The sequence below is a fragment of the Chenopodium quinoa genome, unplaced genomic scaffold, assembly GCF_001683475.1.
Source record: "Chenopodium quinoa cultivar QQ74 unplaced genomic scaffold, ASM168347v1, whole genome shotgun sequence".
Lineage (NCBI taxonomy): Eukaryota > Viridiplantae > Streptophyta > Magnoliopsida > Caryophyllales > Amaranthaceae > Chenopodium > Chenopodium quinoa.
The window spans coordinates 7099266-7243444 of record NW_018744633.1 but is presented as its reverse complement, the minus strand read 5'-3'; the positions used below and the strand labels follow the sequence as shown (position 1 = coordinate 7243444).

At 34.4% G+C, this 144179-nt stretch overlaps 9 protein-coding genes, 1 long non-coding RNA gene and 1 pseudogene across 10 annotated transcripts in view; 9 read left to right on the top strand and 2 right to left on the bottom strand.

Annotated features, from left to right (window-relative positions):
- The window catches only part of LOC110701407, a 7425-nt gene extending 6310 nt beyond the window's left edge, over positions 1-1115 (top strand). The window contains exons 6-7 of the mRNA XM_021879062.1: positions 6-152; positions 487-1115. Of these exons, the coding sequence (XP_021734754.1) occupies positions 6-152; positions 487-864 (525 nt within the window). The 3' untranslated portion in view covers positions 865-1115. The remainder of the gene's footprint in view (positions 1-5; positions 153-486) is intronic.
- A 1276-nt stretch (positions 1116-2391) lies between these two features.
- Positions 2392-3413, top strand: LOC110701408. The gene is made up of 2 exons (XM_021879063.1): positions 2392-2793; positions 2919-3413. The coding sequence occupies exons 1-2, from the start codon at positions 2699-2701 to the stop codon at positions 3145-3147; spliced, it is 324 nt and encodes a 107-aa protein (XP_021734755.1). The 5' UTR covers positions 2392-2698; the 3' UTR covers positions 3148-3413.
- Positions 3414-14749: 11336 nt separating this feature from the next.
- LOC110701406 (exosome complex component CSL4) lies at positions 14750-19490 on the top strand. Its single transcript, XM_021879061.1, has 6 exons — positions 14750-15197; positions 17740-17814; positions 18152-18240; positions 18336-18420; positions 18880-18961; positions 19073-19490. Exons 1-6 carry the CDS (start codon positions 15012-15014, stop codon positions 19162-19164), a joined length of 609 nt encoding a protein of 202 aa, XP_021734753.1. The 5' UTR covers positions 14750-15011; the 3' UTR covers positions 19165-19490.
- Positions 19491-19891: 401 nt separating this feature from the next.
- LOC110701405 lies at positions 19892-32449 on the top strand. The gene is made up of 9 exons (XM_021879060.1): positions 19892-20251; positions 20343-20402; positions 20573-20620; positions 30920-31052; positions 31135-31211; positions 31457-31552; positions 31669-31739; positions 31870-31960; positions 32063-32449. The coding sequence occupies exons 1-9, from the start codon at positions 20012-20014 to the stop codon at positions 32171-32173; spliced, it is 927 nt and encodes a 308-aa protein (XP_021734752.1). The 5' UTR covers positions 19892-20011; the 3' UTR covers positions 32174-32449.
- A 15968-nt stretch (positions 32450-48417) lies between these two features.
- Positions 48418-50379, top strand: LOC110701404 (annotated as a pseudogene).
- Positions 50380-61344: 10965 nt separating this feature from the next.
- Positions 61345-63196, top strand: LOC110701403 (ammonium transporter 1 member 2-like). Its single transcript, XM_021879058.1, has one exon. The coding sequence runs from the start codon at positions 61462-61464 to the stop codon at positions 62959-62961; it is 1500 nt and encodes a 499-aa protein (XP_021734750.1). The 5' UTR covers positions 61345-61461; the 3' UTR covers positions 62962-63196.
- A 2398-nt stretch (positions 63197-65594) lies between these two features.
- On the bottom strand, positions 65595-71392 carry LOC110701402. Its single transcript, XM_021879057.1, has 2 exons — positions 70970-71392; positions 65595-66283 (listed from the first exon to the last, which is right to left on the bottom strand). Exons 1-2 carry the CDS (start codon positions 71387-71389, stop codon positions 65786-65788), a joined length of 918 nt encoding a protein of 305 aa, XP_021734749.1. The 5' UTR covers positions 71390-71392; the 3' UTR covers positions 65595-65785.
- Positions 71393-78685: 7293 nt separating this feature from the next.
- On the top strand, positions 78686-87459 carry LOC110701401 (bifunctional TH2 protein, mitochondrial-like). Its single transcript, XM_021879056.1, has 6 exons — positions 78686-79539; positions 79670-79778; positions 83256-83549; positions 83663-84077; positions 84208-84474; positions 86459-87459. Exons 1-6 carry the CDS (start codon positions 79112-79114, stop codon positions 86869-86871), a joined length of 1926 nt encoding a protein of 641 aa, XP_021734748.1. The 5' UTR covers positions 78686-79111; the 3' UTR covers positions 86872-87459.
- Positions 87460-105121: 17662 nt separating this feature from the next.
- LOC110701399 lies at positions 105122-106530 on the top strand. The gene is made up of 3 exons (XR_002507347.1): positions 105122-105454; positions 105714-105801; positions 106278-106530. It is a non-coding gene; the product is annotated as an uncharacterized LOC110701399 (long non-coding RNA).
- A 19272-nt stretch (positions 106531-125802) lies between these two features.
- LOC110701398 (MDIS1-interacting receptor like kinase 1-like) lies at positions 125803-130213 on the top strand. The gene is made up of 2 exons (XM_021879055.1): positions 125803-129029; positions 129562-130213. Exons 1-2 carry the CDS (start codon positions 126386-126388, stop codon positions 129978-129980), a joined length of 3063 nt encoding a protein of 1020 aa, XP_021734747.1. The 5' UTR covers positions 125803-126385; the 3' UTR covers positions 129981-130213.
- A 380-nt stretch (positions 130214-130593) lies between these two features.
- On the bottom strand, positions 130594-143227 carry LOC110701397 (probable inactive ATP-dependent zinc metalloprotease FTSHI 5, chloroplastic). Its single transcript, XM_021879054.1, has 19 exons — positions 141941-143227; positions 139946-140420; positions 139536-139739; positions 139166-139459; positions 138804-139073; positions 137995-138084; positions 137785-137916; positions 136298-136471; positions 135250-135371; positions 134949-135150; positions 134347-134475; positions 134021-134203; positions 133671-133790; positions 132599-132784; positions 132371-132445; positions 131744-131803; positions 131522-131629; positions 131112-131192; positions 130594-131023 (listed from the first exon to the last, which is right to left on the bottom strand). Exons 1-19 carry the CDS (start codon positions 142915-142917, stop codon positions 130952-130954), a joined length of 3954 nt encoding a protein of 1317 aa, XP_021734746.1. The 5' UTR covers positions 142918-143227; the 3' UTR covers positions 130594-130951.
- Positions 143228-144179: the final 952 nt, after the last annotated feature.

Here is a 144179-nt window from a genome sequence, read left to right as displayed (position 1 = left end):
TACAGAGTGACTCGTATCAAGCAACTGGTTGCTACAATCTTCTATGTGCTGGGTTTATTCAAATTAATAGCCAAATTGCAATTGGAGCTGCTATTTCTCCGGTTTCTTCGTTTCAAGGCAGCCAATTTGACATCACCATCCTCATTTGGAAGGTTTGTGTCTCCTCATTTTGAACTATATACTTGTAGGTAGCATATCATTCGTTAATTTAAATAATACGAAGTATATATTAAAATATTTTCATGATTATATGTAATTTGTGGAATAACTTTTAGGATTATAATTCTAGGGATATAAGATGACTTGAGTTATAAAGTTATAAGTTAAGCACGTCTTTTAAGGTGTCCACTATACACTCGGGTGTATCATGTGTACATATATTCACACACATTTTTACTAGGCTTTGGTGTATAAAATGTCTACAACAGTCAACTTTCCTAAGAATCGGGCTTTATTTTATGATATTTTTTTGTTTGAAAATTGTAGGATCCAAAACTTGGAAATTGGTGGATGAGCTTTGGGGATGACACCCTAGTAGGGTACTGGCCAGCAGAGTTGTTCACCCACCTAACAGATCATGCAACCATGGTAGAGTGGGGTGGTGAGGTGGTCAACACACAGGCTAACGGGCTTCACACCGCGACTCAAATGGGTTCGGGCCATTTCGCCGAAGATGGGTTTGGCCAAGCCAGTTACTTCAGGAATCTAGAGGTTGTGGACTCAGACAACAGCCTTAGTGCACCCCAAGATATCCAAATTCTTGCTGAGAATATCAACTGTTATGATATTCAGAGTTCATACAACAATGATTGGGGCCAACATTTCTACTATGGTGGGCCTGGGAGAAGCCCAAAGTGTCCATGATTCTTAGCCCAAATCCACCTAGAATATAATTAAATCTTTTTTTCTTTTCTAGTATTAATTCTTTTATTTTACTTGTTTTAAGCTAAGGTAAATATATCACAAATTCACAATGCTTTCTGATTTTGTTCTCTGCAGTTATCTTCTAATTATAATATATCTTTGGTCAATCTAAAAAGGTGACAAAGAAATGTAATTGTGAAATAATCAAGGAAGAAAGCATTATTCTTAATAGAAGTGGCAATTTCTTTGTATGCGAATTTCTCTAACTAGTAAGATTCCAAACATAAGCATCAAGTAGATATAGATGTCAAGTAGAGATTATGTGCGTATCTAGAGAGGGCAAAAAACGACTAATAAGACATGATTCAATGTTGAATTTTAAGTATCACCCAAAGCGTATAACTATAAATTAGACCATAACGAACATTTACTTTTTTTTTTTTTTGATTATTTGAAATGCAAATGACTTATTAGACATAATGTCTTTGGACCAAAAAAATAGCCGTGTGATGTTGAACATACATGATACATATTTAAATTAATCGGGTTATCCCTTCTACATGATGAGAACTAAAAGTCACATACTCACATTGCTTTGAATTTTTTGAATGGGAAATTATATCTTAGACTGCATGCTATCTTTAACTTTCTTTAAGATATAGTTAGAATCCAACTAAAAAAAAGTCTAGTTCTAAGATAACTTTACTTAATTTATCATGCAAAAAGCAGCAATGATTTATTATTAGAAAAGCTACAAATAATTTATAGAACAATAATAGATTACAAGTTTATAAACTTTGCTCTTTAACTTTTTGTAAAATAACTTTTTCTTTTTCTTTCTTTGTTAATTAAAACTACTACATATGTTTTCTTAGTAGATATGATAAACGGGTCAAATAGGGTCATTATGATTATGATTGGATAATTTTGAATCAAAATATCAAAATTGAGTAGTCTTGTAGGACTAGCCCACACCCTACCTGGACTTGACAATCTCATTGGATTCTTTGGACCCAACCTCCATATTGGGCCTACTCCTAACATCATTTAAACTCAAAGTCAATTATATTCTTATTTCCACTTAATTTATACGGCTTACATTATGATAATTGTAAAATAGATCATGTTGTGTCGGGTTCAAATTCGTCTTGTTAATAAACAAGTTGAAAAATAGTTAATCTAAACAATTTGAAAGCCTTAGACCCGAATCTAACTCACTTATTAAAAAGGTAAACTTTTAACCTATTAAAATTATTATTTTGTCCACAATAATATTAATAATATGTATATTTAAGGAATCCTACTGAACCATTGCAAGTCAATGTTTAAGAGTTGAGAGTAGAGGGAGAAGGTAATAAGAGAATTTCTTTACTCCCAACCAAATGGAGTTGGTAAAATTCGATCCCGTGACCTCAAAGTTACAAGGTGAACTCTTCACCAACTCTACCAAATAAAGCTTGATTTGTCGTATATGAAGTATGGAACACATGATATTTTAGGAATAGAATAAATTTGTTCTTTTGTATAGAGCAATATATACTACTATTAAGGAAAGACTTCTTGCTTAGGTCTTTCCTTACTCATATTTCTATTCAATAAGAAAACACACTCATATTTCTATTCAATAAGAAAACACACATTAACAAAAAAAAAATATTCCTTTTCTCATTGCCCCACATTTAAAATTCCTTTTTCTCCTTGTCCCCTTCTTTCACCATTCCCCCTATACCATTATAAATAAACCAAACACACCCTAAAACAACCATAAAAATATCTCCCTTCTTCCATTTTCATTTTTTTTCATAAACTCTTTTATTTACAAATACTAAAAAAAATGGGAACAACTTCAGAATCAAATATCAAGATCATAATTGAGAAAAATCCCTCCGAAGCTCGTTTATCTGAACTCGGCATTAAATCCTGGCCTAAGTAAGTATATATACATCTTCTAGTTACTTTATCAGTCTGGAATTAATAGTCACGTTAATAGCAAAAAACCCGAACAAAGATAATAACATTATTTTTTTGCTATGTTTGTTTGTGATTATGTGCAGATGGGGTTGTCCACCAGGAAAAATAACATTGAAATATGATGCAACGGAAACATGTTATTTTGTGAGAGGAAAAGTAAAGGCATACCCTAAAAAAGGGTCAACAAATGATAATGAAGGAGTAGAATTTGGGGCAGGAGATATTGTGATTTTTCCCAAAGGTCTTAGTTGCATTTGGGAAGTTTCAGTTGCTGTTGATAAATTCTACAAGTTTGATCCTCCTTCATGCTAATTAACATACTTAGTTAATTAATTAATTAATCACCTTTTGAATTTATTATTTTTAAAGTATTTTTGTTTGGTTATTAGGTTTTAATTTTAGTAAGATTCTCTCAAGTGTTCCAAGAATCTAGGAAATATTGCACAAGTAATAAGTCCAAAGTTTTTTGGAGGTTTAATTTTCAGTTTGTACAAGTTTTGTAATTTGGGTAGCATTTATATGGAGTATAAATACATGGGTTAAGCTCAGAATTTTATATAAATCATAAATTCATAATACACGCACTTTGTTTAATTTCATTTTTTCGTTTCATAACATTCTCTTGTTGATTTTATAAATGTGTTGGACTTTCAAGTGTTTGGTGTGAATGTGTGAACTATCCCATAACACTTGTGCATGATGAAAAGAATTCCTTCCTTGATATCTATCACTAGATTGATGAATTAAGTACTCTCTCGGTCCACAATCGAGTGTCTCATGTGAGAATCACACGCCTATCTATCATCAAATCACTACTATGTTGATTGATTCATATGTTGGTGAATATTTATGGGTAAAAGGCGTAGTATATACGATTATTAACTTGCAATTTTCTTAATGTACAAACAAATTTTCTTGTATTAAAGAGCTTCATAATATGCATATATGTTAGTTGTAACATTATTTGAACTTTTATTTTTTTAATGACGGGAAACATTATTTGAACTAACACTACATCATTCTATCAATTCTAGTTTGTGAACCAATAATAAAAATTATCATTTGAATGTCGATGAAGGAAGAGCAATAGTTTTGTTGACGTATTTTTTCGAACTTTAATTTCCTCTAAACATATAGGACTTACTGTTCATTTTTAATGCATAATTCAACTTTATACTACCAGGAGTACCATCCCAAAAAAAAAAAAAAAAATGGAACTTCAAGTATGGTCATAGCATATCTAAATTTTACAAATAAATTTTAAAATTATAAGGAATATATATAGTTAGTAATCCTATGGGGAAAAAATATTTTATAACACCCTAATTAATAATTATCCTAGAAGGGAAAACATATTACATGCTCACATTTAGTATGTATTGAACTATGAACGTATTCTTAGTTGTATTTGTATACCTAAATTTAGGGTACATATCTAGCTATAACATTTTTTTTTTCTCAATTTATAAGTCTGGCTCATTTAAAATTCTTCAAATGAACAAAACTAATGACTCACTATATATTGTGTCAAAAAAAAAAAATGACTCACTATATAGCAAAAAAAAAAACAAAAACAAAAAAAACCTTGCTCTTGATTCTTTTTTTTTTTTTTAGAAAAACTCGCTCTTGCTTAAAAACACCTATAATATATATCTCTTAGTTTTTAGCTAGAGACATACATTCATCATGAAGATATATAGACGTATATTTGTATATTATTGTTATGTGAAAATATTATCAACAATTCAACAAGCAAGAAATTTTAATTTCTTACCAAGATTAAGATTTATGAATAATTGAATATGATAGGAGGTATCTTTCAAAAAAAAAAAAAAAAAAAAAAAAAAAAAAAGAAGAATATGATAGGAGATAGAGAGAGGTATGCATGATGCATGAGTCAAAGAAGGTTACGAGTAAAAGGCAATAAGTTGCATGTCAAGTCCACAACAAAGTGAACACCTTTTTGAATTTAAAGTAGCTTTGAGGTTTGACTGGTCAACTCAACAGATCTTCATGAACTTCGATCGATCTGTAAATATTAATTTATTTAATGGTTTTGCTAAAAATTTGCCATGATTAAGATAAGATCGAAGAAAGCTCCAACTCTTGGTTTTGCTTTTCTTCTTTTGTTGGTTTGTCGTCTGTGCATGGCACGTGAAACCCACCATGGATTTTAATTGTGGGCCTATTTATTTGACAGGGAGCATATGTTACATGATTATATAATATATACCCTTTTTTTTTCCTTCTTTTCTTTTAAGAAAAAGGTTTGATGGTTTATAATTAATACTTGTATTAGGATAAAAATATCGTTAAATAGATCATATTAGAGTTGATTATGAAGTTTGGTTAATATCGAGTCAAGAGAAATAGGACAATAATAAAAGAAATCGAGGTAGTAGTAAGAAGTTTATGAAAGGAAAAGTATCCTGGACGCCCTCATTTAAAGTTTAAGAACTTTAACATGTGCAGTTAATTCAGCTAATAACTATAATTAAAATAGTAATGGATCATATACTTAGGGATGATGGAGTAACTATTTGGTAGAAGGTTGTTTGTTCAATCAAATATGAATTGAATGATCCAAATGACACACGCACTAGTGTTGTTTGCCTTGTCCAGTTTGATTATTACCCATCACAAAGCTACAAATTGCGTGTATATATATATTGTCCATGAGTTGGTTGAAGAAGTTATTGGGCAAAACATAGAGGTTGATTTCAGGGATATCAACAAAATTTCATTAAACTTTTCTCTAAAGTAATATCGTATTACTCCCATTTATATTGGTATATACAAGAAGTTAGAGTAGTCTATATTAGTATATTGCCAATTGTATCACTACGATTCATTTGGTAGTGGTTATAGTCATTGTGGTTGAGCATTTGTGACGGAAAAATAAAGATGGCAAATGGAAGGCAGGTACTACTATTGAGATTGCATTGGTTACGTAAACAGACGACATAACCTAAACATGCATTGCATGTCGCACGCAGCAAAATTGGATGGATATAAGTTGGCAGACGTAGGAGAAAGAAAGAATATATTCCACTGACATTATTTGATATGATATGATGTACTCCTATCAATCCTGTCATATGCAATTGTAGTTTTGTGAATTGTGAGAACTAATAAGAAGTGTTTCATATTATCTGCAACGATTTGATATTAAGTAGAAAGAAAAAATGTCTAATTGTTGCAAATAATATAAAACGGGGTTTATATCATCACCTTTATATATTTTGTGAGATAATAGAGGGTGGAAGTTTTTTATGCATTGCAAAATAAAGGAAGGTCTTAAAGACCATCACGTACTAAAATATTCCAAATAACTTGCTTTTGGTTTGTAGTTCTCCATCTCTTTATGACTTTATCTTATTGTTAGATTAACTCAAACAAATTTTTTTTTAATTTGGTTATTGCTTTATGTCTTTAATTAATTAATTTTGTAAGTATTAATTAAATAATGAAGTTTAGATACTTGACATACATTAAGAAGAATCTAACAAGTAACAGCTTAATATTGACCGCTTTGTTAAATTTCATATGAAACTAAGCCATACTTCAAAAAATTTATTAGTTTGACTCCTTTGTTAAATACAATTCTGGGCCGCAGTCGCAAGTCAAGAGAGATAGTCCATTTCACAAGACCAAAAGAGGTTTTATCTTGAAATTATATGGCAATAGGAAAAGTGGCTCTTTAGCCTTATAAAAGTTATTAACTTTCTCTTTTTCAACTATTGTGGAACACTTACATATGTTATTTGGTAGGACATACTTGGACACCCTTCTATTAATTTAATTTGAAACAAAATTGTAATTGTTGTTCTTAATTTGACCCCTTCCCCTAATTTGAACCTAACATAATTATAACTCATTATATATATTCTTAATTTGGATTTCAAGAAAATAAAAATTGTTCAAGATCTGTCACTATTTATTGGCCATCCATCACATTTTGATCCCCATTGAGAAGTAAATCTCTTTGCTTAAGGTTAGCAAAGGGCCTGTTCTGATTTACTAAACTGAATTGAAATGAGCTGAACTGATTGGAGTTGAACTGAAGTGGACTGAATATTTTATGAGAGAATGAAATTAGGAACTGAAATGAACTGATTGTATCTAAGCTGAACTGAATTGAAATTAAGATGAAGAGAACCGACCCTAAAAATAATTTATCAAATATACAGTATTTCTTATTCAATTGTGTGCATGCATGCCAAAAAAAAAAAAAAAATAATTATGTGCATGCATGACATGCATATCTTGGCTTATTTTCTTGATTTATTCCTTAATTAATAAGTTAGGTTATAATAGTGGAAGGAGACTTTTCTAACTATTGATTATATTTTGTTTAAAAAGAAAAATTCCGAGCATAAATCATTATTTTTTCTGTACACAAACAAAATTATTTTTAAGTACGAAATCATAGTTAAGTGTCTTTGTCTAGTTGGACAGCCACTAATAGTGTGGTCCTTTAGATGACCACATTTTGTCGCCTTGATCCAATCAATTCTGATAATTTTGGGTCTACTTTTACGTATAACGTGAGTGCATGAATTTCCCCCTTTATTTTTCAATTTTGTTGTTATCTTTGTGTTCAAGTGTTTTAGATCAATTACCATTTAATTTTACCAATCATAAACTTATCATATCTCAATTTTCACTGTTTTTTTTTTCTTTTTATCTACTATTTGTGGGTCAGACACTTAGGAGTAGAGGAGATGGTAAGGGAATTCCTACCCCCAAATACCCTGAATTCGAACCTTAAATCTCTAAAATATGAGGTAAGAGTCTTACCAAGTGAGCCAACACTTTCAGTTTATGATTGGTAAAGTTATGTCTGCTAGAGATTTAATTTCAAAAGGTGCAAGAAAGCTGATTGGTAAAGGTGCTACATACTATTGACGTATGGAATGACCCTTGGGTTCCCTCTTTGCCCAATTTTCGTGTGTTAAAAGACATCAGCAGCCTGAGTATGATGCCCCTGCTTATGTAATAGCCTGATCTGCGAAGGTGAGTGGAATGTAAGCTCTCTGAATTATCTTTTTACGCTCTATGAAGTTAAAGAAATCCTAAAAATCCCAATTGCTCGGTTTGGGACTGCTGATTCCTGGGCCTGGCATCACACAAAATCTGGAGAGTTCTCTGTCAGAAGCGCTTACCACCTCATGCTTGAGTCTACTAGATCAAGCATTGCCTCTTCTTCTGCCCCTATGCAAAAGACTCTATGGTCTAATCTGTGGAATGCGAAGCTGCCACCAAAAGTAAGGCACTTTGGCTGGAGAGCTCTTCATAAGGCTATTCATGTTCGTTATAATTTGAAAAAACGTGGCATATGTCTTGATGATTTATGTCCAATGTGTGGCGAAGCCTCCGAAACTATTTGTCATGCCTTGCTATTTTGTGAAGTTGTCAGGAACATATGGTATCTATCTCCCCTCAGATTGGTTATTGATGATTTTAATTCCCTCTCTTTTCTACCCCGGTGCAATGCAAAAAAGGAGATTTTTAAAGACAAGTTATGGTGGGATAACTTTTGGAGTTTACTTTGGGGAATTTGGCTAAAGAGAAATGCGTGGCTATTTGAGAAAAAGAGTTTGCAGGTGGAAAAAGGTCTTAAGGAAAGCTGTTGGCATCATAGGTGAGTACGAGAAAGCGAACACCATTCTCCCTACTAAACTAACATATAAGCTAGTTCCCCCCCCCCCAGAGATGGTCTCGCCCTGCTGTTGGACTGTTCAAACTGAACACTGATGCCGCAATTTTTGCTAATGAAAATGTTGGATTGGGTGGAATTGTTCGTGACAGCTGCGGAGATGTGATGCTAAGTACATGCCTCAAAATCAGAGGGTGTTTTGGGGTGGATATTGCTGAAGCCATGGCTGCTAGGCATAGCCTAGAGATCGCCATTGAAGCTGGGTTAAACAAGATCATTTTGGAGTCTGACAGCCTCAAATTGATTCAACACTTAAAGAGCAAAAAACAGGAAGCCTCTTACTTTGGGCGTATCACTGCTGATATTCTCCAACTTGCACAGACCTGTACATCTTTTGATGCTGTGCACATTGGCAGGAAGGGAAACGAAGTAGCTCATAAACTTGCCCAGTTTAGTAAAAACCATGATGTAATGCTTGTTTGGATAGAGGAAGTTCCCTCTGTTGTAACTAATGCACTTGCTTCAGACTTAGTTTCTGATTAATTTTAATGGATTACTTTCTGTCAAAAATAAATAAAAAAAAAAAAAAAAAAAGTGAGCCAACACTTTATTGGTGGTTACGTATATGAATATATCGATATGATACCTAAGAACTACTCCGTATAATCGTATATTGTGTATGTCTGTATAACTCCTAACATTCAAATTCAAAAACATAGAACCAATTTGTGGGAGACGAGTCTCATCATAAAATATCTAAATAGTGCTATTGAATATTTTTGCCATCAAAAAATATAGTAAGATATATCATATACAAGTGTGACGGTGATGACTGATGAGAGGCTAGCTTTAGAAACCGTAGTATAGGTTTTTATTAAAGTAGGAATAATAAAACTAATAAGATATAACGGTGTGAGTTGATTGTAAAAAAAAAAAAAAAAAAAAAAAAAAAGGTATGAGTTTTATCCGATGGATGAAGATTTAGAATTAGGGCTTGTTCTCATTGTCTGAATTGAACTTATTAATTAGTGATTTTTAACTATGAATTAGTGATCTATGATTATTTATTATTATACATATGTGTATATTATATTATTATTATTACTAAATGTTATTATTAAATATTATTATTATTAAATATTATTGTTATTATTATTATTATTAATTATTATTATTATTATTATTATTATTATTATTGTTATTATTATTATTATTATTATTGTTATTATTATTATTGTTGTTATTATTATTGTTATTATTATTATTATTATTATTATTAATAAGAGCTTAAAAGAATGAAATTTGGCTTTATATCATTAGCAATATCATTAGACATAAACTGAACAGAACTGAATTGAACTGAACTGAATTGACCTGACCTTAACTGAACTGCACTGAAAATAAACGTATGAGAACAGGGCCTTAATCGTCATACCCTCTTCGACTTCTATATTCATACCTTACACATTGTTTGGATTGAAGGAAATAGAGTGAAAGGAGGGGAAGGAGATTAGGAGAATGAAAGGATAAATTATCTTTTAATTGGATAACAAATAATGAAGGAAGAGAATTGAAGAAGGGCGCCCCAATTAATAATCTCATAAAAAAATTAATTGAAAAAAAAAGTAATAATATTTTAGTTTATCTCCTCTCACAACTTTATGTATTGATTTCTATATCACTTTTTTATTTTCATTTTATCATTTAAAAATAAAAGAAAATGATTACATTGTGAGAGGAGATATATATATTCACAAATTTATCTCAAAGACAAATTTAAATTCCCAAATCGGAGGAAGGAAAAATTGAGGGATTAAATTGTAAGAATTGATCTCTTCAACTATGGAGAGATAATTTTGGAAGGAAACCTCATTATTCTCCCCTCCCCTCCCCTTTTTTTTGGGATTTGTTAAACGTCGCCCGCAAATCTCCACATAAAGCCCACAAATATTTTTACTTTGACTCTTTTGCCCTTTTTCTAATTTTTACCGAAACCGTAATTCACTCTCACGAAGAATGTGGAGCTGGAGTGGATCGCCGAGAGACACCGAAGAGCCGTCATCGTCGCCGGAAAGCGAGATAATCCGGGGGAAAAATTACGAAAAGTAGGGGTGGCGTCTGGTCAGGACGCCGCCACCATGGCTGTGGCGTCCTGGCCAGACGCCGCCCCTACTTTTTGTAATTTTTTTATTTATTTTTTTTCTTTTTTTTTTTGTAATTTTATTTAAACTTTTTGTAATTTTTTTTAAATTTTATTTAAAGTTTTTGTTTTTTTTAATTAAACATTAACACAAAAAATTCTGATTTAAAAAAAAATATATACATTAGAAATAAAAACATTAACACATAAAACAAAAATATTAAACATTAACAAAAGAATTCTGATTTTCCAAAAAAAAAAATATTAGACAAAAAAAAAAAAAAAAAAAAGGTGGTAGGGCGCCTGGCCAGGACGCCCAACCCCTGGTGGTGGCGTCTGCTCCGGCCGCCGGGACCAGGGGGCTGGCGTCTGACCTGGACGCCCAGCCACGGCGGTGGCGCCTCTGGAAAACGCCACAACCGTGGCTAGGCGTCCAGGTCAGACGCCAGCCCCCTGGTTCCGGCGGCCGGAGCAGACGCCACCACCAGGGGCTGGGCGTCCTGGCCAGGCGCCCCACCTCTTCTGGTTTTTTTTTAATTTTTTTTTTTAAAAAAAACCCTGCCACCGTGAGCCGTCCTTCCCTCCGCCGCTGTGGCCGCCAAGTCCTTGCCTTGCCGCCTCAACATTGCCGTATTTTCGGGTGATTAGAGTGTGGGTATGGGTTAGATTTTTTTATTTTAGGTTTAGGGCAATAAGGTAAATTCAATATAGATTTGTGGGCTTTATGTGGAGATTTGCGGGCGATGTTTAGCAATCCACTTTTTTTTTCCTTCCCATTTTACTATCCAATCACATTGTCTAGGGTTATTTAAAGTAACGTTTTTGATATTTGCAATTTTCTCAAATGAAGATAGAGTATGGACTCTAGCCATTCTAACTCATAGACACTTGTCACTTTGTCCCTAATATTTTGTCCCATTTGATTTTTACGGTTGACACGTGTTATAATGTTTAATTTATATCTCCATTATATGTGTAAAAATTACAAAACGTTGATATTAAAGAAATACGTAATGAGATGGGTCAAATAAAATCACACATCTATCATTATATTACCTATTGTAGTTAACCAAATTAATAGTCAAAGTTTACAAAATTTGACCAAAAATTAGACAATGGGGAAAAAAAATAGAAACAAATAGAGTACTTGATACCTCAAATTAGGCAATTGGGTGAAGCCACATGGGGGTTGCCGGGTTGGTAATCATGGGCCAACTTTACATCTAATTATTTTCCTAGCTAAATTGTCTTCTTACTTCGTAAAATACTACTCCCTCCGTTCCCGATTGATAGTCACTTTTGAAGAAAAATCAAGGGAATTAAGGAGAATTAAAGAAAGTACATTGAAAAAGTAAATTTACATTAGGTATGCAATACTAGAGAGAGAGAAATTAAAGTACATGGGAAAGTAAAATTTACATTGAAAAGTTAAATTTGTACAAATATTTTTGCAAATGTTAGAGAATTTTGGTAAAAAAAAAAATATTAATAGTACTTGAAAAAAGAAAATGTGACTAATATTTTGGGTGCCCAAAAATGGCATAAGTGACTATCAATCGGGGACAGAGGGAGTACAAGCAAATATATACTCTATCGAGTTTTAAATTATTATATCCGTTTCTTATTATATATGCATAATAAAAGAATATTTATGTCTCACAAATAATATTAATTGTTGCAAATAATTTTTTTTTTGTAAAAAAAGGTAGTATCTAATATTGATTTAACAGTAAAAGTTATACACCCTCCATTTTTAAATACTTGCTCAATTTCTCTATGCACGGAGTTTTATGAGAAATAGGAGAAAGTAATAAAATATAGATATAATGGGTTAGTGTAAGGTAAATTAGAGGTGAGAGAATCTAACAATTATAAAATTGGGTCCCACTAGTTGAGAGAAATAATTTAAATATTATAAAAGCTTTTTAAATAAAATGGAAAAGTATTTAAAAACGGCCACAAAAGAAAAGTAGAGCAACTATTTAAAAACAGAGTGAATAGTACCTATGAACATTGGTCCAAGTGGCAAAATTTACCAAACACTACTTTTAAAAAAAGTGTTATATGTACCCATAATTTTGTGAATCATTTAATTAGGTTCAAGCCAATTTTAAAAGGTTTTTTTTTTTTTTTTTTTTTTTTTTTTTTTTTTTTTTGTAATATTAGTTAAATATACTCTTTTTATTATTATTATTATTATTAAAAAAAGGGTTCATTTTAGCATCATAGAATTTACGATAAAATCAATAATCAAATATGACTTACGCTAATGTGGATATTTGTATTTTAGATTATTAGGGTCTTCTCCGATAATTTAGTGGCACTGTACTAGTAAAAAAAATTGGCCCATACAAATTTTAGAAGACATTATTAGATGAATTTTCGGAGGCATATTTAAATAATTAAAAATCAAATCAATAATTATATAAAAAAATTAATCATTAAAAGAAACCCTAAATAGAATATGGATTTTAACTGAAAAATCGCCAGTGGAAAAATTAAAAAACTTTGAGTGCAAGTTAAAATGAAATTTTACAATCTAAAAAGTAGGGGATATTGAGATTTGATTTGAAATTAAGTAAGTTATTTAAGAAATAAATAGTTTGACAAAGTAAAAGGGTTGCTAAAGTCAGTGACAGAACCACGTTAGAACACATGCAAGGGGCCATTTTTTTTTTGTTTGGTGGTAAATAGGCTATAAAAAAGAATAAATGAATTATAAATATGTTTAGTATCACAAAGGTGAAAATGTTTTAGTGGTTAGATTGAATAAGGTTATTACTCGCTCCTTGCTTACTCTAGTTCCGTAATATTAAACAATTTTATGTAACCAAATTATAATTGAGAACAAAAAAAAAAATAAAAAAAATAAAAAAATAAGGCTAAGATACCCTTATTGGAGATATGATTATTCTTAATATTAGACATTAATCTATTATTTTTTTTAGACAAACAATATTAGTCAAATAATAATTAAAAAATAGTTAAATTTGGGCCAAATATTGGAGATATGATACCCTTTTATTTTTTGCCTGAATAAGACTTATTGTACACATACTTAATCTATTATTTTTTAAACAAAAAATAATTAAAATAGAGTTAATTAAAAGAGGAAATTAGAGAAAATGTATTAAAATTAAAACCACACATAAATATTAATAAGAAAAGCGAAAATTTGATACTAATAATCTCAACTTTACACCATATTTTTTTTTTTAATAATAGGTTTTATAACATGTGTCAAATAGCGATCGATAAATCTAAAAAAAATCACCCCTTCCCTACACACCCCAACCCCGCCGCCACCGGAACCACCTCAATCCCCTTTCCGCACCAAAAAACCGAACCCTCCTCCTGCTGGCCAGTCGCCCCTTCCTTCCGTCCCATCGTCCTTCCCCCTTCCCCTTGAACCACTATCCCCATAAGCTCGTAACCCCCCTTCCTTCCCTCGAAACACCCACGAAATCACTCCCCCACCCTCGAAACGCTCACGAAATCCCTCCCCCCACCCTCGAAACACCTAGCCTATGTTTGTTTAGCCTTAGATTTGGTTAAATTTTATACCAATTCAGAGTAGTTGTATTTGCAAGTTTTAATTCCAATTTAGAGTACCCTGATTTTTTTTTACGAGTACAACTTAAGTACCCTAAATGATAACTCTAAGAGCATAGCCAATGGATGCCCAAGCTAAGGGTGGTCATCATATTTTTTATTACTTTCTCTCTCTTCCACCTCATTTATGCCCAACTCCCATGCCCATATACTCACATTGGTTGCCCTCCAAATTTGTGGGCATTGATTCTCCTTTCATTCCATTCCCATGTGAGTCTTCATCAATTGAAAAAAAAAAAAAAAAAAAAAAACTAAACCTCCTCTCTTCGTTGGACAAGTGGCGAAATACCACTAAATGCCCACACTTAACAAATGGTCATGGCCATGACCTGGTCATGAACCATTTCTCACCAAAAGTACAACTTTTTCATTTTTTTAAGCTTTTTTTTATTTTTCTCTCTCTTCATGCCCACCCAAAATGGGCAACCATTGGCTATACTCTAACTCCTTTAGGTTAATTGTATTTGCGAGTTCTAATTTCCAATGTAAAGTACTCCGTACCTTGACTTTTTGCTCACTTAGTCACCCGTAGTAAGAAACTTGTATTTTCTCTAATCATTCACCATCAGCTCCATAACTCAAACCCGACTCATTGACCCGCCCCTCTCAAAAAATCAAACCTCTATCATTCAAAAGTCTACATTCTTTTACAGTGAACTCTCAAAAACCCGCCCCTCTCAAAATAATCAAACCTCTATTGCCGCCGTCAAATTCGCCGCCGCCGACAATTCGCCGCCGCCTGAGTCGAAGAGAAACCCAGAAAACATGGGAGAAATCGAAGGAGACAACAAAGAAAAAGTAACACCAGGAGAAATTTTAGGAAAAGCATCCGAGCTTAAACCTGGTAAAGGTGCTTACGTTGCCGCTGATGCTGCCGGTGTTAACCTTGTTTACGCTTCTCTTACTGGTTACCGCACTATCTCTCCTCCTCCTTCTGATTCTACTGACAAGGTTTGTTTCTTCTTCTTAATTTCTTTCACATTTTTGTTTTGTTAATTTATTAAGCTTCTTTTTAGGGATTTTGATTGAAATTTGGGAAATATATAGTAATATAGTATTTGACATCTTGGTGATTAATAATGTTTCAGAGTTTGTTAAATGGTTAATTTTGTGAATTAGTTTAAGATTATGGAGTTTAATGGGGGTATTTATAATTTTGATAAGCATTGATTTGTGGGTGTGATGGAAATTCTAATGCTAGTGTAGAGAGAGCACAAATGGTAATGACTAATGATAGGATTTGGTATCGAGTATCAAGTAGCAATTTCCGGACTTTAATCAACTAAGCTAGTTGGCATATGCTCTACGTAATTGGTTATGGACTTATGGAGTATGAGTGAAGAAATGTTGTTTGAGCAACCTAACAGATTTTGATTGCTCTTTTGGTATTTTAAAAATGATTGAGAAGGAAAGAGAAGCGAAGAGAGAACAAATGGAAGTTATTAGTTTGTATGTCATTTGGTTTAGTACATTAGGATTGAGAGGCACCTTTTGTTTGGTTTTGTATATATGGGAAGTCAGGAAGATGACATTTTTACATCCCAATTCCAATTCTGTCCTTTCAACAAAAATGCTATGAGTGCACTAGATAATACTTTATTAGGACTTGGCTAGCAATGTTATGGGTTTTTGGGTTGGTATGAGGTGCTAAGCGTGCATATCCATCTTGGAGTGTTAGTTGTCCGACATGGGTATTTTAGGCGAAATGAAGAGTCGAAATGCAATGAATTGAGAAATTGATATTTAGCTTGATTTAGGTTGAAGAGAGAATATGAATTGAATTGTTGATTGATTTTCACATAGGGTTATTGTTTCTATTATCATTGTCTTGTGGTATGCAGAACAAAAATGGGGAAGAGAACGGAGTTTGATTGTCATCTGTTCTTATGACTAAATTATTAGTTGCAAGGTTGACATTCAGTTTTTCTTTGCCAGAACTACTTGGACTTCAATTGTATATTTCCATCAAAAAAGTGAAAATTAGGCAGACGTACTGCTAGACCTAGAGTTTGTGAAGTGGTTAATGTGGAAGAAATCTTAGGGTATGTTCTTTTCAGCTTATTTTCAATTCAGCTCAGCTCCAATAAATTCAGTTCAGTTCAGTTCCTAATTTCCTTCTCTCATAAAATATTCAATTTATTTTAGTTCAATTCAGTTCAGCTTCAATAAGTTAAATTCAGCTCATTTCAGTCAATCAATCAGAACAAGCCCTAAGTAACAATTTCATTACGTTGTAGATTGTGTATGATTGTATGGATTTGAGATTTTCCTATGCAGAGGTTTTAGGGTTGTGTGACAATTTTAGTGGTTCCATATATGTGGCATTTATGCAGTATATGGAGAACTATGAATGCCTATATTTCTGATCTGGAGAGGTGGTTTGGTGGCTTTACTTTCATAACTATAGAAGCTTGGAACCTGATTAGAATTTCCAATACAAATATTTTTGGATGGGTCATTGTTCAACATATGACGAGTTCTCAACCCAATATTTTGGCTCAAGGTAGCCAATTTGGCGGCTTACTTAATACGGAGTAATGCTATATATCTAGTCTATGCCAATTTGTATACTAGGGATACAGATATCAATCCTTTTGGAACACTAAGGATGGTGGTTTTAGAGCAAATTCCATTATCGGGGCAGATTGAAGTCTTGAATACATTATAACTCAAACGACTCTGTTCTGAGGTTTTTCTTTAGCTGGAATTGGATATGATTATTTCTTATGTTCTTGCCAAAGTGCTCTAACTGGTAGGGTTGAATTTGGATTTGTCTAGAGAATATTAGGTTTCCCCCCCCCCCCCTTTTTTTTCCTTTTTATTTTTATTTCCTTGTAATTAGAATCTTTGATGGACTAACACAGTTTGTTGAATTAACAATCCTAGCAACGTAGTAGTGTTTTTTTAAAGGAAAAAGTCCTTTACTATTAAGTTATTAATGGGCTTGGTGTAAAGTTTTAGTATCCCCTTCTTTTGACAATTCTATACGGCTGACCAAATATGTTGAATGTTAAAGGTAACCTTTTAATATTGTCCAATTTCACTTCATGACCTTCCTAAAGTTTTACACCAGGAATTTCCCACCCAACAAAGCATAGCAGCTACCCTTCATGCCATGGAAACCACCCTTTCCCTCTCCTCCTCACAAATAGGTTAAACTATTGCAGATAGGTGAATGTAGGCATAAAAGGGGTGTAGGTGGCTTTCATGATGAAATGGGGTGGTTATCGTGTTAGGTTAGGTGGGAAGAGAAGTGAACATTGATGGAAAATTTCACGGAGGGTCATTGGTCTAACAAATAGAATTTGTCAATATATTAGGGTACCAGGTAGAAATTCGCTGTATATTTTAAAATGTCCAGCCTTTTATTTGATGATTATGCTTGCAGTAAGTGCTGTATTAATTGATGTCGATAAATTTAGCAATTGGCTTTGTTTATTAAATAATTCACTTGATGCCTATGTACTTACAACTGCTACACTTTCTTCTAAAGAGGTCAGTCGTGGAGGTAACCGGTCATAAACCGCATGGTGCAGTCCCTGAACCTGGCTGCACAGTTCTTGCACGGGTAAGTTTATTTTTTCTTGATAACTTTAGCAATTAATCTAATATTTAATGTTTATAATTGAGTTCCTTCACCATTAATAAAAAAAAAAATAAAAATAAAAAAATCCAATGGTGTGGGACTGTGGGGTACTAGACAATTTCCCCTTTCTCCAGAAAATTCCTATTTTTCCCATAATCCCAATATGTTTTGCTAGCTTTTTGAAATTTATCAATGCTACTTAGGAACTCTATGAAGTATGAAGGGGTAAGAAATAACTGCTTATTGTCATTTCTAGTGACTATTGAGTTGCATGTGTCTTTACAAACTGAAACTAATCTGTATGTGATTTTCATGACAGGTTAAAAAGGTGATGGCTAAAATGGCTTCGGCGGATATCATGTGTGTTGGTAGCAAGTCTTTTAGAGAAAATTTTACAGGCGTAATTAGGTGCTTGCTTTGTGTTAGAAGATCATTGTTCTGTATTGTTATCCATAATACATATTATGCAGGTCTTGATTAAGTAAATTGTTGTGCCTTGGCAGACAGCAGGATGTAAGAGCAACCGAGATTGACAAGGTCGATATGCATGCTTCATTTCGAGCTGGTGATATTGTTAGGGCAGTGGTTGTATCCTTGATATACTAGTTATTCTGCCGTAGTTTCTTTTCTTCATCCATTATTTTTCTTACTATGATTTTCCATAGTAATATTTATCTTAAATGGATGTGTTGTTACCTCAGGTTTTTGGAACTCTTTTATTTATTTGCATAAATTCGCTGCCAAAAGAAATGCTTGAAAGCTTTGTTAAAAATGATCAACTTAAGCATTTACACACCCTATCTATTGACAATAAATTGGTTCTTCTTTTGCTTCAAGTACCCTTGTCGAATCTTTTACACTCTCTTTGGACTGGATACGGAAAATTTTCATATAATAGTTGAGTCTGACACTTGATATTTACCTGTGATTGATATGAGTTTCCAAGTCTGAGTCTGTAGTCCATACAGCCGTACCTACTTTATCTGTGGGCATGTCCATTATTTTACTCTATGAGCCTTATGAAGATTTCCTTGACATATCTATTAGCTATCCCTGGGGGATGCAAGGGCCTATCACTTGTCAACGGCAAAAAACGAATTGGGAGTTGTTTCTGCTGAAAGCACTGCAGGTTAGTGAATTTGGCTATATGTCTTGCTTTGAGCCTTTGTTCATTTCCCCTTTCTTTTCCATTCTGTTTACTTAGTTACTACTACCTGAGATGATTTAAATTTTCTTGCAGGTGAGACAATGATTCCTATAAGTTGGACAGAGATGCAATGTCCTGTGACTGGCCAAATTGAGCCGAGAAAGGTTGCCAAGGTTGGAAATTGAGACCCAGCATTCTTTCACCGTAGATCTTAGGAATGATAAGCTCTTTGTAAAGCTGAATATTGTCATAAAGAAATCGCCGCAGTTTGTTACATTTATTGTGAGCTCTTGTTCTAGGAATCAGTCAGGCTTTTGTTTGGTGTTGATAGAGCATGATTTAGGAAATACTACATGATTTAGTAGCTGCAGAATTCAGCTCGATAATTACAACAGTGACATGATTATTTGACCTATTGTAATTGCTTCTGCTGCAATGCCAGTTAGTATTTATGGATGAGCTAAAAAGGATTTATGCCTGGATATATCAAATTGAACATTCTTATTGATAACATTTTTTCCCATTGCTGCCAAGTGAACTTTTTGATGCTGAAAGAAAAAACAGCAATTTTTTAATGAGATTGAGCTAATGGCGAGAATTAATTGGTTCCCTCTAAAAGTGCAAAGCTCATAATTTCCTCTCCGGCTGAGAATGCTATGCAGGGCCAAATGTTATGGCACTGCCTTATTGATAGTTTTGGCGCGAGATCAAATCGTATCTACATCATTCATCAGAGGAGCATTGTTTAAGTGTTACTTTGCCTGAATCAAGAAATAAAATGGTTCCCATTTCACTAGCTATTTTGTGATCATGAATAAAGCATATTATAAATTCCATCTAATCTAAACCCAAATTTTGTGGGCCATTAGATATCCACAAAAATTTCCAACACCACAAAATGATCTTGAAACCACTCCCAAAATGCACCATTTGTCCACTGCTAACCAAAAAAAGCCAATGTTACACTTGATATTAAATTTTTTTGGGTCCAAATATAATTTTTAAACAAAGAGAAGAAATAAGCTCCCAAAAATGGCTACTCTTTACCATCATCAATACTATCATCCTCTTCTTCTTCAATCTTCTTCAACTAAATTATGTTCCACAAAATCACTGTGTTTCAGTAATTATTCAAATTCCCACTTCAGAAAATCTCTTAGCTACAAAACCCATGTCCCTAAATTTCCCCTAACTGTTGCATTTGCTCTTACTCAATCTGATTCCCCCAAATCCTCTAATCCTGATCCACAAACCCTTCTTCGAGAATTAGCGGTTAGTTGTTCTTTGGATTTTATTTTGGTTTTTGGTCTAAATTTTTTACCTTTTTAAGTGATATTCTAAAGTTTGTTTTGCTAGTTTGCAGGTTAATTTGGATTTGCCATCTGATTACTTTGCCAAACTTCCTAGGGACCTTCGTCTTGATGTAAGCGAAGTTTTTTTTTTTTTTTTTTTTTTTTTTTTTTTTTTTTTTTTTTTTTTTGTAAAATTTGAAGTTATGTTGATTATATTGTGAAGTTGGCAACTTGGAAGAATTTTAATTATATATTTCATAATTTAGGGTTTTGGTTAATCATGTGAATGTGTTTGTTACAGCTCAATGATGCCGCGTTTGATCTTTCAAATGGACCTGTTCTTGATGAGGTTAGTTTTGCTGAATGTGTTTTATGCTGCATTTTTTCTGTAAAATGAGCTCTAGTAAGTTTTATCTCTTTGCTATTGTTTTACAATGAGTAGTAGTATATGGACATTGCACTAATGCACTATGATCATTGTAAGGGCTCGGTTTTATGTGTGATGAATTGGGTGAGTAACATACCGAAATGAAAGGATTAGACTGTTAGATAAGTCATGTGATACTTTTGTATATTGGTAACTCCCAATTTACTTTGTTGTCGTAAGTGATAGAGCTAGGTGAGGCTTTCCTGTCTCGGGGATTATGAACATCGTGTAGAAAGGTAAATTTTGTGTTACTAGATTGTATGGCAAGGCATTGTTAAGAGATTGTATTTACAGTGAATAGTATGTGAGGCAAGCCAGGCAGCCAGCAGACTATTATCAATGTACTGTTGGTTTAGGATCATTGCTTAATTTATTGATTGAGAGGATTGATGGCAGCTTTATTGGCCAATATGATTAATTTGATTACTTGATGTTTTGGGATGATGTACTGGAGGTCAACTCAGGATAGGGAGAGCCGGAGAGATGAGAACTTTGTTGGTTAACGTTGTGGGCACTAATGAATCAGTGTCCTTCATGCAGGATTGTGGCTGGGGTATGCCGTATGCTTATGAATGTATCCTTGCAAGCCTTTTCTTTGTTTCTTAACCTCAACAGTTTGCTCCTTTAGGGGCTTCTGAAGTTTATGTGGCTTTTTAAGTTTAAACCGTGTAGCTAAGGATTTAGCATTTTTATGTTACTGGCATTCTTAGTTTGATGTAGACAAAGAGTGTAATAGAGATTTTGATAGATTTGATAGGATTATGGAAACTCTGTTGACATGGATGGATAGATTGATTCGGTGGGAGTTGAAAAATATCTGCCATTAGCAAGGAAATTGATAAATATCTTTTTGCAGGCGTAGCAAACCAAACTAGATAGGAGTATAAGATTCCTTTACACAGTTTTCACATCATATAATAACAGAACTACAGAAGAACAACTTTCTTTAGATCATCATTATGCATGGCAAGTTGGCGACAAATAAGTGCTGAAGGGAGATTTCGTAGAATTCTGTGAGCATCTTAATCTTGAAAAACAACCCTGTAGAACTCTGATTGTAGTTTCGGCAAAAAATAATTAATGTAATTCTAAAATTGACGTGTATATTCCAAATTGTGAACTTATGTTAGGACATAATACTTCAAAGAGTCAAGTCAATATCAATGTGAATGACTAGAAAAAAGGAATCAATCTCATCCCTTGCGAATATGCTTTCAAAGATAATTGTCAAACATGATTGGGGATGGTTTATCGTGTGGTTGTGTGAAGGGTGACTTATATATCTGTGTGGACCTTATGCAAAATGTTTGAAGTGTATGATAACGACTCTAACCTTTCCGAGACCATTTGAAGACCAAAGGCTTATGCTGAAGGACATTTCCTTCCTTATCAAGCTACTAAGGGAAGACCCAGGCAAAATAAAGGGGTATTTTTCACTTTCTTGTCATCGGGTGGTTTCTTTGTTGAATTTGAGTTTTAATTGTATGTAATTGGCTGGAATAGACTTAGTAAAGTGGAATAAAAAAAATCCTGTGACAACTTGGAAGAGGATTATAAAGGACTAATGGATTATAGAGATATGGTAGTTAGTTCCTCTGGTTATTTGATGGTGCTGTAGATAGGAGATGAATCCACGGTATTTGATGCGCGTTTTTAAAGAACCTATGGTTTCAACTTGAGCAATAGTGGTTTAGACCCCCCCCCCCCACCAACCCACACACTCACTCACTCACACACACACACACACACAAAAGGTTTTCTTTTAATACAATCTTGTTTTCCCACCACTTAATCTATGGCTTGTAACTAGAGCTGTCAATTCGGGCAAATAGGTCGGGTTTAGGTTGGGTAAGAGTGGGTCGGCAACTCGGGTCGAGTCAATTCACATTAATTCCACAACCTATGCGGGTCGGGTTTGGGTTGGGTCATGCTTGAGTCGGGTTATACTTCTAATCGGGTTTGGGTCGGGTTTAGGTCAGGTTAATAACAGGTTGGGTTACATTCGGGTCGGGTGAACGATAGGTCTTGTTTAATTCGGGTTTTCACGGGTTAAAACAGGTTAGGGTAATTCTCGGGTTCGGTTCAAGTCAATAATTTGCGGGTTAGAATCAGGTCGGGTCATTCTCGGGTTTGAGTCAGATTCGGTTCAAGTCAATAATTTGCGGATTATAATCAGGTTGGGTCATTTTTAAGTCGGATCATTCTCAGGTTCAAGTCGGGTTCAAGTCGGGTTCAGTTCAAGTCATTAAATTGCGAGTTATATTTAGGTTGGGTCTTTTCCAAGTCGGGTCATTCTCGAATTCAAGTTGGGTTATGTTCAACAATTCAAGTCAATAATTTGCCGGTTACAATCAGGCCGGGTCATTTCCAAGTCAGGTCATATTCGGGTTCAACTAACTATAAATAGATAATTATCATTTTTATCAAGTTAATTATTTCCTTTAACTATAATATATATGGCAATATACTAGGGAAATATAGTATATAATTTAGGAAGATAATTATCTCCATTGACCATACAGCAAATATATACTATATTTAACTCTTAAATTTGAGGATGATGCTCCTTTCTTTTGTTACCTGGACCGACTTGGTTACCCAAGACAAAATGCTTTGATCAACAATTATAAGGTGGTTGCAACGAACGAGCGTGGTGTGATAAATAAAATGGTCGGAAGATTAATGTAGATAAATAAAGCTCAAAGCTTTCGTACAAACGTCAATGGCTTTAGGCCATCACTCTCCAAGAACTCTCTAACTTGATACTTTCTGCCCAACTTCTCTACTCTAGGCTACTACTATTTATACTACTACTACAATGCATAGGTGGCAACAATGCCTTAATTACTACAAGCACTACCCTTGTCCTCTTCCTATTTTGGTGCACTAACAAACAAACAATTAAAGGTGTTTTGTCCCCTGCTCAATCCTCTGCTCCTTTTGCTGCTGCTGCCAAGGTAAGTTGTTGTTGTTGGTGCACAGCCCCTGCTGCAAGTCCCTGCTGCCTCACTGACTTCTGTGGTAGGTAAGAGTCACGGGAGATGGGAGATGGTGGGAGTGGGTTCATTGCAATACTCCCCCCCAAAACAACCACCTTGTCCTCAAGGTGGAAGTCAAGAAGCTCATCCAACGGTTCCCCACACTCCGCCTTGTATGCTGCTGATGCTTCTCGTAAACATCTAGGTGGTGCACTGTTATTCATCCCTGTGTGAGTTAAGCCAGAATCTCCCTTAATAGTCACTATCCTCCCTCCCATCGAAAAGCTCATCTCTCGTGATTTCCAGTTTGCTACCACCGACCCCAGTTTTTCGAGCCACTGGACGCCAAGTACGATGGCAGAATTTCCCAATTGGAGGGGTAAGAATTCTTCTTCGATCGTCACTTCATCGCTCATTTTCAGTTGGACCCCTAAGCAACGCCCCTGCCCTTGAATGATCTCCCCGTTACCCAAGGATTCCGCGAAGTTCTCGACTCCGGTCACCGGAATTTCCAATTCCTCTACCACTCGACAAGATATTAAATTATGTGAGGCTCCGGAATCGACCATCACCACAGCCGCCTTCCCTTTAATTTTGCCTATCGTTCGCATCACGTTTGATTTGATCAAACCCACCATTGAATTGAAGGAGGCATTGGTCGGAGTTGGTACAGCCATACTCGTCGGGATCTCTATGGCCATAAATTCTCCTTCGCCATTCTCGTAATCTTCTTCCACTAATAAAACGCTCAACCCCTTCGCGGTGCAAACGTGGGTAGGTCCGGTCCACCTGCCGTCGCAATTGAAGCATAGTCCCTTGTCCTTCTTGTCTTGCAATTCCTTCTCCGTTAGCCTTCGTACTTCGCCACTGAATCGGGAGTGGCCGGAGTTGGTTCGCGTTTGGTGGTCGTTGTTCACATGGCTTATTGAAGCTGTTGAGGTCTGAGGTATCTGGTACGAATTTGGGTAGGTGCGGTTTGGGTTTCGAGATTGTATCGTGTAATTTGTAGTGGGAGTTGAGTTGTAGGAGTTATAAGGCTGGCTATTTGTGGAGTTATAAGGTTGAGTGTTTGGGGCATTGGATTGGGCCGGCCCAGTTCCTAGGATAGTAGTAGATGGGCTACTATTAAAATAAGAATAGGGCTCAGATCTACAAGTCACTCCGCGCGTTTTCCTCAAACCCGCAATCCGATTGCGTTCTTCAACCCGAACTGCCAGATCCATGGCTTCTTCCAGGGTAATCGGGTTAAGCAACCTCACCTCTACTTTTACCTCGTCCTTCAAGCCATGAATGAAGTGGCCCCTCATTAAACTTTCTGGAATATCCACCAAGGGAGATGCTTTCTCGATGAAGGCGCGACGATACTCCACCACGGTGGTGGATTGCTCCACTGCGAGCCACTGCTCGTGGAGGGTCCCTGCATTCACGGGTCGAAATTGTGTGAGCACTCGAATCTTCATGTCTTCCCAGTTACAAATCGGTCGCCGGCGACTCTCCCATTGGTGCCACCGTAGTGCGTCGCCTTCCATAGCTACGACCGCCGCCTGCAATTTTTCGACCTCCGCGAGTCGATAAAATTGAAAATATTGTTCTCCTCGCAACACTCATCCGTCCGGATCTGAGCTGTCAAAGATCGGCATATCCAGTTTGCGGAAACGCCGATTACCACTGTTGTCGTGGTTGCCGTTGTCAAGTTCGTTGAATGGTTCGTTGTGGTTGCGGAAAACTCCCCCTAACCCGGGTTCCCAGTTTCCAAAACGGATGTCGTTGAGCCCACCACCGTTCGTGGGCGGCTCGGTGTAAGGACCTGAGTGGCTGCTCCACTTCGTCGTCCCCTGTCGCCGCTGGCCCAGGTTGCTTGCTAAGAGCCTCGATGGCCCGTCAAATCTCTTCCATCACTTTGTCCTGCCTGCTTGTTGTCATGGCAATTTGTTGGGTTACATCGTTTCGAAATCGATCCATTCTTCCTTCCAAACCTTGTCTGACTTTATCAATGGCCTCTTCCTGCTTCTTTAACAAGGTTTGCTGGAGTGAGTTTTCTCCCTCTCCCAGCTTCTCGAAAATTTCTTCCACTCGTTCCTCTAACGCGGCTACTCGTTCCACGGTGACTGTCGGGGCTGTCGGAGCCATGGCTGCTCTGATACCAATTGCAACGAACGAGCGTGGTGTGATAAATAAAATGGTCGGAAGGTTAATGTAGATAAATAAAGCTCAAAGCTTTCGTACAAACGTCAATGGCTTTAGGCCATCACTCTCCAAGAACTCTCTAACTTGATACTTTCTGCCCAACTTCTCTACTCTAGGCTACTACTATTTATACTACTACTACAATGCATAAGTGACAACAATGCCTTAATTACTACAAGCACTACCCTTGTCCACTTCCTATTTTGGTGCACTAACAAACAAACAATTAAAGGTGTTTTGTCCCCTTCTCAATCCTCTCCTCCTTTTGGTGTTGTTGCCAAGGTAAGTTGTTGTTGTTGGTGCACAGCCCCTGCTGCCTCACTGACTTCTGTGGTAGGTAAGAGTCACGGGAGATGGGAGATGGTGGGAGTGGGTTCATTGCAGTGGTCTAAATTGCATTTAAGGTGATTTGAAATCGGGTCAGGAACAATTTGGGTTGAAATTAGATCGAGTCAATATCAAGTCGTGTTAATTTCGAGTCGGGTTAATAACAGATCGGGTTGAACTTTTGGGTTGGGTAAGTAATAGGTATGGTAAAATTCGAGTCGGGTCAATAACAAGTCGGGTTGAATTTGGGTTTTTTCAATAACAAGTTAAGTTAATTTCGGGTCAGGTTTGTAACAGGTTGGGTTAAATTTGGATTAGGTTAAGAACGGGTCGGGTTGAATTCAGGTCAGGTTAGTAACAAGTCGGGTTAAATTCGGGTTTTGACGGGTTAAAACGGGTTTCGATCAATTTTGGTTCAAGTCAGATTCGATGCAATTTAATTAAATTGGCCGTTGTAAACCGGTAAATCGGTGCAAGTTGTAAACCGGTAAGTTGGCCGTTTAAATGCAAATTGAATGGTTCCACACACCCAATTGGACTCCTGGAAGATATTAGGGACCATGGTATACATTTCGGCAATTTTTATTTCCAGGCGAAAAAAAGTCAAAAAATTCCAAAATTGAAGACTAATATCCACGTTTTTTGAGAAATTTTGGAGGTTTCAGAGCCCGATGTTAAAAAGTCTTGAAATTCTATGGGATACATCTCGAGGTCATATAATGCCGTTTGGAACCATATATGATCATTATTTGTTGTCATAAATGTTCGTGGTAGGCTTGAATTAATAGAAATCTGTGCAAGTTGTAAACCGGTAAATTGGTCGTTTAAAGGGAAATTGGATGGTTCCACCCACCTAATTGGAATACCGAAGGGTATTAGGGACCATGGTAAACATTTCGGTAATTTTTATTTTCGGACGAAAAAAAAGTCAAAAAATTCCAAAATTGAAGACTAATATCCACGCTTTTTGAGAAATTTTGAAGGTTTCGGGGCCCGGTGTCGAAAAGTCTTGAAATTCTATGGGATACATCTCGTGGTCATATAATGCCGTTTGGATCCATATATGATCATTATTTATTGTCATTAGTGTTTGTGGTAGGCTTGAATTAATGAAATCGGTGCAAGTTGTAAACCGGTAAATTGGTCGTTTAAAGGGAAATTGGATGGTTCCACCCACCCAATTGGAATACCGGAGGGTATTAGGGACCATGGTAAACATTTAGGCAATTTTTATTTTGGGCGAAAAAAAGTCAAAAAATTCCAAAATTGAAGACTAATATCCACGCTTTTTGAGAAATTTTGGAGGCTTCGGGGCCCGGTGTCGAAAAGTCTTGAAATTCTATGGGATAGATCTCAAGCTCATATAATGCCGTTTGGATCCATATATGATCATTATTTGTTGTCATAAATGTTCGTGGTAGACTTGAATGAATGAAATCGGTGCAAGTTGTAAACCGGTAAATTGGTCGTTTAAAGGGAAATTGGATGGTTCCACCCACCCAATTGGAATACCATAGGGTATTAGGGACCAAGGTAAACATTTAGGAAATTTTTATTTCCGGGCGAAAAAAATAAAAAATTTCAAAATTGAAGGTTAATATCCACGCTTTTTGAGAAATTTTGGAGGTTTCGAGAGCCGTTGTAGAAAAGTATTAATATTTTAGGGAATACATCTCGGGGTCATATAATGCCGTTTGAAACCATATATGATCATTATATGTTGTCATAAATGTTCGTAGTAGGCTTGAGTTAATGAAATCCGTGCAAGTTGTAAACCGGTAATTCAATTGATCGTTTAAAGGCAAATTGGTTGGTTCCACCAACCTAATTGGACTCCCGGAGGGTATTAGGGACCATGGTTAACATTTCGGCAATTTTTATTTCTAGGCGAAAAATGTCAAAAAAATTCAAAATTGAAGAAGACTTAATATCCACGCTTTTTGAGAAATTTTGGAGGTTTCGGGGCCCGATGTCGAAAAGTCTTGAAATTCTATGGGATACATCTCAAGGTCATATAATGCCGTTTGGATCCATATATGATCATTATTTGTTGTCATAAATGTTCGTGGTAGGCTTGAATTAATGAAATCGGTGCAAGTTGTAAACCAGTAAATTGGTCGTTTAAAGAGAAATTGGATGGTTCCACCCACCCAATGGGACTCTCGGACGGTATTAGGGACCATGGTAAACATTTCGGCAATTTTTAATGTCGGGTGAAAAAAAGAGTCAAAAATTTCAAAATTGAAGAATACTATCCACGCTTTTTGAGAAATTTCGAAGGTTTTGGGGCCCGGTGTAGAAAAGAAATGAGATTTTATTAGATACATCTCGGGGTCATATAATGACGTTTGAAACCATAAATGACCATTATATGTTGTCGAAAATGTTCGTGGTAAGCTTGAGTTAATGAAATGAGTGCAAGTTGTAAACCGGTAAATTAACCGTTTAAATGCAAATTGGATTGTTCCACCCACCTAATTGGACTACCGGAGGGTATTAGGAACCATGGTAAAAATTTGCAATTTTTATTTTTTGGCAAAAAAAAATAAAAAAATTCCAAAATTGAAGGCTGATATCCACGCTTTTTGAGAATTTTTTGTGATTTCGGGCCCCGGTGTCAAAAACTTAGAGATTTAAGGGGATACATCTTGGGGTCATTTAATACTGTTCTAAACCATAAATGATCATTATATGTTGTCATAAATGTTCGTGGTTGACTTGAGTTAATGAAATCGGTGCTAGTTGTAAACCGGTAAATTCACCATTTAAAGGCAAATTGGATGGTTCCACCCACCTAATTGGACTCCCGGAGGGTATTTGGGACCATGGTAAACATTTCGCCAATTTTTATATCTGGGCGAAAAAAGTCAAAAAATTCCAAAATTGAAGGAATATCCACGCTTTTTGAGAAATTTCGAACGTTTCGGGGCCCAGTGTCGAAAAGCATTGAGATTTTAGGGGATACATCTCGGGGTCATATAATGTCGTTTGGATTCATATATGATCATTATATGTTGTCATAAATTTTCGTGGTAAGCTTGAGTTAATGAAATCTGTTCAAGTTGTAAACCGGTAAATTGGTCGTTTAAAGGCAAATTGAATGATTCCACCCAGCCAGTTGGACTCCCGGAGGTTATTAGGGACCATGGTTTACATTTCGACAATTTTAATTCCGGGTGAAAAAAGTCAAAAATTTCAAAAGTTGAAGGCTAATATCCACGCTTTTTGAGAAATTTTGGATGTTTCGTGTAGAGCTGTCAATTCGCGTAAACGGATCGGGTTTGGGTCGGTAAGAATGGGTCGAGTAACTCAGGTCGGGTCAATTCGGATTAATTCCATAACCTATCCGGATCAGGTTTGGGTTGGGTCATGCTTGAGTCGGGTCACGTCGGGTGATACTTCTTATCGGGTTTGGGTCGGGTTTAGGTCGGGTTAATAATAGGTCGGGTTATATTCGAGTCAGGTGAACAATAGGTCGGGTTTAATTCGGTTTTTCACGGGTTAAAACGGGTTAGGGTTATTCTTGAGTTTGATTCGGGTTCGGTTCAAGTCAATAATTTGCAGGTTAGAATCAGGTCGGGTCATTCTCGGGTTTGAGTCGGATTCGGTTTAAATCAATAATTTGCGGATTATTATCAGGTCAGGTCATTCTCGGGTTCGATTCAAGTCAATAATTTGCGGGTTATAATCAAGTTGGGGTCATTTCCAAGTTAGGTCATTCTCGGAGTCAAGTCGGGTTATGTATGGTCAAGTCAATAATTTGCGGGTTACAATTAGGTCGGGTCATTTCCAAGTCAAGTCATATTCGGGTGCAACTAACTATAAATAGATAATTATCATTTTTATCGAGCTTATTATTTCCTTTAACTATAATATATATGGCAATATACTAGGGAACTATAGTTTATAATTTAGGAAGATAATTATCTTCTTTGACCATACAACAAATATATACTATATTTCACTCTTAAATTTGATGATGATGTTCCTTTCTTTTGCTGGCCTTGACCGACTTGGTTTCCCTCGACAAAATGCTTTGATCAACCATAATAAGGTGGTCTAAATTGCATTTAAGGTGATTTGAAATCTGGTCGGCAACAATTTGGGTTGAATTTAGGTTAGGTCAATAACAAGTCATGTTGATTTCGAGTCGGGTTAGTAATAGATCGGGTTGAATTTTTGGGTCGGGTTAGTTTGAGTCGGGTCAATAAGAAGTCGGGTTGAATTTAGGTCAGGTCAATAACAAGTTGGGTTGATTTTGGGTCGGGTTTGTAACAGGTTGGGTTAAATTCGGGGGCGGGTTAGGAACGAGTCGGGTTGAATTCAGGTCAGGTTAGTAACAAGTCAGGTTAAATTCGGGTTTTGACGGATTAAAACGGGTTTGGGTCAATTTTGGTTCAAGTCGGGTTCGGTTCAGGTCAATAATTACAGGTTACATTCAGGTCGGGTCATCTCCAGTTCATGTTCGGGTTCGGGTCTCACATACTCGGGTCAACTCGGGTATAGGGTTGGTTTCAGGTCGGATCAGGTCGGTTTTGGGTCACCATTTTTTCGGGTTTAGATGGGTCGGTTAATAATCAGGTTTGAGTCGGTATTTCGGGTCGGGTCAACTTTTAACGGCTCTACTTGGTGCAAATTTGTGCAAAGTTTAGGATGATCATTTATATGTTGCAAACTATCTGCAACAAACTGAATTGCCACTTTGATTTTTGAAACACTTTTTTTTTAGTGTGGCCAAGAGCTAGGGGAGACGTTATTGAATCTGACTCGTGCATGGGAATCAGCTGATACTTCAACTTCTTCCTCTTTAGCCAAGCAGCTCCCTCTATTGGAGACTTCTTTGACTGATAGGGAAAAGGCAGGTAAGATTCAATTGACGTATTGATTGTTAAATTGTCAAAATGTAATGCTTAATCCTCATCCATAAGCCTTTTTCCTTTGTAGCTTTTGGTAAGCGATTGCTGTCTGCTGGAAGAAGATTCCAATCAATGGGACAATATGGTCAAGGTGAACTAGAAAGGGTATAGTGCATCCTTAACATTTTCTTATGCTGCTTTCCTGAATCGATGGAAATTTAAAACTAGTTTATGATATTTTACACGTCAATGAGCAGCAAAACAACTAATTATCTAGGGAAATGGTGGAAGAGATTGATGTCGCTAAAAGTGCTTATGCAGCAATTCATTTTTTCACTCCTTAGTGTAATTAACTTTTAAATCATGCATTCCTAAATAGCAGTATTCTTGGCTGCTTGCAACAAGTATAGATTGCAAAGTCAATGATTTCTGTTGGGAAGCTTCTATCTGCAACTGCAGTGCCTACAACTGAGGAACTCCCAAAAGCTGAATCCCGGACTTTCAAGGTGCGCTATCTTCTTCAACCCCTATGATTCCCCCTCACCCTCTTTGCCTTTTACATGATAGCGGATGCTACCGCCTACTGTTAGATGTACCAAGTCTTATGTGTACCTCCCTGCAGTTTGGAGAACTTCAAGTCGAAGTGACACCTGAAAAGGCAATTATAGGTGCAGTTATCGCTGTTGTTTTTGGGTAAGTTCTGTTGTTACTGACCAGTGACTACTGAGTGAAGCAACTATGCTTCTGGATTATCATCACACTTGTTTGAATATTCTGTCATAGTTTTGCTTACTGACAACCTCCATGCTTAATTAAAATTTAGGATCTTATCATGGCAACTAAGTCAAGGAATTCAAAGCATCTCAGACGGTAAATTGCAATATGCAAATGATAATGCTTTGCTGCTGGCCAAGGTTTTTGAACATATTCATCTTTGAATCCATCTTATTATTTAATCGTCGCTGTGATCAAGATCAAATAACTAACATTTGATCCCAATTTTTGTCTGATTGCAGTCTTTGAGGACATCTCTGATCGCAATGTTCTATACATCCACTTTGCTGTCTGGGTTTTCTGCAGTTGGTTTGGTCTTGCTTGCAGTACAACTCAAGTCAAAGAACGAGTGACGGTTGGTGGTCTGATCTAATGGTTTTCTTAGTTGTGGTGCATCAATCGCTTATGGTAAATTGTTGTTCCATCTGGTAGTTGGCTACATACTCAAGTGTTGTAACATTATTAAGTACTCCATATTTTGTGAAAAAAAAAGGCGGCTTTTTAATAACTTGAGGATCATAGCTGCACAATGCCTAAACTATTGCATATAATACACCCGTTGTATACAAAATACTCCTCGAAATTAGTTGCCAACTGCTGCTAAAACCGCTTGAGCATGCTTACAGTAATTTTCTCTTACCAAGACATAATCTTTGACATTAATCATCAATAACTATAATTAAATAAATTGCGTACTTACACGATCTATTTAGGTCATTGTCTTAAATTCTTCATAATTTCTTTGACTTTTTAAAAATTTATCAACAGATTTTGGCCTGATTCTCAAATTTTCAAAGTGGGGAAAAAAGAAAAAGTCCAATATTTAGAAATTATTTTTGAAGTTAAACAAATATCAGGTGGCGAATCTCAAACCTAAGATTCATGCTTAAGAAAGATAGATTATGTTACGGAATCTCAAAGCAGATTGATTAATTGACTAATTATATTGCTTAAATATAGTTCTTAGCTGTAATTATTGACCTTCTCATTAATGATCATCTTCATCAATGATATTTCAAAGTCGTGGGAACGATATTGCTCTAGGCTTTAATTCATATAAAAACCATAGGTTATACAAATATAATACTTGTACTATTGAATATGTTACATATACCAACAACTAACTCAGAAAATTCTAGTAGATTTTCATAGTTTATTTAATGTTATTTAGGTCATTTGAACTGTACTTGTATGACTAAACCATGTGTTTACAACTTCAATGCGTCATTATTTAGATGGTTACATTACATTAATTATATTCCAAGGTTTAATTATGTTGCAAGCTAGCTCTGACCAATATTATGCAATTTTTATATTTATGTGATTAAACAAAAATCAAGAGTGCAAATTTTCATTGATTTTAGTTGGTTTTAAGCAACTAAACAATGGAGGAAGGGCCAAGTTGTGGTTTACTAGGAATGGTATTGGCCCTTAATAATAATAATAATAATAATAATAATAATTGATTAGGGGATTTTTATCCACCAATCACCGTCTGACAAGTGGACCAACCAGGTTCCGCCACGTGTCCTTCGCGTAGGCCAATAGGAGCCTGCCACGTGTCAATCACAGATACGTCCTCTACGGACCAATTGAGACACGCCACGTGTCCACCCATGCCAAATGGGAAAACCGGCCAACAAGGCCCAATCCTGTTTAGAGGCCCAATCAGCCCTAGGTTTACCCTAAACCTAGAGAGTGGCACGCTTCCCGAGGTTATAAATACCCCTCTTAATCCTCATTAAGAGAGGGAGGACTCGAAAACAACACACGGATTACACATTAAACACTCTCACCTAGAGAGACTAAATCACTTTAATTTCCGCATTTATTACTCCTTAATCAGGTACTAACTTGACCGTTGGAGGCGGAGCTCCTACCACAAGGAGTCTTCGTTGTTTTGCAGGTACAGGCGTCCGGTTCCAGTCTCGGTGTTGTAACTCTCCCGCAGGACACCAGAAAACCCCGAAACATTTTGGCGCCGTCTGTGGGGAGAGTACTTCTGAGATGGCATCCACGTTTGTACCGACTTTTGAAGAGAGGCGTCCCCTAGACGACCCTCAAGTCCAGTCGGACCATGATACTGACAATGAACTTGAAGTTGAAGCTCACACAGCTCCAGACGGGACCCTAAGGGCCCGACGTACCCGTCAGACCAAAAGGAGGGAACGGGAACATTTTCAAACTGTAAGCGAGCCAACAGGCGCACCGTCTGTTCGGCAGCAGGCGACTGATGGGTCTGCTCCCATCACAAGGAACGAACTCATGACCTTCATGAGGGACTTCAAGGGAGAAATTCAAGAGTTGCTTAATAAGAAGCCTGTTCCGGCCAAGGAACAGTCGGCTAAGAAACCTTCCACCTCAGGCAAGAGGAAGTCGGTTCAATGGCGAGAGGGAACTCCTCATCCTAAATCCAGGAAGTGGGAGCCGCCTGCCCTTGACCTCACAAAATACCGTTTTCCTACTCCAGGAAATAGGAAACCTGTTCGTCACATTCAGGCGGACGGGTCGAAGAAAACATACACAGACGCTCGTCTGCTGTTAGAACAGAAGAAGAGTGACCGACTGCCAGAGTCGGCCTCTACTTCAAATTTTCAAGAAAGTCTGCGAAATACCTCAATGAGGCATACCCAGTCGTATCATGAGAGTCAGTCAGGCGGCACCTCCCGTCAGTCAGGTTTTCATAGCGACCAGGCGGTACCAAACTTACCGTTTGTACCACAGCAACAGTATTTTATGCAGCCACCTCCGTTTGGTGGACACACAGCTAAAAATGTCCAACCTTTGGATTGGCAGCTACGGTTGCTTAGACTTGGTGAACAGCCGTCGGCCTTCTCCAAGGAAATCACTGAAGCTGCTCAGCCGGCCAAAGTGAAAAATGTGTTAGTAGGCGCCTATGATGGCACTACTAACCCAGAAGATCATCTGATGGCATTCTCCAACCTAATGTACCTTCAAGGGTTGGATGATCCCACTTGGTGCAAGTGTTTTCCAGCGACTCTCAAAGGAATTGCACAGCAATGGTTCGGCAACCTGCCGACTGGTTGTGTAAACAACTTCAGGACGCTTGCTTACTTGTTCACCTCCAACTTCGCCATGAACATTCCTGCGAAGAAGACAACCCTTGATTTGGGAACAATTCAGCAGGGTGAGAAGGAGGGGCTTCGATCCTACATCAGGCGGTTTAACCTGATGAGAATACAGATTCAAGGGTTACCGGATGAGGTAGCTTATACTGACTTTTTCAGGGGTCTCAAAGACGGGTCGACCTTCAAATTTGATCTGGTTCGAAAGAGGGTGGCGACTCTTCAGGAGGCCTTGATTGAAGCAGACACCTATATACAGGCAACTGATCTTTGTAGTACAGTGAAACAGTCGGACGGAAAAAAGTTCGACAAAATAGAAGGACGACAGATACAGTCGTCAAACAAGGAAAATAAGAGAAAAGAGGTCTGGGCGGCTGATTCCTCTAAACAGCCGGCCCAGAAGAAGAAAAAGAAATTCAAACCATACTCCCCAAAGTATGCGTTTAGCAAGGATAGCCGAACTATCCTAAAAGAAATCAAGGGACGGATCTCTATTGAGAAGCCGGTCCCCATGAAGGGTTCTGCAAGCAACCGGAACCAAGATAAATTCTGTGATTATCATGAAGATGTTGGTCATCACACCAACGAATGCATCAGTCTCATGCGGTATCTAGACCGCCTGGCTGAGCAAGGTGATCTTGACTCTTTTGTCAAGAAATCCACGGGGAGCACTTCCTCGAAAAAACAGTCGGCCAAAAAGAATCAACAGGCCGACAGCTCTGATACAGATGATGCAGTCGTCTACACTATTGCAGGCGGCTTCGCAGGAGGGGGTCCCACTATTAGGGGCAACAAAGACAATATCAGGCGGCTAGATGTAAATTATGTTCACCCAGAACGGTCCTCCAAAAATTCATTTCCTGAGATTGTCATTACTGAAGAAGATCTAGGAGGGGTCAGGGGGCCGCATGACGACCCTATCGTCATTGAATGTAAAGTGGCCAATCAGAGAGTTGGCCGAATCCTCATAGATACCGGAAGCTCCTCAGATCTTATCAGTAGCAAATGTCTGTCAAAATTGAAGTACAAAACTGATTGTATACATCCGGCCTCCCACCCTTTAGTAGGGTTTGGAGGAGGAGTCGTCCACCCTGTAGGACGAGTAGATCTACCCATCCGCCTGGGTGAAAAAGGGGAAGGACGACACATGGTAGTCCGGTTCCTGGTGGTAGAAGAACTCTCGGCCTACAACATGATTCTGGGACGACCAACCCTAAATAATTCCAAGGCTGTAATAATCCCATCTCTTATGTTGCTCAAGTTTTAGAGGGACAATGGAACAGTCGGCTCCCTAAGGGGAGATCAGAGGATGGCACGAGAGTGCTATCTCTCGGATGTCAAGCCCACTGTTATAGCCGCTGAATCCAGTGGAGCAAAGATTGACAATGTCAAGGATAATGCGCCTGTTCAAGAAGCAGGCGGCAAGAAAAGAAAGGCATCCCGGATGGGGGCCGCAAGAAAAGATAAAAAATAGCAATCATTGGCAGAGGAGCGGTCGGATGAATTCCGCCCTCAGCCGGCTGGTGAGCATACGGACCTAATCTTAGATGTCTCGCGTCCTGACAGAACAATCAAAGTTGGGACGACTGCTCTAGGGGTCCTAGGTGATGACTTTCACAATCTGTTGAAAGAATACAAGGACATCTTTGCATTCGAAGTCCATGAAATGCCAGGCATTAGTCCTGAGCTGGCAGTACATAAACTGGCTGTGGATCCAAAAAAGAAGCCGGTAAGGCAGAAGAAGCGGAACCATGGCGAAGAAAGAAGTCAGGCGGCAGCCGTCGAAGTTAAAAAATTACTTGATGTAGGATTCATTCGGCAATGTTACTTCCCAGACTGGGTTGCAAATGTTGTGCTTGTTAAAAAGCCGAATGGTACCTGGCGAATGTGTGTAGACTACACAGACTTGAATAAGGCGTGCCCAAAAGACAGTTACCCTCTGCCTAAAATTGACAACCTGGTCGACTCAACAGCCGGTCATGCTTTGATGAGTTTTATGGACGCCTACTCTGGTTTCCATCAAATACCTTTATGGAAGAAGGATCAGGAGAAGACGGCCTTCGTCACTGATCAAGGGTTATACTGTTACACGGTCATGCCGTTTGGTCTTAAGAATGCCCCGGCCACCTTCCAACGAATGATAAACACTGTGTTCTTTGATCAGATTGGGAGAAATGTCGAGGCATATATTGATGATATGATTGTCAAGTCTAAACTTGAGAAAGATCATCTGTCGGACCTCCGAGAAACTTTCGCCACACTCAGGCGGCACCATGTCATGCTCAATCCCAAGAAATGTGTCTTTGGAGTTGAGTCTGGGAAATTTCTCGGATTTCTCATTAATCAGAGAGGAATAGAGGCGAACCCTGAGAAGGTGCAGGCGGTCATTGACATGCAGTCGCCCCGTACCGTCCGAGAGGTTCAGAAGTTAACAGGTTGTCTGGCGGCCTTGGGAAGATTTCTAAGTCGATCAGGCGACAAATGCCTATACTTTTTCCAGGCAATTAAGAAAAAGGCAAGGTTTGAATGGGGGCCGGATGCTGAGGCGGCCTTCCAAAAATTGAAAGTTCATTTGCATTCCTTGCCGAGGCTAGTCAGCCCTTTGCCCAAAGAAGTACTTTACATGTATCTGGCCGTCTCTGATCATGCGTTAAGCGCTGTTCTTCTTGCTGAAAGAGACGGCTGTCAGCTCCCGGTCTACTTTGTCAGCCATGTGCTGAAAAATGCCGAGTTGAGGTATCCCTTAGTGGAGAAGTTTGGCCTTGCACTCTTCATGGCTGTTAAAAAATTAAAGCCCTACTTTTTGGCGCATGCAGTCGTCGTGTATACAGATCAACCGATCAAGCGGCCACTGACCACCATGGAGTCGTCAGGCCGAATGATCAAATGGGCCATAGAAATACAGAGCCTCGAAGTTACCTTCGAGCCTAGAAAAGCAGTGAAGGGGCAAGCCTTTGCTGACTTTATTGTTGAGATGACTCGTCCCCCTGACTCTCAAGTTCCAGACCAAGTCTGGAAGGTATATGTGGATGGAAGCTCTACTTCAAATGGTTGTGGAGCAGGCGTCATATGTCAGTCGCCAGAGGGCGACAGGTACGAGTATGCTTTACGCTTCAGTTTTTACGCTTCAAACAATGAGGCAGAATATGAAGCTTTACTAGCCGGAATCCGCATGTGCAAGGCGGCAGGGGCAAGAAAAATAGACGCCTGTTCCGATTCACAATTAATAGTGAGTCAGTACAATGGCGAATACGAAGCGACCCATCCGGCCATGATCAAGTATTTACAGGCGGTCCGTCAAGCAGTCGGCTCCCTTGAGGATTTCCATCTGGTCCAAGTGCCGAGATCAGAGAATAACCAAGCGGATGCACTTTCAAAATTAGCATCATCCGCCTCCTGTGATACTCCTCGAACCGTTTTTTGGGAAGTAGTGGAGAAGAGAAGCATTGAGGGAGACCCTATTGGAATCTTAGACAGAAGCTCAACCTGGATGGATCCAATCAGGGCATATCTGACAAACGGTACCCTGCCGGATGATCATCAACAGGCGGCAGTGCTGAAAAGACGAGCCACCAATTTTGAAATGATAAAGGGAGAACTTCACAAAAGGGGGTACCTACAACCCTTCTTAAAGTGCGTTACTCCAGAAAAGGGGCGAGAGATACTAGACGATCTCCACTCTGGTTACTGTGCTTCACATATAGGTGGAAGGACGCTTGCTCAACGGGCAAGGCGCCAGGGCTACTTCTGGCCTACCTTAGAAGCTGATGCTATGGAGATGGTGAAAAAGTGTGACAAGTGTCAAAGGTTTGGCAAACTAATTCACCGTCCGGCTACTGACCTCACCACCATTCATAGCCCCCTACCGTTTGCTAAGTGGGGCATGGATATTCTGGGTCCATATACGCCTGCTACAGGCGGAAGAAGATACATACTTGTTGCCGTCGACTACTTCACTAAATGGGTAGAGGCGGAGGCTGTTAAGGGAATCAAGACGAAGGATGTAATTTCATTCATTTGGAGAAATGTCATCACTCGGTTCGGGGTTCCCATGTCTATGGTTTTTGATAATGGTCCCCAATTTGAGACGCTTGTTCTCAAAAGCTGGTTGGGCGACCAAGGAATTGCACACTGCTTTGCATCTGTCGGCCGTCCACAAGCAAACGGCCAGGTAGAAGCCTTTAATAAAATCATCTCAGACGGTCTGAAGAAAAAGATTGAACGAGCAGGCGGCCTATGGGCGGATGAACTACCACATGTTCTCTGGGCCATTAGGACGACTGAAAAAGGGGCGACTGGAGAAACTCCATTCCTCCTAACTTATGGTACGGAAGCTGTTCTTCCAATAGAACACTACGAGCCGACTCTTCGAGTAATGCTATATGACGAAGAGGCAAACTGGGAAGCCATGCGCCTGGCATTAGACTCACTCCCTGAAAGAGAGGCAATGCTGTCTTACGCCATGAGATTTATCGCCTGAGAATGACTCGATCATACAACAGAAAAGTGCACAGGCGTCCACTCAAGGTGGGGGACTTTGTACTTAGAAAAATGGAAGCTGTTGGTAGGGCTAAAGAGTCTGGCAAGCTAACTCCCAACTGGGAAGGCCCCTACCGAATATATGAAGAGGTTAGAGACGGTACCTACCGTCTGGAAACACCAGACGGCCAGCCGTTACCTCGAACTTGGAACATAGATAATCTTAAGAAATATTTCTTTTGAAAAAATGTAAAGTCAAGGACTACTTGAATAAAGTTACAAACACCAGAGGGGCATGCCAACTGACCAACAGTCGGCTACTCTCCATGTTTATATTCATTTTAAGAGGGGCATGCCAACTGACAAACAGTCGGCCACTCTCTATGTTTAATTTAAGAGGGGCACGCCGCTTGACCGGCTACCCTCACATAATATAGTTCACCAAGAACTATCAAAAAAACATGATCAGACCAGGCGTCAAGCCAACTGATCAAAATATAAAAATTCAATTCGACCTGTCCCAACATTATAGCAGGCGTCCGACGGCATCCATCCGGATGAAATTCGTCGCAGAGAGCAGCTCCCTTTTGGGTGGAACATTGTTCTATAAACTAATCACACGGCACCTATACGACTGTCCCCAAGGGCAACCACGTAGCCGTTTTTGAGACAAGGATAACTTTTATCACTAACCAAACTAGTGGTAACAGTTGACATCTGAGTCGGATTACCGCCTGTATTACTTGGGATAAATGCAGGGGGTACCTCTTGAGTTAATAGCCAACAAATATTGGCGAATCAAGGGGTCCAGCCGGCCTCTGCCGCCTGGTACCTCTACTACTCAATCTAGAATGAGGACGACTGAGTAACACCAACGTTAACTCATAGTCACTCTCCCAAACTTGGTATGGAACCTAAAAAGTTTGAATAGACCACCTGTTTTTTGGCAAACAAGGGCATTCAAACTACTATTCCTACTAGGTTTCCCTTCGAGTTAATAGCCAACAAACATTGGCGAATAAAGGGGAACAACCGGTACCCACCGCTTGATACCTCTACTACTCAATCACTCGGCGACTAGGACCGCCTGCCTAAAGGTAATCCAGTCATAGACTCCCTACAAGTCTAGCCTACAAAATACAAGTAAGAAAACCCTTTCTTGGTTAATTTTACAAATAACAGGACCGCCTGCCTAAAGGTAATCCAGTCTTTTAAACGGGACCAATACCAATTGAATAAATGGCCGACTGATCGCCCAGCTTGGAAACAGACAACCAGTCGTCCAGGGGCATAGGCGGACCATCCGTACCTGTCTACAATCGGCCATGCAAAACAGTCGATATAGTGTACAATTCAATATCAAATATTCAACACTTAGACAAATTTCAAGCAAAATAAAATTGCATTAAAGAAGATTAAAATATTCAGAACCCCGGCCCCCTGGCCGGGTAAATACAAGCAAACGGCACGCAGGCCGTGAAAGAAGACATAAAAGCTTAAGAAGGGGGCAAATCTTCAACATTAGCAGCGTCCGCCTGGTCAGCATTCTTCTTGCTAGACTCGGCCTCAGCTGCATCCTTCTTCGATGCCTTGCCCCCAAGTGGCACAAGCGCCACTATCGGCTGCTCATCCCCATCCAAGGCCTCCTCCAACGCCTCGTCCTCAGCAGCCGCCAGGATCTCTTGATTATATGTTTCAGAACACTGGCGGTACGTTTTTTCCCACGAGGCAAAGTCGGCACTGGGGAAGAGGCGGCTCCAGGTCATGCGCTGGATCTGGGAAGAGTCTTCCATCATCTCTCGAACGAGCTCTCTCTTCTCTTGCTCAGCCTTCTCCGAAAGCTCTTTAGTTAGACTCTTCTCCTGGGTCACCAGGCGTTCCTTTACGTTAGCCAAGGATTTCTCCATGGCTTCGTATGAGAGCATCTTTTGGCGGAGAGGTTTAAGCTCGGCCTTGAGATTGGAGACGGTCGCCTCCAGCTCGCTGTTCCTCTTCTGGGCCGCCTCTGACTCAGCCCGGATAGCGGCGGCAGCCTGCGCCTGATAGTAAAGAATATCAATTGTCAGAACTTCATTTTGGGCAATTTGAAACATTGCCTTATCACAGTCAGAGGCGGCCATAGCTTTTGCAGCCTTTACCTCTTTGTTTTTCCGATCAAGCGGCTTGCGAAGGCCGTTCACTCGGAGCAGGGCCTAAGTAAAAAAGGGAACAGGCGTCAGTTTCCAAACAAGATAACAGGCGTCCTGGAATTCAAATACTCAAATAATGCTAAGTATACCTCAGCAAGGACCCCTGCAATCCCATCAAGGTCAAGGGTGCCGACACCCCTGACCGCCTCCCTTTCAGATGGAGGAACTGCTTTGATCATGGACTTGGCTACCTCTACCAAGTCAGGCTCCTGAGGGCCGGCTGCATCAAGCGTAAAAAAGCAAGTTAGACCTAGTCAAGAAGGAAGCAAGTGTAAAAGTTTTTACAAGTAATTGTCCATACTTCTAGGCGGCCCCGCCGGAGTTTTAGAAGAAGTGGCCGGCTGCTTCTCAGCCGCCACTGTTTTCCTGGAAGACCCAGGAGAGCTTGCAACAGTCGTCCTCCGGGCCTTGGGGTCCGGCTGTTGCGAGGAAGAAGCTCTTGGAGTGCCCGACTGAAAAAAAAAAAAAAAAAAAAAAAAAAAAAAAAAAAAAAGAGTTAGTATATGCATAAGACAACAACTCCTAAAAGAGGAAGAGTTTCGAAGCCCACCAAGGGTGCCCCCTTGTTGGGGGAGTCGGTACAAGACTGTTGCATGAGAGAGGCCCGCAACATGGCCGCCGCAGTCTTGGATGCTGTTATTTTACTCATGGCGTCAGCTGCAAAAAATAACCAGCAAAGTTAGTAAAAATCCCAAGTAAACAAGGCGTGAAAAAACAGAGTATTTGTCAGGCCGGCTACCTCTAGAGCACCGACTGCTGAGGCCACAGGCGGCCAAAAAGTACTCGTCATAGAGCCACTTGAAGCTCGGGACGCAGTTTAGGGGTACTTGCTCTCGTACCCCTGAAGTAGAGTTTACCCTAGTCTCTACTTTGAAGAGTCCTTTGTCTAGGATCTCTTTTTTAGCCTTTGGGGGAACAGGCGGCATGCTGTGGCCGCCTGCAAGAAGAGGCGGATCCCTATTCCACTTGTTAAAGCGTTTGTTCAGCTCCTTGTCTGAACCCTCGATGATAAGGAAGGTGTTCCGCCAATCCTTCCATTTGTTCGCCTTACCTCTCGTCATGAGGTAGCCCCTATGGCTTGTTAATTGATACCAGCCGGTACCGCCCGACTTAGGGGTCCGGCTGAGATAGTTCATGTGGGCGAAAGCCTCAAAGCTTGGCTCCACCCCGTACATTTCGCACCCGGCCACATAGCCGAGTACGTTTACCCAAGAGTTGGGGGCTAACTGCCATAACCCCAAATCATACCCATCTAAAATCCGCTGAACAGCCGGATGTAATGGGAAGCGCAGTCCAGCTTTGATGGCCGCCACATAGCAGCCAAAGCAGCCGTCATCATAGCTGGTACCAGCCGGCCAGACGACAGTGTCTTCTGGATCCAGCACGAACAGTAAAAATCCGGGGCCCATTCTGTGGTTAGCTATAAAGCTCTCCACTTTGTCTTTCATGGCTGCGATCCGGCCCCGGGGTACCGTGCAGTAGTAGGGGGTGTTTTCCTCTCTGTAAGAGGCGGACGGCTCCGCCCAATTGCCCCCCTTCTCAACTGCATGAGAAAGCCTCGCCTCTTGTAGGCGGCTGTTTCTTTCTTCTGAGCCTGGAGAAGCGTGGCCAGAAGAGCTGGACTCGGACTCGTCCTCTGACGAGTCCGAAGAGGACGACTCCTCCCCTCTCCTAGAGGGGCCCGCCTCCTCTCCCTTAGAAGGAGCAGGAGAAAAGTTAGACATATCAACGGTGAAATGGGAAGGGACCACCTTGACCCCTCCCTCAGAACTGTCGGCTTGGCAGCCGCCTTGTTTCACTTCTACATCTGGCGCCTGGTCAGATGTTTCACTAATAGGCACCCTTTGGGAGGAGCCGTCCGAGTTTGAGATCCTAGCAGTCTTTTTTGTTCTGGCCATCACGTTCTGCATAGACACAGATACAGTCGGACTTTGTATAAAGGGCAAAGATGGGTCCAGAAAAGGGCAGGCGGCACTCCTAGTCCTAGATTCAGCCGTCCCCGGTGACCGGCTGATCACTAACTTAGGTCGTGTCGTGTGCTTCCATGGTGCCATTTCAAAAAATAATAATAAGAAAAAAATTAAGAATAAGAGAACCGACGGTTACCTGAACGAGTGACGATTGATGAAATTCTGAAATCCTTTGCAAACGGCTTGTCAGAGCAGGCGGTAGGCAACAAAAGTCCAAAGTGTCAGAGCAAGTTCAGGGGTCCGAATGTTCTCTCGCAAAGTTCTCAAATGTGAAAATGACCGAAGTCAGCACTTCCTTATATAGGCGAAGTGAGAAGGCGAAGGGTCGCTTCCAAATTCAAAATTTGGGCGGGAAAATCTCTCGGCCATTTGCAAGGTGACACCTGTAGCAGGCCGTCGCCTGTCACCATGCGACACCTGTCACAGGTGACACGTGACCAGTCACGTGCCACCTGTGAGGGGCAAATGATTAGGGGATTTTTATCCACCAATCACCGTCTGACAAGTGGACCAACCAGGTTCCGCCACGTGTCCTTCGCGTAGGCCAATAGGAGCCTGCCACGTGTCAATCACAGATACGTCCTCTACGGACCAATTGAGACACGCCACGTGTCCACCCATGCCAAATGGGAAAACCGGCCAACAAGGCCCAATCCTGTTTAGAGGCCCAGTCAGCCCTAGGTTTACCCTAAACCTAGAGAGTGGCACGCTTCCCGAGGTTATAAATACCCCTCTTAATCCTCATTAAGAGAGGGAGGACTCGAAAACAACACACGGATTACACATTAAACACTCTCACCTAGAGAGACTAAATCACTTTAATTTCCGCATTTATTACTCCTTAATCAGGTACTAACTTGACCGTTGGAGGCGGAGCTCCTACCACAAGGAGTCTTCGTTGTTTTGCAGGTACAGGCGTCCGGTTCCAGTCTCGGTGTTGTAACTCTCCCGCAGGACACCAGAAAACCCCGAAACAATAATAATAATAATAATAATAATAATAATAATAATAATAATAATAATAATAATAATAATAATAATAATAATAATAATAATAATATTCTGTATTTGGTGATTTCAAAATTAATTTAGCAATATATCAAAAATTAAATGACAATCATAGAATAATGAAAAAATGGTAGATTTGAAATGCGATGAAAGAAAATGAGTTTCACCTGAAACAAGTTAAAGGTAATTTAAGATAATGGTGCGTCACCTTTATGTGAATCATGCTAGGGCGTACCATACCTTATATTAATACCATTGAGAGCACTTGAGGTATGCAATTAGTTCTTTTTTTTGTAAACAAAAATGCACTTATAAAGTCGCAATTTAAAGTAATAAGAGACTTTTGGGTAGAGTAATACAATTGGACAAAGTTTAGTAACTAAAAAATTAGAAGAATAAAACAAAATAAATCATACTAAATTTAGGTATTATTGAATACCACATGAATTTCATAGGCTGACAAAAAGAAGAAAAAAAAATGAATGTCTCGTTTTCTTTTTTTAACAATTGAATTTCTCTCTTTTTTTTTTTTTTTTTTTTGACAATTGAATTTCTCATCTGATGCATATAGACGATATAGTGAATTGAAATAAGTTTGTCTTTATATACATATTTACATGTTAAGACTGTTAACTAAATAAAAAAATTCAAATTTGTATTATAATTTTTAACTAATTAATTAAATGAATTGTTATGAATAACTTATACAACTAAGGGTTTGTTTTCTTACGTTAAAATTCAATTCAATTCAATTCAGTTCAGTTCAGTTCAATTCAGCTCAGCTCGGCTCAGCTCAGCTCAGTTCAGTTCAGCTCCTAATTTCCTTCTCTTATAAAATATTCATTTTACTTGTTCAGCTGGGTTCAGTCAATGAGAACAGGTCCTAAATCTTTCAGTCTAGATTCTTCAATTCTAGGCTTAGTAATAAGAGAAATATCTTATCCAAAAAAAAAAGAAAAAAAGAGAGAGAGAGAGAGAGAAATCTCTTATACATATTTAAAACGTATAATCTCTCTATACAATATCAATAATCATAATTTGTACATGAAATTTAAAGGAATATTATATTTTAATATTTTGTATTTCATATATTATTATATGAATAATTTGTAATTTCATTAGAGTTAAATATAGAGAAATAGACAGGTCCAGTACTATTTTCTTTTTCTTTTTTACATCCAAAGTTCAACTTTACTATACTAAACTAGTCACCTTAATAATTAGTTTGTTGTACTGTTAGCTATTTCAGTGAAATGTACGGTAGCTTATTGGAAGACGCAAGATATTAATAAAAGTTTCAACATATAAATAAGAGCAAATTATTTTTAAATTATGTGATATGGTTCATGAATCTTGCCCACTTGAAAGTGCAACGCTATTTGCCTATTCTATATACGAAAAGTAAAAGATTCCTATCTTTATTGTCTTTGAACCTCTTTTCTCCCATTCTTTCCACTTTAGAAAATACTAGTGCCATACTCCGTTATTTCGTCCTATAAAGATTGTCTTGTTTTTCTTTTTCATTAGTCTCTATAATATTTTCTACTCCGTAATTTACATTTATATTAGCTTAGTCCCTATTTCCCACAATTTCTCTCTAATTAATTAAGTGCTCCGTACTGTATCTACTAAAAATCTAATCTATCTACTCATTTAGGGCATGTTCTGATTTACTGAAGTGAACTGATTGAAGCTAAACTGAATTGAACTGAACTAAAATGAATATTTTATGAGAGAACGAAATTAGGAGCGGAACTGAACTGATTTGAGCTGAACTGAACTGAAATTAAGCTGAAGAGAACAGACCCTTAATACAACGATTACTATACTGAAAAACAAAAATAATGAGACAATATTTAAGGGATAATTGAGTACTTTTAGCATTGCAAGTTGCAATAAAGGTTTGATTTAAATTTGTTTCACTCACAAGATGTGACATTACTTTGTTTGATCAAGTCAAACATTAAAGTAGTTGCAGTATTCTTGTCATTATTTTCAAGCAACTTTTATTGTCTTCATGACTTCGTCAACTTATGTGTGCTTGTAAACATCTAAACCCTAAAATGAGTTTATAGTAAATTGATCTTTTCGATTTGTTTAGGTTTAAAAGTACTGTATATGCTATTTTTTTTTTTCTTATATTGAAACAAACTAACAGCATCCTACATCTGATTATAACTTTCTTTCAATATAAATCACTACATATCAATAAAATATTATAGATAAATACGGAGTGTAAAACATTGCGAGTAAAAAGAAAAAGGAAGAATTATGTTTCAAAAAAAACTTCACCATCATAATCTCAATAATAGCACGTGATGCATGTCATACATACACTTTGGATTCAATGGAATTATTGTTAGCAATTAATTATCACTTTATTAACACCTATATATAGAATAGAAGTACTTTACTACTAATCAAAAAGCTTATCAAATACTCCAATGCAATTTGTTCTTGATTATAATATAAAGATTAAATGATAAAGTTTATTTTATCTCAAATACCGTGGAAAATACATAGAGATCTTGAATTTTCTCAAATAATTCACCTTTAACGTGCTTACAATAAATGCCCTTTTTAATGTAACTAGAAAACTTTATCATACCACTAGTTGTTGTACCATGTACTTTAGCTTAGTAATTTGTCGTTTTAGTAGCAACTATGTAATGTACCACCTTTCAAGCTGACGCATCTACTGATGACTTACAACATTACAAGTCTTACAACACACCTCAAGTAAAGTTGTACGAGAGTTATTTTATAATTGGGTTTATTACAATCCCGCATGAGAAGAGAGTTTGATCACGTACTCATAAAATTGGGTGTTAAAAATTAGTTTGTATCAACTGAGTTCTCAAAATAAGTCTACTGAACTCGTACATTTTTTGGTTTTCCTTTCAATTCGACTTAAGATTATTTGTCTCAATTTACATGTGAATTTCTGAAATAAGAAATTTAGTTTATAGAAATTGAAAATTTAATCATGTGTTATTGCCCCAAAAAAAGGAAAGAAAAAACATTTAAAATATGATGTAAGCTATAATTATACCACCTGAAATTCTGAATTTTAACACCAAAAATAATTTATTTTTTTCAAGTTGGTATAATAAATTAATGACTGTAATTGAGGTTTGTCTGTTATTAAATTAACATAAATAATTGCGGTTAAAAAGTTGACCATTAGAGGTTTGACTTCGAAATAAGGTGAGGTGTGAAATACTGATAGTCTATAGCTTCTAGAGCAAAACTCTTAGAAATGTACAAGCAACTTCGTTGAAAAGTAAAACAATTTACAGCCAACATTTTTTATTCACAAGTTGCATGCAAAAAGATAATGTTGTGTAATTTTAACGTACATAATTACATACTCTTTTTATTTTATTTTAACCGGAGACCCCCTAATTAAGCGACATTAAGTTGCTTATCACTTGAGCCAACTCTCTTATGGATCATAATTACATATATACTCGATCCCATTATTTAATTATCTTACCATGCATTGAATAACCTCTTGAATAATTTACCATACCATTCATAATTTCATTATATTCACTTCTTTACTTTATCCTTTAAAATTGTATTTTATTCAGTTGATTTTCACTTATTTGAATTGAACTAAACTGAACTTATATTAACTTATTCCATATTATATAATTTAGTTGTAATTTGCACTTGAATAGCTCTGACCTTGCCAAAATTTATTTTTCCTAAACTTAACTTATCTGAATTTATCATACCTAAAATAAATGAAAATAAGCATAAAGAACTCCCCTTAAAAATTAAAATTTACTGTTAAAAGATAAGGGTTTACGTTCAAAAATAGAAATAAAACAACCCACTCACAAAAAAATCTAAGAAAGATCATCTCTTCCCTTACTAATTACAGTTGTACTCATCGTTGACACTGTACTAGTAGTACTATACTACTACATACTTAAATTTAAACTCCACAAATTAAAAATAAATGCAACTCGTAAATTATATTCTTACCTTGCTTATTATAATCCTCAAATATAAATATATATGAATACATTTACATGACCTATAACACAATATCATCTTCCTTTCCTATTATACCTATGCTTATCCATAATTTCTAACCTCTATTTTTTCTATATCCTAATACAATGGCTTGTAACGCTGCGGAGCTTCTCCCCCTCCTAGGCGGCTCGGCTAATGCCACCGCGGCAGCCAACTACTTATGTAACCGTTTTACAACGGTGGCATACGCGGTGGACACCACGTACCTCCTTTTCTCAACCTACTTGGTTTTCGCCATGCAACTTGGTTTCGCGATGTTATGTGCCGGGTCAGTCCGGGCCAAGAGTACGATGAACATCATGCTTATTAACGTACTTGATGCAGCTGCAGGGTCACTTTCTTACTACTTGTTTGGGTTTGCGTTCGCTTTTGGTTCGCCTTCGAATCCCTTCATTGGACGACGTTTCTTTGCCCTTAATGATGTGCCTGAAGCCGGTGTTGACTATAGTTTGTTCTTGTACCAATGGGCTTTTGCTATCGCGGCCGCTGGGATCACCAGCGGCTCGATAGCAGAGCGTACAAAGTTTGTAGCCTATTTGATATACTCTTCGTTTTTGACCGGGTTTGTGTACCCGGTCGTGTCTCATTGGTTCTGGTCCGCGGATGGATGGGCTAGCCCATTTAATGCGGATAACTTATTGTTCGGGACGGGAGCCATTGACTTTGCTGGGTCAGGTGTGGTTCATATGGTTGGTGGGGTGGCGGGGTTGTGGGGTGCTTTTATCGAAGGCCCGAGGATCGGCCGTTTTGATCGTAACGGCCGGTCCGCGGTCCTAAGAGGGCATAGTGGTTCATTGGTTGTGTTAGGGACTTTTTTGCTTTGGTTTGGATGGTATGGGTTTAATGCTGGTTCTTTTTTGACTATTCTTAAGCCTTATGGTGAACCTGGGGGATTTTATGGTCAATGGAGTGCGGTCGGGAGGACAGCTGTCACAACCACATTGGCTGGATCGACCGCAGCGTTGACTACTTTGTTTGGTAAGAGGATGTTGGTGGGTCATTGGAATGTAATTGATGTGTGTAATGGGTTATTGGGTGGGTTTGCGGCTATTACTTCCGGGTGCTCCGTTGTTGAGCCATGGGCGGCCATAATCTGTGGATTTGTGGCCGCCTGGGTTTTAATTGGGTTTAATAAGTTAGCCGAGAAAGTCAAATATGATGACCCACTCGAGGCTGCCCAATTGCACGCCGGGTGTGGCATGTGGGGTCTAATTTTTACCGGACTATTCGCTACAAAGAAATTTGTACAAGAGGTCTACGGGTCGGATAGGACCCATTATGGACTATTCATGGGTGGAGGGGGCAGGTTACTAGGTGCTCAAATTATTCAAATCCTCGTTATTTTCGGGTGGGTTAGTGCCTTAATGGGTCCGCTTTTTTTTATCTTAAAACAACTTGGGCTCCTAAGAATTTCGAGCAAAGATGAGATGGCGGGTATGGATCTAACCAAACATGGTGGATTCGCTTACATGTACTATGATGAAGATGACCCGTCACAAAAACCCGCCTTTGCAATGACAAGGGTGGAGCCTGGTAGCATGACTCCTGACGGTAGACAAGCAAATGTATGATCATATTATGCAAAATCATGTAAGAATTTCTAATATTAATTGTGCAATTAATTTGAATATGAGTAGTTTAAATTAGATTGGACAATTTTAAGTTGTTCTGCTTGCTAAATCCTTGCTTGTATATTTTGAAACTCTTTTGTTCAGTGTTAATGAATGTATTGATGATCTTGTGACTTGTGTGGATGAAAAAAAGTGGTATTTCGATATCTAAACATTATGTTTTAAATGTGAGCTACTCTGTTATATTTTGATCTTAAACTTCTTTTATACAAAATGTGCAATTATTATCATTGTACAATGTAAACTAGTGCTAAGCTAATGTATGGACGTATAGCCTGGTATGATGAAGATAACATGTTAATATGTTATACAACACTATTCAAAGTGTATTATACACCCGAATACGAAACAAATGCTTTGAAGTATGTATTTACCCACGCGTGGGTATGTACGTAAGTACGTAACACCCTAGACTATTTTCGATCTGCTGCTTGAACTATTTGAAACTCTATTTTACTCATTAGGTTCGTTTAGCAATGAAACGTTCTTTTTCTCATCCAAAGAAAGGTTGACTTTTATGTTTTATTCCGTAGCTTCCTAATAATCTTCCTTTCCCAAGGAAAAAAATGGTCAAACTATAGATAATTAAATATTGATGAAAGCAACAATAATACTTTTGTATAAGAAAACTACTTCATTCTTATTGACAAAGAAACCTTAGCTTAGATTTAGGGAGGAAAAATAATTATCTAAGGAAATCAAATAATGACACAATCTCCTATAGGATGTAACATCTATCACCCATTAAAAATACAATTAATCAATTATTGTACTTACTTAATTGAGTCCTTAATACTTGGATCATAAAATTATAGAAAGTGGGAACTAATCTTGGTTTGATTAGTTTGTTAATACTTGGATCATAAAATTATAGAAAGTGGGAACTAATCTTGGGTTGATTAGTTGATATCCGGCCGGCGATGATCACTGACCAAATACATGTATTACTCCTAGAGCTGTCAAAAGCTGACCCGACCCGAAATACCGACCCTAACCCAACCCTAACCCTAACCCGTCTGAACCCGAAAAAATGGTGACCCAAACCCGACCTAACCCGACCTAAAACCAACCCTAGACCCGAGTTGACCCGAGTATTTGAGACCCGAACCCGACCATGACCCGACCTAGAGAGGACCCGACCCGAATGTGACCCGTAAATTATTGACCTGAACCGAACCCGACTCGAACCCGAGAATGACCCAAACCCGATTTAACTCGTCAAAACCCGAATTCAACCCGACTGGTTACTAACCCGACCCGAGGTCAACCCGACCCGTTCCTAACCCGACTCGAATTTAAACCCGACCTGAGGCTTGCAACCCGACTTGTTATTGACCCGACCCAAATTCAACCCGACTTCTTATTGACCTAATCCGAATTTAAACTCGACCTATTACTAACCCGAATTTTAGGATTTAGGAGTTTTTAGGATAAAAAGAGTACTCCGTATTGACTATTGAGTTTCAGGCTTTTTTTCAATTTATTAACATGGATTTCAATTATGAAACAAAAGTGGCCTTTCTCATCTTACTTGACTTATCTCTTACATAATCCTCGTCAAAGAAAAACTGAACTGGACAACAGCCACAAAAAAAAAAAAAAAAAAAAAAAAGACTGAATCTTCGTATATTAAGGAAGGTTGCACTCTAATGGCGAGATTGACGAAATTTTCCACCATGAAATCTCTATTGTGATTGATTTTATTTTTCCTAATTATCTTCAACTTCCTATATGAGCAATGAGCTATATGAGGACATGAGGTGATAGAGTATTAGAATAGAGTTGTGACTCTATGAGCTATCAATGCATTTTAAACGTATTTGAGGCAATATGAGGTGAGTGAATTTTGTCTAATTTTTTTTTTTTTTTTTTTTTTGAAAGATAGTGATTTTGTCTAATTAAATCAGCCAAATGTATTATTTTTTTCTAAATTTATCTTATAAATAAACTTTTTTTTTTTTTGAATAGCAAAAACATTTCATTAATTAAAAGTCATACGACATCTACAATAGAGATTCGACGTTAACAAATACATAAGATTATAACCCTTAAATAAACTTCCATATAACTACTTATATATTTTTTTCAAATGTTAGTATTCACTTGTTTATTTTAATATATTTTTAAATGTTTTAAATTATGCAATTTTATTTGGAGCTTTAAAAAAAAAAATTAAAAATTTATTGACTTGAACCGAACCCGACTCGAACCCGAGAATGACCCGACTTGAATATGAACCGACTTGATTATAACCCGCAAATTATTGACTTGAACCGAACCTGACTCGAACCCGATAATGACCCGACCTGATTATAACCCGTAAATAATTGACTTGAACCGAACCCGACTCGAACCCGAACAGAACTCTAACTCGTTTAAACCCGTAAAAACCCGAATGTAACCCGACCTGTTTTTCACCCGACCCGAATGCAACCCGACCTAAACCCGACCCAAACCCGATAAGATGTATGACCCGACGTGACCCGACTCAAGCATGACCCAACCCGAACTCGACCCGCATAGGTCCCGACATTAACCCGTATTGACCCGACCCGAGATGACCCGACCCACACTAACCCGACTCAAACCCGACCCATTTACCCGAATTGACAGCTCTAATTACTCCCTAACATAACATTTCCTATATTCGGCATTAATAGTCATGTATCTTAACTTTATTTAAGATGTATAGACAAAGTTGTCCGACTTATCACCTATTCGGCTATTCACCTTTTTTAAAATAGTTTGGTTTATAATAAAGTATTATATATAATGTCCTTACTAAAAACAAATGCTCCATGATAAAGTAGAATATTGAGGAAATAAATAAAATTGAATTTAAATTATTTTTACTGTTTTTTTTTTAATCGAAATTGTGTTTAAACAAATCAAACCAAATTTCTATTCAAAAAAAAAAATCAAACCAAATTTGAGGTGAATTTTAAAATTGACATGATTTTAACTTAAAGGACAATAAGATAAGTTTTATAAGGGATATATATATATATATATATATATATATATATATATATATATATATATATATATATATATATATATGTTACTTTCATTTTCTGAATATCTGAGAATAATTTTATGTCAATCGATAAAACATAGATTGCTTTTATTTATCAAAAACTTTTGCATGCCCCCGATTTACAATAATTTTATTGTACATCAAATATTTTGCGAAAAGTGACCCATATTTTCACAAAAGTGACCCTTTTTATTCACAAAAGTGACCTTTTTTTCTTACAAAAGTAACCCTTTTTTTTTTACATAAGTAACATATATTTTCATAAAAGTGACCTTTTTTCACAAAAATAGAGTATAAAAATCAATAAAAATAAACACAAAATTAACAATAGTCATGAAAAAACAGTACAATCACTCAAACAAATCAAAATAATAAAGATCGACATCACATAACAACAAAAATGAATTGCATGTGCATGTTACTATGCTTAATAATGTTAATGTTGCCAAGATAGTACAGGCAAGATATTTTGCAACTAAGAAATACTTTTATTCTCACCTGTGTAGGCTGTATTACTCGAATAATATAATTATATAATTGATGACGGGAAGGTTTTATTTCTGAGTTGAAGAATCTGATGCATAAAAGCAACATATTATGTTTAAGCTTTGATTCTTAAGCTCCGCCATTGATGACGGGAAGGTTAATTCATTACTCCTACTGTACTGCCATATTTGTAGTCTGGTAGCAACTGCTATGCCATTGTTTGATTTGCAGGTTTTGAAGAGTTGTGTGGGTGTTTGAGGTGGTGGTGGCGGTGGTGCGGCTGATTTCGGCGGTGAATCCATTGCTTAGAGTTGAGGTAAGAGAGAGAAAATTGAAGTTGCCCAACCCGATTCACACTAATTTAGTGTAAATCGGATGTTATTAAATATTTTTGTTTATTTATACCTTAGTAACTATTATTTTGTCGCGGTAATTATTAATTCATCCGCTTTATATACTTACAACACACTACTTTGACACACACTTCAACGAAAATATTAATTTAGGTAAACGGACAAATTAATTGACAAAAATTTACCATACATAAGAAGAAAGTGATATATAAGTTGCTATGGTTTAAATGTTATAGCTTAACAATTCGACTGTTTATTTAGTCTAATTACTTTCTCAAATAACATGTCAAGAAGCTGTATTGCAAGGAAAAAAAAAAAGTAGAGCCATAACAAATGGGGCCAATAATTTGAAGTTGGGCCTTCATTCTGGCCCAATCTCTAACCAATTAAGGTTTTTTAAAGTAGTACTTACCTCGCAAATGGAATACAAATACTACCTCCGATTTTTTTTAGTTGCAACTTTGGAATATTTTATATCTCACAAATAATACCCCAAAGTTGCAACTAAAAAAAATCGGAGGTAGTATTTCAAATCAGACAAATATATACTATGTGCTTTCTCCATTTTTTAATATTTATAAATTCAACATTTCTTTAAAGGGTAATAATATTTGTAGCCCTTAGGGTTATATATAAGCATTAAATATACTTCCTTAAATGGAATAAAGTTGGGACTTCATGAAAAAATCACGCGCAGATCGGTGTATGATGTTACTTTATCCTCAATATTTCATTTTTTAGCTTCTTATTCATAGCCCTTAGGGCTATGTTTATCATTTTCCTTCTTTAAATCGGAAATGTCAAGCTATTTGCAGCACATTATGATTGTTTTTTTTTTGGCAATATTACTCTTATTTACAACTTATGACCTACTAAGGGAGTTAGGACCAGTTCTGATTGACTAAACTGAATTGAACTTAATATTTTATGAGAGAAGGAAATTAAGAATTAGACTGAACTGAATATTTTATGAGAGAAGAAAATTAAGAAATGAACTGAAGGAGCTAAACTGAACTGAACTGAAAATAATATGAAGAGAACAGACCCTTTACAGTCCAAACAATCTCTCTAACCCCATTTTTTAAAATCGTGGAAAAATATGTGTTGTAAATATAATATTAAAAATTGAAGGAAGTATAAAGATCGAAGAGATCATAATGGTAAATTCCTAAATATGGGTTTTTGCTGCCTGCAAAACATGTTGGAGTTCATTTTCAACAAAAATTTTCAATGGAATTATTGACTTTATTTCTAAACAAAAGAGACAAAAACTAGTAGCAAAAATTATTATTTTACTCAAATCCTGCCATTTTAAAATAATATGGAATCTTATGACGTTTGTATTTCTTATTGGCTAATTGCAGCTAATAAATATACCATCTCATTATCACCAAATCATTTACAAGTAAAATATATTTGACTACAAAATTTGAAAAATTAGTGAAATTAAGTAGTGTTACATCCTGAAGCCGCATGGGTTGATGACGTAAAACATTACCAATCATATATTTTAAAATGATTAATTAAAAATTAAGTTTATTTTAACAAATAAAAATTGGTTAATGAAGTTTCTAATCGTCTAATAAAACCTATAATTATATTGATTAATTATTATTAGTATAGTATAATGATCAAGACAGAATCTCATGTAAGGAGACGCAAGCATGTTCTGTTATTGATGATGAATACAGAAAGTTAATTAGTTTTTTTTAATGGAAATAACAATCTAAAATCCAAGAGCCATAATTTGTCAACTAATTTGACCTCTCGAAAAAGCTAAGCTAAGTATTTGATGATGATTATGTTAGATAAGGATAAATTATATTGGTTGAAATGTTAATTTTACTCTAATAATTGCATTTTAATTCTCTTATCCGACGCCTCGGGGGCACTCATTAGCTTTTACCATGTTAAATTATTATGGATTACTTATGAAAGGGAAATTTGGGTACTCTATTCCCTTTTTATTACAACGTACGAAGTATAAAGTTAAATCAATGAAATGACGTTCCAACAAAAAGATGCAGTTGAGGGAAAAAGTCTGATCCTAAAATTGTGATTTGATCAAGTATAGGACTTGCACAAAGATTTTGTATTAACTCACCAGAGCAAGATAACAAATGATATGTAAAGAAAATTGGAACAATCATTTAGAGATGAAGATAGATGCATCATGCATTTTAACGTTGTAATTGACATTATAATTCACCTATATACATCAATTTTTTTTTTTCATAATTAGAATTAATAAAATTGACTAGAATACAAATTTAATAGGGAAATTGAAAGATAGAAACACTTCAAATAGCTAGCATGAATATTCTTGGATGTGGAAGTTCTGACGAGGAATCTTGATACATACGCAACAAATTATTATATATTGCCCATATATATACTTTTAATTATATATTTTTATGTAGCAAAGAACAAACCTAAGTGATTAATGACTTTGAGCATGACAGTGCACGATTATGAAATTAAGGAAAATGATACATGGATTTTTATTTTATTTTTATTTTTTATTTTTTATTTTTATGAAGGAGACCTGCTAGGCAGTCTGCTACTAGTAAAAATATCAATTAATGAATTATTTTGTCATGAATATCGTACTTTGTCATATGTAGGCCATATTTTGTTCACCTCATATAGTTATATACACTAAGGATCTGTTCTCTTCAACTTAATTTCAATTCAGTTTAGTTTAATTCAGTTCAGTTTCTAATTTCCTTCTCTCATAAACAATTTTCATTTCAGTAAATAGAACAAGCTCTTACTAATTATTATAGATTTATAGGTCTCATTAGTTTTGATAGACCTATCTACTTAATTTATGTTACAACCAAACTGTTAATTTTGTTGTTGTTCTTTTTTTTTTTTTTTTTTTTTTTTTTTTTTTTTTTTTTTTTGTATTTTTATAAGAAAAATGAAAAAAACGAAGGATTGAAGCTATAAACATTTTTTTTTTCTTTTTTTGAAAAAGCTGTAAACATTTTACTATATGCTGCTATGCACTCAGAAGTCACATTGCTGCATATAGCACGCCTTACCAAGAATGGGTATACTGTTCCCACCAAAAAAAAAATATTAGAAAAAAGAATGGTTGTTTATGATAATGACCCTCTATTGCAATTACTCCGTAATATTCTGTTTGGTATTGTTTGGCTAAAAATAATTCCTTATGGTATTTTAACACTGGAAAATTGGAAATTATAATTTTCTTATTTCATACTAGTATGATTTTTCTGAATTTGAGTTTGAAATACAAGTATAAACGCTGACTATCAAGTATTTTGAAATGCGAATTCTTGTTTATGTAAATCATGTTGTCATATTGAAGTGATCACTCTTTTTTATTTTAAATATTTTTTTTAACGATTCAAGTGGTCTTGGCCTAACAGTTAGGGCCTGTTCCGATTGACTGAACTCAGCTAAACTGAACTGAACTGAACTTATTAATTAGTGATTTTTAACTACGGATTAGTGATCTTTGATTATTTATTACTATACATATGTGTATATACAAATGTACATATTAATAATAATAATAATAATATTATTATTATTATTAATTATTGATTATTATTATTATTTATTGATGATTATTATTATTATTATTATTATTATTTATTGATGATTATTATTATTTATTGATTATTATTATTAGTATTATTATTTCAATTATTATTGTTATTATTGTTATTATTATTATTTATTGATTATTATTATTATTATTTATTACTTATTGATTAGTTTAAAGTTTAAAATTACTCTAATGTGTACAAAAGTTTAAAGTGGACGTTATTGCTATAAACCTTTTTTTTTTAAAAAAAAAAACTACTGTTTTTCATCCACAAAAAACAAAATGTTAGAAATAATTGAAGGTTGATAATCAAAGGCAGTGATATATATGCAAGAGAGGCTATATATATTTTGGATACTGCTTCAATGTTGGACAAATGTGCACCTGATTATATACGTACAGTTACACAACTTTTTCATCATCTCTCTCATACTTTTGCTCCATTATTAACTTTGTTTTATTATTTACAAATTTTAAAGTCTAGGCAGTGAAATTTGACTTCACTTATATATTTAAAAAAAATGATTAGTTTTACGGCAAAGTGGCAATGATTATGAGATTCAAAAAAAAAAAAAAAAAACAAAAAAAAAAAAAAAAAGTGGCAATGATTATTGACTCTACTTCCCCCACCATTTATATTCCATCAAGCTCAATTTTGATACATATAAAATGAATAAAAAAGAAAGAAAGAAATATAAATTAATTACCTTGTTATTAAGATTCTGAATACTACATTAATGTTTTTGTACAAGATTCAAGGTATGGTACTCTCCATATAAATAGGTTATTTTATTTCTTTATCATATCTATCTATCTAGATAGGCAAGAATGCAAGATAGCATGTGTTATGATTCAATGGCAGTGCAATTTCATTTAAATTTATAAATAGTTTTTTTTACATGATATCCGTATTTGGTTTTTACCGTATCCACGCCACTACAATTAGATTACCAATATATACCAAAGATCCTACAATGATTGATAATTATGTATTTATGTGTAGTCGCAGATGATTCCCCTATGTACGTAGAGATATTTATGTTACGGAGTACTATTTAGGGTTGGTTTACTAAATTTATTGAATAAATCAAATTATTTGATAAAAAATCAGGTGATAACGAAAAGAACACCAATCTCAATACGAAGAGAGTAAGTATTGTTGGGTTTGGATCCTCTAGAGTTGAACTCTATAGAGTTCAATAAATCTAGACCCTCCACAAAAGATCAATGGCTAATATTCATCTTGCATGCATTTCAAAATAAAAAATAAAAGTTCAATAAAAAATAATTTAACTCTCACTCTCACAACTCTACAACTCTATAATTTTCAAACTATAGAGGATCTCAACTCAGTATGGTTATATATTATATTTAATTTTTCAAAAAAATACTTGCAATTTAATTACTGAATATTGTTTTTTTTTTCTTTAAATGGAATTTTATTCTTATTATTTTTAGTAAATCAATATTCTATATATCATACCCCATTAAAAAAAAATCTTATACAAGAATTGGAAAAGTTATTGTGCTAACTTGACTTTGAAAGTCACCTCTTTCATCAAAACAAGCATATTAAAAGCTCAAATGGTCCAGGATTGTCCTATTGTACAAAAGAGACATAAGATAGATAGTTGATTAGTTGTGTTTAATTTTCAACAAAGCGAAAATAATACAATCATATTTGCACAACCAAAGACTCGACTGAGTACAATACAAGTACACAAATTACAGAAATCAACTGTGGATGGAAAATCTAATTTACAATAGGTCCGCCCTACTATTGTTTTAATTAAAATTTATGTCATAGGATGAAAATTTTAAACTTACATTTGATCAATCTATATGTATACGAATTGGTAATATTTTCAAATGTGTTTATTTCATATATATATTTGACTGGTGTATAATTGTATAAAGAGTTATAGAGAATAATAATGTATGTAAACTAAATTTAGGCCCCCCGTTCACTTATTTTTGCTGAACTGGAATTATTTTTACTGGAACAAAATTATATTTGCTGAACTTAAATTATTTTTACTGAACATAAATTAATTTTACTGAACTGAAATTATTTTTACTGAACTGAAATTAATTTTAATGATTTTCTATAATAATTCTTCTTTATGAAAACTGAATTTTACTGAACTGAAATTATTTTTATTGAATTGAAATTAATTTTACTGAATTGAACTTATTTTTACTGAACTGAAATTATTTTTACTTAATATTATTTTTTTAAGGTGAAGTGAACAAGGCCTTAATCTCACATTTTTTTTCAGTTCGCCCCACATTTTAAAGTCTTTTACTAAATTAAACTACTCCCTTCGTTTGTATATAAACATAATGACTTTTGCACACAAGTTTTAATTATTGTAGTATCATATTGCTCTTATAAGTTAAATATAGGTACACTTAAATTACTCACTATTAGCTAGCATTGCTAAGCCATATATTTTCCTAGCTAATATCTCAAATTTTTAACACGCCAATTTTTAATCTACAAATAAAAAAATTATGAAAAAATAATACTTTTATTTAGAGACGATAGATCAGTACCATCCATATTTCATTCCTTTAGGACAATTAGCAATGATGATTTAAAATTTTCATGTCCTACTTTTTGCTTACAATATCATCCTTTGTGACATCCACATTTATTATCAACCAATATAATTTCATTTTGATGTATTTTTAAAAATGTGATAGAAAAGGCTATATAGTTTTATAGTAGTGCTTATTCATAAATTTTATTTGCCACATACATATTCTGCAAATACTCAATAAGTGGGACAAACAATGTCCAATGTTGATTAAACTATGACAAGCAATGAGGACTAAAGAGAATTATTTTAAGTTCACACAAAATCCAATAAATGATTCTTTCATTAATTCTATAGCCTCAAAAATTAAAGAATGAAGCATATTCTTTCTTTCCTTTATTTATTTATTTATTAATTATTTTATGTACCCACTTTAATTTTATCTTTTAAAGTGTTTTATTTGAGTATCCACTTCTAGTTTACCAAATAGTTACAGAGTACATCATATCAATATATCATTCATAGTTTTCAATTTACTAGTTTTAATTTGATCGTGCATATAATTATCATTCAATTAGATTAGTAAGAATTATAAGTAGTTAATATTTTAATAATACAAATTTAACTAACAAGATCTCACTTTACTATGTTTTCTCATACAAATGTTTTTGTAATAATTTATTTTTCACAAACACATCTTTCATCTCACAAATAATATCCTAAAATTGCAACTAATATGTAACAAACATAGTAATATATTTAAATATTTTCTAGTTACTCTTTCTTACTTTTATCAATTGTACACCAACCCGCCTTTTTTTTACTAAGGAGTTCATGTGAATCTTTAACTTTATTTATTTGAACGAATTAATACGTGCAACTTTGCGAGTTGTTACAAAAGTAGATTCATCATTGATGATATATGCAAGAAAGATGCAGCCAACTTTGAAAAATTCCCTCTTCTTAGCTAGCTAGAAATTAGCTACTAAGATCCAAAAAAATATAAAGAAAATTAAAAATAAAGAAAAGAAAAATAAACAGGCAAAGTAGAATTATTGACATCCAAGATTCTAACTGTAGAATAATATAAGTATACACTTGACTAGTTACAACTACAACGACAACTTCCTTTATATATACAAACACTTCTCCCATCCCATGCCATTATAACACTGCTTGTAACATCATCTATCTCTTATCTCTACTTCTCTTTGATTGTTTTTTATCTACCAACAATAATGTCGTGCAACGCTGCCGAGCTACTTCCTCTCCTAGGCGGCACGGCTAATGCTAGCGCCGCTGCTTCGTACCTATGTGACCGTTTTACAACGGTGACATACGCCGTGGACAACACGTACTTGTTGTTCTCGGCGTACTTGGTGTTTGCCATGCAACTTGGGTTCGCGATGTTGTGTGCTGGCTCGGTTCGGGCTAAGAATACGATGAATATCATGCTTACGAATGTTCTAGATGCGGCTGCTGGCTCGCTTTCGTATTACTTATTTGGATTTGCTCTTGCTTTTGGTGCCCCTTCTAATGGTTTTGTTGGGCGTCATTTCTTTGGTCTTAAGAACATTCCTGAGTCTACTGACTCGGGAACGTTTGACTATAGTTTTTTCTTGTATCAATGGGCCTTTGCAATCGCGGCCGCTGGGATTACCAGCGGCTCGATTGCAGAGAGGACCCAGTTTGTGGCGTATCTTATATACTCCACTTTTTTGACTGGGTTTGTATACCCAATTGTTTCTCATTGGTTTTGGTCAGTAGATGGATGGGCTAGCCCAACCAATACTGACAATTTATTGTTCGGGTCGGGTGTAATTGATTTTGCTGGGTCTGGTGTGGTCCATATGGTTGGTGGGGTAGCGGGACTATGGGGAGCTTTTATTGAGGGCCCGAGGATCGGTCGTTTTGACCGGTCGGGTCGCTCCGTTGTTCTAAGGGGCCATAGTGCTTCTTTGGTAGTACTAGGGACATTCTTGCTTTGGTTTGGATGGTATGGGTTTAACCCGGGTTCATTTTTGACTATTCTAAAGGCGTATGGGTCTCCAGGAGGTTATTATGGTCAATGGAGTGGGGTTGGGAGGACAGCTGTCACCACAACATTGGCGGGATCGACCGCAGCGTTGACTACCTTATTTGGTAAGAGGTTGTTGGCTGGGCATTGGAATGTGATAGATGTGTGCAATGGGCTATTGGGTGGGTTTGCAGCAATTACTGCTGGATGTTCTGTTGTTGAGCCTTGGGCTGCTATTGTTTGTGGGTTTGTGGCTGCTTGGGTTTTAATTGGGCTAAACAAGTTAGCTGAAAAGGTCAAGTATGATGACCCACTTGAGGCAGCCCAATTGCATGCCGGTTGTGGCGCGTGGGGCCTACTCTTTACCGGTCTATTCGCTAGTAAACACTATGTCGGGGAGGTGTACGGGTTGGATCGGCCTTACGGATTATTTATGGGTGGTGGGGGAAGACTACTCGCGGCCCAAGTGATCCAAATCCTTGTTGTGTTCGGGTGGGTTACCGCCACAATGGCTCCACTTTTCTTAATCCTTAAGAAGCTCAAATTGTTACGGATCTCAAGTGAAGATGAAACCGCGGGTATGGATATGACCCGACATGGCGGGTTTGCCTACGCGTACCATGACGAAGATGACCCGTCACAAAGACCCTCCTTCATGATGAGGAAAATAGAGCCAACTAGCACTACTCCTAGTCCTCAAAATGGTGGAAGAAATGTATGATCTTGTGCAAACTAAGCATGACTAAAGAAATTCACCATTTATAGGTTGAGTTCAACTTTTAAGGGTAGTTTTTTATACGTAAGTTGAAATGTTTTTGCCCATATTTTTGCTTTCGTATGATTTCTAACGTTATTGCTCGTGTAGTCGTGTATAAGTGTGTACATTAATTATTTAGTTGGTAAAATTGCATATTTTTCCACCCTTTTAAGCATGATTTGATTTTTGTTATTGTGAATTCCATCTCGCATAACTACTTTTCTGTGACTTTATTGATAGCTCAAAAGGTTATTATCATTTTATTCTAAATATACGAGTTATGTATCATTAGCTCCTAAAGACTTCTACATAAATGAATCATTATTAGCTAGAAGTTGAACTTAAAATCTCGATAATCTAAACAATTTTACCAAATTGAGTAATGATTGTTGATTAACAATAGACTTGAATGACCAAATATAATTCAACATGAACCAAACCACTCCAGTCGAATATGACCAAAACTCAATAGATTATTTATTAACAACTTATTGACACTTATACCCACTAATTAATTGCTATAAGCCTTTCTATAGTCACCCTAAATACATAAATGTGTTAACTAATTCAACCTTGACATTTAAATAACCAAAGTATGAGTTTCAATAAGCTTATCTAAGCATGTGACTTTGGAAGTCATTTATCATAGCCTCACAATTCATTTTGAAATTACTACATTATTAATTTTTTTTTTATTTATTAATTTTTTTTTATATATATAAAACAAAATAGAAATTAAAATAGGGTAGGAATATTTTTTGTCCACACAATTTTATGATGCCATAGTAGAGGACAAATACACACAGCACAAGGTTTCAAACGTGCAAGAATAGTCTGCAAAGAATCTGGTTTTTAATTTTATCCATGTCCAGAATTATTATTTACTTCTTTATTTTTTGGACAGAATTTGTCACTTCATCAAAGTATAGTTGTGATTCTTGTGGTACTTTCTTTACTTTTCAAATCTTTTTGGCAACCACAATTAATCAGAAAATTGCGTGAATTCTAAAATGTGCTTGTTTTAGTTTATGCATTGTGTTTCAATAACTAATGATTAATGATGTGGTGAATCAATAATTGATAATGCATGGATATTCAAGACAAATTTAATTGATCATATATGTTTAGAGTGGGTTAGGCCACACCAAAAAAATATTAATTTTAACACATCAAGATTGTACGTGAGAAGAACATTGAAAGTGTGCCAAAACTAATATTTGGCGTACTTAAATCAGTTCCTGAATAGAGTAAATTACTTATAGATATTGAAGTTGTAAGCTTAATTATAACTTAAAATCATTCATCCAACAAATAAATACTTCGTAATGACTAGTAACAAGATACTCCACTGATATGAGCTTCTATCATCAATTATAAGGAAGAAGTATATAATAAACATGAAATAAGACGAAGAAGAGTAGTCGACTACTCAACCTATTTTTACCAATTGGTAGTATGATGAAAATATCTACTGCGTGTTATTATGTGATCAGTCTTTCCTTCTCACAAGCTTGTACTTAACCAATCAAGACATATAATATAATACCAAACCTTCACATTATTTATTTGTGTTTATTGATTGATTTTTGGCTATCTCTTCCTTCAAAGTGTATTTTCTTTCTTTAGGTAGCAATTAATTTTGAATATAATTACATGCGACTAAGCTTAAAGATAACTTTTACATTAATAGTACTTCATCCATTGTTCTCATGTCTAAGTAAATTTAATAAGTTGTCCACTTGTCCATATAAATTAACTATATTTCTTGTTTTATATTATGTGTCAGAATTTTTGGCTACAAATATTTGATGACCAAAGCAATATATGTGAGAGTGATTCTGCAATATTATGATCCTTCGCGAACAATCTTTTACCAACGGTTCAAACGGGGCAAACTTAAAAGGATGGAGAATATCACATAATTGGACCATCTTTGTTTAGGGGAAATTGATGGCTACTTTCAAAATGAAGTTGAAACACAAAGTTTATTGATGAAACAGTCTTTGCTGAATATCATGAGTTGCAGACAAAAGTATATTGTTTGAGCACAAGTCAACACAATTTAGGCGAAGCACCCAATTTGCCATTTGCTGGAAAAGGATAGTTTATACTGCGTATAAATTATTATCAATATTGAACGGTGGAGGTAAATATACGTATATAGAAAAGAACTTTCAAACAATTAAACAAAAGTGTAGGACCATTTATAATGACAGAAAAAATATATTTGTGACAATAAGTTTGTGGAGTATCATATTTCTTAACTTGTGGTTCTACTTTGTACTTTTCATCTTTGTTTGCCTTTGTTTACAGTTTGTTTAACAGAAAAATATCTGCCCTGAGTTATACAGTAGTTCAATGGTAATTCGAAAAAGCTCAGATAGAGTTCGGTTCATGTAAATTCAATTTTAGTCAAGTTCGAATGATGAGTCCTTCGGTTCAAGTTTATTTGGATTTAGATATACTTGATTCATTTGTATTTGGATATACTTGTACTCTGTAGTTCAGTTCAATGGAGGTAAATTTCCTGATCAGATGCTCTTCAAAGCTATTTAGCTAGTTTGAACAATAGCGAAAACAGTAACCGAAAACAGAAATCACGCCAACTTCTCATGCCATTTCAATAACATTGTAGTCTGTCACGGAGAGCTATAGTAACTGAGACAAAAAGAAGCTAATATTCATATCTTACATTAGTTACATAATTCAATTAATAATCACATATCTAAAGCAAAATATGTACTGTATAATCAATCCCTCATGTCGCTGATTGTTATTCACATTCAATTCAGAAAAGGAACCTGATCCATGAGCCCAAAATTGGAAACACAGCAATCAGCAACCTTATGAACAATGGTTTATCTTTGTTTAGTGTCCTACTCAATTTACCAGTATCAACCTTTGGCTTTTGCTCGTCAGCAAAGCTGTTGCTTCTCGCTACTTCTTGATCCAGCTCATCCCATCCACCAAATTTCGAATCAGGTCTCCCATCTTTCTTAGCTGCCTCCCATGACTTATAGTCACCATTTACAGGACGTGGACGGGATCTTGCCTTTCGTGCATATCCCTTAGACCTGGACCTTCTGGTCTTAGACTTTGACCTTGGCCTGGATTGGGGCCTGAAATTTCGGCTAGAGCTTGGGTCTTCCCATAGTTTATCCATTACTAGGGAAAGGGCTGTTTGTCCCAAGGGAAGCACCAATGCCATCATGAGTGAATTTGATCCTGTATCTAATACTGTTGATAACAGAACTATTGGAACCATCCAACCAAAGGCTTTGGCTATCTGTGTTCATCAAAATAATAAAGTTACAAACTATCAGCAATCACATCTCGAAAATGATTAAAATTTAAGAGGAAAGAAAATTTCAGGCTCTGTGACAACTAAGTTATCAATCAAGGATAGGGAAATAAAAGAAATCTCCTCTACCACAAGCAGACAACAAAAACAAAAAATTAGTACTGTTAAAAAACTAATGACTTAACTCCAAAGATCTTATTATATACAGAGTAGCATGCAGAGTAATAACAAATAGCAACCCAAACAAGAGAGGTTGCACAATTTATTATTCACAAAATATTCAACTTAGGATGCAATTTTGAAGGGAAGATTCAAGATGTGCTAACTGAAACCACTGACCTCCTAATGAGTATTTGAGAGCTCTTGGTGTCTTGGACTTCTCATCTTTATAATTTAAGTTGGGTGCTCGTGATCTCCACGCTCCCACTTGAGAAAAAGTAAAGAGTATTCGGTTAATTTGGGAGTCAACGTAGTATTAGGAAACATTTTTTATTTTTTGTTACCTATATTAGTTTATCGTTTACTAGCCTGTCTAATTAGGATTCTGGTTATTTGCTTAAACTCCTAGTCTCAGAGCATGTAAGTATTGACCCTGTCCCTAGGTGTCCTTAGTAGTGTTGATATTGTAATTGCTTGAACCATACAATCAAAAGCTTAGAATATCTGTTTTGTTCGCCTAAATACTGGTTTAATGCTATCATTTCTCCAGAATGTTAAACCATGGGGAACAGGACAGCTCAGCAAGACAAGAAAATGAGCTACCAATCATTAATAGGGAAGTAAAAGAGACCTCACCTTCTATAGGAATACTAAAAATACAGTACTATACACACTCAAGGACTTTAAATCTAAAATTAGTAGCAATTAGCAACCCAAATAGACAACAGTTGCGGAATTTCTTGCTAGCAAAACCTTCAACTTGAAGGTGATTCTGAAGGTAAGGCATGTTAACTGAGGGCCAAATGAACTCCACATTAATCAGACAAAATATGGACTTAATGAAGTAAACACCATTAAGTTGCTTCTATCACACATTTATACTAATTTTAGAAGCAGCATCTGTTAACAGAGTAAGGTGCAATTATGTAGATACAGCAAATCAATCACCAGGCAGTTTAGGTGGAATTGTCTTATACATACTTCTAAGCCTTTCTGACAGCTAGCACATAGCCCCTGTCCGACATAGATGGTGAATTTTTTTCTAAACTAGGCCATCCAAAAATATAATTAAACAATCTCACATTGTTAATATTGCATTAGGATTATATATATTAGAGGATATACAAAGGAAACAATCTCCATTTCTCTCCCACTCCAAAAGTACATAGGACATTTAGGGTAGAGAACATAACATTGCAAAGGCTTCTACACAAGAGATTCCTTTCTGGCTTATTCATGTAGCCGATACTGACTAATAAGTTAGGCTATTTTGTTGGGACTAAATTTATTTTGCAAACTGAGGCACCATGAATAAACAAATCACATTCTTTGAATTTTCTACAATCTTATACAACCAAATATAATATTGCCTCAATTTTCTCCCTCGGCCAAAACTAGGCCCAACAATCCAGGCTAACATACATATATGTTTTCTAAATTGGTATATACACATTACCAAAGATTCACCAGATACACTCACTTCCAGGTCAATGGAGAAGGATCCATATAACCAGCACTATTCAGTGAGTGAAGACATTTCTATACTGATAGCCAAAGCTTCACACTTCCACCAGATACATTTTTTTTACCAGTTCATCAGAGAAGAATTCATATAGCCAGCACTAACAACTGGGAAAAAAAAAAGAAAAATAAATAAATAAATAAAATTGGCTTAACACCCCCCCCCCCCCACACACACACACACAAGAAAAAAACATTAATCTTTTCGTTTCACATATACTTATATCGAAGCATAAACCAAGCCTTAAGTATTAAAAGCTAAAGCGATTAACCGCATATACACCATCCAAAGAAAATTATGCACTTTGACAAAAGGCCATATAAACCATCCAGAACAGTTTCATTTTTCACTTTCATGCTTCCTCCTTATACTGCCTCTTCAAAGATTCACATCAATACCATCCAAAGATATTCTCACATTATATATAATGAAGTATGATGCATGTTAAGAGTTTCAAGATTTTGTTTATGATAATATATAAGCCAAGGAAAGGAATATTTTAACGAGTATAAACCATTCAACTATACAAGGTGATGGAAGAATTTAGGAATAGAAGATAGTAGCACTAGTTGTTCTGGATAGCAGCAGTGATGGCAGAGAGATAATAAGATGGAAATTTCTAGTATTGAGCATCTTTGATAGAATAACTTTTGTTGAAGGTAAATTGATAGGCACAGTAAAACTTATACAGAACTGAATTGTAATATTGTGACTGGTGAGTACTTTATCATAATTTTCAATGAGTATACAAGCAATATAGCCTTTGTGCATTCTTCTTTTGACTATACCTGGCTGAAAAACAAGTATAAAAGTCACAAAGGGCTACTAATAGTTCATTTTGGTGAAACTGTTTTATATTAATGCAGGATGTTAACTTGAAAATGAGGACTTTAAGAGCTTGTAGAAACAGTGGGAAAGCAGCTATCTACATTTGCATTCCTGTGCCACGAATTGTATCATAACATGTACCAAGCAACATAGGTTGGGGTGAGGTTGGTGGTCAAGCTTACGATGAGATATTGGGCAGGCAAACAGTTTCACCAATCTACTAAGCTTGCTTGGTATACACTATACAGCATAAGGATACTACTCCAACCGAACAATCTTTATTTGGATTACGAAATACAAGCCACTAGGATGACAAACACAAGCCAATTTTATCAACATTAGGATGCCCTTAATTTTTATATAAAGTCAGTATACTACTCTGTATCTTAGTCACTTGTGATGCTCATGCACCTTTGTCAGCAAATAATAATCACATAGTTTCATCACCTAAAAATAAGAATTGAATATAAATCACACTAATATTCTTTCTCCTTGCATCTTCCTTATCTAATAATGTCCTCTCTATTCCAGCTCCCCTTTATCACTAAACTTCATCTGAGAGTGCGATAAAAAAAAATCAGGCTCCATGTTTAAAATCAATGAATTTATGCTGAAATGATGACTGCTACGCTACTAGCTGTAGCTGATAAAATGTACTTTTACGGTGCTCATCATCCGCCATATTAGCTTTTTTAGAATTTTTGTTTTTCTCCCAACTCCACAAGCACCCAACTCTATTTGGATAATAATAGTACTACAGTGAGATCACTAAGAATTACTTATGCTCAGCCTTCAACTATCATCACTTCATCAGCAAAAAATGAGTAGAATGGTTGTAACACCTGGGTTCTTTGATTGGAGCCTTAGGGTTATAATCAGAAAGAGTACGGACATTTTGCCATAAATAAATGAATAAATAAGGGTAATTCTAAGCTATGAGTCCATCGCTTATGGAGTCGGTTTACCGGTTTACCCGGATATTCATTATACTTTGGCTTTGGGTTTTGATGAACTAATTCCAAAGGTTCATTAAACTCTATACTTCTTCATTACTATGAATCAGCAAATGATTGTTTCCCTTAAAATCAAGGGTTGATTACAAAACAATATTTTGATGTCAGAGGGCTTAAGATTGTACACAATACACATCGAAACCAAAATGCTGATATAAGTGGAAGCCTCAAACGATGAACGGGCAAATAATTGTTTCCCTTCAAATCAAGGGTCCGATTACAAAGAATCTTTCGATATCAGAGGACTTAAGATAGTACACATCCAGACCACAACCCTACTATAAGTGGAAGCCTCTTTACAGATGTGGAAAGTTATAGACTTATAGCATCAATAGAGGCAGTACTCATTATGACAGTGCAAATGTTGATCTGTAATCCCATGTCATTGCTCGTTCTATCTAAATATAGCAGTCATTGTGACATGTTTGTATATCCTGAAGACGACTAGATATTATATTCACTTAATTATTAATAATCTTGCCTCATTACGGAAAAAAAGCCATTTTTTAATGATCAAAGTGTGCTAGCATTATGACATAATTTAAACTTGCTAAATTCACCTTCAAAAGTACTTTGACTACGTCCACGACGTTATCTTTTATAGTATTGCCTAATATATTCATATAATAGCCATGATCAAAGTTAACATGCTTTGATTACATACATCACATGTAGCCAAATTATTTAAAATTGACGGTGTATTAAATAAGATTGATTTCTCAACTTATTCACACTTAGACCAAGTGATGGAAAAAGGACGCCGCTAACACAATTAGTCGACAAAATCATCAATTTGCCTCTAAAGAAAAGACTACCACCTTTTCCTCTTACAATAATAATTAGATCCTTTCCCAACAACTTCAACACAATACACAACCCCCTATTAGGCTATTACAAATACAGTACTAACTATCATTAAAGATACTCCCATTGTCCCGAAACAAACTTCGCATTGATAGTATAATTTGAACTAGTAACACAACAACTAAATCAATTTCCAATTTTGAGGAAATTTGAAGCAAAACATCAACATTCATTAACATAACAATGCATAATTGATTAATAATGCAATAAAAATGGCATGAATTTTAGCAGCAAAACAATGCAATTATCAAGAAAACTTCGAAGACAATTGAGGCGTTTTTATACCTTGAAGAACCAGTCAATAGCAGGAGAAGACTCTTCCCAAAATCCAGACTCTTCTTCTTCGTCGTCGTCGTCGTCATCATCGTCTGACCACCAATTCTTCCTCCGTTTCTCTCTCCTCCCAAATTCATCTTCAAATTCGAATTTCCGGCGCTGAGACGTGTCGAAATTGGAACCCCAATTAGGTCTAGAGGATGAAGAGCAGCAAAATTTTGATGAAAAATTAGGGTTTTGGAGAGGTTTATTAGGGTTTGAGAAGAGGTGATAGAGAGAGTTTGGGGATAAGAAGTGTGTGCTCCCCATTGATACCAGGTCACCCCTCCCATTCTGGGGACTCTCGATTGTTGGTAACCCAAAAGAGTAATACAAGAATGCAAAGTATGAGATTATCGACCACCATTTTAAGTATTTCCTAATTTTCATTCATCCCGATTAGTGCTGTCAAATTTCAAACCGAAACTGTTAACTGCCCGAAACCGACCGACCCAAATGAGAACCGAACCGATTAAAAACCGATTTTGTAAAACCGAAAACCGACCCGAACTGTATTTAAGTAAACCTGAAACCGAACCGATCCGAATAATGTCAAACCGTATAAGAACCGGACCAGTTAACAAACCGAACCAATTCTAAACCGAACCGAAAGCAAACCGAACCGAAAAAGAACCGAACCGTTTCTAACCCGAAACCGTTTTCAATCCGAAACCGTTTGAACCGAGGTAAAAATCGTTTACACCAAACCGTTAACAAACTGCAACCCGTTTGCACCGAACCGTTTATAAACCGAACCACTCACAAACCGAATCTTCTATAAATCAAACTGTAATTTCGACGTCACAATAACTCATCAAATCATGATTATGACACATCAATTAGTTGATTGAATAAGAAGCAGCTAATAATGTGATAGTAAAACAATAATAATTCATTAATACACTAAACTTTTATAATCTACGTTAATTCGTAATAAACTAGTAAGATCAATATGACTAAACTTCAAATAACATGATATGTATTTTTGAAATCGATGAGAATTTGTATATAATATAATGCCTAATGCCTAAATATGAAGTGATGAAGTTTCGGCTTGATATAAAACTTGTTAACCAGCAAAAGGTTAGCAAGTACTATGAAACTTCAAACCAAAATCGTTTAACTGCCCGAATCCAAACGACCCGATTAAAAACCGACTTCCGAACCATAATTTAGTAAACGTGAAATGGAACTGATCCGAATAACGTTAAATCCTATAAAAGGCAAACCCGTTAACAAACCGAACCAAAATAAAACTGAACCGAAAAAGAACCGACCCGTTTCTAACTCGAAACCGTTTCCAACCCAAAACTGTTTGAACCGGTATAAAAACCATTTACACCGAACCGTTAACAAACTGCAACCCGGCTGTACCGAACCGTTTACTTCCCGAACCGTTTACAACCCGAACCGAATTAAAATCGCTCAAGAATAAACCGAAACCGAATCGAACCGATAAGTATTTAAACCGAACTGAAACCGACCCGCGAGACACTTAAACCGATTTCAAACCGACCCGATTTAATACCGAACCGATTCCAAACCAAACCGAACCCGAACTGTCAAACCGTTTTGACAGTGCTAATCTCGATTAATTAGGGTTGAAAAATGTTGCAATTAATTTGAAACAGAGGGAGATTAAACTAGTTACGAGTGTTGAATGATGCATGAATGATTTTGTTTTACTCGTATGAACAATCATAGTGACTTTGTGAGTGTTGTGACTTAGGGCCTGTTCTCATTGACTGAACTGAACTGAATTGAACTGAACTAAGTTGAATTGAGCTGAACTGAACTGAACTGAATATTTTATAAGAGAAGGAAATTAGGAGTTGAATTGAACTAAACTGAGTTGAACTGAACTGAACTGAATTTCAACGTAAGAGAACAGGCCCTTAAGCTCAAGCTTTAGCTTATTGGCCATTGACATGCCTGATTAGTTGAATTATTTTTGTGGATTGTTAAACACCGCCATTAAAAATGATCACCATTGTCAACATTCAGTGTAAATGGACAACCATGTCCTTACTACTTCACCACCTTTATTCTCTTTGATAACCCAACACCTTTCCAACCGGCGACCCACCACATCCCCCCTCAATGACAACCCACCACATTCCCTCGTCGGTAGGAAGATGGTGGGTGTTTTTATTTTTGATAACCGCACCAACTGGAGCTAGGAATCGGTTGCCACGGTAACCGAAGCCCAAAATTAGTTACCATGCCCGGTAAGTTTCCAGCTTCAGTTGGTGCAGTTTTCGGAAGTGAGATAAAATAAAATAAATCATTACCTTACCACTGGCGAGGGAAGGTGATGGGTCGTCATTGAGGGGGATTTGGTAGGTCGCCGGTCATGTGGTGGAAGTGGTGGTCGCCGTCGTTTAGGGTGGTGGTCGTCGTCGGTTAGGGGGGTTGTGATGGTTTTCGTCGGTCGGGGTGATGGTGGTCGTCGACCAGGGTGGTGGTGTCAAGGTGTTAGTGATTTGTGGCAAGAGGGAAGATAGTGGTGAAGTACTAATAAGGATATGGTTGTCCATTTACAATAAATGTTGGCGGTTTTGATCATTTTTTATGACGGTATTTAATACTTCTTTTGTAGGTCAGATAGCCATGAAAAAACAATTATGCTAACAATTTTAGGTAAAGCTCTAACTTATTGGCATTTGACACTTAATTCAACTTATTTAGGTAATAAATCAAATTTGAATAGCCCCTTGAGGCTTTAATGTTTAATTTAAACTTGTTTTTTCTTGTAGGTAACATTTGAACATCAAAACTTGATAGGAGTAAGAAGAAGGTGGCCCAAATCAGCCCACAAAAGTCACAATACCAAACACAAAAATAAAATGCCAAAGAAAGAAAAATCAGTTAAAACATGCCGTTTTTGTTTTCGTCACGATGCATGCTTTAGGATACTATTAGTAGCACACAAGAATTGGAATTTGGAAGTGCAACACCTTTCACCTGCCGCACTTTCAATGCTTTTGTTTTTCGTCACATTCACTTCAGATGTAATGCCAATTTTACACTTCTATAACAAATGAAATTGGTGACTAATTTACACGTATGAATGACATTAACCGTAATAAAGGTTTACCAATTAAAGATGAATGTTTTAATCGAGTTTCATTTGTAATATTGCTTTCTTTTAGTGCTGATTTTGTGGTGGCTTACCTTAGTCTTCACTCTTCACCTAACAAAAGTTGTTTGTGGGTGCAACTAGAGGAGATTGAATTTATGGTAATTACATTCAAAATTGAGTCACCAATTTGGGCTTTGTGGGTTCTAAAAAAAATAATAAAAAAAAAAGAAATTGTAATAATTTTCTTTTCACTCTTGCTATTGCGTTATTTCAATCGCTACTATCTTGAATTACCAATATGTAATAATATAAATCAAGACGAATCTAACAAGATTTCACATGACTACATGTATTTTTTCTTAACTATAAATCATCAGATGTAGTCAAAGTGGAACATATAAATAGTGTAAAAATCAAATTGTTACAAGTATGAAAAAAAACGGAGGTAATATATATTGAGGGACAAATATTTATCAATATATAGTACAAAATCTACATATCACTGCACGTTTGTAAACAATAATTTAAGTTTTGGAAACATTTGTTGAAGTAAATAGAATTTTGCATGTGTAATGTACTGTGCGTAATATTCGATAATTTAACCTTTGTTTTAAGACCTTTTTTCATGAGAAAGTTGATCAAATCCTGAGTTGACAATAATATGAAATGAAAACAATTATTACATTTGTCAAAAAATAAAATAAAATAAAAATTATTACACAATAATATCATTGGTGAATCTGTCTGATTTTTGTTATAAGCCCAAAATAATCTAAATATAAATTGTTTTCATCAATAATAATGATATTAATAAAGCCTTGTAAGAATTGAGCTTAGTTATAGATGGATGACAAAAAAATAAAATCAACTCTATTCAATAGTCTTGTCACCAAAATATCTACCAATGACCATAACAATTCTAGGCAATCACAAATACATGTAATCACCAAAAAACTCTCTTTAAATGATATTAGAAGAAAAATAAGCAGAGATTTATTAGATTTATTATTCAATACACAATTTTTTGGCGTTTAGACTATTTTACACTTTTTTAGGATAAGAATAAGTGATTTTATCTATAATACTAAAATCTCGTACTATGGTCAACTCAATCTAGCGCTATAGAGGAAAGGTAAGAATAATCCATAAGTCCCCATCAAAAAAAAAAAAAAAAAAAAGAATAATCCATAAGTCCATGGAGAGGTTTTAAATGTTTGATCAATCGATCTTACAACTACATTATATTTTTTGCAATTGCAAGTTATTTAGTCGTTATCAAATTTTTATATTTGGGGTCATACATTGCCTCTTCCCCTTTCCTTCAATGTTTAATCAACTTTATTTTCCTATGGGCCGACAAGAAAAAGTTAAAAGTGTTATTTATCAAAGAATAAAAACATCATTACCTCATTAAGTAAGCATCATCAAATATTAAAAAAATATACTTCCTCCGTTCTTTTATCAAATATTGCACCATTTTCTTTTTAGAAAAAAAATATATTTGTATTCACATTACAAATACCTAACATACCCTTATTTTTTCATACCTAATCATTAATTTTGATGATGAATCTTCTAATCCCCAAGCAGTCCATAGTGTATGTAATCCCAATTCCTTTTTTAGTTCTTGTATTAGTTGGTTAAGGGGTCATGTATTCTCATAGGCGGATCTAGGGGGGCTTACCCAGGCTTTAGCACCCCCTATGCCTAGATTTTGAAACATATAGATAAAAAATGTTGTGCAAAATATATAAGTTCTATAGTTGGTTTGGTTAGTTACTTCATACATAGATTTGGAGGGTCAAGGATTCAATTCCCCCTCATTTGCAATTTTTTTTTTCTTTTTTCCGTGTGGATTTCTTAAACTCGTATTCCTTTATGGCTTTATTAATTGAAATGTTTTATAACTTTGGCCCAATTTATAAATAAATTCTCAATCCGCCCTTGTGTATTATCCATAATCCATATAATCTTGAGTTAGTTGGAAGCTAGTCTCCTTTTTAACCGTTATAATAATAAATCAATCAATAACTATATACTAAAAGACACACCAGCAATGACACGTGTCATCTCCTGGTGTGTCTTTAGTTATTTTTTATTTTTTTTAAATAAAATATTTATTGATTAAGGAAATCAAATTATTTACAAAAATAACATTATTTTATATACATATTCCATATTAATAAGTAGTAATCATAATATTTACAATAAAAATATTTCACAAATCTTTCTAAAATATAAACCAAAAATCATACTCGCAGTAATTTGTGACCTACTTTATAGCAAGAAAATATATAGCTTTGATTTTTTGCCTACTTTTATTTTAGTTGTGTATTAGAAGTTACTATTAAAAAAACGACATATTACGTATATACTTTTATTATTTCTCGACTAAGGGTCTGTTCATATTTACTGAAGTGAGCTAAACTGAATTGAACTGAACTGGTTGGAGCTGAACTGAACTGAACTGATTGGAGCTGAACTGAACTGTACTGAACTGAACTAAGCTAAGTTGAAATGAATATTTTATGAGAGAGGGAAATTTAGAGCTGAACTGAACTGAACTGATTGGAGCTGAACTGAACTGAACTGAACTGAACTGATTGGAGCTGAACTGAACTGAACTAAACTAATTGGAGCTGAACTGAACTGAACTGAACTGATTGGAGCTGAACTGAACAAAACTGAACTGAAAATAAGTAAATATAAACAGACCCTAATTTATAATAAAATACTTATCAATCAATAATCTATAATTATATATAACTATAAATTGGGAGCTAACCTAGTAAATAAATAAATACGGAGTAAAAAGAGTAAACTCGCTAGAAAGTCTAAATCACGGAGTTTAAAGGCCGAGTAAGGTCCAAATACGGCAACTAACTTTAAATAGTCAAAGCCCATCAACAACGAGTATTATTATCCCAACACTGCTTTTATTTAGTCAAAGCCCAAAATCATACGATTCCACTTTTAATTCCACCGTATATCCTTGATTTAATGTACGCCTCTACCTCAACTGTATTTTCAACCTTTTTCTGAGGTATTTTGAGGTGTGTAAAAAGCACTATAATTTCACATCAATTGCGTATTTGATTGGCCAATCTTTAGGACAAGTTGGATGAAATAAAACAAGGGTCTTTGTTTAGCTAATAGTCTAATACTGTAGATGTCTACAAATAGATAATGATGTTGAATGGTTGTCGACCTCGATTTTATATTATATACTCCTTCCTTCATAATTCATTGTTTTATTTAAAATTTTTAGGAATTAAATTACATATAGAATCTAAAATTTGACAGATAATACACTTAAAAACATAATTATTTGAATCTTGTTAAAATTCGTCTCAATTATATTTTTAAAATATGTAATTTTTATATAAATTTTTAATGCACAACTAGTATTTGATTACAATAATATTATTCCATTATAAATTGTAAATTAAAAAAAAAACATATATGACAAAACAAAGGGACTATACAATACATACTTGTTAGCGTATAATTTATTTATTTTTGGTTTGGAATTCGCCCAGGTATGATCAGAACTAAATTCAATTTTTGAGTATTAATGTAAGCTAAGACTTCATATGAATTTTCCATCAAGCGAACATATACCAAATTAATAATAATTTCACAACTTTATTTCACATCTCATAGATAAAAATGTTGATATGTGTATTTACTCCTTTTTATAAAGTAATGATTTCATAAGGTTGATTTTTAATTCATGGATCAAAAGGCTAAAAGTACAGAGTTTGAGCATTAGTGTAACACAGGCATCTTAATGCTTTAGGACAAGGTCTATTCATGTTTCAATGTGTGACGTCGCATCATGTCGTTTTAAGTTGATAGTATCACATGACAAACGTTTTCCGAAGATTATGCATTTGAAAGTTTTAAATGAGAGTTTTGATTTGATGCAATTACTTCAATTGAAACGCCTTAACAATTAATTTAATTAACATTAATTAGAAAGTGATTTTACAATGCTTAGCAATTAAGTCTTTCAATGTAAGCAAGCAATAAGTAATACGAAGTACTTTGTATCTTTTTCATTGTATCTCCCACCCCTTCTTTTAAAAAAGTTTTTTCATGAGAATATTACGAAATCTCCAATGCACACTTTTAAGCGTTTTACAAAGATTGTGGTAGCAAACTTATTCGTAGTGGTAAGAATAGATTCAATGTGCAAAATTTTCTAATATGGCCAACTTAAAGAAAAATATTTGTGTTATAAAACATTTTTTTGAGAAAATGTCTGTGTTGTAAAATTGCACTTACATACCCATGTTGAAACGTAATACAAGCACATGACAATTGACAAAACTTAATTTACACCAACATATGGCACCACACAAGACTAAATTTTAGTAAATCCTCCAAAGCAAAAACAAATCAACACTTATTGACGGGGTTGGTACAAAATGAATCGTATTGATTGTGATTCATGGGAGCCAAAAACATGTGATTCATAGTTCAGTTTACCTAAACTCCTAGGGACTTAGCTTGCCCATAACATTAGACTAAAAGATAATACGAAGTTCCAAAACATCGTATAACCTTTCTGGAAAATCACCAAAAGCCAAAGCGAAATACCAATGAGTATTCAATGAAAATGCATCCATATTTAAGAGCAAAAAACGTGAAATTCAACTTAACATCCCATACTCTCAATCCCTAAACACTAAAGATAAGACGGCTTCACAAAAAAATCAAGATATTATAGAATAACCAAAACCATTCTTAACATCCGTATACAGAGTATAAAAATTATATTCCGTAATATACCCCATATGAAAATGGCCAACATATATTGATTCATGAAAAAAGTCCATCACTCTCACAACAACCTTTACTTTATATCCAAAAAGTTTTGGGATAGTTTCCCTTCTCTTCCTTCTTCTTTCCTTCATCCTCCTTAAATTTCCAAACTCCAATTCCACCACCACCATTCTAAATTCCCCAACCTCATTTTTTCTCTCTCTAAAAAATAAAAATAAATAAATAAATAAAAAACCTCTTTGATGCGCCCTTTATTCATCTCTCCTATAAAAACCTCCTTCCCTCTTTCACTTTCTCTCTCCTCCTATAAATCCACCACCTTCCTCCGATCTTCTCCTCTTCTTCTTCTTCTCTCGTCTTCTTCTTCACCTCCACCTTCATTCTCTCTCCTCCGATTTCTGCGCTCGTTTTCCGGCGATTCGAGATCTTCTTCAATGGCGACGGCTCCTCCGCCGAGGTCCACCACGCCGTCGATCGGAGTTCCTGCTGTCGGAGCCGTCGCTAGCGACGTCGGCATCTCTAGAAGGTCCTGGAACAAGTTTAAGCGCGACTCCATTTTCTCTCTCTTCACTCCTTTCGTTCTCTCTCTTGCTGCTGGTAATCTTCGTCTTGAATCTTTCCGCCATTACATCTCTCAGGATGTTCATTTCCTCCAGGCCTTCGCTCACGCGTTAGTAAATTCTTGACCTTTTTTTTTTTTTTTTTTTTTTAAATTTTTGCATTTTTCTGGAATTGAAGTTGTTTGATTGTTGAATGAGGATGAGAAATTGATTTTTGTCTGTGTTGAATATTTTTTTTAGGTATGAATTATCGGAAGAATGTGCGGATGATGATGACGATAAAATTGCGATTTCGGAGTTGAGGAAGAACATTCTTAAAGAATTGCATATGCACGATTCTTATGTTCAGGTATCGGATCGTATATTCGTATATTTTTTTAATTTCAGTACTCCGTAGTAGTTTGAATGTGCGGAATCTCTGAAGAAATGTGAGAGAATAGAGATTATTTCTTAACAAAAATTCGTATTATCTTATATTTTCGACTGTAGTGTAATTGTAGTTTTGAGTGTGTAGAATCTTGGATATAGTGTAATTGTAGTTTGAGTGTGCGGAATCTTTGATAAATTGCACGATAACAGAGATTATTGATACGTTGATTGACGGAAATTTGTATTGGATTGTTTCCGTGGAGTAAGTTATATGAAATTTTCAATTGATTTCTGCATTTCTCTTATGATTAGCTTAAACCTAGACTTTTCGGATAGACAACACGTACTTGTACTCCGGTATAGTATTCAACTTCTCCGGTATAGTGACATTCGACTTTGTTAACTTGTGTTTCCAATATATTTTTTGTTCACCATGACAACGAACTGTGAACTTTGCTTTGAATAATGAGATGCACACCTTAATTTACTTAGTGATAAGTGGCCCGTGTTTAGGGATGAAAGTCACCTATCTGAGATTGTTTTTTCCCTCAAGGGTTGTAGAGATATGGGTGGAGAAAGAGATTGTACTACAGGCTTAGTGGTTATTTTTGATATGCCTTGGTAAATTAGCCTGCTGCTTTCTACTTAATATTGTAAGACCTGTATAAGACTAAAAACCAGTAGCTCGTTTTCGCTTTCTGTAGTGTTTCAATTATGTGCGGTGAACTTTTATGTCTGCTACTGAAGTAGTATTTGTTAGAAATTTAGAATCACCGTGCATCTTATGAGGTGTTATCTCACTTTTCTCACTGGTGTCAATTTTTTATTATGATTTTGCATGTAAGCATTGATGCATAGGTCTTTAATTTTGTTTGAGGAATGTTGAATTTAGACTTAATTAGAATGGTTCATGCAATTTCCTCAAAAAAAGAATGGTTCATGCAATGTTAACCAACTGGTATGCATGAATGATTTGGTTTAGCAGAGCAATTGACTATGTGGAATGTGAAATGTTGGGGAAGTATAGAAAATGAGTGTGAGGTCAGTATAGGGTTCCAGTATAGGAGGAAACTAAAATTGAAAGCAAATTTTGTAATCCTGTATCATGTTTATTCGACTCCATATAGTGATACAATTACTGATGCTGTATATGATTTGTGCTATGATTCTCTGTATAGCACTATATTTTCACATCTGTCTTGAGATATATTTCTTTCCAAATTGCTAGAGTGAGATCGTGTGATGGCTAATAATTGTTTGTCCACAGCCATATTGTACTTTAATAAGTTTTAGTGAGTCGGATTGATAAGAGAGAAGTGTTAAGTAAATTATTGTGAGAATGAAGTTGTAGTCCCCTATGTATATTTATGGCGTGGAGCAATCTTATAGTAACAACTTAAAAATGAAAATGGGGCAAACTTTAAGGAACGGAGGAAGTATGAATGTATGAGTATGAGGTGGTAACACTGAAGTAAATTTAAATAAAACTAGTTGTACTAGCTTATAAAGGCCATTTTTCCTCCAAATTTTAATTATTATATTCCAGTTATCAGTTAGATGATATATGCAGGCTAGTGTAGGTATTACCGGTTACCATTTCAGAAATGAAAAGGATGGACTAGTAAGTGGCCAATGTGGTACCTGAGAACACATTGTATTGCTTTGAATGCTTTCTTGTCGATAATTATAGATCATCCTTATGGAGGCGATAGGTTAATGATAAGATCGATAAGGTTTATGAAAGATGGAACTGTCAGGATTTGATGATTTGTTTCATTTTAGGATCTGCTACTTCTTTATTAGCTTATCTATTAGTTGGATAAGAATCAGAAGATGGAGGATGCTTGCTTTACAAAATAGTTAGGAAGTAAATTTAATTCTAACTTTGTTTATATAGTGTTATCAAGAATATATAAACTAAATGTTTTGGGGCAGACGGCAGAGGTTTATAATAGAAAAGATCACTGAGATATGTCATAATAGTGAGCAAATAGGGGGTAACTAGGGGCACAGGATAGGGAAAGGGATAAAAGAGAGAAAGAGTGGTGATGTGATGGAGAGATAATAAGGCCACTTAAGGGTAATTATATAGAAGCTGTTGACCATTATTTAAATGAAAAGCATGAAGTTATGGATTTCTATCTTGGAGCGGAGGTAGTCGCTGATTTGCGCTTATTATTTTTCTAAGACATGGGGATATATGATTAACAAAGGGGCATTGCCATTCAAGAGCAATGAATCCACATCTATTATCTTAAATGATTTCCTTATGCTGGCTATTAGTTTGCTACAGTGGGAGGTTAAGTTGGTAAAGGTATTTTATGACTCAAATTTTGAATGGAAAGAATATCATGGTGCCAACTTCCTGGTTTTGGATTATTAAGTGTAATTTTTTTCTCCCTGGGGAATATTGAGTGTAATTTGCCTGCTACTTAGTTTCCTCCTAGAGCAAGGGGGAAGTTTCATAAAATAATTGGAGGCTGTATATGAATTATGAGTTTATGACCCCATGAATTAATAGCAGATCAATATTTTTTTTTTCCTTTGCCTGTCAATCATACTTAATGCACAACTTAGTTACCGAATTGAATCTTGACCCTATCTGCTGAGCCTTGAAGGTATTAATCTTTGTGAACTGATATCCTTGTAGAGGAGTTAAATTGGGAATCTCGGTAGATTAATTGATTATAGCAATTTTTGGCACTTTATATACAGAGGTAGATTAATTGATTTTAAGAAGTCATGGCTTATGCATTTCCCCTTGAATTAAGTGTCCTGTTACTTTTGATTTTATCTTCTTTGTGTGTGTGTGTGTGTGTGTGTGTGTGAGGGGGGGGGGGGGGGGGGGGAGCACTGGTCTTCTAAAATATTAAACTGCGCTTATTATTGATGTGTGTTGTCAAACAAGTGTGGTGATATTGCTTTCTGGCGCTGCTTTTGTCTAAACATCAAGTTTTCCATCATAATTACACGCAAATATACTATTTTGGGTGTCCCAAAATGTTCCTCCTATTACTAAAAATAACACTTAATCATTACTTACTTTTTAGGTTTTCCATACAAATTACACACATACCTAAAAAATCATTACTTACTTTTTTTTTTATACAAAGTACACACATACCCAAACAATCATTACTTACTTTTTAACTTTTCTATACAATATTCTCTACTTTTTATTATTCCCATACAACATTCTTCACTTTTTATCTTTTTCATACAATTTTTCTCTACTTTTTCCATCCTCCTTAAAAACCGTACTTTTTAGAGTTATTTGCCTGTAATTATGGGACGGAGGGAGTACTATGTTCATGCTTACAACCACCGAATTTAACCTACTTCACAAACAATGATAAAATTGCCACTCAGAGTTCTGTGACATTTTATTTAAAATCTGTGTGTATTTTGTCATGGGAATTTCTGCAGATATTAATGTGTTCTTATTACAACTTTGCAGGAATGGGGAATTGACCTTGGTAAAGAAGAAAGCTCTGTTAACTCTGCAACTCAAAAGTACATAGATTTTCTTTTAGCAACAGCTTCAGGAAAAGTTGAAGGAGTAAAAGGTCTTGGTAAGCTTGCAACGCCATTTGAGAAGACAAAGATAGCAGCTTACACTTTGGGTGCAATGACACCTTGTATGAGGCTGTATGCTTTTCTTGGCAAGGAGCTTAAGGCTTTGGCGGATCCAGATCTCAATACTCACCCCTACAAGAAGTGGATTGACAATTATTCGTCTGAAGGCTTCCAGGTTTGTCATGGTATTGAGCTCTTATTGTAGTTATCTAATTTTATGGCTACGGTAGTAGTGGTAAAGTGTAATATAATTTGAGCAGGCAATTAAGATATTTCAAATGAATGTAGGCATGCACTTTGCAAATCGAAGAATTGCTGGATAAATTGAGTGCTTCTCTAACTGGTGAAGAGCTTGATGTTATTGAAAAGCTTTATAAACAGGCCATGAAACTTGAGACAGAATTCTTTGGGGCACAAACACTATCACAAAAGACCGTCGCTCCGTTGTGGAAAGAGCTTAATCCTGAAGAATCACGTCTCATGCTGTTTTCAGATTTTGACTTGACTTGTACAGTTGTTGATTCATCTGCAATATTAGCTGAGATCGCAATTGTAACAGCTCCGAAGTTTGATCAAAGTCCAACTGACGGTCAAATTACTCGGATGTCATCTGCTGATTTGAGGAACACATGGGGTGTTCTCTCGAGGCAGTACACAGAGGAGTATGAACAATGCATCGAGAATGTTTTATCAACGGATAAAGGTATCTAGATCATATTAAAGTTGGTTTATTTGGAGTGGGGCTGGGTGTGGAGGGTTGAGCCTTCTGTATTTTGGTTTGTTTAATTTTTGTCATTTTTTTAGAAAAAGTTGCTTATTGGAGTTATTGCTAGGAGGGGAGTTCAACTTTGATGCTCTGCAAACGGCTCTTGAGTTACTTGCTGATTTTGAGAAAAAGGCCAATGCAAGGGTGATTGATTCTGGAGTCCTTAAAGGTGTGAACCTTGAAGATATTCGGAAGGCTGGTGAACGTATAATCCTTCAAGATGGCTGTACTAGTTTCTTCCAGAATGCTGTACATAAAGAAAATCTGGATGTGACTGTCCATGTACTTTCATATTGTTGGTGCGGTGATTTAATCAGATCAGCTTTTTCATCAGGTAAACTGCATCTTCCATTCTTCCCAACTAACTTTTTTATATTGTCAATTAATTTTCATATTGTGATGATAATATGGTTTGTTTTATTGGGAGTTCAAAGAGTGTTTGGTTTGGTGAGCTTAATTCTGATATTGTCTTGTAATGTTTGATTACTTACCCCCCTCGATGGTATAAGGTAAATACTAAAGGGAAGTTAATGAAGCTTTTGATACAACCTTTAAATGTTCCGTTTGATTGTCCAAGATAATGCACCTTCACTTCTAAACACGTGTTTTCTTTATTAATATTGATTTTAACTCATTACCACCTAGAGATGTGATGTAGATGAACTTAATTTCAAATAAACCTTACATTGAACAAGTCACTAACACTGTTTATTGCAAACATTAGATCAAGTGATTTGCAGGGGGACTAATATTTATCCTTGGTATGATTTACATGTTAATACTATTGTTTCCTTCCTCTCTGTCTTTGCTAGATATCTATTGTATTTTATCTGGCCAATTGTTTGTTATTCTAGTGTCCTGAACTGAAAGCAGTTTTAGGAAAATATAAATGAAATTAGTATGTTTAAAACTTTTCGTTGCCTCATAGTTGTGCCAGTGGTAAGCTAATGGTATGTGCACTGCTGTCTTGTTGTAATGCATAGCTTTGGGCTTGGCCCTGAAACCAGGTTCTAGGTTCAAACAGGAAGGAAAAGTTACAATTTGCCAAAAACATCTTTCTATCTCCTGTGCTGCTACCCGAAATAGCATATCTAATGTTTCAAATATGTATTTAATTTAGGAAAAATTAGAAAATAACACCCAAAAATTGTCACGATTTTGATAATAACACCACCAAAAAAAAAACTTAGATTATAACACCACCAAAAAACCAAAAATTTTGATTTCAACAGCACTTAACTTTTTCATCCAAAAAACCGTTAATGGATCCCACATTGTACACGTGTCAATTGTGCATTGGATTAAAATAAATAAAAAAAAAAAAAAAAGAAAATTAAAAAAAAAGGAAAACCCTTAAAATACCCAGCCACCATTCCTACCGCCGTTCCCCAACTCAGCCTCCACCGCCGTCACCCAATCCCAACCGACCACCCTCGACCCACAAAACCAGCCAGCCGACCACCCCTTGACTGCCGAAATCAGCCCAAACGTACCCACGAAAGAACCCGAACCCCGATTTGGTTCAAGGTGAGGGTGAGAGGAGTAGGGCGGTTAGTGGGTTTGGGTATGGGTGGGTCGGGGTTTCGGCGGTTTGGCGACGACTTTTGGTTGGGTTTGGTAGAGGTGTACGGTGGCTGGGCTGGTTAGGGTTGAATTTGGGTGGTTTGGCGATGGATTCGGGTCGGGGAGACGATAATGGGGGCTGGGCTGGTTTGGGTTGGGGTCTGGGTGGTTCGGCGACGGCGGGGAGACGATGATGGGGCCTGGGCTGGTTTGGGTTGGGGTCTGGGTGGTTCGGCTACGGCGCGGTGAGACGACGATGGGGGCTGGCTGGCTGGTTTGGGGTCTGGGTGGTTCGGCGACGTCTGAGAGGCAGTGATAGGGGCTGGGTTGGGGTGCCGACCATGGTAGGGTTGAGTTAGGGGCTGGGTTGGGGTGCCGGCCATGGGCGCCGGTGGTGGTGGTGGTGGCTGGGTTAGGATTATAGGGTTTTTCTTTTTTTTTTTTATTTTTTTTTTTGAATTTTTTATCCAATAGTTGATTGACACGTGTATTGTGTGGGGCCCACTTAACGGTTTTTTTGGATGGCAAAGTTAAGTGGTGGTGAAAGCAAATTTTTGGTTTTTTTTGTGGTGTTATAATAAAAACTTTTTTTTGGTGGTGTTATTATCAAAATTGTGACAATTTTTGGGTGTTATTTTCTAATTTTTCCTTTAATTTATCTATGTTTACTGTTCACCAAGTTTTGGCATTTATGTGGTTTACTTGCAATATTATTTCAAATGAATGTGAAGTTGCTAAATATATTTGTATACCAGGTGGTTTGGATGCATTAAACATACATGCAAATGAGTTCAACTATGAAGAATCCATTTCCACCGGTGAAATCATCCGGAAGGTTGAATCTCCCATTGACAAACTTCAAGCATTCGATGAGATCTTGGTCAGTTGTGGTGACGACAAGAAGAATTTAAGTGTATATATAGGGGATTCTGTTGGTGACTTGCTTTGCTTACTCAAGGCGGACATAGGAATTGTTGTTGGATCGAGTTCAAGTTTGAAGAGACTTGGGAGTCACTTTGGGGTTTCATTTGTCCCATTGTTTGAAGGTTTGGTGAAGAAACAAAGGGAGTGTGTTGAAGGAGATTCTTTCAATTGGAAGGCCAAGCCTGGTGTTCTTTACACAGCCTCTAGCTGGTCCGAGTTACATGCATTCATTTTGGGGTGTTAGGATAGATTCTTGCCTTTGATGAGCCAATTTTCATTTTAGTTTAGGATTGAAGCAACTGCCATATATCATAGGATATCCATACAAAATTGGTGGCTAGTTTTATTATGGGCCACAGATGAGCTATTGTTTTTTTTGCCTTTTTTGTCTATAGGCATAGCGTCATCGTTATTTTGAAGACTTAGTTTGCTACCATTTTCAGCTGGCATGCTGTTAAAAAATGATACCTACAAAAGCTGCTATCTAGACCTCTCCATTCAACTCCTTGACATTGGTAATGCAATTTCTGAACTGTCGTATGGTGTGGTTAAGTATACTTTCTGCAGGAGCAACAAGATCCTTGGTGGTTTCAGAGTGCGAGTACTGCAGCCGCATCATGTTATGACCTCTTTGTTCTGTCATTGCATTCTTGTTCAACAATTGGGGTTATATAGGAACTAGGAACATAATATTGGAACCTGGAAGTTCAAATAGAACGTATAATTGTTGTATTCCCATTACTGTTTTGCTGATATTCAAAACTTTGATTCTACTTCTGATATATTCTTGGAACAACTTTTGTGGATAAGAAGCTGGTTTTGGGCTTTAAAATGTGTGTTTTTCTGAATTGTTAGCTTTGATCGAGTTGGTTTTGCTTGATTCAGGTCCAAGTTTTTCGTACGTCTTTGTTCAGTATTATGCATTGCTACTGCTTGATTTAGGTCCAAGTTTTTAGGTCCAAGTTTTTCGTACGTCCTCGTTCAGTATTATGCATTGCTACTGCTTGATTCAGGTCCAAGTTTTTCGTACATCTTTGTTCAGTATTATGCATTGCTGCTGCTTGATTTAGGTCCCAGTTTTTTGAAGTCATCGTGTAGTACAGTATTATGCTTTGCTATTGCTTTTTATATGTTGCTATTACTATGTGTAATTGAGGAGCATCCTCTTCATCTCCTATCTAGTTTTCTACCACAGGGTTTTTTTTTTTTTTTTTTTTTTTTTTTTTTTTTTTTTTTTTGTTTTTTGTTCAGCAGAACTTGATAAGTTAACTCTCAGTACTTCAGTTTACTTACTGTTTTCCTGTTTGGTGAGTTCAGGTTTATCGCTCCCAAGTACCAATTTCTGCAGTTGTCAGAATTAATCAGCATGTTAATTAAGCTTTTTATCCTAATTTACTGTTGTTAATAGTTGTCACATTGGTTATCATCTTTGAACACCTTAGTTTTCAGAGAACAAAATCTTGGTCAATGACTTGGTCACCCTCTATATGAAGTTGACTTTTATGTGATTTGATTTCTCTTTATATAAAGTTGACTTTTTTGTTTATTCTTTTTCTTTGGTGTATGTACATGATTCAATCCTATATTCTAAGCACCACATTTTAAAACCTTATCTAATTTAAATTCACCTCTTCATAAAGTTTACATCTCTTTTGTTTATTCCTTTTCTTTTATATGTATGTACATGATTCAATCTTATATATTGAGTACTGCGTTTTAAGACTTAAACTAAATAAGTTAGTTGAAATTCACCTCCTCATGAATTGACTTAATTGCATATACTTGGAATAGGTTTACGATGCTAACTTTGTTGTGATTTGAAGTGACTTTTATAAAATTTAGAATAATATACGGAGTATTATATTTGATATGTTTAACCTTGTTGATTATGTATACACCCATTATATAAAAATATTATATATAATGCATATTCAATATCCAATTATCTATCCATCCTCAAAGCAATAAGATTTGCGAACCTTGTAAAGTTTAATTTAAATTAAACCAAAGATTGTTTATTAAAATAAGGTTGAGAGAGGGGGGATTGTTAAAAGTTGAATGCACTTGGTCCATTCATTAAAAACCATCAACTTTTTTATATTGCATCCAACAATTAGGTAACGCTATAATAATTGAGCTTACGCATAGCTTTATTTGTTTTTTTGACATTACTTCTACGGAGTATTAAACTAATTAAATTAATTAACATAATAAATTAATTTAATTTATTTCTTAAAATAAAACTAATTAAATTAATTAATTTCACTTTTCTCTTGGTTGTTTTTTATTTGAAACAAGAACTAGTGACTAGGTTGGCACGACTCATGAATTGTTATGGGCCACCACAATAAAGTTTTTTCTCAAAGATTCATGTAAAAAATAAAGGAAAAGGAAGTTAGGTTTGTCGAATGAAGATTTATGCTTGGTGGATGTCATGATATTGTGGGGACTCTTGTAGTAAGTAGATCAATTGTACGGACATAGTGAATTTTTTTTTAAAAAAAAATTAAAATATAAAAAATAACGTTATTTTATTACGAAAATAATATATTAATATTCTCACTTACATACTTCCTCGTTAATGATTAATTACAATAAAGGAATATTTTATTACAAATTCTTAAATGGACCTAGTTCACACTAATTTATTGTGCACCACTAACATTAGAGACAATATGATTGTTTTATTAATAAAAAAAAGTCACTATATTAAAATAAAGGTTATTATGTTGAAATAAAAGTTAGTGTGACATTATAAAAGCTATAACAGCTTAACTTTTTTTAATGAAATTTTTAATATAATGGTCAATATGAATAAAAAAGATCATAATGTTAAAATTAGGTTATTATTCAACATAATTTCGTACTTTAAATTCATAATAATATTAAAGGTCACACATGTTTTAAAAAAGGTTACTATGTTAAAAATAAAGTTACTATAATATAATTAGAGGTCACTATGTTGAATATAATGTCAGTTACGTGTGTATAAACCTTAGGTCCACAATAATATTATTGTACACCAGGTTCACGCAAGATTTATTGATATTTTATATCTCACAAATAATACCTTTTTGTTGCAATTAACCATTAATGGAGGAAGTATTTCAATCTCTTTTGATTGCAATATTTGCCTTTTGAGCTTTAAAACTTTACAATAAATATCTTAACCAAATTTCTTATATATTAATTATTTTATTTATATATATATCATTGTGTTAGATGAATTGGATTTGATTACTATATATTGCATACAATGGCTTCACTTATTATTATTAATTGTTTAAAATCAGACAAAAAAAAAATTATAAGGCCAAAATTCAGTTAAATCAAATTATTAAGTTAGCCTAGACTTGAATCAATAACATAATGTTAAAGCAGACACCAAGAATGACATGTGTCACTTCCTGGTGTTGTTTTTTCCCTCCATTTTTTTTTAATTCACTTCTTAAAAAAAAATTGATTTTTGTATATAATTTTGATTGACTTCCTAAGAAAAATATATATTACATTTTTTTTATTGTATAAAATATTATTATACATATATATATATATATATATATATATATATATATATATATATTTAGATGTTTCTCCTAGTTTACCCTTTAAGATAATTCAAATTCGGGACTCATTCTAGGTATAAATTAAAATTCAAATATTTTTAACAATTGAAAATATGAAAAATATTTTTTTTATAGATTTTGAATTAACGTTAAAATTTTTTGTAAAAATTGTGCATGACACAGGACTTAATCTAGTTATTCAATCGCAATTTAGAAAATTCAAATTAGAACATCAAAGTACTCTATATATAAATGATTATTTTTTTCTAAATTGTACGAATATTAAATTTTAGATTTATTAATGGTTAAAAGCATAAAATTAGAGGCCAATGAAAGCAAGTGTTTTTTTTTGTGTTTAGAGAGCCACAAGGGCGGAGAATGAGAAGCGATCCCAAGATCTCTTGAAATCGGGAGGAGAACTCTAACCTCTTAAGTTATCCCTCACTCTCAAAGTCTCGATCAAAGCAAATGTTTCCCCAACAAAAAGGAAGGGAGAAAGGATTATTTTTTTAAAAAAATATTATTTTTACTTTGAGCAGTCGGCAACTGGCTAGCCGCCGGTGGTCGGTCCATTTGCACTTGGCAACAAATTGTCATTTTCTTCTTGTCTTCACTTATCATTTTCAAGACCATTATACTTCTAATACGAATATTAGTATTATATTTATATTAAATAATTTTTTGATTATTTGAAGGTAGTGATATTTGATAGCCATTACAAAATTGGTAATGTAAATTGGACCACCTTTCTTTAAATAGCTTACTTTCAAATTTTAGGGTTACAAGAAAAATATCAAAATGCTCTTGAAAGTGAAATTTTGTTCACAATTAGATTATTGGTCACTAAGTACTTCTTCATTCTTGTAAATTTGTGATTGCTATTTGCTAGATCGCGATTGCATTAAAAATGAGCTTTTTGTTTGTAGATTATATAGGTATCTATCATTTATGATCTTTGGGTTAAGTCATACGTATTTCATATAAACTTCTACTTGTGTTGTATAGTGGCGTATTAAATAACTTAAATCCAAATGATTCATTTTGAATTTAATTCTTGGTTTTCTTCTAAAACTTTCTTATTTTTTCATGAATGCTCTTTTATTTGCTTACTTTACTCACTTTTTTTCAAACTCTTTCAAATGATTATTTTATTGTGTCCTTGCTTTAAATCATACGATATTTATAACAATTCATGTTACCTGACCTCAAATCATTTTGGAACCAAGACTTTACTGTTGTTTTTATAGGAACATTAAAGAGATAATCACAGCAAAAAAGAGTGTCTAGTAATTTTGGAGACTTGTGTAGTTGTATTGATTCACTTGATAATGAATTGTCTTTTTAAGTCTTTTATCTTCAAAGAATGCCAATCACAAGCTTAGTCAACTCTTGGTGGACCAAATTCTGTAGTAATGTTGATTTTGTCATTAATCTATCCTATGTTATTGAGTACTAGTTTGAAAATTTAAGGTTCTGATTTCAACTTTGTATCTTGTAAAGTTGTAAAATTGGCTACTTTGTATTGGTCATGAATTTCTAATATTTAATTTTCTCAAAAATTAAAATCAATTTTTGGTTTGAGCTCAATTTACAAATGAAAAACAGACTTTTAGAGGAAATTTCATGTATTGTTCATAGAAAAACAATTAAGGAGATAAAATTGCTGAAAACGAAGTTTTTAAAATAGTTGTGTCTCATTGACTCATTCTCTTAGGATTTACGTACATGATATTGAAGATATAGTATGTACTACGTATAATGGATTTTTAGTTGTATATTCTAAATATATATGTATATACTACCTACATAATTTAGGTAAGCTTTGCAAGGTCAAAATTAATGTAATGTAAGTTAAGTGTTTAATTTTAAATTTTTTGGATAAGATAACCTCAATTTTGAAGATTTCCATTGCATGGGCCCAAAAGGTAATCAAGCATGTGACTATATTTATAAATTATAATATGAGACATGTGAAGTCCCATTCCCTTCACATCTTCCTTCTCCAAAAAACTTAGGCCATTGATTTTCTAGGGTTTATTTTATTTTATTTTATTTTATTTTTATTTTTTGTATTTAAATTTCAATGTTGAATTTTCATTGTATTTTGAGATTTAAATGTACAACAAAGACGTTGTACCATTATTATTAGATGATGACCCTTAGATCAGAAGAAAATTATCCCACATTTTATTGACGTTCGCATATAGTTTACTTTTACATATACAGTATTCTTCATACATTGATTAATTTTGAAATTGATAGTTGTCCCTTGTACTTGTAAAATGGACGATAATGTATCATTCTTAAAAAAATAAAGAGATATCGAAACATATATCAAATATTTAACGAGTAATTAAATAGGTCGTATGTTATCCGATCAGGGATTGCCAGCCCTAGTACCAATAACCAAAGAAGAATTTTTTTTTTTTTTTTAATAGCTTGAATAACCAAAGAAGATACTCTAATGAAATATGTGGTTAAAAAAAATGTGGTCAAAACTCACAAGTGTATGAATCATTAAATCATTGTTTATCCTCCTTGTCTACTTCCTTCCATCGTTAATTCTCACAATGAATATAATGATGAAAACCATATTAAGCCTTAATAATTACCACCATCTTTTTTCCTCTTTTAATCTTTTCCAACTAACATTTTTCCTTATGACAGTTTTCATATTTTTTTATTTTTATTATTATTATTTTTTAATAGGGTAAACTACTAGTCTACTACTCTACTCTGGCTATTCCCTTTATAGTATAGTCGATCGTAGGGCATGCAATTTCGTACGGATAATGGTCCCCTTTTTGGGAAATTCCAGCTGTTCTTCTCTCATTGGTACCCTATAATAATTTTTTTTTCATGATGAAAACTGTTTTCTGTTTATTGTTAATAACTTTTATTTTATTTTTATTTTTACTTTTATTTTTTTTACTATTTTTTTCTTGCATATGATGTGATTCAGCTTGGAATTAACGTACATGGGTTAGCATTATTGGACCACCTTGGCGTATTACTATATACATGTACAAGGAAGTAGTGAGGAAGGTTAGTTATGCATTTGCAAATGCATAACAAATATTATAATATTAAAAAGTACATGGGGGTGAGAGAAAGGAGGAGAGAGATGGGTAAGTGGGGTCAGTTTTTAAATGTATCGTTAAAAGCTTAAATAGTACCATTGACTATGTAGTGATACTATTTCTACCGTAGTGATATTATTTCTACACATAGTGAGTATCACTGAATGAATATATAGTACCACTACATACATAAATAATACCACTGAAATGTTCAATGATACCATTTAATCATCTAGTGATACAATTGATCACCCAATGGTACTACTCTAAATTCATAAATGCATTTACGTGAAATGACACCCATGCCCCTCGTTATGCATTTAATCATACATAACTAACCTCCCTTTGGAAGGCCTCATACATGTACTTCGTATTAATCGTACATATGTAATGATGTCATGCATATTATTATTTGTAATGATTTTAATTACGTACGAGTAGTATTATAATTTTCTTTGCAAAATAGTACTCCCTAATTAATGGTCTTTTATTTATTTATTTATTTTTATCCTTTTCCATTCTTTTTGGTATGGTGGTGGTGGGGAAGAACTGAAGAAGCATCAAGATGACTCTATGTTGAAAGTTGGTGATTATATTATGTGGGATGAGGTGATTTTAGTATCCAAAAAAAAAAAAAACTATCCTCACCCTTTAGTTTCTTTCTAGTTAAGTTTTCTACTCTAGCGTAAATCAGTATGATCATAAAAGAAAAGGCTAATGAATGGTGGTATTTATAATAGTTAATTTGTGATTTTGGTATGAAAGTATCATGAACATACTCTGTGTGTTATTGGAAATCTTAACTATAGATTGAAGTATATGATAGCCTAAAAGTAGGGATCTCTTAAAACATAATTTTGACAAAATTGGCTCAAACCTATAAAACATGGTTAACCAACTCAATCTTAAATTACACCAAACTTACATTACCTACAAGGGTCACAACCCCACTCAATTTTTTTTTTTTTTTTTACACAATATCACAAGATATGCGTTGATTTTCATATCACTTAACAAAATATATTGTCTCAAGATATCATGTTCGACCTATTAGCTAAATTGTGTGGATTCAATAAAAAACAACTACAAATTTTCTTTCACCCTCCCCCACGGCCCCACCCAAAAAAAAGAAAAAAAAGGTGATTTCACCTTTAATATACTCCTGATTAATTATACTATCAGTTTTTATTACGTACCTTAAACTTCTTCTAATAAGACGAATAGAATACACCATAATCAACCGGCTAATCCTAAATTTGAGCACTATTGTAATGGGTAGTTGATCAAATCATTGAACAAGTTCCCATTGGGCCATTAGTTGAGTCAATTTAAGGAATTATTTCCCTTTTCTCATCCGCAAGAATCGCCAATTTCATTGTAGTGAGCTTTTGGACCAATGCAAAAGCCTCTTTATATTTATTCACCTTTCACCAATGGTTTTATAGTTTGGTGGATAAGAATAAGAGAGATGCATGTACGTTTGTAGTATTTATGCGTGTACGAATTTAGGTCACGTGACTTCTGTCATTGGATGGAGTTACCTCTCTTTTTTCCACAAAAGTCACCTATAAAAGAAGAAAGAAACCAAATTATTATTAGTTTAATAAAAAGTAAATCTATTCTAATAATTACATGAATATAAGATATCTATAAAATTAAGTTGAAAATAGCTCGAATCTAATTTGGATAATGTAGGTATATTACAATAAAAAGTTTTAATATTGATATAAGAAAAGTCTTACTATAAATTCTTGCTTGAATCAATAATTGCATTTTGGTGATAAGAATTTGGGTGCTCTACAACCTAATCTTTTAAAAGCATGTAGCATTTTTATTTTATAGCTCTACTAAAATATTGGGAGTACAACGTTTATAGATATATATACATCAATTTATTAAGGTGAATATCACTTTGATTAAGTTGGGATAAATCTTTTCTTTATGGGTTATGAGCAATTCATCATTTATAATCATACTTTTAGGTAGATTATATTTTTTACTATAGAAAAGATTTAATTTGAGCTATCCCCTTGACTTATAAAGTGTTGTACATCCACACAATTTATTGGAGTAGTTATCTAGGTTGAGGTACCCTGGATTAAATTAATCGTTTTATCAATTTTATTGGATTCATAAATTAGAAACGCCCAAAGCAAAGATTACTAAAGTGAGATTTTGCAAGAAAAACACAATTAATTTATCTTTTTTTTTTTCTTTTTTTTTTTTTTTGAAACACCTGATTTATTTTTCCTTCTTCTATGGTTAATAAAATAAAAAACAAATTCAGGAGAACTAAGGTTTAATTAAATTTAAATTAATTTAGATAAGTAAAATTAAAAAAACATGTAATTAGAACAACCCATTGATGTAGGAGAACTTTTTTTTTTAATTATTATTATAATAGATCAAAGTAGGAAATATAATATGAAATAAATAAAACCCTTAATTTTAACAAATGAACTCTTTATTTAGGCCTAGATTAAATAAGTTTAACATGAGGCCATGAACTTTTGTCTGTTTCAATATAGTAATTAATCTAGTACACAAGAAAAGGCAACCCAATAAGACTTAGCATTGGTAGTAATAATTTACCCTAATTATATTTTATTGTTAATACTATTCTAATTATACTTTTCAAGTGCATGTTCTGCCGACAAATTAAGACTAACAGTTAAACTAATGCAAGTATGTGTGGCTTATATCTATGTTCCTTTATCGAAATAGAATGTATGTGTGTCTTGATTTTGATGAAAGCACTTCGATCAAATGATGTTAGTTTATGGAATTAAGAATATAAGTTGGATTAATTGTGTAATATAAGTATTGCTTTAGTAGCAATGTAAATGATATAAAGAAATATATAATTCCTTGAGTCCTTTGTTTGTTCTTTAAATATTTCGCTGCATAAACTTATATTTTAAAACCAAAATTCTAATTAACTATAAGAAATTTATATGCAGTTATGTGAAATATTATTAAATCCAATTCAACATCTATGATCATTTGAGTATTATATTTTTATAATTTATACGTCTATAAAATTAAAGATAATTATGATCTCAAGTGTATTTTGAAAACTGTAAAAAGCTAAATAGGACAATATAATGTTTAAGGAATGGATGAAGGATTCCGTACTCTTTAGCTAGCTAAATGCTAGCCATTCGAGCTAATCTTGGAATGATACGACTACCTTTATACATTTGGTTTTATATAATAATAATTAGACAAGAACTAATAATTGTTTTGTCCATAATATGTTTAGTAATTAATTAGTATCCGTTAATTAATGATGTTGGACCCTACATACGTGGCATACATAGATCCAAATACTCCAACTAAAGTGATGTAACAAATATGTCAATAATGTCAAAAAGTATGACTAAACAACATACTAATAGTGTACTATTATTACAAACAATAAGAAATAATAATGTACAAATTCATATAGTTTAGACTATTAAGCTTTCTTTTGTAGCTTTAACTTGTTTACAGTGCAATTAGTAGGTTACAAATTGACCTTTCAACTTATCTTTTGTCACCCAAACATTGTACGCGTGTCTAATTTCCACTTTCTCATCTTTTAGAATTTTTGCTCAAGAGTAATTTTCTTATAACCGAGGTTAAGTACAATTAAATCTTGTTGAGTAAAAATGAATACAAATTTATTAATTTTCAATACTCTTTTCATTACTGGTAAATTTAAGATGAGATTGAGGTGGTGGAAGCGTGGAACGAGTAGAGGGTGTCGCTTTGTTTTCATGTTCGTAGTTGTTAATTGAGGTATAAAAAAAGGGGCATATTTGAGGGCTTTCCTTTTACGAGTATTTTGTTTTTAACCCTTTGGTGGATCTAACATTCTTCCACGATTTAACCTTACCACCTTAATAAATTTAATCAACTAACAAAATATAAACTTATATTACAAGTCTTGAACCTTCATTATTTCAACTTTTCTTTAATAACAACTTTCTAGATTAATGTCCAAATTTGGTGAACTTTGTTGTACAAAATAATTATTGTATGTGCCTCTGAGATTTTAAATTTATTTTTTTATCATTTATTCTTCCAAATTACCGTAAATAATTAGATAAGTCAAGATATAACCCAAATTGTATCATGTTATTGTATGTACTGTAACTATATATATATATATATATATATATATATATATATATATATATATATATATATATATATATATATATATATATATATATATATATATATATATATGGTACAACCAATTATTATACCATAGATGTTATCCTTAATTTTTAAATTTTTTTTTTTAAAAAAAAACTTTTTATTTTTAACTTTTTTACTATTTGTTAGGATGGACCCAACATAAATTTGAATTCACTAATTGGTTCATCTTAGGTTCCCACTTTGATCCCATGCCAACCTCAAAATTTAGAGAGAGATTCTTCATTTCATCTCCCATCTCTATTCATGTACTGCAAAAACATGTGAAAGTAGGCCCTTTATTTATGTAGTAGTCTCATAACATAATTCTTTCATTTTTTTAGGCAAGGAGCTTTTATTCTTTCTTGTTTTTAATAACCCCACCTTCTTTGGAGATTTTAAATCATAGGAACATACTATTATTTTATTTAGTTTTAACCAATACATGAATGCTACTATATTTATAACCCGGCCTCCTACTCGGTTAGTTCTAAACTTTCTACATCTCTCATTTTTCTCATCTCTAAGCTACCTTGTAATTAATTACAATTTAATCTCTTCTTTATCATCTTAATCATCCATTGCTAATCTTAATAATCGTCCAAGGTAAAGAACAAGAAGAAGAAAAAGAAGAAGATCTAAGAAGAAAAAAGATGGTGTACAAGCTAAGTTCAAGTTTAGAAAAAAGGTTACGAGTTCAAATCTCATCCATACATCATAGCAGAATGAAGCGAAAAGTTATGGGTGTTGATGATCATGTTATGTACAATGATGATGATGTGAAGAAGAAATTTCATCAAAGGATAAAGCTTTAAAACAAAGCATGTTATGTATGATGATGATGATGATGATGGTAATAAATGCATGATCTTGGAGGGAATGTTGACCTCTAGGCAAGTCTGATGCTTGGCTTTCTCTCTACATCTTTTCTCTCTATTTCTCTCTCTTGATCAAAATTCCTTCTTGTTTTTAATCTCTTTTTTGTTTGATTGTTGTGAGAAATTGAGAGAATTGATAAAAATGGGGATCTTTTGATCTTATAATTATAGTATATTAGTTTGTAAGATTTTAGACTCTTTAATTAATTTCTCTCTTCTTCTTTGATTGATTAATTAAGCTTGTTTTAATTACATAAACTTGGCAATTAATTAATTAATTTTCACTTTAATTTGTATATTTTGATTGTATTTATCTTGTTTGTTGATTTATTATGTAAAGGTAACGAAAAAGTAAACATTGTATTAGAAGACTCTTCTTGTGAAGAAAACTCCTAATGTAATATCGAAAGTTAACTAGATCCTCCCAAAAGATTCATCTTTTGACTCGGTCTTTATATCTTCAACCTTGATTCTTGTAGCCTTCTTCATACTTTTTTTTTAGAAAGTAGCATTCTACATACTTACTAAATAATTTATTTATAATACCTCTGTTATATTTATTTGCAACGATTAGACATTTTTCCTCTCTAGTTTATGTCAAATTGTTGCAAATAATATGTAACGGAGGTAGTATAAAGTAATTTCTCATTGATTATTTCTAGGAGCATGATTCCTTAAATTTTGGTTTGATTTTATTGTACCCATCAAATGGGGGAATCCCATAAACTATGTCCCTAATCAAAAGTCAATGGTTTGATTTTAATTTTAGCTAGCATATAATTTGAACTTGGAATCTAAATCCAAAATCGTGTGAAATAAAGAAAAATAAAATCTTCCCTTCAAAAAAAAGAAAAATAAAATCTTCTTAAATATAGAGTATCTTTGTTTGCAAAACAGTTTGATATTTTTTTGATCCATTCCATATAATATATATACATAAAATGTGATAAACAAAAAAAAAAAAAAATACATGTGGGAAAAAAGTTGAAGATTCCATTGAAAATATCTTTTAATTTATGTAGTATAGTAGTGTAATTTTGTGTTGTATATAATTTAATTTTTTTGTAAGTAGCAAGGTGATTAATTGAAGGAGAAGGAGGTTTAACAAGGGAGAAAAGTCTATGGTGGATGAGGACTCAAGTTTGCATTCTAGAAGAAAAAATAGTAAAGGAAAGGAAACAAAATTTATGAGTTTTGTAAAAAAAAAAAAAATTATAAATAAAAAAAAATTATGAGTAAATTAAGAAAATTACCCAAATACCCTTTTAATTTTGTTACTCATATGCAAGATTTGAATTTCTCGGATACACCTAGATTAGCACCTAATCAATTGTGCATTTTGTGCACAATCATTGTAACCCCTAGGCCCTAGTTATTTCATGCAAATAGTAGGGCTTTTAACCTTTTCCGACAACTTGGATCACTTATAAAATTTATAATTTTGCTTTTTATATGAATATACGTTGTACTACATACATGAACTAATGAATATGATCAAAGTTATATTTGTTATTCCGAGAATTAAATTGAATTCCATATGCATTCTTGTTAAAATGTTACTGTACGAAAATCTATATAAAAAAAATTCTTCTGTACTTTTTAATCCGAGTTGAATAATGACTATTCTTATTAAAATCAATCCTTGAAATTGTAGGATGTGGGGAGAGAATGGTATGAGAACTTTATCTACAAATTATTAGTTTAGTTCTCGCAATATATTTAGGGTAGTTGGTTTAAAGTGGAAAATGAATAATAAGATCCACTAGAAAAAACCTAAATTTAAAATTATTGTTTATTTATGATAAATAAGTACTTCAGTTTATTTGGCCGACAAGTGATGAATAAAGTTTAGGCAGTACAAAGATTAAGACTTGAATTGGTTGTCTCATGTCACTCGTCATATCAAAAAGTAAAGGAAAAGAAGAAAGGAAACTAGAAATTAAAATAATTGAAGTATTTGTCACTTCTAACTTGTATTAGTTGCCCTAGTTGATTTAGTCATAGAAGGAGTATGTTGAAATAATATGTCTTGAATTGGTTTTCAAAGTAACGAGCAAAGGAGTAGTGCGCAGACAAGAAATTAAAGTTTCGATGAAGGGTGAGCTATAGCTCTAGATGAGTGAGCTTCATCAACATAGAAGCATCGAGCTACAGCTCTAGGCGAGTGATGAGCTATAGCTTAACTTGGCCTTAAGGAGCTTGCGGTAGGTTGGATCTAGCTCCCGAGCTATAGATCGATAGTTTCGATCAATTATTCCTCACACGTGGACAGTGGAAGTATGTTTAATTTGACTAAATCACGTAAATCCTTGTGTTCTTTAATTTGTTTATATTCTTTGTTGCTTTTATTTTCCCGTTCTCAATTAATTTTCATTGACTTGTTCCGCATTAATCAACACAACACCACTCAGTATCCTTACAGGGTATTTTGAGTAATTAAGTTCACGTTACATCCTTAATTATGAAAGAGTGCACGAGATAACCAAACATATAATTAGTTTCAGATGAAATTAATTAAAGCAATAAGGAGGTTGATGTTATGAATATGACATTATGCCCTTATTGCCAACAACGGATTGTGTCTTCTAATAGTAGATCCATATAGTAGAATATGTACGGTTTTTTTTTTTTTTTTTTTTTTTTTACCAATTATTTTATAGTTTAGCAATAGGAAAATTTGCAAATTGCAGCCATTTAAAGTTCGTATTTTGCAAATTGCAGCCATTTAAATTTTATTTTTGCAAATTGCAGCCCAAAAGTTCCTATAAATTGTAAATTGCAGCCCGATTTAATTTTTTTTTCATCGGTTTACATGTTGAAAAATCTTCGGCTAAGGTTTTAGGGGTCATTTTAGTCCTTAGAGACCCGAATTGAGCTCGGAATTAGCAAAAAAATAACGTAAGTATCTCGTTTTGCGTAACAAAAATGTATCGATTTGTGGGAAACTGTAAATATGAGACACTTACGTTAATTTTTTGCTGATTCCGAGCTCAATTCGGGCCCCTAAGGGCTAAAATGACCCCTAAAACCTTAACCGAATATTTTTCAACATGTAAACCGATGAAAAAATTGAATCGGACTGCAATTTACAATTTATACGAACTTTTAGGCCGCAATTTGCAAAAAAAAAATTTAAATGGATGTAATTTGCAAAATACGAACTTTAAATGGCTGCAATTTGCAAATTTTCCTTAGCAATAATATTACTTTATACCGCATATGCACAAGTATAAGCATAGGATGGAGGTAGGATTGGTGTCAAAAACTTAACCGGCCAGCACAAATTGATTTCACTCAAAAAATACCTAATTTAGATTCTCGTATGGACACAACCGAGGCCTTCCAAAGGGAGGTTTGATAGGTACCTGGACATACATATATATCAAGGGGCATAAGAGACATTTCGCATGAAATTTACCCATCTTTCTCCTCCTTTCTCTCACCCCCATGTGCTGAATTTAAGTGTACCACTGGGTGATTAATAGTATCACTAGATGATCAAATAGTATCATTGAACATTCAGTGGTACTATATATTCATTCAATGGTACTGTATATTCATTCAATGGTACTAACTACGTGTAGAAATAGTATCACTACATAGTCAATGATATTATATAAGCTTTCAGTGGTACATTTAAAACCGGTCCCACGTGCCCATCTCTCTCCTCATTTTCTCCCACCCCCATGTGCTTTACAATACTTTTCAATATTTTAATGTTTGATATGTATTTGCACATACATATCAAACCTACATTAGTACTTCCTCGGACACAACCCCAATTGACTTTGCCAAACGTGACCTGAGTTCCCGAATTATTGACACCTCTACCGTAGCTAGGAGTGTCATTTGACAATCCAATAAAAGAATATTTTTATTTGATTTAATTATCATGTAGTTATTAGATATAAATGTCTTTGTAAATATTATAACTTTTTATTTATGAATTGGATCAATCTTTATTAAAAAAAAATCCACGGAGTATTCCTCTACCAATAAATGTCGTAAAAATTAATCGAAGTTCTTTTTATTAAGAATGATCACTTTTCCCATTTAATTTGCGTGAGTATAATCTATACTAATCTATTAAAAGGCGTTTCTAAAAACATCTATTTGCCACATAGACTCCTCATTGCGCCACGTCATATACTCAATTTCTTAATACGCCATGTAATCAACTCAATTCTCTTTCAATATGCCACGTCACCCATGTAACCAACAATAGCACTATATAATGCCTCAACTTAATTAATAAAAAAATAATATATGTGGACAAAGAGGTTCAAACACTCAACCTCTAAGAAGAAAAATCGTTGTTTAACCATCTAATTAATTATCACTTATGTTACAATTTTGCCCACAAATTTATGTTATACTACAAAAGTATTGAAAACACATACAAACTATTAAATGTCTTTAAAAAATTAACAGTTGTATAACTAAAAAAAAGTAAGAAGCGGGGCAACCAGTTTTTACATGAAAACGAGATTCTCCTTTCCTTTTCTTTCTCTAATCATGCTTTTTTTAGTTCATAAGGGATACGTAATAGTATATCATTGTTGCTGGTCATAATTGACATGTTGCGCACATAACACGTTTGTTATATGATGGACCATTCATACATATATAGTAATTGCACTGAGTTATGACTTATACTATATATATGCAATTTATGCGTTTCTAAAAATCTCTGAGTTAATTCCTTCAATGATGTTCATCCATGATAATTCTCTTTAACACCCTAAATAAAAAGAAGCTAAAATATAAGATGTTTCGTATTTGTAGATAGATTATTTCAGTCACTAAGTAATTGATCGATTGCAAATGTATATGGAATGGATAATCGATGAAATGAGAGTTTGAGGCCAGATAATTCATCCTACTAAAATTTAATTTATTAATTAGGAAACCCTTCTCACTAGCAACACGCAATTAAGTTTTTTTAAACATAAAAGGAGGAAACTTAAATTATTTAACACATACTTAGTAGTTAGTACATAGTATTTGGAACATCCGACAGTACCCCTAATCTGAGGAAGTATGAAGTTGCATTCCGGGAAACACTCTAAAGTCATTGACAAATTATATTAAGAACTAATTGTAGACCTTGTAAGTTGTAATGTAGTTTTGTGAGAATTGGTCCACCTAATAGGCTAATATAAACTATAAAGTATGTATTAATCCATAATTAAGCAACGCATTTGTCTGTATTCATCATTACCATCCAATTACTGTATTAATTAATTTTGGCACGTAATATTAGAGATGTCTTAAAGTGATAATTAATCGTTCTATCTAATGAGTGCCTATAAAAACTTGTTAAGGGAAAAAAAAAAAAACTCATATACCATTAATCCATTATGTACAGTACTTCTTATAATTTGAGTTTTTTTTTTTAGGTAAGATGAAATTTTAAAAGGTAAAATGAAAGACCCTATTGAACCGACACCTCACACAGGTTTAGCCAGCCCAGTTCCGCATACAGGTCGACGCTTAAGAGTAAAGGGGGGAGGTAAGATAATCCCCCTACCCTCAAACATTTTGTAGTAAAGTCACAAGTTCGAGCCCCACCAATTCCATTAAATTTTTTTTGAGATATTGATGATCAAAGTTAAATATTAGCAATAAATTGTACTCCGTAGTGTACAAAAAATCCAAGGCAGGTGTAGTGTACAACTGTGTGCATAGACTTTGTTTTCTTTAATAATAATAATAATGAGATTCAGATTCTTGCCATTTCCTTGGTAAAGATGGAATCTTCATAGCCAATTGTCACGATTATAAAGGTTGCAGTCCGATTAGAAAGTTTATTTAACAACTAATCGGATCTTTTTTTCATTGATTTGGATTATAATATACTCATATATGAAGACTAAGGCCATCTATCACTTATAAGCCATTAAAGATATTAATTTGATGGTTCAAAGGAAAATTGACAAGCAATCAACACATATAAAAGAAAAATAGTTTTTTAATTAATTAAAAAAAATTAGCTACTCTTGCATGATTAATTCAATTGTGTAGGTTTTTTTTTTTGTTATTTTATTATTTTAGACAACACACATCAAAATAATAAAAAATACTAATAATAAAATGGCATATGTTACAAAAGTTGATGCAAAATAAATGACATTCAAATCGATGGTGAATTATTGAAGTAAAAATAAGTAATTACAAGACCGCATGTTCCTGTCTCAACTCGACACAATAAAAAAAAATGTACCACGCTCAAGCATATTCGATCTACTTGCGCATATATATATATATATATATATATATATATATATATATATATATATATATATATATATATATATATATATATATATATATATATATATATATATATATAAGACATAGCTCGCACTACTACAAAAATGCTCAAAGAGACCTTAAGTTAGAGACCATTTAAATAAATATATGGTCTCTTGGATTCAAGAGACCACATATTTCAAATAAATAGTCTCTTATGTATAATCCTAGAGGTATGAAAATGTACCAAAGACCATTTATTTTAAAAAAGTGGTCTCTCTTTTTTTTAATTAAATAAATTAAAAAAGAGAGACCATTTATTTAGGAGAAGTGGTCTCTCCTTTTTTTTTTAATTAAATAAATAAATAAAATAGAGAGATTAACTATTTACAAAAAGTGATCTCTGTTTTTTTAATAAAAAAAAAAAAAAAAAAGAGAGATCATTTATTTAAAAGAAATGGTCTCTACATCTTTTAAATTAATTGATTAAATTTAAAAATACTCTTGATCTAATCTACTAGTATTACACGAATTGCCATGTGTAAAAAATCAAACCTTAGATTTCGAATTCATTTCTAATTTAAAGGGTAAGTATTAAGTATTGAGATTAGATAATTTTTTTTTTTTCTTCTAAAAATGAATATTTCTAAAACAATAATAATCAGACAAATACCCTCACTTTCAATCTCACACTAAAGTAAAACCCTAAATTCCTCCTCTTCTCTCTACGTTCACTAGAGGTCGCCACCCCACCTTGGCACCTTTCATAGCCACCGAGATTTGCGCCCAGCCGCCCTGATCTCCTTCACGAGAGTTATGCCCAGATCTCTTCTCCTTCTAGCATTTGCTCGACAAATCTCCGTCCTCTAGTATGTATTTCAAATTCATTGTTTTTGATGTTTTTGGTGGTTTGATTGTCAATTATATCTTATTATTTGTTGTGAATTTCGTTATGTTATCTGAATTTTATTCTTTTTGTTGGGAATTTTGATTTTTTGCTACATTTTCGATCTATTAGTATTTGTATGGAATTTTCGTTTTTTATCTGATTTTTTCCATCTATTTGTGTTAAATTTTTTTAATCAAATTATTGTTTATAGTTTTCTACTATTTTAATTGTCATCTCAGAAGACAATTAATCTCCAGCTTACGTTTTTGGATCGTCTTTTATGGCGGAAGGCGGACAGAGGATCTATTGCTCCTGGAACTCATCTTGGTGTGAACTCATTTTTTTTATCATTCTTTTTTATTTTCTTTATTTTTTGGGGTGTTTTCGTGTTTTTTTGTAGCTTAATTTGAGGTTTGTTGTAGCTGGTAATTTTCATGTGTTTAATTGATGTTTTTATTTTTTATTATTTAGTTAATTGTTGCGAATTGTTATGATGATGATTTATTATTATTTATATTATTTATTATTTATTTTTTTATTTTGCGGTTGTTGTGATGATTTATGAGTTCATTCTTCATTGTGTTATCTTGCATGTTGTTTTTAAGGTACAATGATTGTGTGATTGACGGTGTTCAAAGAAAATTACATTCGTCTTTTCTAGTTTTTTGATTTGATTTTGAATTAAGTTTTTAATTTTCACTTTTTTTATTTCTGCAATTTTAAATGTAATTGCTAATTCAAATGTTTGTTCGTTTATTATTATTATTATTTGTTAATTTTGGATGTTTTGGAAAAAATTTCAGGGTAAAAAGTGTAAATGAAGAAGATTACTTGTTAAATAGTTCGGCTGGCGAGATTGTTGCACAAGATCACCAAGTACAAGGCCTTTTTTTATCGAATTTGGATTATAGCATTATTGTGTATTTTTTAGTATGGGGTTTGTATAATTTTTTGCAAGAATATTGATTGTATTATTAATGAGTATGTTGTATGAGTATTGAAATGTATAAAATTTTGCAAATATGAATTACATCTATGTATTTTTGCTGTAAATGATATAGGAGTTGTATATAGTATTTGTTTAATTGAAATTATATACGTAGTATATATTAAAAACGAATACTTTTTTTTAAGAAAGAAAACAGAAAGAGACCATCTATTTGAAATAGGTGGTCTTAGTTTTTGAAAAGCTGAGACCATCTATCTGAAATAGGTGGTCTTAGTTTTTGAAAAGCTGAGACCATTTATTTGATATAGGTGGTCTCTCTTTTTAAAACAAGAGACCACTTTTGATGACTAAAATTCAATTATTAGTGATTGAAAGTAATTTTATCACCCTTATAAAACTTTTCCTGTTCGATTTATAAAAAAAATCATATTATGTTCAAAGTTACCTATAAAAAGGCAAAAAGTTACCCTAAATTGGCTTAAAGTTACCCCTATACTGCTCGATGTACACTAATATTAGTGTAAACCGGATGTATACAAAAGTTTTTGTTTTGCCGATATTCTACTAACTTCATTCTATTACGTGTAAAATGTATAATTAGCTCTCTAATAATACGATTGAAACTTAAAGTAGTGGATGATTAGCCATTTAGCCGCTATATTCATAATCATCACAATAAGGAGTTGTGACATCTGAACTTGTAATGCACTACTAATGCATACATGTATTCTCATCCTTATATATATACTTGTATATTCAAGTTGTTATGTGTCTAATTGTCCATTAAATTTTTTAACCCTACTAGATCTATTAATAAGCTAGGTCCACGGACCACCATCATCTACAGTCTTGCTTGTACCAACTTTCGTACAGAGTACACAACACTAATAACTTCTAAGGAACACTATACGACAACACTCTTTAGTTAGCTACACCAATAATCTTGTTATTAACACTAGTTCCAACCACACACAAGCCACACGCCCAATTATACTCAACACACTCTTCACTTAATCCGATATTTGATCCAATGGTTCAACGATAAATCGATAATATATATACTTTGTACATTGTAACATGAACGACTTATAACACTTTACTTCAAAAACAATTGATTTAAGTCATATTATTTGCCGAAGGGGATTGGTTTAGTTAAGTAGTGTACAATTCAATAGTTTAAGCTGAATTGATTTTGATAAGTGTAATTAAAGCGCAAAATATAGCACTAATCTAACCTGATCTTACAACTAACTTGGACACCGTATTCATGTCCCCCTTATATTGGATGCTAAATTGTCAAAATGCAAACATGAAATTGTACTAATTTTGGCAGGAAAATAATGGTCTTAAATCAACCTAGCTATTATTTTAGGCAAGTATTACTTCCTAATCTGTATAAAATACGAAGAATTGTAGAAAAAAGCTTTTAGCCCTAAACTTATTTAAACTTGTTAGTCAATCTAAAATTCTAAATCTAATCTTATCTTATTATACTCAAAATAAGTAAAAACAAAATAATAGGCGAATGGACCCTGACCTAAACATGATCTTAAAACCTTGAAAGCTCCAACAAATAATGTCAAGGTTAATTATGCATTTATGGTCCATTTAGTTTACCCTACCATACCACACACATTTTATTTTTATATCCCACATAAAACACATGATCATGCAAGTTGATGAGTTGGGACCATAATTAGCCAATTGAGCTTTGATTATTTGATCCTTATTTCAGATAAATGATGAGAACAATTTTTTAATTTTCTTTCATATATAAGTAATTAGAAAAATTAATAGCATGAACTAGCTCATATATATGTTACTACATTAATTCTTTCCCCTCAACAACCTTCATCAACGCATGGCAATGCAACTTGTTCAACCGCAATCATTATGAGCATATACGATCGAGTAGTTTCCAATAAAGTGGGAACAAATTAAATTAATACGACGTATTACGGAGTATATTATAAGGTACCAGTAATATATATATATATATATATATATATATATATATATATATATATATAGGGGAGGGATCCGGTAAGAACCCCTCCTTATATAAGAACCTAGTATATATAAGAACCAATCTAATCCGTAGGATTAGATTGTAATAGACGCTCCAGATTAAAGGAATGTTAGTAATGGCATTATAGTAAATATGAAAACAGACCACCACCATATATAAACCCCAAATTTTCTCTCTCCTCAACCATAACCCACACTTTATAAAGTTTCTACTTACTACCTCACTCTCTCTACTAAAACCCCCAAATTCTCTCCAAAAATCACGAAATTCTGATTTGATTTTTGTGATTTTTCTGATTTTAGCATGATTTCAAGTCGATTTTTTATTTTTCTCATTTGATTTTCATTAATTTTCGGCGATTTTAGTGTTCAAATTTCAGTGATTTTAGGGCTGGAATTTTCAGCGGAGTTAGGGTTCGAATTTTAGCAATTTTAGTGTTCGAATTTCAGCGATATTAGGTAATTTCAGCACTACTTGATTATTTCTTGTTTGTTTTTTTTTTGCTGCGATTCTTTTTGGTTTTTTTGGCTTCATTTTAGTAGTATTTCGATTATATTGCTACCTCTGTATTCAATCTTTTATTGAATAGTCTATGTTTTCAGTTTTTTTTTATGACTTATTGTATGTCTATTATGTTTTGCAACTAATTATGTAATTTCGGAATTTCTAAATGAATTAATTGACTTTTGTGAATTGTAAATTAGCTTAGGATGTTCTAAACTCTATCTCATAATGTTCTAAACTCTTTTTCATTATGTTCTAAGTTAGTGATACCTCTTATTGCGTTCTTAATTGTTAGTGATATCATTGGTTGGTTGGCCTTTAGATGGATGAATTAGTGCTTTCGTTAGATTGATTGATTGACATATATTATCTTTGAGGGAAAACTTGGGGACTGAGGAGAAAGAGAGAGGGAAGGAGGGGTGGGAGGATTATGCTGCCTAGCTGGGCATTATTAATGAGTTCAAAGGCTTAAAATAGGTGGATGAACTTATAGTCTTATACCATGCTTATGAGTTATGAATTTATGATGTTGCAAACTTAACTGTCTCAAGATGAATTGTAGATGCCTGGCAAGTTAGGATGGTTTTGTATACATGATGGGGGCAATTTAACTTGATACAATGTGGCCATATCAATGCCAATGTAGCTTTCTAGTATGATAATTATCGATTTTAAAGTAGAAGTAGCTGCTGTCAAAATTAGTGGAGTATTGGGTGGGGCCCATTTGGTTTGAGAAATTGTAAAATGTGAAGGGAGGAACACAGGCAAAGGTTTAGAACATAGGAAAAATAGTTTAATTTAGAACATGAGAGAAAATTTTAGAACATAGGCAAAAAAATTTAGAACATAAAAAAAGGTTTAGAACATAAGAAAGATAGTTTCGAACATGAGAGAAAATTTTAGAACATAGGCAAAAAAAAATTAGAACATAAGAAAGGGTTTAGAACGAACATAGGTAAAATAATTTAGAATATGAGAGAAAAATTTAGAACATAGGCAAAAAAATTTAGAACATAAGAAAAGGTTTAGAACATAGAAAGATAGTTTAAAGCATGAGAGAAAATTTCACAAGAAAAATTTTAGAACATAAGAAAAGGTTTAGAACATAGAAAGATACTTTAGAACACAAGAAAAAAATTAGAACATAGGGTAAATAATTTAGAACATTAGAAAACTAATTTAGAACATAAGGAGATTACTTTTACTGATTTAGAACATAGGCAGAAAACTTTACTGCTAGTAAGGGATGTGGATTGGAGATGCGGTATAGGATAAGAAAGGGAGTGGTGAAGGTTAAGTGGCTGAGCAGCAGGGTAGAACATAGGTAAAAGAGTGGTGAAGGAGCAAATGTTTTGAACATAGGAAAAAATTTAAAGCACATGTTTAGAACATAGGTAAAACAAAATTTTAGAACACAGGCTTTAAAAAATTTAAAACATAGAAAAAAAATTAGAGTACAGGTTTAGATTATAAGAAAAAATTTAAATCACATGTTTTAAATACAGGAAAACATTTAGAACATAGACAATAAATTAATTTAGAACATTGAAAATTTAGAGCACTAGTTTAGAACATAGGCAGTAGGAAATTTAGAACATAGGAAAAATAATTAGATCATAGACAAAAGAATTTAGAACATAGGAAAATAAACTTTAGAACATAGGTAGAAAAAATTTAGAAAAAAAAAAACTTTAGAACATAAATAGACTAAATTTAGAACATAGGAAAAAAAAACTTTAGAACATAAATGGACTAAATTTAGAACATAGGATTAGCCAAAAAAAAAATAAAATTAGAACATACTTCGTATATGATTATACGAATCTATTTTATATTCTCAATCATGGTTATTGTATCTAGCAATTTTTAGTTAACTTTACTACTTATAAATCATAAAAATCATTGATAGAAACATGAAAGACAACAAGGTCAAGGAAATTTAGAAAATTCTGAAAAATATCAGCAAAAAATAACAATTTATTATTATTACTAAAGAAGAAAAAGGCAATTTAGAACATAGGAAAACTCTCAAAACATAGATTTAGAACATTAGGGAATTTTTTTTTTTTTAGAAAATATTCTGAACATTTTTTAGAAAATTGAAAAAAAGCTTACAACATAGGGTTGAATTACAGTACATTATTTAACCGTTGGGCATGCTAAAACCTATTAGCTCAAGTGGTAGAGCACTATGCAAATGCATAGAGATGTAGGTTCGATTCCTACATAGGTTATCAGCGTCATGCGATAATTCCACCGAAAGTTAAAATTTTTGGTTGGCGCGTTCTTCACAATGGGGTGCCTGTTCGGAGCTATTTAGCTAAACGGGGTATATGTAGTGATGATATTTGTCAAGTTTGTGGTGATGCTCTTGATTCTCTTATGTTAGACATGGTCTTACAATTGTTGTTGCGGCAGGCTTGTAGAATATTGAACTTGAAACTGATTTGCTGAAGCTGTACTCCCACCTGCAGAACAACATCAGAGAAATTTCGCCCTTTGGTCTGAATGTGAACGATATTTTGTGCATTGCTAATTCTTGTTCTTCTTTTTCTGTCAGCCATGTTGGGAGGGAAGGGAATAGGGTGGCACATAAGCTTGCCCAATCTAGTAATGAGTTTGATTGTACGAGAGTCTGGATTCAGGAGCTCCCTGCGATTTTCATGTCTGCTGTTCTTTTTGATGCTCCTGTTGTGAGCTAATAAAATTCTGTTATGTTCTCCTGTCAAAAAATAAAAAAGAACCATAAAAAAAATATACAGGACTAAGTTATACGAACAAAAAATACTTATCGAAACTATGTTAAAACGAAACTCTTTAAAGTTAAACATACACTTGTCTCCACATTACACAAATCAACCTACGTGGGATTTGAACCCACATTTTTTGTGCATTTGCACAATGCTCTACCCATTGAGCTAGTAGGCTAATGTATAAGATATTCAAATAAATATAAACCTTGAGCTTACCTAATGTATCAAATCAAAAATAATGTAAGCAATTGTTGATTGGACAACAAGAGATTCAATTTTTGCCAGTGAAAGACATTGACAAGGTTTATATTAAAAGCTTAGACAATCATGAGATTCATGACAATAAAACATATCTAAATATTTGGCTTTGTATGTGTCATTAACTCATTATCACTTTATCAATAGCAATAGCAAATTAGCAAATAGCAATAGCATCAGCTTAGTCAATAGGGAAGGTCACATTTAGGGAGTTCGCAATTATCAATATCAAAATCATCATCTTTCTTCTTTGAAGTATTAATATTATTCTAATTTGTAAGTCTTGGCGGAAAAAGACATAGAGACATGAACACAGAAACCATCACATACAAAATCCCATCACGTCATAAAGGCAAACTGATATATAGTATACCACACTTACACAAGTATGAACTAGCAAGCATAAAACTAGGTTGCAGCTCTCAAATCTCACTAGGACAATGGATTCTAATTTGTTCTGATCATAAAAGGATAACTTTAGAACCTTTATAACATAGAGAGTAAACTTTAGAACATAAACGAAAACTTTAGAACATAAAAGGATAACTTTAGAACCTTTATAACATAGAGAGTAAACTTTAAAACGAAAACTTTAGAACATAAAAGGGTAACTTTAGAACCTTTATAACATAGAGAGTAAACTTTAGAACATAAACAAAACCTTTAGAACATAAAAGGATAACTTTAGAACCTTATAATATAGAGATTAAACTTTAGAACATAAAAGGATAACTTTAGAACATAGTGGATTTGATCCCATGATAATATTCAAAACCCAAACTTTTGTTTTATGAACTAGATTAGTTGTCCTTGTCCTTGGTCTTAAAACTCGAGCCATCATTTGGCTTTCCCTCTTTTGATCTATCATGAGTGCTCTATGTTTAACATTTGTAAGTATTAGAGTTGGAAGGGATGACAAGCTGTCTAGGCCATCATTATTATCTGGTAGGGGGTTAGTGTAGATTGCATAGGTAAACATTAGAATATAGTTGGAAAAATTTAAAACATACACTAAAAACTTTAGAACTTGTAAGTAAACTTTAGAACATAGGAAGTAAACTGATTAAAGCATAAAAAACAACTAAAATTACCCGAATGATCTTTTAAGCATTAAAAACAACTAAAATTACCCGAATGATCTACCAGTCATACAACTACCGATATAGTAGTACTCAAATACGCATCACTTACTCATGGTCATATTGGAGGGATGATCTATCAATCATCCATGACTACTACGATACGTCGGTAACATAACCAAGCTGAGCTGAATATTCACGTCCAAGCTCATTTAGCTCTGAACTTTTCACAAGCATAAATAGATAAAATGCTCTTTCAACAATCAACACATAAACAAGAGCATCTCTCACTCTTTTTTTATTTCAATGAAAAGGGGATATTAATAATTAAGCCACATCCAACAAACCCATAGTACATATCTAAACTAAAGTAAAAATGCTGCAAATAAATAAGCTACATGTTGATGTATTTAAAGCAGTTTGATACATAAGCTACCAGAAATTAAAATCCATTAAAAATCAAAAATCTGGAAAACAAAATAGGATAAAATCGAAAACGATGTTGAAAAACTCAAGCAAAGGAAAAAAACAGAAAAATCTGGAAATAAAAAATCTGGAAATAAGCAAAGGAAATAAAATCTAGAAATAAAATTTGGAAAAATCTGGAAATTGAAGAAGAAAAAGAAAACTAGAAAACGAAATTGATGAAATTAATGAAAAAACTCAAACAATGCTCTACCCGTTGAGCTAGTAGGCTAATGTATATAAAACACTTGAACTAGAGGAAAAACTACTAACAACTATATGAGATAATCACAAAAGTAATTTTTTTTTGTTTAATCATATCCTTTTGCACTTCTAAACACTATCTTTAGCATCATTTATTGTAATTTGATGATCGATTACTTGCATTAAGGTGGGTTCATTATATTGGCTATATAATCAATCTATCATTAGTAGTCCTTTAAAGCAAAAGTTATCCCAAGTTAAGACTAGTGCTAATTAAACAAGCTTTGACAAACATGCTAAGATTGTCTACTTTAGAACACAATGAATTACTTTAGAACATAAAGAGTAAACTTAATATATGCTAAATAAAAGTTTAGAACATGCTAAGATAGTTAAATAATAGTTTAGAATATAATGAATTACTTTAGAACACAGTGAATTACTTTAGAACACAAAGAGTAAACTTTATAACATAGATGGAAAATTTTAGAACATAGAAGGAAAACTTTAGAACATCTTGAATTATTTTAGAACATAATGAATTACTTTATGTTCTAAATTTCCTTATAACATAGTGAATTATGTTCTAAATTTGTTTTGCTTAGAACGTAGTAAATTACTTTATGTTCTAAATTTGTTTAGAACATAGCTATGTTCTAAATTTGCTTTTGCTTAGAACATAGTGAACTATATAAAATCTAGAAATAATAAAATTAAAAAAAAAAAAAAAAAAAGGAAAAGGAAAAACCACCACCACCCTTTTCCTCTTCCCAGCCACCAAATTCGCCGCCGTCGCTACCCTAGCCGCCACCTAACCTTTCTCTACCCAGCCAACCCTAACCTCGCCGGTGAACAGATCCCCTGTGCCGGGGACCCACCCAGCCTCCCCACCCCCCTTTTTCCTTTTTCCTTTTTCCTTTTGAGAAAAAATTAACGCATCAAAATCGCAGCATACACAAATCGCAAAAAGCTGGAAAATTTTGAGAAAAAATCGCAGCAAATAAAACAGCATCGAAATCGCAAAAGAAAACCGAACAAAAAAAATCAAAATAAGAACAAACAATTCGAACAATCAAACAATCGAATTGATAAATAATCGAGCAAAATAAATATACATCGAATAGAAAATTCGCAAAAAATCGCAAAAATATTGACGAAAACATGAATTAATCAGTAAAAATCGAACATAAATCGCAGCAAAAATTGAGAAATAAACGCATCAAAATCGCAGCATACAAATCGCAAAAATCAGGGAAAGATTTGAGAAAAAATCGCATAAAAACGCAACAAAATCACATCAAATTGCAGCAAAAAATCGCATCAAAATCGCATAAAATTCGTAGCAAAATCGCAGCAAAATATTCGCTAAACAATATTGAGAACAATTACATAGAAAATGCTCAAAATAATCGCATGAAATTAATCGCATCAAAATTGCATGAAAAATCATTAAATTTAAAACAAATCTGATTATAAAATTAATAAACTTACAATAATTAATCCAAAATCTGTGAAAATATCGTGATGAATTTGATGAACTTTCGCCAATCTGTTGAACTGAGGAGAGGGAGAAAGCTGAGAATTTTAGAGAGAGAAAGCTGAGAGTTGAGAAACATAAAATAACTAGATGAAGGAAGAGGAAAAAGAATTTGAATAAACTCCTTCAAATTACAAAAATGCCATTACTAATCATTCATTTTGAGCGGTCAGATCAAGCTAATTCCACGGTCCAGATTAGTTCTTATATATAATGGGTTTTTATATAGAGGAGGGTTCTTATATGAGCCTTCCTCTATATATATATATATATATATATATATATATATATATATATATATATATATATATATATATTTATATATATATATATATATATATATATATCAAATTTAATAAATCAAGATTATGATGACTTTTTCACTTTATTGCTAAAATAAGTCTATCATTTTTTCTTTTTTAATAACAATAAACAATATTTTGTAAGTATCTATAGATTAAACAAGCTCCATTACGAGTAATGGGTTAGCTTTGGTTGGGTCTAATGAAGTGGGTTTTGGGTTAAATTTCAGTTATGCTAAATCATTATATTCATGTATATTGAAATATGAATCGAGTTACTTTTGAATCATATCAAATAGTCAGATTAGAATTTGACACCATTAAATATTTAAATACGGAGTAATAAAAAGCGTTCATAATATTTTTTGGTGTGGGGTGAGAGTGGGGGAAGATTAGTGCGTTAATTAATCGAAAATTGATGAGCATCTATCACCCACTAACACTGAAGTCATAAGTTGCTCGTTAGTCATTATCCATGAAAAAATTGACTAACTGAGGATTACACGAATTGGGCCAAACATGAAATAAAGAAATTGTTGTGTTGAATTATTATTTTCCATTAATTGATTATATATAGCAATAAATATTTTGACTAAAATTTAGCTTTGTGGTTTGGATAAGGCATTAGAGATTGTTGGATTTAATTTTCAGGTATTCATTCTTATACGTGGCTGGCCACATGGTGTGGCCAGCTATAATAGGGTTATTGTATTCGCGTTACAGGAGGTTACTAGGTCAATATTATAGGGGTTATTCGGTCAATATTACAAAAGTTGTTCCGCCGGTGTTATAGGGATTACTGTGTTATTTTACAACGGTCACACCGTGTGACTAGCCACACAAGTCAAGCTAATTAATTTTTCACTCGCATTTCATTCCTGAGTATTATTCATATCCTAAATTCTAACTTAAAATTGCACATGAATCTATCCAACTTAATCCCCATGGACCAAAAGTCAAAAACTACACCAAATTCAAGTGGACTTAGGGCCTGTTCACGTTCACTTAAACCAGTTCATTTCAGCTTCAATCAGTTCAATTCAGTACAACTCCTAATTTCCCTCTCAATTTACTCGATCCAAATTTGATTTTAATGACCTTTTTTTTTTGTCACTTTCAAAAAAAAAAAAAAAAATATTAGACGACTTGATACTGACCTGTATTGAGTCGGCATGAAATACAAAAATTGATAAGGACTAAAATTTATCTACAATTAGTTAACCACCTTAACATGGCTACATGAACATGACTGACTACATCCATCATCTATGGTATAACTAATCAACTAATATTTGGGCCCGAATAATGCCCCGCATCATTACATAAAATTTGCAATTATACGCCTAATTACATGATGGTGAACATCACATAACATGTAGACTTTCTTTAAAACTCCATTAAATATAGAAGTATAACTAGCATATTGCCCGTGCGAAGGACGGTTTATAAATCAAACTATTAAACCCGTAGGAAAAATAAAAATAAAAACAAAGATAATTCATTTACTATATATTAAAGGACTTGGTTACTAATGGTCAATAAAAAAAATTAAAGGAACGTTATTTGAATAATATTTTATGTTATTTGAATTTCTTTTAATTTTTTATAATGTTATTTTATTAATTGAAAAATAATTGAATAATAGTACACCACATAGCTATATAAGAAGTTATTGAGAATATATTAGGAAATATTTCGTGAGTATCTTTTGAGGCTAGTGAATATCTTTTTGATATCTTTTCCTTATTTTCCTAGTTTCCTAATCCTATCATATTAGGGTTAACTTGTATTTTATATATAGGGGTTGAAGCCATCAATGAAAAGCTAAGTCATTCACTTCTATTTTCTCTCTATTTTAGCATGGTATCAAGAGCAGGTTAATTTTTTTTTTTTACAACTCTAAACCATGGCCGATTTTCTGGGTAATACAATAATCCCAGAAATTCGTCTCAATGGTAAATTTGATAACACTTGTTGGATTATTGATACTGGTGCAACTCATCATGTCACCGGAAATAAATCTTGGCTATTTGATTCTTACAACATTGAATGCCCTGTTGGTTTGCCCAATGGTGACAGTGTACTCGCAACTTTGGCCGGATCTGTTTGTTTGTATGATAAAATCACTATCTCTGGAGTTCTTTTTGTTCCGAATTTGAATTGCAATTTAATTTCCATCTCTCAACTTAGTGATCAATTGAAAGCTGTTGTACAATTTAACTCGCATATGTGTGCTATACAGGACCCAATGAAGGAGTTGATTGGCACGGCTCTTAGGCAAGACGGACTCTATTATCTTAGCAAACCAGATGGGGTGCAACGTGTGTCGGTGGTTGGAGCGACTTCTGAGTTGGATCTTTGGCATAGAAGAATGGGTCATCCTTCTGAGAAGGTAATTAAGTTGCTTCCTCATATTAGCAAAACTAACACTAGTTTAGCAAAAGGTTGTGAAGTATGTTTTCGTGCTCAACATCCTAGAAACAAATTTCCTTTGAGTGACAATAAAACTTCTAGAATTTTTGAAAAAATACTCTGTGATTTATGGGGTCCATATCGTCATGTTTCCTCGTGTGGAGCTCGTTATTTCTTGACTATTGTTGATGATTATTCCCGTGCGGTTTGGATCTATTTGCTGCTTGATAAAACTGAGGTTTTTCGGATGTTTATGGCTTTTGTTGCTATGGTTGATAGACAATTCAATCAAACAATTAAAATTGTGCAGAGTGATAATGGGACTGAATTTAATTGTTTGAATGATTATTTTGTTGCAACTGGTATTCTCTTTCAAACGTCTTGTGTTGGGACTCCTCAACAAAACGGGAGGGTAGAGAGAAAACACAAACACATTCTTAATGTTAGTAGGGCCTTGAGATTCCAAGCAAATCTTCCTATTTATTTTTGGGGTGAGTGTGTTTTAGCCGCGGCTCATTTGATTAATCGTACTCCTACCCCTATTCTACAAAACAAATCACCTTTCGAAATTCTTTTAAATAAACCTCCTTCTTTTGGTGCTATTCGTATTTTTGGTTGTTTGTGTTTTGCACACAATCAAAAGACGAGGGGGGATAAGTTTGCTAGTAGGAGTCGTAAATGTGTTTTTGTGGGGTATCCATTCGGGAAAAAGGGGTGGAAGCTATTTGATCTTGAAACAAAGGAATTTTTTTGTCTCTCGTGATGTGAAATTTGTCGAAGATATGTTCCCTTTTGGAAGTCCGGATGATGTAAATATTGATGTTAATTTGGGAAATACGGAGGATGAGGTTCATATGGATTTTGATGATCATAATTTGAGCTATGATGACAATGCTACAGCTGTACATGACACATATAATAATATTGTTGAGCAAAGTGCAATTCCATCTCATGAAAGGGAGGAAACAGTTTCCTCCGCACCCCACCCGCGGCATAATGCTGCTCGTCGCAGGGGGGTGCGGAGTCCCCTGCCAACACCCCTGCTTCGCAATTTCAAGAGCAGCAGCAGCAAGTTGAAGTGCAGCAGCAGCACGTAGAGAAACTGCCAACTGAGACAGAAACTGTTCAGCAGCGGCATCACAAAGGGCAGTGCCGCTGCCACCTGAGGCAGAAACTTCCCAGCCAGTGCAGTCCGAGCAGCACTCCCCTGGTTCAGAAACTGCCACGGACCAACACAGTCAGTCCGAGCATTCCTCCCCCCAGGCAGTCCCTACGGCACAGCAGGCTTCTCGTGAGTTGGGTCGTGGTTTTCGGGATAAATATCTCTCGGTTTTGCTCCGTGATTTTGTTACTCACACGGTTGTTGCTAAGAGTCCGTCTCCTACTTCCAATCACACTGCAGGTACTCTGTATCCCCTGGCACACTACATAAACCGTGATATGTTTTCTGTGAATTATCGCAAATTTCTTGCAGCCGTTGTTTTGGGAAAGGATCCAAAATCCTTTAAAGAAGCCATGAAATATGAAAGTTGGCAACGTTCGATGAAAGAAGAAATAAGGGCATTAGAAGACAATGGGACTTGGACTTTAGAGTATCTTCCTCTCGGTAAGAAGGCTCTAGGTAGTCAATGGGTGTACAAGACGAAATTTTTGGCTAATGAAATTTTTCCTAGTTTCCTAATCCTATCATATTAGGGTTAACTTGTATTTTATATATAGGGGTTGAAGCCATCAATGAAAAGCTAAGTCATTCACTTCTATTTTCTCTCTATTTTAGCAGAAGTGGACTAATTTATTTATATCTCCCGTTGAGAAAAAACTAAAATTTTTTTATCATACCATCCGCATCAGTAGCTACAATCAATCTAATATATACATATTTTATTTACCCGTCGGCCGTCGCACTCATTAAATCTATAGACACAATAATAACCTTATATTTGACCTACCAGAACATATATTTTCCTAAGTTAAGCATTGTGCCAAAAACTATATATTATATAATAGTCATATATATAACCAACAGCTGATTAAATATAGTATACAACACAAATACTTCGTATTTAGGTATGGATACTAATAATTTATATAAGTAAAATATACGGAGTATATATTACTAAGATTTATCCCTACCTTAATTATAAAATGGTTAACAAAACTCTTATAATAGTGCATGGACATTTATATATCTAAAAATGTTCTTTTTACATATATTTTCCCCCATTTAATTTTAAAAGCCTTAAAATTGTCTCTTGAATTCGCTAAATTGATTTAAAAGGTTATGTTTATTTCAATATTTAAAGCCATTTACTATTTTCATTTCCTTTTGTTTTAATTTTTCTATTTAGAATTTATTAGACTATTAGGTTTCAAGATCGAAGTCAATATCTTTTTACCGTACAATCACTAAATCAAAGTCGCTCAACTAAAGTTTTGGACATTGCATAACTACACAACATCCAACACATTTAATGATTACATGCAAATAATGTTATAAAACTACGCCTTCGATATACGTTATTTAACAATTTAACTGTGTATACATTTTGATAGGTTTATATCTTTCATATTAACAAACATTTACAAATGTTATTATTATATTTTGAAAAAAAAATTTAGACTTTAGAGTTTTGTATAAGATAGATAAAGGATAAGTTAATTCCCGTCATATATGCATTGAGTTTTGGGTGTTCTATCCGGTTCACCCTTTGGGCTAATCCAGATTTGAGGATCTGTTTTAGGCTATTAGGTTCCACTCCCCTTCCGATTGTTGTTGCAGGGGAGCGAGCACAGGTCCTCCCTACCAAGTGTAGTCTCAATCACCACTACACCAACAACCAAACACTTGGTATGGAGGGCACATGTTATAAAATATTATATTATCATTAGTAAAAAATAAGTAATGGCAAGCGGTTCAAACCCCCTAATGGGAAGCGGTTCTGAACCGCATGCCTTTAGGGGGCTTGCAAATTGGTCTTTAAAATGGCAAGCGGTTCAGAACCAAAACCGCTGGACATTAGTTAAAAGGCAAGCGGTTCACGCCAAAACCGCTTGCCATTTCACTTCCCTTTTTTTTTATTCATTAAATGGGAAGCGGATTTTGTAAACCGCTTGCCTATTATGGCTTCCCATCACATTTATTCTACTAGTGTATATTATATACATATACTTTTTTATATTATAAAAAATATTACTTCCTCCGTTCTTTTATTATTGCACCACTTGCCTTTTTAGGAAGTTTCACAAATATTGCACCATTTCCTTTTTAGGAAAAAAATTATTTGTGTTCACACTACAAATACCCAACATACCCTTAATTTTTCACACTTACTTTTTAGTTTATCAATATGTCACATAGACAATTTTGTATTTTTACCTTTCTCTCTCTTACTTTTTTCCACTACCAAAATATTTGCACCCAACCCCTATGGTGCAATAATAAAAAAACGGAGGAAATATATAGTTAAAAGTATTATTATGTATAAAACAACATAAATTATTGCACATGATTGTTGTATATTTAGTATAGTACATGAGCAATGCACGATTTTTAAATCAAAATGTTAGTTTTTATAAAAAAAATTCATAAGTAATAGCATTGTTAATACGAATATTACAATTTAAAACACGAGTAATAATTATAATACAGTTTATATCTATTCCTCTTCCGTCAAATGTCTAATTCAATTTAAATTTTATTCTTCTTGTTTTGATTGGTTATTGGTTCATTTTTTTTTTATGCAAGAAAAACAAAAGGTCATTGTAAAAGACATTGTATAGAAAATGAAAGGCCGATTAAAATTAAATTTATGTTCACGATTATGTATGTTTTTCCAAGACAACATTTCGGCTCAGCATTCAGTATTTGTCAAGGAGTACAACAAACGATAAAAGTAATTTTTACACTATTTTGTATCTTTATCAAAAACTTTTGTATTCATCCGGTTACTTGAATTGAATTTAGAATAACTTGTAGACTATTTTAGGTAACTTTTATCAATAAAGCATAAATAACTTTCATTCATTACATGGTAGCTTTTATAATAGGTGCACAATATTTTATTGTACATCTGATTTTTTTTAAATGTTTGTATTGATTTCATAATTGACATCAAACTAAATTCTTATCGATTTTATTTAATTTTCATAAAAAAAAAACAATATTAGCCTTTCAAAATACGAAATATTTGTTTCCTTAATTATGCCACTTTAATCATATTGCTTCAAATTAGTTATTATTCTTTAATTTGACTATAAATAAAGATTGGAAAGACTATATGGATTATTTGTAGTATTGGAAAGTATATATTTATTATAAAAAAATTAAATCAATATTTATGTTAGAAAATCATGAAAATCTTATGCATGTATAGAAACTTGCTTTTATTGTTCGAAGTTTAACAAAAATAACTATGCTTGAATATGTAAACAGTAATTATATAGATATATTTAATACTTAAGATAAGCCAATGAGAGAGTGACATTTGTCATCCTCACATTGAGATGCTTGTCTTTTAGTATAATATATAGATAGATAGATAGATAGATAGATAGATAGATAGATAGATAGATAGATAGATGCTTCTTATTTAGTGGATTACATGATTGTATAGTAAGTGGCCGAAGGTTGTGAGAAGAATATTAATTATTAGGCCCAACTTTATAAGCCCATAAATTTCGGTCCATGCATGAAGCTCGGTCCATGTTTAGATAGCTCAGCCAGAAATAGTAAGGCTGGGTTCGAGCCCAAGACCATATGTTCGTTACCCAATGGACCTGATTTCCAACATTTCATTGAAATTTGAAACCTCTCAGCCTAGAAGGCTTTTTGGCCCAATGTTAAAAAGAATTGTACCTAATCTAATTGACCTTTTTTTTTTCCTTTCTTTTTAACATTGGGCCAAAAGACCTTGTTAACTTGTTGTCTACCACAAATTCGATCGTTGTTGATAAAAGTTTAATTTACTCATACAAATTTTTTTTTGAGGGGAACACCAAGCTTTTCAATTAATCAAGGTATAAATTGTCCTATAGTAGAAATGGCAAAATTTTTTACAGAGCATGATTCGTTAACTTAAATAAACTTATTATAATCCCTCAATTAAAAATAATTTACTTATTTTATTTACATAACACTTATTTTCATGAGCTTGTCAAACACTGAATTTTTCTATCGTCAAATAAAGTGAGCATAACAAAGACTTAAATATAATATTCCCTCAATAAATTTGATTTCTACTCTAATTTATTGTAATTAGTTAACTTAAGTGTTTTTTTTTATTTTTTATTATTATTTTTTAAAAAACCATATCAACATTATATCCTACCCTAGCTAAGGGCACTCTAATAAAAATTTACTCTTTAATTCTCTCATCCTAAAAGTGAATAAATAAATGCGGGATTCCCTTCTCAAGCTCTCCTTAATTTACATTGCTTTAGTAATTGAGTAGAAATTATAAAAATAAAAGAAAAAGAAATGCTGATAAATGATAGTTTTTGTACATTTATAATCTTATGCTTAAAATTGACGAATGCACAATTTCATTTTTCATTAATTTTTCCCTTCTCTAATTTTCATTAAAATATCTTTATTTTTTTAAAAAGAAGAATATGTGAGTTAGTAAGTTACTTCCTAAAAATAATCATGATTAAGTGCATGGAGAAAAGTACACAAAGACAAAGATAATAAAAATAAAAAAAGAGTGGAATCTAAAATAGATAATTTAGCATAATAGAGGAAATTAATCATCTTATAAATGATGAAAAAAAGGAAGGTGGTGTAGCATAATCCCATGTGGGGCAACTAATTCTCACAAGCTTGGATTCTCAAAACATGGGCACAATTACAATTTTACACAAATCACAAAGATTTCATAAAGTTTAATGCCAAAATCAAATAATCATACAATTAATTGAATAATTATTGTAACAAATAAAAAATTAAGAAGAAAAGGGTAAAAGGGTAATTTAATGGGGTGTCCCACAAATAATGGGACAGTACAGTAGTCCTTTTATCTTTGCAATGTTGCCTGGGAAGCTGCCCTTCTTCACATGGTCTCCAGCAATTTCCAACTTTTTCATTCAAGTCCCTTAAATGATTGCTCTTATAATTATATATTGAATCTCTTTTTTATTTTATTTTCATTATTTTTAATTATATTTTTATTTATTTGGAAATGCACCGTTTAAATTATTTTTGGAATTTCTGTTGTATAGAAAATAATAATATGTACTGAAGTTGATTAAAGACAGAGAAGTGCATGTGAGCTATCAGTGAAAAGGTATTGGGGGTTCAATGGGCAAGGAATGGAACTCCGCAGTAGAACATACCATGAATCTATGATTGAGAAAATATATATTCCTTCCTTGTTTTTGATTAATTTCATTTTTTTATTTAGATTTTTGAATGAGTATATCAAAGTATGCCAATAAATTAAATGTTGTGAATTTGTGATTATCTTCGATATTATGTTAACACCAATTCATCTATAAATGTTGTGTTAAGGTGACATGTGTAACAAAATTATCCCTAAGACGGGTTAATAGTGCCTACTTACAATAACTTTAGATAATGCTTATTGAATCACCTTATAATGTTTACTCAGTTATAACTTATAAGTAAGATCTAATATCAAATCTCATCTATATTATTGCCTTTTATAACTCTATTGACACCAAAAAAATAAAACAAAATTTGTTTGTATTGTTTCATATACTATTAGATGAAATGAAAAGATGCAAAATAATTGCACTTTATCTCCAAATTTACACAACATTTTAACCGAAAAAAAAAGGAATTTAACTTGCATTGCTAATCTTTTTCATCAAAATGGTGTTATGTTCTTCAAAATGTGGTTTTTTTTAAAAAAAAATTTTACATCATAATTTAATGTATTTTTTTTACCTATAATAAGCAAGTAAATTTTTATTTTTTTTTTTTTGGAAAAACTATGAAACTAACTTAAAATTCAGAAGTAATTCCTATTCTTATCAAGTCTGAGAATTTGGCACAGGTAAAATTATAGATGTCGGACGTTAATAGGCAACTTTTTGCCACCTGATAAGGTGCAAAGATTCTTGATTTAGAATGCAATTTTCTTTAGGCAAAATTAAGGTCAGACGACAAATTTGGGAAAAAATACAATTTTAAACCAACTGTTATTCATTTTTTGCAAACCAAATATTACAAAAAGACCATATTTTGTGCATATCCTTATACCAAACTTTATAGTGGGGTTATCAAATTTTGTGGGGCTTTTAGTTGCATAAATAGCAAACATCCATATCAAAAATTCTATTAGAAAATGACATTTCTGATCTTAAATCAAATTGAAAATGATTTTTCATTCAATTTCAATAGTCAAGACTTGTCTAGTATGGGATCGGAGTTGTTGATGATGATAGGTTATTGGTCTAGGATAGATACCGGTGAACTCGTAAGGTGAACTTCAAGTCTTGGAAGGGTCCTTAAGATGGAGCCTCCGAAATTCAAGTTAGTTGTCATATACCGACATACCGCAAAAGAAATAGAGAGGAATAATCATATTTGTGACTCGTGAGCCTATAAATAGTGACTTAAGGTAAGAACTATTGAAAATCTAATGCATTTGTAAATAATGCAATGTCATTACTGAATAACTATAGAAGGCAAAGGTGTTACTTGCCGAAATTTTAGGATAAGATGTGTATTGTATGGTAAGTCAGTAAGATAAGACTATAAGAGTAACATTATATGAAATATAAGATGATTTTTATGTGTGATCTTTATGACTATATAAAGGTGACATAGGGATAAAAAATAATTGTAATTTATCATATAAATAATATGATAATTAGCATGTTTTATTGCTCTAATTCTCTAACCAATAATCTTAGTTATTGTGTGCAACAACTATCAAGTACAAAACTTACAGCTTTTAAGAAGAAAAAATTGCACAAAACAAATAACATCACCAAAAAAAAAAAAGTTAATCCATGTATTTAATCAACTAGAGGCAAAAGACTATAATTAATATCATAATTAAAATTAGAAAAATAATTTGGGTTGACCATGATCCTAATCATGCAAACTAGAAGCATGTCAGTAAATGACCACAAAACACATTCTCTCCATGTTTTAATGTCGGAATATAACTCCAAAAAACTTTTACATTCATAACATTACTTGGCTGTTTTAGATTCCCAAGACCTCACGAATTAACTTAATTTAATCATCTCACTAATCAATTAATTTACTCACTAATCAATCATTTTAATCTAACTTTATTTCTTTCTTATAGAATAAGAACCTGCCACTTTTCTTCCCTAATCTCTGATCATCATAACCTCCAAAACACCCCCCATTTTATCCAAAAAAATCACACAAAAATGTCTTCATAACAAGAAAAATTTAAAGGGAAGAAAGATTTGATTGAGCAAAATGCAAATGAAGAACAAAGTTTTCATCTTTTTGTGTTTTTGTTCATTTTGTGTTTCTCTTGTTTTAGCAACACCAAATGATGAACTCTTAACTTTGTTATCAATGAAGGACTCCTTCATTGATCCCTTGAATCAGCTCAAAGATTGGACTAACACCACTAAAAACCCGGCTTCGCATTGCGAATGGAAAGGTGTTTGGTGCAACTCTCAAGGTTTTGTAGATAAACTTGATCTTTCCAACATGAACATAAGTGGGAAGATACCAGATAACATACAAAACCTTAAGAGTTTGACAGTTCTTAATCTTTGTTGCAATGCATTTGCTTCATCTTTGCCTAAATCCCTTTCTAATCTCACCACATTAGTAAGCCTTGATCTTAGCCAAAATGACTTCATTGGTAGGTTTCCTGCAGGTTTCAGTGAAGCAAAAGGACTAGTTACACTCAATGCTTCTAGTAACAACTTTGAGGGTAACTTACCTGATGATCTAGGCTTTTGTAACTCCCTCGAAGTGCTTGACTTTCGAGGGAGTTTCTTCGAGGGATCGATCCCTACTTCCTTTCGAAACCTTCAGAATCTGAAGTTTTTAGGCCTGTCAGGAAATAATCTTACAGGGGAACTTCCTCCTGAACTTGGTTCTCTGTCATCTTTAGAGACTATGATTCTTGGGTATAATGAGTTTAATGGTTCTATACCTTCAGAATTCGGAAACTTGAGTAATCTGCAGTACTTAGACTTAGCTGTTGGAAGTTTAAGTGGGAAAATTCCTGCACAACTTGGGATGTTACAGAAGCTTGACACAGTTTATCTGTACATGAATGAGTTTGAGGGGGCTCTTCCATGGGAATTGGGAAACATTTCGTCGTTGCTGTTCTTTGATGTTTCGGATAATCGAATTTCAGGGGAAATTCCAAAGAGTTTTGGGAGGTTGAAGAATCTGCAGCTTCTGAACTTGATGTGCAACAAGCTGACAGGTGAAGTACCAAGTGAGATTGGTAATTTAACCAACTTACAAGCTCTTTCATTGTGGAAAAACTCTCTGACAGGTCATTTGCCTGTGAATTTAGGTAAAAATTCCCCTATGAAATTTCTTGATGTTTCATCAAATTCTTTGTCAGGTGAAATTCCTCCCAATCTTTGTGATTCTGGCAATCTCACAAAACTTATACTCTTTAACAATTCTTTCTCTGGTCCTATACCTTTAAGCCTTTCGAAATGTGCATCATTAGTCAGAGTCAGAATACAGAACAACCAGTTTTCTGGTAGTATTCCTGCTGGTTTAGGTACCTTACCTAACCTTGAGAGGCTAGAGTTAGGAAACAACAATCTAACCGGAGCAATCCCGGATGATCTTTCCCTCTCATTGTCGCTTTCCTTCATCGACGTGTCATACAACAATCTCTATTCATCTCTTCCTTCAGGGATTCTCTCCATTCAAAACTTACAGAATTTTATAGCTTCTAAGAACAACTTAGACGGTCATATTCCTAACCAGTTGCAAAATTGCCCTTCCCTTGCTGTCCTTGATCTTTCCTACAATCATATCTCCGGCGTAATCCCAAAAAGTATTGCTTCATGTGAAAAGCTAGTCATTTTGAACCTTAAGGAAAACCAACTCTCAGGTGAAATTCCACACACAGTTGCAGGAATGCCCACTTTATCCAAACTTGACCTTTCTAACAATTCTTTAACTGGTCAAATACCTGAAAACTTTGGGAACTCACCTGCTTTGGAAATGTTCAATTTGTCCTACAACAAACTTGTAGGTCCTGTACCCACAAATGACATGTTTTCTGTTATAAACCCGAATGAAGTCAGAGGCAATGCCGGTCTTTGTGGTGGCGTACTTCCCCCATGTTCTAGGAGCAATGAAAAATATTCAGGTCGGCCTAAACATAAGCACATTAATCATGTAATCATAGGATTTGTAGTAGGAATATCGGCCATTCTAGCAGTCGGGCTTGCATTTTTTGCAGGAAGGATGGTGTATAGAAGATGGTATTTGTATAGCAGTAGAGTAGAAGAGTGGTTTACAAGCACCAACAAAGAATGGCCTTGGAGACTAGTAGCATTCCAAAGGCTGAACTTCACTTCTCCTGACATATTAGCATGCTTGAAGGAATCAAATGTGATCGGAATGGGTGGAACCGGGATAGTTTACAAGGCCGAGATCCAAAGGCCACACTCAATCATAGCAGTGAAGAAGTTGTGGAGATCAGCAGGTGACCCTGAAGCAGGAGAAAACTTGCTAGCTGAGGTTGAACTACTAGGAAGATTGAGGCATAGGAACATAGTTAGATTGATAGGCTACTTGCATAATGAGAATGATGTGATGATGGTTTACGAGTACATGCCTAATGGGAACTTGGGAACAGCATTGCACGGTAGTAAACAAAGTCCGAAGAACAACATGCTAGTCGATTGGGTGTCTAGGTATAATATAGCACTAGGAGTAGCTCAAGGCCTGTCCTATCTCCACCATGATTGTCATCCTTCAGTGATCCATCGCGATGTCAAGTCAAACAACATCTTGCTAGATGAGAACTTTGATGCTCGAATTGCTGATTTTGGGCTTGCAAAGATGATGCTTCACAAGGATGAGACAATCTCCATGGTTGCGGGATCTTATGGATATATAGCACCTGGTGAGTATTCATATCCATTTTCTGCTTGCCTGTTTAATCTTGCTTATATAATTATATTAGTCAGTATCATTTTGATTTTATGCATAATTACTATTTATATTATGAACATCCACAGAAAAACTTAGGCACATGAAAACCAAAAACCAGGAAATTTAGAAGTGACAATGCCCAAATAGACTGTCCTGAGTAACTTTGCAAAATTTGTCCCAAACTTAATAAAAAATGTGAAATGATAATTGTGCAAAGATGTTTCTAACAATATAACCCCTCCCAACAAGATCAATTGATTTAGAATCGACATTATAAAATCCAATCATGAACAATTACAGTTTAGAAAATGTGACAACTTTTTCCGGACATCCTATAATAGTATTGTGACCCTACCAAATTCAAATAGAAGAAGTACATAATGGATACAAATATGGAGTGCATTAATTGATCATTTACATCTATAGTTGAACTTAAATTCTTGAGATGCATTAAACATGTTTTCTTCGGCTAGAAACTGAGTCTATGAAGTTTTCTGTCACAGAATATGGTTACAGCTTAAAAGTTGATGAGAAGAGCGACATCTACAGTTATGGAGTCGTGCTCCTAGAGCTCGTTACAGGGAAAAAGCCATTGGATCCAATTTTTGGAGAATCAATCGACTCAGTTGGGTGGGTGCGAGAAAAGATTAGAAAGAACGGAGGATTAGAGGAAGTACTTGATCCCGAAGTATCAGGCCAATGCAAGTACATACAGGAAGAGATGTTACTGGTCTTGAGGATCGCCCTTCTTTGCACAGCTAAACTTCCAAAGGAGAGGCCTTCCATGAGAGATGTTATATCAATGCTCAAAGAAGCGAAGCCTCGGAGAAAGAGCATTTGCAACAATAATGGATATCAAGAGTATCAACCTAACATTGACAAACCAGTCTTTAGCACATCCCCAGTTACAGGCCTGTTGTAGAGAATTTCATGTATTTACCAGCATTGCCTGTAATTCTTCCACCACCCTTTATTTTTCTCGTGTAGATTCCCACTTTTCTATTTCTGCTTCCATTTTTTTTTCTTAATATAAACTTCTAGCACAGATATAGTTGAAAAGATTATTAGACTACACTTGGTAGTCGTTTATAACTTATGTATATTGAGATCTGTATTATAAGATTAGGCAGGAGCTTCTTTATCAAGCTCCACCATTTCTTACTTTGTCACGTATTAACACTATGTCACTATGTTTGGATAACACTAGTGAAGGGAAAGGGAGGGGAAGGAAAAAGAGAGGGGAAAGAGAGGTGAGGAGAGGGAGGAGGTGACCTTCCATTTGCCCTTCAAAATCTCTCTAACAATGGAAGAATTTGGTTTATTAAAAGAGGAAGGAAATTAGATCCTCCCAATTCCCTTATCTTCCCTCCTTTCATTAGGTATCCAAACAAAGGATGATGCATCTTTTCTTTTCTCTTCTCCTCCTTTTTCCTCCATCACTCTATTAAAACATAGAGTAAAACAGAAAGCCAGACTTAAAGAATAACAGGTCAAAGAGACAACAATCGATCATCAATGCAGACGAGAGAATAATATTAAGAACAAAAAAATAGATTATACTCATTTTCCCTTGCATTTTACCTTTTACTTTCAAGACCAAAATTTTACAAGCATGAGCTTAACTGCTTACAAAATCTCGAGTTCAAAACAGCTCAGGCTAATTTCTGTACACAATTGTGGGGTGAGAAAAAAGAAAAACCGGCAGCTTCTTACATTTTATGCTCTGTATGTACAAATGATCTCCAATCATGTGCAAAAAACATTGTATAAGCGAGTGTAGCGGACTTCCAGCAATTTCTCTTTCCCACTCAAAAAGTCAAAATCATCCTCCTGGATGAAAGAGAGGCATTCAGCTGTGTCCTAAAGTGGTAAACTGCATACCTTTGACAATCTCTAAGTTGCTGCACCTAGAAGAGCAGTTTCTGATGCACTGCCATCATCATCGAGATACCTAATAGACAAGGACTGCAGAAACAAATAGAGCACCAAACTATCAATTCTAAGAATAGGTAGGCTAATATGAGGAAATTTTTCTTAGTTGTAACAGTATTACCTCACTCTCATAAACTCTTGACAGGGAGAAAGGCTCAATCTCTCGAAGTCCACCATTACTTTCAAGAATTCTGTCCAAATCCTATTCAAAGAAACAGAAAATACGAAAACCGTCAAGAAAGCTTGATTAAATAGTGAAGAGAGATAGTGTCACTTCTAAAATATAGGGGTAGCTAAAAACGCAGCCAATTTTCCTAATTCATCCAGCTAAGTTAACTAAATTCTTTAAATCTAGAACAGGGTGATAAAAAAAGGTGCTCCCTCCATTTCGGAACAATTGGTAAGCTCCCTAGGGCACATAGTTTAAGAAATAATGACTATTCATATTTACTAAGCTGTATTTTGGTTTTCTTCTTCTCTGCGAGTTCTTAGTGAAACAAGCTATCATTTCAATAGCAGAACAGGTCATACCTTTCCTGTCAAGATTTCAAAATCAAGCAATTCATCAACAATTTTTTCCAGCACTGGTCGATTTTTCAGTAGCATATCTTTAGCTTTGTCATATGCAAGAGAGTACATCTGCCAAAGAAAGGCAAGGTTTCAGTTTCTGAACCATAAATGATGCCTCAACAAATTTATGAAAGCCTTAGAAGAAGTGCCCAATATATTTGAAAAGCTTAGTTGTGTATAAACCTTCTCAACTTTAGCTGCCATCTCAAATTCATGCTTGTTTCCCATGCTTAGAGCGGTAGCCTGTAAAAGATTTGAAATAGAGGATAATAGAAAGCAGTAGAACTAAAGATAACAGATTTTACAGAATTCAAAGTATAATTTAAAATTACATATAAAAAGGGATCCCAATAAACGAGCCAGATGGGTGAAGCATCAGTGCTGCTTATAATTTTACTCTTCTTTTCATGCATCAGCTGATGTAAATCTAGTTAAATCCCACAATGGTAAATCATATCTAAATTCTTCTACAAGTGCCCACAGTTTCACCCTAATGCTAAATGAGGGCCATACAAGTTTTCTTAATTGACCAATAATCAAATGGGAAGTGTATATATGGACAAAGGTAGTAAAAAAAAAAAAAAAAAAAAAAAAAAAAAAAAGAGGGGGGGGGGGTAGTAGAATAAAGAAAGTGGACACTTGTCAAAAGATCAAGAATGCAATTGGCGCTGTCAAGTGAGGTACCTACCAGTTCTCCCTCCTGATTTCCCACTAATGATATTTAAGGATCAAACAAGCATCAGTTTAACTTTACTGCCCGTAATTATGACACAATAATAGAGATAAAAAGATTGAGTATAAGAACAATACCGCATTTCCATGATAGTAAACTGTAGGACTGTCATCAGGCCCCCATCCATACTGAATCACCATCCTAGTAGCTATCTGTGGCAAATAACAATATACAAGGTTCACATCAAAGCATTACTATCTAATTGATTTAAGGTTGAGAAAAGATGAAAGAGAAGCAAAAGTGCAACGATGCAGTATTTTGTCATACACAAGATCTAGCATGTGAAGTCCCAACATATAACCCACCTCCTGTGCCTGCTTCAATTCTGAAGCAGACAGCAAATTTTCTTCCCCAAAAGGAAGTAGTAATTGTGCTGCAACATGTGATCCAAAGCAAAACACCAGCCTTTTTTCCAGATATGATATAGTTTCTACATTTTCGTTCATAGAACCTTCATTTTTTGCTTTAGTGATCTTGGTACATCCAATTCCCTGCACAGGTATCACAAAAATTACACTACTTGACCATAAAACTATGACTAGTACAGTCAAACAAGTTATTGGCCTGCCAATGTTAAGATGTAATCACCAATCACTAACAGCTACAGAAAGGGATCCCAATAAACGAGACAGATGGGTTAAGCAGACCTAACAGCCAATCTAACTACATATAGAGCAGCCTTCCTGAGCTTGGGCATGAAGAAAAAAAAAATTACCAACTACAAGATTACTTCACATGGTCATATCAATCCAGTATTCCTTTTTTTGTTTTTCTTTTCAGTAGACTTATAGCTCAGATTGTATAGCACAAGAGACAAATCTCAACAAAAGAACTGCCATTTATCATGATTGCCTAACATGTTCAGATCAATCCAGTTCTCCTCTCTTTTATTACTACTCCAAGTAGGAACATGACAAATATATCAGAAGATAAACCAGATTCTCAACGAAAAAGAGGGGAGAATGGATATGAGAAGGATAGCAAGACGAAGATAATCAAAGGGCATAATATCCCTCCTTTATAGAAAATTTCACATCCAATATGGCAAATTGACCTAGAAAAATAACAGAGCTCTGCTATCAAACTCAACCTTTCAATAGAATTAAAGGATGTAAGGATAAGCATTATTCAAAAGCATGCAGTTATATGGTAGGCTGATGGACGTATTACTGAGATGAGAAAATTTTGAAAAACAAACTCAATTGTATAACAATAGGAGAGCTCAGCAGTTTTATTCATAGAGACAAATGCGTCCAAGTCCTAATTTTCACCTTTGCTTTGATTATTCTTCTAACAGATTGCAGTTTGGCAAGTTTTTCATATTTTATGTAAAAAAATAAATCAACGAAAAAAGGTAAAAGGTTACAAATTACTAACCTCCCAGGCTAGGGGCTCAAGCCATAAATTATCAACAACGTCAAAATTCGGCAAAAGAAGAGCAATTAGACCACGACCAGCAGCCCATACAGCATGTGGAAACTTTGTCTCTCTTGTCCACTGTCAATATATGTAAGGCTTATATGATTGATCTAAAGTATCGTATATCTTTAGAAAAACAAGGTTGGACCACTGGATCAATTAGCAATACTAAGATCAACAAAACAAAGACACTATTTAAGTGCCAAATTATACCAAAATATACAATCAAAACTTGCCTGACATACGTAGTGGACAAATGGCTTTAAAAAAAAAAAAAAAAAAAGAGTTGATAGACTGAAAAATCTTACATCAAGTGGAGGAGTATATAATTCAATTCCATTGCTAATTTGACCATATGGTTCCATTTGATCAACAACATTCTGTAGATCCTCTCTTGTCAATGTCAGTCCCAGATGGTTCACAACCACACTGCTTATCTTTCTCGCGACTTTTGTTTTCCTTAACCAGTTAGGGATAGAAGCACTGAAAGTCTACATGTAAACCACAGGATCATAAATTATATGGTTATTATCATGAAAAGAGATAAAGTAGGCCTAAGGCTGAAATCCCACGTTAAGGATTTGACCTAGGTAAAAGCATTGTAGTTGAGAGATTAGTAAAATTGGCCACTTACTGCAAACCAACTACAGTAGCTCATCAGCTCATCAGTGTCAAGAAATTTACTCCTGAAAGCACTACCTTCCAGAGCCACAGGGACAAGTTTCAACTCAATAGGGCGCAGAAGGGATGTTTTTTCAGCTACCTAAAACAAGTTAGAACCAACTGTTTCAGAATTGACATAAGAATAAAATAGAGCTAGATATGTGATCACTGGAAGTACAATTTCCAACTCAAAACCATAAAGCAATAGTTATAGAAGGTAGGCTGCACTGCCTGAACAACTTGTTCAGTTGTTCGGCGATTTATCCACCAGGGTGGTAGATGAATGCAAGTGTATTAGAGTAGAGTCAGTAGACAAAGAATACATGCCTCTTTTAGTTCTTAATTGTTTTCCAGGTAAAAATAAATAAATGAATAAATAAATAAAAACCAGGGAAAACAACTAAAGATGGGTTCAAGTCATAATATATAATCACATATGCACTAATAAAAAAATTAACAGCACCAACAAGATCAGTATTCCAGTTAGAGAGGAATAATAGGAAAGCAATACAAGAAAAAAAAAATCTATGGCTCGCAAAAGATAGAACATGTAAATTTAGTGTTTCAGATCACCTTTTTCCAATCTACAAAATCAATAACATCAGGATCCATAGTTCCTTTTGCTGCAACACGCAATATCTTCTCTCTTTCTGTTTGAGTTGGACGCTGCAGATTAAATATTCTATCCATTCGACCAGGACGACATAAAGCTTGATCAATTTGCTTTAAATTTCTTGTAGTAGCCATCACAACCACACCATCTTGTTTTTCAAACCTGCAAGTATTTGGTTTATATCATATATTCAATTAGCTTATACGAGTGATTTAATATTATAAACACACGCTAAGAAATTGGTCATAGAAGGAAGAATACCCATCAAGTTCTACAAGCATTTGATTGATAAAAGCCTCGTGATCCTGCTTTTTTGTATGGATAAACTTTCCACGGACACCAGCAAAAAGATCAAAATCTTCCACAAATATTATCACAGGTGCCTAAGGATAGAATCACATAATATTATTAGTAACTCATAAAGACCTTCCCAACTTTTGGAGTGAAATAAACACATACAAAAGAGGAAAATTAACTATGGAGTATATGATGATTTTCTTTTAATAAGATGTAACTGAGATGTAATTGAGAAGATATATATCATGTATAGCCATGCCTTAACATGCTAGGGAATTTTTTTTCTTTCACCTTCAGCTTTCATGAGAAATACAAACAAAAAGAAAGCATCAAGATACTAAATAGCAATAAAACCAAATTTAGCAAGCAAAACTACTTAGGTTTACAATTAAAGTTTACAATTAACCAATTTTTTTCATTTATAGCTGATATTTTTAACAAATATGATACTTTCCCTTGGAAAGCCATTATGAAATTAGGAAGGATAGAAGAACATCCATCTACTTCTTCAGACCAAGGCCTCCAAGACTTGCTCTTATCCCCCATAATTATTTCTGAACTGACTGAGATTACTCTGAATATTTGCAACAAATTCTATTGAACCTCTAATGAGCAATTTACCAACTTTGGATTAAAATGATCTAAATTAAAATGTCCAAGTAAACTATAATTTGCTACTTATTTGACATGAAAATTGTGGAAAGATGAAGACTGGTAGGTTTTCTCTCACATCAGCAATTAGATGAAATTTTTTCTTCACAGTTGTACAGCTAAGCCTGCATTCATCAGAACCCCCTTCTAAAGCAAAGCATTGGGGATGATGGTAGGTAACAAAGACTACAAAGCATACTCCACTATTTGCCAAAATTAACACCAGTACACCACAGCTTAAGATCTTGAACTTGGAAAATCTCCTCTTTTTTTTTTTTTTTTTTTTTTTTTTTTGAAATGAGGTTCTTCATTACTTGAGCATACAGATAAAGAAAACAAAGTTATGTCTATAAAGATATACCAAGTCTCTTGCTGTCTGGAACAATTCTCTGACATTGGATGCACTTTGCCCAACCCAGAGTCCAGCTTCCAACTGCTGTGCTTTCACCTCAACAAGAGGCACCCTGGCTTCAGCAGCAATAGCTAGTGCCAGGGAGGTTTTTCCAGTCCCCCTCTCACCAACTATAAGAACACCCTGCAAGTAACAAGATATCAGTTCGATAGCAAATAAGCTTGCCAAAGCTGGTAAATCATGAAAAAAAACGAATAGCACAAATTATATTGTAAATTATTCAGAATCAAAAAGCTCGTTTTTAGTGGGACAGAGGAAATACGGAATATTGTTCTCTTAGTAAAATGCTTAGAATAAATAAAATTAAATTACGTTGAAGTCATCGTTAAAACTTTTTGCTTCATAAATTCAAAAGAATAGCCAGATCTTGAAAAACTAAAATCTAAATTTAATCAAACTCAATATGGACAGGACCCTACCGAATTAGACCAAATTTGAACCAGAACCAATCTGATGCATATCCAACCCGAAAGTGAGCCCGATTCATACCTAATTCGAACTTATTTTTGGTGACTGATGCTTGCCGATTGGTCTCATGTCATGGTCAGTAGTTGTGGGCTTGTGGCAGTAACGAAATGACTTTTCGGTTGGTTGGTGACTTGGTGCCTCGGAGGGTTTGTATTAATGGAGGTGTTGAAGGCATTGGATCTGTGGAAAAGGTTGTGGAGGTGGAGATTTAAGTAATAATGAGGTTGGGAGTTAGTGGCTGTTTGTGGCTCTTGTGGGTGTGGCATATCAGGATCTGGAGCTGTTAGGGCTTGTGGCGGCTGGTGCTGTGGTGAGGTTGTCATGGGTTGTTGGTCAATGATGGTCATATAGTGTATATGACTATATGTGGCGTTAGTCAAAATAGGTCCCAAGGGAGGTTAAAAAATCATGACAGAGGGCTTTTAGGGAACTCCAAAAAGGAAAAGGGGAAAAAGGAAAATTAAAAATAAGAGAATGGCCAACCAAACATCATTTGAGGGAATTAGGAGTGTTGCTTTCAATTTAAACCCCTGACCTAACAGCCCCCAAGAGCTTTTCATGGAGCTGATAGGTCCCCAAAGTCATTCACAGTTTTTTTGGAATTAGTAATATTTGTTGTTCTCTGTTTCTGGAAAGAGTTACTTTCAGCCTATTGTTTGAATGTGATACCATCTATTATAAACATGATGTGGTTCCCAACAGAAACCCTTCCCAGATAACAATCTACTGATATTTTGGATAAAAACTTCTAAGTGCTTGGTTAGTCACACCATCTCAAGCCACATAAGAGAGCACAGTTAGTTCAGAATTTTTTTTATTATCTGTTCTATTATGTTTCTCCAATTGTAGCTGGTTTCAGAGTTATATACAAAACAGAATTATTACTTAGTTTTCTATAGCAAAGATCTCAGTATAACAATCACCAAAAACAACAAACTTTTCTGTAAAGTCAATTCTTAAGAACATACCCGAGGTGCACGAGCTCCCAGCTTCTGGAATGCACTTGGATTTTGTAAAAAAGCCACAACTTCATTAATCTCCTCCCTCATAGAATCCACACTTGCAAAATCTCTCAGTGGTATTGGTGGATTTTTTACTCTCTAAAGAACAGAGAGCCATCAGTATCCAACTACTAGTAATTTGAAAATAAACCCAGCAATCAGCATACAAGCTTTTACCTTCATACTATCAAACACTGTTCTGATTGGATCAACCCCAGCTCTCCTTTTTCTTAATATTCTCCGCCTCTTATATTTCACGTACCTTTGCTACAATAAACACCCAATACATCACAATTATTTATACATAAAAAACAACTGAAAAGAGGGCAGTAAAAAAAGCAGAAGATAATTGCTTTAAGGCATTCAAATCAGAGAGAGAGAGAGAGAGAGAGAGAGAGAGAGAGAGAGAGAACACAAAAGACAATTGATGTAAGACATTTAAATCAGAGAGAGAGAGACAAAATGCAGAAGACAATTGCGGGGGAGGAAAAGATAAGACTTAACTCACCTTTTCAGTGAAAGTAAATGATATCATACAATAAGTAAAGGGTCTAAAAAACAAGAGGTGTTGAAATCAGTCCACATACTACTTTCAGCACATAAGCAAGAAACAAATATCTGTTAAAATATTTTTTATCTAGGCTAGTATAGGAAATAATAGTAGTAAAGTGTATTTAAACTAAATCTTCTTGCAATATATGTACAAAGACTAACCATGACACTGCAAATTATTGGTTTAAAAGAAAGCCAAAATGTTGGGAGTGCAAAAGGTTTAGTCATATAGGAAAGAATTGCAAGTTCAAAAAAATAAAATGTTGGGAGCACTTGAAATTTCTATTGCAAGCAAATAGGATTATGTGATAACAACCTGTTATACTATGGTATTAAGAAGTAAAGAACTAACATCTTAAGTTGTATATCGGGTGGCAGTTACAATAACTATAACTAGAGGATAGATCATTACAAAGTTGAAGCTGAAGACATACCAATCTCCCAAGCTTCCGAAAATTTGGATCTCGGCGGTAAGGCCCATAACCAAGTATTCTAGGGAGCTTTTTCCTCATAAACTGGAATGTATGATACAGCACAAATCCATATATAGCACTTCTGATGAGAAAGAAAAAGTAATAACGGAGCGTATTTGATTTTCTTGATTTGAAACTATACTCTGCTTCAGATTGCAATTCCAAATACCATGTTGATCCAATAGTCTCATCGTATTCCTCAGGCCAAGCCATTCCCAACCTTATCCTCAACTACAGAGTGGAAACAATCTGGAATGACTTCAAAGAATAAATGAATAAAATAATAACTTAAACAGACAAAAAAAAATGCAAAAAACAAGTACCGGATAAGGTATTAGGAACTCCACAATCGGAAACACAAACACCATCAGCACGTCATCATTGATATATTTTATTTCGTCCAACAACAACTCTCTCCCACGAGAGACATATTGGTTGTTCCATATGCCATTAAATAATTGATGAGACAGTCTTGCCACCAAAAGAGCTTGCTGATAGATATTCAACTCTGACAGTGGAATCCACATAACGTGTACAGCAGTCGGGACACCAGATGCAAGCATTTTGAGATACAATTCATCAAACCCTCCAAGATCTTTGAAAATAAGTTCATATTCCTGTAATAAAAAGTTCTAGTAAGAAACACCAAAAATCATACCCACAAAAGATTAACTGTTGTTTACAAAGTATGACCTTTAAGTCGACATAATATTCCTTGTCTTCCTCCCCTTTTAGTCCAATGTACATGGCACCCCAATCGTGCCTTATTCGAGCATACTGCACAAGGTTCTTGGAGACAGCACATGGAACTGCAATGGACTCCATTTCCCACCGATTCTTCTCCTCATTGTAAAATGTCTTCGATACCACTCTATCGCGATCCAATATAATGCGCTCCTGGGAAATATATGTAAGCAAAACCTTCAGCAGACTATAATTCTAAGAATCACAAAATATTTCTTTCCAAGCACGTGATATATCTTCCGGCATAAAAATGCACAGCCTTATACACATTCATGCATGAATTACTCAAATATGTCAATTACTTGACAAGTGTGGACTCAGAGCATGCTTTACAACAAAGAGTATGCACAGGAAATTACCTGTCTCTTAGACACATATTGTTTACCAAGATCAACATCCTCCAATACACTTTTTTTTAACTTTGCTTTTGCATCTTCACGCCATCTCTTCCATCCATGATATAAGTGGATGCTTACAGCCTTAGGGACCGTGACCTCTTTACTGCCAAACATCCATTTCAATTCAACTTCTGGAAAACCTTTCACAATCTCATCCTCTGAAGTATTCACTAGAATACGCTTTTCCTCCCCGTGTTTTCTCATATCTTTTCGAACACGAGCCTCTAGTTCTTTTTGCAGATTCTTGGATTCTTCAAGGGCTTGCTTTACACGCAGAGCAAAGTTTGTTAGCTCCCCTTCAAAGAGTGGCCCAAGTGCATCATCAAAATCCACCACGCCAGGCAATACCATCTGTTTTAAGTGTTCTCTTTGAGCAGCTTCTAAGCCTTTCTGTATATCATTCCTAGAATATGCTACAGAAGGCATTTCACGTGGACTGCAATGATACAACCATAATAGTGTTAGATAAAACAAAGTTGCTTAAAAAAATTATGATGGCTTCATACTTACAGGAATGACTGCAACAGAGAAATTAAAATACAAGCACAAGCAGCCAGGTTTTAACATCAAAACTCGGCAAATGAGGCACATTTGTTCTTAACATTCACCATTCGTTGTGTCCTTACCCATGAATTTAAATGGAAAAAAGACTCATGTAGCACAAATTGAACTAGCATTAGCTTTAATAGGAAAGCCATGAATGACCATACTACTTCAAATTTATTACTCCTTTGCTAGATGTAAGATTTAGAAACTATATAGTATGAATTAAAAGGACCAGCAGTCTACTGAGAAGGGAATCTATGGGCAACATCTGGGTGCATTTGTCAAAAGCAAGGCACAAAATTACTTAATCACGTAAAATATTACTATGTTCTTTTCCAACTACTAAATCTGCACTCAACATAAACAACAATCAAGAAGCCGCCGCTCAATGGGAAAATAGATGACTTAGGCCCTGTTTGATTCACCTTAAAAAAATAATATTAAGTAAAATTAATTTCAGTTCAGTAAAATTAATTTCAGTTCAGTAAAAATAATTTCAGTTTAGTAAAAATAATTTCAGTTCAGCAAAATTAAGGTGAATCAAACAGGGCCTTACATAGATGAGAAGATATGGAGAGAAAGGGGGGGGAAAGGGAACAACCGGGGGGGGGGAGGGGGGGTTGAGCAGAACATAGCAGTGAAAGCTTCTCCATTAGACATCCGGATTTGCAATCAGTCACTACTCCCTATAATCAGTTCTATCCATACATCCAAGGCTTCCAAACAAAAGATTTTTCTATAACCTCCCCCCCCCCCCCCTCCCAAACCATCACCATCCCCAAAAAAAGGGAGAAGATGCAGCGTCATAAATAGTAGATAATTTGTAAGGCCAAGGGAAGAAAACGAAGATTGGTTACTCCCATACATAATACACTTCTCTCTGAGTTGCTTATGAACCATTTTGTTCCCTTATGAAACGTCTTTACAGGGAATCACTTGTTTGCCCCATATGCAACAGTATATGCAGTATGTAATCAAATAAAGCCTCTTCTGTGACGTAGTTACAGACCATTATGTTACCACCATTATAATAGTTTATTAAGGACTTATACATGCTGATATGATTGCAAATCTCACATACAAGAGGACTAGCACTAGGCTCATATTTAAGCTACATTGAATGTTCAAAACCTCTAATATCTTCAAAAAAAAAAAGAGAGAGGTGTTAGAGAACACATCTTCAAACATTATCTACAAGAATTTGTTCCAAAAATCTTGGAATTGCAATGATGAACAGAATTCTCTAAACTGTCAATTCACGCAGTTATTGAAGTCCAATGTAACTGAAAACTGATCCATCTCATGGTACTAATCAATAATAATATACAGTTTATATATCACATTAAAACTTATAATTAGCATACTTTAACTGTAAAAAGCAATAATCAATAGCAAAATTCACCAATTTACCTTGCATTTCGCCTAATGTCGAGAATAAATTTCTTCACCAAGAGCTCACATTCCTTCTCAACAAATGAAAGCTCCCTCACACCGATACTAAACACCATTGTTTCCCTTCGCGATATCTTATCCTCAATCTCCCCAATCCTCTTCTGCAGCTCATTGTACTTCTTCTCACCCCTATCCAACTCCTCCACCAACTTATCTATCCTCTCTCTCACCTCCTCATCGCCGCGACTATCCTTCAACTCAATCAATAATTTATCCTGCTCCCTTTTAGCCCTCAACACCTTAATAAGTATCTTGTCAGCCCTATTAACCAGCCCTTCCTTCTCACTCTTAAGAACTCTCAAATCGGCGTAAAGTGCACTCATTATCTCACCTTTTAGCTCATTTTTCTTTGATTTAACCCCCTTCAAAGCAACCTCTAAATCCTCTATTCTACTCTCCCCTTCCCTAACCTCCTTCATCACCTTCAACACACCTGAAACACTCTCTAACAACCTCTGTGTATAACCCGAAAACTCGTGCTCCTTCCATGAAACCAATGTAGGCTCTTCCTTCACAATCTTCCCCTTCTTCCCCCACAACAAACTACTAATCACAGGCAAAGCAATAGCATTAGGTTGATGCCCACGAATTGGGCACATCCCAATCACAATCCATAACAATGTAAACACAACTGACTTTGAAATACAGCTAAACAAACCATCTTTCACCTCAATTTTATCACAATTACTCGAACTTACACTAGAATTAACCACTTGGGAAGCTTCAAAATTACTGGAGAAGCAAACCCCAGATGAATTCTTCCTAAAAAAGAGGATTGAACGACATGGGTATTGATTTTTTGCTACAATTTTGGTGGAAGAAGTTCGAAATTTTCGTTTATGGGGGTGGTGAGTGAAATGGGGGAGAGTGTGATGTGGGATTGAATGAAGAGGAATAACAATGGAGTTTGAAGAAGGTGGGCATGTTGAAAACATATGGAAATGGAGAATTTTAGTGGAAAAATCGGGAGAATTAGAAAAAAAAAAAATTGAGAGAAAAGGTCAAGATTTCATGGAGATTATTGAGGTTTTGAGGGGATTTTGCAGTGTTTGTGAAAGAGTGAAGAAGTGTGGAGTAATTTGGGGAAGGATGACAGATACTGCATACTGGGGTTTATCGGAAAAGGGTCTGGGGTTGGGTTCAAAGTGATTGTGATGGTGCCGAGGATAGGTTCGCAAAACTTAGCCGGTGGGTTTGGCGATATAGGTCAGGTTGATTTGTATTCGGGTTGCGATTAACTTGAGAGGTGAACTGTTGTGTTCAAGACCCAATATCAATACTAGAAGGATAGCTTCTAGAATAAGACAATCAATTAGTAGCTAGAATAAGAAAGAAATAACTAGATTGTAGAATAAGCCAAGAAAGGTGATGCATAGAATAAGACAAGTTATATGTATGTGTTATAAATCATAGCATACAACTTGTATAAATAGTACAAGTAAAAGGGGAGTTAAGCTAAAATACGGTCCCTCAACTTTAGCATTTGTACCATTTTGGCCCCTCATCTTTCAAACGAAGCAAATTGGTCCCTTAACCACCCATAACTTACTTTTCCGGTGGAAAAAAGATGAGTCACCAAAGTTTAAGGACCAAAGTGTCCATGTGACAAAAAATAAAAAAATATTTTAAAAAAAGTTTAGGGACCTATCCTAGTAAGCAAAAGTTTAGGGACCATTATTCATTAATTTTTTTTATTATTTTTTGTCAATTTTTATTTAAAAGGAATCTTTTAACTGATATTAATTTTTTTTCATCAACATTAATATTTTGGTTATGAGTTTCATTAATAAAACTATTGAATTTCCGAAAAAAAAAAAAACCCTATAGGATTTTCCACCTTTTCTCACCCCCACATCACCAACAACCTGCCACAAACACACAACCCCATCTCCACCAGTCTGCAGCCTCACCACCGCGATTAATCAACCACGCAACCCAAACCTCCGGTTCGGCCGAACTATATTGCACATGAGCTTGTATATAATTAATAAAATCAGGAGGCCAAGATTAAATCACAAAATAAATCAAAGGCTGGAATTAAAAGATGGTAATTGCTGATGATCGTTAATGAGGTGCAAAGTAGGGAATTGTTTCCCCTATTAGAATAGCCAAATCGAAAGAGAATATGAGAGGGCTGATATATATATATATATATATATATATATATTCTTCTTTCCCTATTCCCTTCTTTCTTTAT

Excerpts from the sequence above, each read along its gene's own strand:
- LOC110701406 (XM_021879061.1), top strand. The coding sequence starts at position 15,012 with ATGGGAGAAATCGAAGGAGACAACAAAGAAAAAGTAACACCAGGAGAA. Across the intron at positions 17,815-18,151 it reads GCTGCACAGTTCTTGCACGG|GTTAAAAAGGTGATGGCTAA; the intron begins GTAAGTTTATTT and ends TTTTCATGACAG. Across the intron at positions 18,241-18,335 it reads AATTTTACAGGCGTAATTAG|ACAGCAGGATGTAAGAGCAA; the intron begins GTGCTTGCTTTG and ends GTGCCTTGGCAG.
- LOC110701402 (XM_021879057.1), bottom strand. The coding sequence starts at position 71,389 with ATGAAAATTAGGAAATACTTAAAATGGTGGTCGATAATCTCATACTTT. Across the intron at positions 66,284-70,969 it reads CTATTGACTGGTTCTTCAAG|ATAGCCAAAGCCTTTGGTTG; the intron begins GTATAAAAACGC and ends TGATGAACACAG.
- LOC110701397 (XM_021879054.1), bottom strand. The coding sequence starts at position 142,917 with ATGTTTTCAACATGCCCACCTTCTTCAAACTCCATTGTTATTCCTCTT. Across the intron at positions 139,460-139,535 it reads AATATTATGTCGACTTAAAG|GAATATGAACTTATTTTCAA; the intron begins GTCATACTTTGT and ends TTTTTATTACAG. Across the intron at positions 135,151-135,249 it reads ATGCTTGTAGAACTTGATGG|GTTTGAAAAACAAGATGGTG; the intron begins GTATTCTTCCTT and ends AAATACTTGCAG.
- LOC110701408 (XM_021879063.1), top strand. The coding sequence starts at position 2,699 with ATGGGAACAACTTCAGAATCAAATATCAAGATCATAATTGAGAAAAAT. Across the intron at positions 2,794-2,918 it reads GGCATTAAATCCTGGCCTAA|ATGGGGTTGTCCACCAGGAA; the intron begins GTAAGTATATAT and ends GATTATGTGCAG.
- LOC110701401 (XM_021879056.1), top strand. The coding sequence starts at position 79,112 with ATGCGCCCTTTATTCATCTCTCCTATAAAAACCTCCTTCCCTCTTTCA. Across the intron at positions 79,540-79,669 it reads CTCCAGGCCTTCGCTCACGC|GTATGAATTATCGGAAGAAT; the intron begins GTTAGTAAATTC and ends TATTTTTTTTAG. Across the intron at positions 84,078-84,207 it reads TGTTTTATCAACGGATAAAG|GAGGGGAGTTCAACTTTGAT; the intron begins GTATCTAGATCA and ends AGTTATTGCTAG.
- LOC110701405 (XM_021879060.1), top strand. The coding sequence starts at position 20,012 with ATGGCTACTCTTTACCATCATCAATACTATCATCCTCTTCTTCTTCAA. Across the intron at positions 20,252-20,342 it reads CCCTTCTTCGAGAATTAGCG|GTTAATTTGGATTTGCCATC; the intron begins GTTAGTTGTTCT and ends GCTAGTTTGCAG. Across the intron at positions 31,053-31,134 it reads GACTGATAGGGAAAAGGCAG|CTTTTGGTAAGCGATTGCTG; the intron begins GTAAGATTCAAT and ends TTTCCTTTGTAG.
- LOC110701398 (XM_021879055.1), top strand. The coding sequence starts at position 126,386 with ATGCAAATGAAGAACAAAGTTTTCATCTTTTTGTGTTTTTGTTCATTT. Across the intron at positions 129,030-129,561 it reads TTATGGATATATAGCACCTG|AATATGGTTACAGCTTAAAA; the intron begins GTGAGTATTCAT and ends TTTCTGTCACAG.
- LOC110701403 (XM_021879058.1), top strand. The coding sequence starts at position 61,462 with ATGTCGTGCAACGCTGCCGAGCTACTTCCTCTCCTAGGCGGCACGGCT.